At 32.7% G+C, this 143,612-nt stretch overlaps 16 protein-coding genes across 21 annotated transcripts; 10 read left to right on the top strand and 6 right to left on the bottom strand.

Annotated features, from left to right (window-relative positions):
• Positions 1-4,900: 4,900 nt before the first annotated feature.
• LOC105769269 (probable inactive receptor kinase At2g26730) lies at positions 4,901-8,229 on the top strand. The gene is made up of 2 exons (XM_012589791.2): positions 4,901-6,471; positions 7,187-8,229. The coding sequence occupies exons 1-2, from the start codon at positions 5,184-5,186 to the stop codon at positions 7,849-7,851; spliced, it is 1,953 nt and encodes a 650-aa protein (XP_012445245.1). The 5' UTR covers positions 4,901-5,183; the 3' UTR covers positions 7,852-8,229.
• A 4,741-nt stretch (positions 8,230-12,970) lies between these two features.
• Positions 12,971-16,152, bottom strand: LOC105769836 (pentatricopeptide repeat-containing protein At5g55740, chloroplastic). Its single transcript, XM_012590734.2, has one exon. It carries the CDS (start codon positions 16,042-16,044, stop codon positions 13,534-13,536), a length of 2,511 nt encoding a protein of 836 aa, XP_012446188.1. The 5' UTR covers positions 16,045-16,152; the 3' UTR covers positions 12,971-13,533.
• A 6,126-nt stretch (positions 16,153-22,278) lies between these two features.
• Positions 22,279-24,798, top strand: LOC105770916 (myb family transcription factor EFM). Its single transcript, XM_012592283.2, has 4 exons — positions 22,279-22,747; positions 23,145-23,774; positions 23,866-23,942; positions 24,072-24,798. Exons 1-4 carry the CDS (start codon positions 22,555-22,557, stop codon positions 24,585-24,587), a joined length of 1,416 nt encoding a protein of 471 aa, XP_012447737.1. The 5' UTR covers positions 22,279-22,554; the 3' UTR covers positions 24,588-24,798.
• Positions 24,799-26,872: 2,074 nt separating this feature from the next.
• Positions 26,873-30,173, bottom strand: LOC105770490 (uncharacterized). The gene is made up of 9 exons (XM_012591708.2): positions 29,890-30,173; positions 29,439-29,537; positions 28,838-29,274; positions 28,403-28,466; positions 28,276-28,329; positions 27,872-27,940; positions 27,725-27,790; positions 27,557-27,625; positions 26,873-27,183 (listed from the first exon to the last, which is right to left on the bottom strand). Exons 1-9 carry the CDS (start codon positions 29,998-30,000, stop codon positions 27,103-27,105), a joined length of 1,050 nt encoding a protein of 349 aa, XP_012447162.1. The 5' UTR covers positions 30,001-30,173; the 3' UTR covers positions 26,873-27,102.
• Positions 30,174-39,215: 9,042 nt separating this feature from the next.
• Positions 39,216-48,760, top strand: LOC105769061 (protein argonaute PNH1). 6 transcript variants are annotated; one of them, XM_012589447.2, is made up of 23 exons: positions 39,216-39,505; positions 40,658-40,760; positions 43,395-43,753; positions 43,833-44,041; positions 44,150-44,430; positions 44,531-44,640; positions 44,806-44,912; positions 45,031-45,169; positions 45,251-45,367; positions 45,452-45,559; positions 45,660-45,731; positions 45,856-45,978; positions 46,092-46,251; positions 46,466-46,587; positions 46,665-46,802; positions 46,879-47,021; positions 47,405-47,467; positions 47,578-47,641; positions 47,723-47,858; positions 47,954-48,027; positions 48,105-48,199; positions 48,287-48,318; positions 48,409-48,760. In XM_012589447.2, the coding sequence occupies exons 3-23, from the start codon at positions 43,403-43,405 to the stop codon at positions 48,576-48,578; spliced, it is 2,814 nt and encodes a 937-aa protein (XP_012444901.1). In that variant the 5' UTR covers positions 39,216-39,505; positions 40,658-40,760; positions 43,395-43,402; the 3' UTR covers positions 48,579-48,760. The 6 variants fall into 6 exon arrangements, with proteins under 6 accessions (XP_012444901.1, XP_052487406.1, XP_012444900.1 ...); XM_052631446.1 differs by lacking the exon at positions 39,216-39,505 and adding an exon at positions 39,971-40,055; XM_012589446.2 differs by lacking the exons at positions 39,216-39,505; positions 40,658-40,760 and adding an exon at positions 42,620-42,659.
• A 4,610-nt stretch (positions 48,761-53,370) lies between these two features.
• LOC105769063 (protein SLENDER RICE1-LIKE 1) lies at positions 53,371-55,373 on the bottom strand. Its single transcript, XM_012589454.2, has one exon. The coding sequence runs from the start codon at positions 55,165-55,167 to the stop codon at positions 53,542-53,544; it is 1,626 nt and encodes a 541-aa protein (XP_012444908.1). The 5' UTR covers positions 55,168-55,373; the 3' UTR covers positions 53,371-53,541.
• Positions 55,374-57,132: 1,759 nt separating this feature from the next.
• LOC128041328 (DELLA protein SLR1-like) lies at positions 57,133-58,029 on the bottom strand. Its single transcript, XM_052631362.1, has 2 exons — positions 57,663-58,029; positions 57,133-57,161 (listed from the first exon to the last, which is right to left on the bottom strand). Exons 1-2 carry the CDS (start codon positions 57,952-57,954, stop codon positions 57,133-57,135), a joined length of 321 nt encoding a protein of 106 aa, XP_052487322.1. The 5' UTR covers positions 57,955-58,029.
• A 10,137-nt stretch (positions 58,030-68,166) lies between these two features.
• LOC105769845 (GDP-fucose transporter 1) lies at positions 68,167-69,919 on the bottom strand. The gene has a single exon (XM_012590761.2). The coding sequence runs from the start codon at positions 69,459-69,461 to the stop codon at positions 68,430-68,432; it is 1,032 nt and encodes a 343-aa protein (XP_012446215.1). The 5' UTR covers positions 69,462-69,919; the 3' UTR covers positions 68,167-68,429.
• A 1,426-nt stretch (positions 69,920-71,345) lies between these two features.
• LOC105771077 (pentatricopeptide repeat-containing protein At1g31430) lies at positions 71,346-73,646 on the top strand. The gene has a single exon (XM_012592481.2). It carries the CDS (start codon positions 71,390-71,392, stop codon positions 73,253-73,255), a length of 1,866 nt encoding a protein of 621 aa, XP_012447935.1. The 5' UTR covers positions 71,346-71,389; the 3' UTR covers positions 73,256-73,646.
• Positions 73,647-95,460: 21,814 nt separating this feature from the next.
• LOC105770870 (uncharacterized) lies at positions 95,461-98,017 on the top strand. The gene is made up of 8 exons (XM_012592232.2): positions 95,461-95,999; positions 96,088-96,225; positions 96,303-96,371; positions 96,470-96,541; positions 96,619-96,701; positions 96,777-96,908; positions 97,047-97,260; positions 97,701-98,017. The coding sequence occupies exons 1-8, from the start codon at positions 95,583-95,585 to the stop codon at positions 97,743-97,745; spliced, it is 1,170 nt and encodes a 389-aa protein (XP_012447686.1). The 5' UTR covers positions 95,461-95,582; the 3' UTR covers positions 97,746-98,017.
• Positions 98,018-98,522: 505 nt separating this feature from the next.
• Positions 98,523-101,227, top strand: LOC105767937 (3-ketoacyl-CoA synthase 11). Its single transcript, XM_012587542.2, has 2 exons — positions 98,523-98,918; positions 99,421-101,227. The coding sequence occupies exon 2, from the start codon at positions 99,434-99,436 to the stop codon at positions 100,964-100,966; it is 1,533 nt and encodes a 510-aa protein (XP_012442996.1). The 5' UTR covers positions 98,523-98,918; positions 99,421-99,433; the 3' UTR covers positions 100,967-101,227.
• A 2,884-nt stretch (positions 101,228-104,111) lies between these two features.
• On the bottom strand, positions 104,112-107,884 carry LOC105767939 (uncharacterized). Its single transcript, XM_012587545.2, has 7 exons — positions 107,369-107,884; positions 107,057-107,192; positions 106,548-106,629; positions 105,488-105,663; positions 104,906-105,043; positions 104,665-104,804; positions 104,112-104,583 (listed from the first exon to the last, which is right to left on the bottom strand). The coding sequence occupies exons 1-7, from the start codon at positions 107,484-107,486 to the stop codon at positions 104,324-104,326; spliced, it is 1,050 nt and encodes a 349-aa protein (XP_012442999.1). The 5' UTR covers positions 107,487-107,884; the 3' UTR covers positions 104,112-104,323.
• Positions 107,885-108,246: 362 nt separating this feature from the next.
• On the top strand, positions 108,247-112,614 carry LOC105767938 (26S proteasome regulatory subunit 8 homolog A). Its single transcript, XM_012587544.2, has 9 exons — positions 108,247-108,539; positions 109,363-109,460; positions 109,648-109,872; positions 110,011-110,073; positions 110,167-110,330; positions 110,617-110,773; positions 110,884-110,982; positions 111,919-112,029; positions 112,288-112,614. Exons 1-9 carry the CDS (start codon positions 108,344-108,346, stop codon positions 112,426-112,428), a joined length of 1,254 nt encoding a protein of 417 aa, XP_012442998.1. The 5' UTR covers positions 108,247-108,343; the 3' UTR covers positions 112,429-112,614.
• Positions 112,615-114,895: 2,281 nt separating this feature from the next.
• LOC105767940 (EG45-like domain containing protein) lies at positions 114,896-115,816 on the top strand. Its single transcript, XM_012587546.2, has 3 exons — positions 114,896-115,104; positions 115,186-115,486; positions 115,593-115,816. The coding sequence occupies exons 1-3, from the start codon at positions 114,984-114,986 to the stop codon at positions 115,597-115,599; spliced, it is 429 nt and encodes a 142-aa protein (XP_012443000.1). The 5' UTR covers positions 114,896-114,983; the 3' UTR covers positions 115,600-115,816.
• A 4,185-nt stretch (positions 115,817-120,001) lies between these two features.
• On the top strand, positions 120,002-122,548 carry LOC105770995 (uncharacterized). The gene is made up of 6 exons (XM_012592381.2): positions 120,002-120,364; positions 120,590-120,675; positions 120,774-120,920; positions 121,485-121,608; positions 121,740-122,026; positions 122,114-122,548. The coding sequence occupies exons 1-6, from the start codon at positions 120,184-120,186 to the stop codon at positions 122,204-122,206; spliced, it is 918 nt and encodes a 305-aa protein (XP_012447835.1). The 5' UTR covers positions 120,002-120,183; the 3' UTR covers positions 122,207-122,548.
• Positions 122,549-136,696: 14,148 nt separating this feature from the next.
• Positions 136,697-140,144, top strand: LOC105770865 (cytochrome P450 734A1). The gene is made up of 5 exons (XM_012592220.2): positions 136,697-137,182; positions 138,032-138,255; positions 138,357-138,601; positions 138,747-139,116; positions 139,273-140,144. The coding sequence occupies exons 1-5, from the start codon at positions 136,906-136,908 to the stop codon at positions 139,729-139,731; spliced, it is 1,575 nt and encodes a 524-aa protein (XP_012447674.1). The 5' UTR covers positions 136,697-136,905; the 3' UTR covers positions 139,732-140,144.
• The last annotated feature ends 3,468 nt before the right edge of the window (positions 140,145-143,612 follow it).

The raw sequence follows: 143,612 nt of genomic DNA, 5'->3' as shown, positions 1-143,612 counted from the left end.
ATTCAGTGCCCAATTGAATAATTAAACTAAAATTCATTTCCCTTCCCAAAATAAAACTAAAATACATTTGAATCATTCTGATACAACTGTTAAATTTATACTTGATGAAATTTGAATTCAGAACGGCAAAGAATTAATAGAATTTTTTCTAGTAGTTTTTTTTGAAAGTGTGTCAAGTACAGTTAAAGCACAAATACAAATAATTGTAAGTATCAAATTATTACAACACATGTTATTTAATGAATCGCAAAGTAGAATAAAACTATTACAATACGATTGAACTAATAATTAGTACAGTTTAAACTAAAGTCAATAAACTAAATTAACTAGACTAAACCCACACATAGTGATGTCCACGAAACTAACTAAAAAGCCGACTAAAGCAAGTGCACCTATCAATTAATAATATAGCTACAGTAAGCACAATATCATTCCCACGAAAACTAAAAGTATTAATAATTACTGTCTTTTTTATTATTTAACCGATAAATTTGAGTGATTGATTAAAACTAAAATTAACTAAATTAATTAACTACGAACATGGCAAAGAACAAAACAAGTAAATAAACGATTAACAACCAAGAAGCGAAACAATATTTAGGAAAAATTCACCTAGATTCTATTTGTCATTATCAATCTAAATTACACAATTTAATTACTTAGCATCTTCATCCATATAAATTCCTAAATTATGCTAATATCTATTTCGAGAGTAAGAGTAATCGACTCTAGGTTAATTAATTGAAATTTATTTCTAATTAAAACTCATATTACCGTATTAAGCGGTGCTATGGATTTCCTATTAGATCTGACTCTAATCCAGTAGATTTATATCGTCCAATAGATTTATGTCGTCCTATTTCTAGGGTTGTATACAACTTCACTTAATTATGCAAGATCTACTCTTAAACAAAAAACTATTCCTCCTCTTATTTAAGCACATCAAATATGAATTAATAGTCTAGAAATGTCAAACTAATGATTAAGCACATATAATTGAGAATAATATCTAAGTATTTATTACGTAAAATAAAAATCATACGACATAATCAATCATAGGGTTCATCTTCCCTAGGTATTTAAAAAATTAGTTTATACTTACAAATAAAAAAAACATCCTGGAGACAATAAAATTGAAAGAAATAAATAAACTCATGATGGTTTACTAAGAAATCAACCAGGAGTATTCAATCTTGACATAAATCTGCTTCAGAATCAGCTTCGATGGTATTTTTTGAGTTGTTTTCATGAGTTTTCTATGACGGATCACTCATATCTTCTTATTTTTGTCATATATATGTCTTAGAATACCCGAAAAATCTGAAAACCACGTTTTCCCGCAGTTCAGGGTGTCAATTCGCAAAATCGGCACGGCCTGCCACATGGTCGTGTGGCTCAAACGGGCATGTGGAATGGGTCAGCCCATGTGGCTCCTGTACCTTACTCTGATTCGGTTTTCGCTCCCAAATGCTCTCCTAAGTATAAAGATATGAATTTAAATGATTAAGAGGATAAAATTCACCATTAACATTGAGAAACCACCCAAAAACGCATTAAAAATGAAATCAAAACATGTTGCTTTTAGCACTTATCACATAACAATTACTAATGATAAAATTTCGAGACTTAAACATAAAATTACAAATGATAAATCTTAAATTTGATACTTAAAAATCAATAAATCTAATTTTACCAATCGAATCAAAACTTCATTTAACTTTTTCTCGGTTGTCATCAATCAAAGTATTGTATATTTATATAAATTGAATACGTGAATAATTTATATTATATGGAACTTAATTTATGTATCAAGTGTTTTAATAATAAATTTGATGGCATGAAATTGAATCTTATGGCTGCAGTGGTGGGCGTGTGAAATGAGCATTACCAAGTGGACTCGACAGAGAGTGTTATGGTTGCAGTTGCAACTTGCAACACTGCACTTTTTGTTTCAGCAAATACAGAAACCTATAGGAGAAACACATACCATATATTCAGGGAAGAGTACAAATTTCGAATTTCGATGGCCATTTATGGGGGGAAAATTTACATTTCATGTATTTGATGGAAATTTTGTACAAAGTAAGATAGTCAACATTTATTGATAGATAGAACTACTATTTGTATTTTTGTTATCATCAATATTTAGAAAGTATTATAAAACTCTAGTCAATTTACGTTTTATTTTATCCATTAAAAAATAAGCAAATTAGTTATTATATATTAAATTAAAAATAAATTATTTTTAGTTAAATTTTACTGTTAAAAACTGACGTGATTGGCAGAATAATCAAATAATTACACTTAATGTACCACGTATATCTCATTATGTTGATATTCATGAACAGGTTTTAATAGTAAAATTGATGAAATTTTCAACTAAAAATTTAATTGGTGCCCCAGTTATTCTTTTAGTTTAAAATTGTGTGTTTTGAACTCGATACATCATTCTAAGTTGTAGGTAAAAGAATGCATTATTGAAAAAACAGAAAAATTATCATTGAATAAAATTTTAAGAATTAGTTAAACGAGGGAAGATGCGAAAACATTTTTTTATTACAAATATTGACCTAACTTTGGTTGTTACAAATATACCTACAGTAAATAAGTGTAGTTAGACACATATATATATATATATGTAACGTGGTTATAAAATTTTGAATTATTAGGAGCGGTCCACCTCCCCACTTTTTATTTTAAAATTTTAAATAAAATCAAGTTTTAATGGTTATTGACAAATTTTATAACCTTACTTATGCAAAAATAAATAAATAAATAATGCAACCTTATACATATTATTTTTTTAACCTTTTAAGTCATCCTTTTCCCCAAATTTCATAAGATAGCTTCAAAAATTAAAAGATTAAAGTTATAGCAGCTTTGCCAAATGAATCAAATTCATCTTATGAGAAATAATTATTGGGAAAAAGTGTCCTACCCATTCAATAATTTGGGGCGTTAAAAAGAATGATGATCCCATTGCCTTATCACATGCTGAAGATATCCATATTCCATACCATACCTTCTACCACTACTTTTCAACCTAATTTATCATTTATTCTGGGCTCTTTTTAGGATTTTTTTTTTATAAAATCAAATGACAACTAAGCATATATTAGAAAAATTAATTGGACAATAATAAGATTAGTATTTTGGTCACTCAATTATTATTTTATTTAGTCATTTAATTTTTAAAATTAAATATTTTAGTCCTTTTCGTTAGAAAGTGGATGTGAGTTTTTTATTGGCCTATTAATATTTTTAACTTTCCAATATTTACACATCCTAGCAATGTGATATCACATTTAAAAAATCAATAAATTTTATTAAAAAATAAGTGGACCCTCTCTTACCTATCTTATTAGACTTGGGATCAATATTGGAGTGTCAAATTTGGTACTAAGCCAATAAAAAGTCCCTATCAACTTTTCATCTATGAACTAAAATATTTAATTTCAAAAATTGAATGAATAAATAAAAATAAAAATAACTAAATAATGATTATTGTTGTACTTTATAATCTCTAAATCCAACACAATATTTGTATGAATTGAAATGGCATTCAACAGAATAACTAATGGGAAACACATCAAATTTGAATTTTGTAATTGATTTTGAAAAAGATAAGATTGTAACATAATTATTTTATTTACATGCAATAAATTGAGAAATGATGTCCAAAAAGTCAAAAGGGCAATTCAAATCCTCAACTTCTTAATATTAGTGGAATAAATTAAATAAATACAACAAAGACGTTGCTTCACTCAAATACGCGTTTATTGTTTGAAATATGAACCGCCTACTTATAATTAATGAGTTCTCATTCAATTCAAATAACCTATTTATTATAAAGTATTAAATTTGACTTTAATAATTTTTGTAAAGATTTAATAATACGCAATTATAACTAAAATTCATTCAACTTAAAAGATTTAAACCTTAAAGTTAGAAAAATGAAGTGGAAATATATATTAATGTTTGAAGTATATAGAAAGGTAAGTTATAAAAATGTACCACTTACACATGCTAAATTTCAATTTATGCTTAAATGGAAAGGTCAAAAAAATTAAGATTTCTTCATTCAAATTCTTAATCTGTTGACTATAAATAAAAAGAATAGAAATGCCAAATGACTGCTGCCTCATTCCAGTTCATTTGTCACTGATGAGTCAATTATAAACTCCCAAGCCGAGCCGAACCAAAGTACGACTGTGTCTAAAATCAAGCACTCGTAAGCTATTGCCACATGTCGATCGATTTTCAATGGTCAAACACTCATAAAGTTTTGCAATCAAACGGTTGTGAGCTTCCACCATTAATGGTACCGGCCAAACCAATGTCACATTGATCATGTGATGGGTACCCGCATCCTGAGCTCTGGAACCGTCCGATGAATCACCAAATGTGAAACCAGTGTGTGTACTGTGTACCGAATCAGTGCGAGAAAAGTAGGCCCTTTTTTTATTTTACTTCCCAGCACCTATCCAATAGGATCAAAGTTTTATTGAGAACTGAGTGTGAAAATAGTCTCACCATCCAAAGAAAAAACAAGAGAGACGTATATCGATGAATTAAAAAACCCCCCACTCTGTTTAAACGCGTGGAATCCACTCCCTTTAGCTGATACGATTCATAGAATAGGTAAGTAGAGCGATGGTTTACGGTCGGGACCCATCCCTTCCATCACAACAAAGTCCAAATATTTACACTCACATGGAGCAATCGAAGTAGTAGCTATCATCAAAATTAACAAATCCCACGCGCTCCCAGTCGAGCGTTAACAACAGAATAGGCAAGCAAAAGTTAAAAGAAAAGAAAGACAAGCGCTTTTTTTTTTCTTCTTCTTTTTTAATTTTCAGTTTACCAATATGAAGAAAATATTATTAGAAAATAAAACGCTTTTCCCACCACTGCCAGTCGCCAGCAAAGCCATATGCTCACTTATCTCTCTCCTGTTTCTAGTTCAGCTCTATTTTTTTTTTCGTTTTTCTGTAATCTCGTGATACCTTACAAAACCACACTGTCTCCTTCCGATTTTTCATTTTTTCTTTTATGGGTTCTCACCGGAAAATCGTACTTGGGTCTCACCGGCCGCCGAGAAAAACAAAGCAAATATAGAGTGAAACCCGACTATTTTTCCTCATTTCTTTCTTGTGTTCCATTTTTTCAAGTGAAATCCCAAAATGGTTGTAAATTTTAGCTTTGTTTTTTTAGTTTCGGTCCTGATATTGTGTTTGGGAGTGACCTCAGAGCCAGTTCAAGACAAGCAAGCTCTCCTTGCGTTCCTTTCAAAGACCAAACACTCGAACCGGATCCAATGGAACTCATCAACTTCAGCCTGCAATTGGGTCGGCGTCCAATGCGATGCGAACCGCTCTTTTGTTTATACTCTTAGGCTCCCAGCTGTGGGTCTCGTTGGCTCGATTCCGCCTAACACCATCGGTCGGTTAAACCAACTCCGAGTTTTGAGTCTCCGAGCTAACGGTTTATTCGGTGAGATCCCTGCCGACTTCTCCAATTTGACTCTCCTCCGTAGCCTTTATTTGCAAGATAACGCCTTCACAGGCCCGTTCCCACCCAGTTTGACCGGTTTAACTCGTTTGTCACGGCTTGATCTTTCTTCCAATAATTTCACGGGTCCAATCCCTTTTGGGGTCAACAATTTGACTCAGCTGACAGGGTTATTCTTGCAAAACAACAGATTTTCCGGTTCTCTTCCGAGCATCAACTCCGACGGTTTGAATGAGTTCGATGTTGCTAATAACAGCTTAAACGGTTCCATTCCCGATACGCTATCTAAATACGATGCGTCTTCATTCGCCGGAAACCTTGGCCTTTGCGGTGGCCCACTCCCGCCTTGTAACCCATTTTTCCCTTCGCCGGCACCATCTCCTTCCGAGCCCATTTCGCCCTCAACATCTGGTAAAAAGTCTAGAAACCTTTCCACCGGCGCCATCATTGGTATTGCCGTGGGGTCGGCATTCGCAGCGTTACTATTACTGTTATTCCTCATTCTTTGCCTCCGGAAGCGGCAACGGCAGCCGTCGAAGCAGCAGAAGCCGGTTGCGGCCGGCGCAAGGGCGGTTCCGCCGGCGGAGGCGGGAACCTCCTCGTCGAAAGATGATATCACCGGAGCATCAACAGAAGGGGAAAGGAATAAGCTGGTGTTCTTCGAAGGTGGCGTTTATAGCTTCGATCTGGAGGATTTGTTAAGGGCTTCAGCTGAAGTATTGGGAAAAGGTAGTGTCGGAACATCGTACAAGGCGGTGCTAGAAGAAGGGACGACGGTGGTCGTTAAACGGTTAAAAGACGTTGCCGTGAGTAAAAAGGAGTTCGAAATGCACATGGAAACGTTGGGCAAAATCAGGCATGAAAACGTGGTTCCTTTAAGAGCATTTTATTACTCCAAAGATGAAAAATTGCTCGTTTCCGACTTCATGCGCGACGGTAGCTTGTCTGCCCTGCTTCACGGTAACTTTTCTCGGTTTCATTTCATTATTTCTCTTTTATTTACTTGACTTTTTCTGGGTTCCCCCCCCCCCCCTTAAACAGCCTAATAATTCATTCAAATTTATGCTTAATATTATTTTTGTGGGGACATTTTGGAATGTTGTTGGGATAATGTAATATTTAATTGGTTGATGTTACAGTGATGAATTTAATAATGGAAAGGTTCTTAATCATTGAAGAAAATGTTTTAAGTTTTCCAATTTAATAACCAGAGTAATGTCCGGGTTATGAGTTTCTTTGTACAATTCCCCCACTTCCTCTGCAAACATTCTTACAAGAGTATGTATTACGCTTGTAATGGCTGTCTTTTTTGTCTTCATTTGCATTCAACCACCAGCATTGTAACATGCAGTCTCATGATTCATCTATGGATCCACCGACATTATTTCATTGCCCCCTTTTTTTTCACTAAATTTGCTCTGCAACCTTGAAATCATGCTTTTAAGTGCCAATTATAACGGTTACTGCTTTGTACTAATCAAAAACTCCTTTCTGGGTCATTTGTTAACTTTTCAATTCAAGGAAGCTACACTTTTTTTTTTTTGGCTTATGCTTAGTATTAGGATTTTGACCATTAGGTTTATTTTGACTAATCATGAAAATTACAGGCTCACGTGGGCAAATTACTTTTTGTTTTTGATAACGATGTGAAGGGTTTTGTGAAAATATGCTGCAGGTAGTAGAGGCTCAGGCCGAACTCCGTTAGGTTGGGACAACAGGATGAGAATAGCGTTGAGCACGGCTAGGGGTTTAGCCCATCTCCATGTTTCCGGGAAGGTGGTGCACGGCAACATTAAGGCCTCCAACGTCCTTCTCCGATCAGACCAAGATGCTTGCATCTCTGACTTCGGTCTCAATCCTTTGTTCGGCAACTCCACCCCACCTAGTCGTGTTGCAGGCTACCGAGCACCTGAAGTGCTTGAAACCCGAAAAGTTACTTTCAAGTCTGATGTGTATAGCTTTGGAGTGTTGTTGCTAGAGTTATTAACCGGCAAAGCACCTAATCAAGCATCGTTAGGCGAAGAAGGGATCGATCTTCCTCGTTGGGTCCAATCCGTGGTTCGGGAAGAATGGACGGCCGAAGTTTTCGACGTGGAATTGATGAGATATCACAGCATCGAAGAGGAAATGGTGCAACTATTACAAATCGCGATGACTTGTGTGTCAACGGTGCCAGATCAAAGACCCTCCATGCAAGAAGTGGTACGCATGATTGAAGAAATGAATAGAGTGGAAACAGACGACGGATTACGACAATCATCTGATGATCCTTCGAAAGGATCAGACGGACAAACTCCTCCCACAGAATCAAGGACCACACCTCGCTCCACCACTCCTTGAGCGTGCGTGATATCAACAACGAAAGGAAAAGAAAAAGTGAATCGAAAAAGTGAAAGGAGAGTGTGTGTGGGGATGGGAGTGTTAAAGTGTGCACAAAGCGTAAGTAAAAGAAAGATAAAGTGCGCATTTGATTGGGGGAAGTAATTAATGTTTGCCCCTAAATTTGTGTCTTTTTTTTTTTTTGCTATTTTTTTTAAAATTTCGTTATCCTGGGGTTTATTCTTTTCCTTAATTTTTAATTTGCAATTATTTTAATAGATGGAGTTGAGAAAAGGGAGGGGGGAATTTGAAATGTTTTTGAAAGATGGGGGAGTTCCATGAACTTATTGGAATTTGACCATTTGATGAATTAGATGATTTTCTTTTTCTTTCTCCTAATCTCTTTTATTGCAACGGCCATGTGACAAGCTAATCACGTAGTTGAAAATTCCTTGTAAAAGTCTTAAGGAGAAAATAGAAGTTGAATAGGTAAAATGAGGAAGAAAAACAATCCATTTTGGTTATTTGGTATTATTTCTAGAATTTCTCTCGCCACAATTTAAATTTAAAAGTAACGAGGTGGATAGTTTCCTTAAATTTCCTTATTTCAATATTTCATCACATAAGTTAATTTTATTTTGATTCCTGATAGAAAATTGAAATGTAGGCATGGGAGCCTATCTAAACGGGATTAGAAGCGTAGTTAAATGATGGAATGGAGAACCGAACTGGAATCGGAGGGACTAGAGGCATGACACGTGTAGCTCAGAAGTACTAATGATGATGATTGGGCAGATTTGGAGATATGATATTTTCACCGGGGGAGAGAACTTTTGTCTGTTCATGGATTGGCATGGTAGCCAGAAGAAAAGAAACGCAAAAGCCAAGAGTGGGGAACAGCCTGGCCGGCTTTCCTTCTTTTCTTTTTCCCTAGAATAAAAATAAAATAATGGATTTTTTTCATTTTTCATCAAAAATGGTTAAACATCATGTTTGACGTGGCTAAGCTGGTAACGTTGATCTGTTTGATCGGACCCACTCAGTCTATCAACTTCATTTTTCCCGCATACAATTTCGGCCTTGGACAAGCAAATACAAATGGTCAAAAATAGGCAGGGAGGGTATAAAGAAAAGTAATTGGAAGTACGTATCGGAATTCGGGTAATGTGTAGGTATTGGTCGTCCAGCGAATCGCAGTAAACACCAAATATTAATTCCAAAATGAATTTTTATTTTGAAAAATGGAAGTGGGGTAGAGTGGATGTTTAGTTTTGATTAGGATAATGAATAAAGAGCAATTATATTAATTATTTTTCTCCATTCATTTCATTATATGAAATTATCATTTTATTTATATATACATTACAAAAAAAATAAATATGTAATAATGAAATATAAAAAAAATCATATATTTTATGTTTAAATATATTTTTAAAGAATTATGTTTAAATATTTATTTGATTTTAAAAATATTAAAAATAAATAGTAAATTTTTCCATGGAGATAGTAGTAATTTTTAAAATTATACATCTATAATGGAACAAGATGAGTGATGGAGCTGACCATGCCAATTGTAGAGCGATGATGGGATTAATAATATTTGTCTCCGCCTCGCTTCATTGCCACCTGCCCATTGCTTATCTCTAATGTCTCTATGCTTGTATAATTTATTAAATTAGCATTTAATCGTCATTTTAACATTTTCTGTATAATTACACGTATCATCATCCGTGATTTGAGCTTAATCCTAATCAAGTAGGAGATGATATTCAAGTGAAACTCTCTTAAATATGTTGATTTTAAAATTTGAGTTTGATCCAAATACTACCGGAGAAAACAATTCACTTTCATTTCTTCAAATCATTTGTTGGCTCATTTGAACTATTTTACTAAATTAAGTAGTCATTCTTTAATTATATAATTTATATTTGCAAAATCTTAATTGACACATGAAACATTATAATATATGATAGGTGGTTAAAATATAGTATAGGTTTCTGTATTTTCACAAATTTAAAATTTGATCCTTTTATTTTTAATTTTAAAATTCAGATTTAATTGTTAACCGTGTTAAATTTATTAGTGGATCATTTGAAAATAAAAGAAAATTCATTTAATAGCAATGCAATTAAAAATAACATTATCATAAAACCGAGTTTAATAAAAATAATATTAACTATTAGATTTAAAAATAAAAGTATATAGGTAAACAAAGAAGGGGGGGGGGGATATTGACAGATAAGCAGTTGCCGGAGAAAGCAAAGTTTTTGGTGCACCGAAAGTGTGTAGTTTGCCAAAATAAAAAAGATAGAAAAAGAAAAAAAAACATCTCTTACACATTGTCTGGTTTTGATTGTTTGACCTAATATTCGATTATTCTTAATTAAACCCTACATCAGGTTGTCTTCTCCATACTGTTTTTTCATCTCAAAAAGAAGAAAAAGGATTAATGAAGAAGAAAAACAAGGTGTGGGTCATATATGTATGGAGTATGGACCCACCCCTATTATCACATCGTCAATATCTTCACTTTTTCTTTTCAATTAAGTCTTGATAACAGAGATCAAACCCTTTAGAATATTAAGTTGTAGTGGTTGAAATTCCCTGGACGTAATCAATTTGTATAACACCGTGAATGATTATGGCGACAGATCATTTGCATAAGATGCAAGGCTAAGAATATTTCTAGATTTCCTTTTTCTTTCTTTTTGTAAATTAAAACTACTCCCATTTATAATCAACAAAACATCCTTCTTTCAATAATTCATTATCAACTTAATTAAATTAATTTGAATCTTAACATATGCCATCTCCATTAAGGGTGAGCATTCGATCGAATCGAGTTAATTGAATTGACAACTCTTATTTTATCATTCTAACTCGATTTGAAATTTTTCGAACCGAGTCGAATAAAATGAAATTTAAGTCGAGTAGAATTGAGTGAAATTGTTCGAGTATATGTCAAATTAAAATCTTATTACAGTATAACCAATTCCACGTTAGAGCACATAAATGTAAAACCATATACATTTGAAATTTTTTCAAAGCAAAATAACAAAAAATCTTTAATATGATAAACTTGAATAATTAATTAACTTAATTAGGTCCCAAAATTATTAATTTTAAAATTTTAAATTTCTTTATATATTCTTTAGAATTTTTTGAATTTTTTATAATTTTTAAAATATATATTTTGAAATTTTATAAATATTTTAAAATTATTTTGATTTTTTTGTAATTTTCGTTGAAAGAAAGACCAATTTACTTATTTTCAAAATTGATAGAGACCAAAAGTGTATTTACGAATCTATTATTCAGATTATTTAAATTGTAAAATTTAACTTGACTTAAACTCAAAACTCGAATTACTTATTTGAGTTGACTAAAAAAATCAAATAACTCAATTTAATTAACACGAAATTTAAATTTATTTTCAAATTTTTCGAATTAAATCAAATTTTGCTAACCTCTAATCTCTATTCTTCCATCAACCAAAGAGATGGAAAAGGACGTTAGCCCCATTGGGCATTGGCAGTTTACATAAATTATTTAGTGGTCCATGAACCTGAATTGATATAATAAAGACACCAAGAAAGCAATAAAAAAAATCAAAACCAGAAAAATAAAATCTGTCTCACTTCTCTAGTTTTATCTGATGATAGTAAAAAAAAATGACCTAAAAAACAAATAAAAAGAATGTTAATATAAATCTTTTTTATCATAAAAACACTTAAAAAGGAAATAGCCAAATAGGCACTTTTGGTGGGGGGGGGGGGGGCATTGGATTCTTCATTCATCAATCATATTTACAACACTACTGTTTATCACTTAATTTTACAGGTCATGTTTAGCTTTATTTTACAATGATGAGTAATCCAGGTTGACCTAATTTTCTTTATTTTCCCTCACAAAATACAGTTCAGCTAAACTTTTTTACCCTATTCATTAAGTCCTTTTATGGGTCTTTTAAGGTGGCTTTAATTAGCTCATCTTATTTTTTTGAAAGACCTTTTTTTGGAGTTTGGCTGATAATAATAATGCAAATGTATTATGGTTATCTTAAACCCTAAGCTAACCAGTTTCTTGCCTTCTAAGTTCATCTTTGAATCCATATATATATATATATATGAAAAGCTGCCATTTGGAAATGGAATTGGCTTTTTGCCATTTTACTTGTATGACAGTCAAAAACCATAATCATCTCTTGATTTTTAATGTTAGTTGGATCAGACAAGATGACCTCAATTCTCTCTCAAGGTTTCTAATGTTCTCATAAAATTTTCATTCATTAGACAAAAAAACACCTCCATTGAAATCTCACCAACTTGAAAGGCCTCATATGTTGGATGTAAGTAAGTGAATGCCAATTCATTGAAATCACATCAGAACTAATGAATTAATTGAATAATCATAATAAATATAATAAGGTGAAGTACACAATCAAAGAAGGTAGTTGCAGAAACAATCTAATTCATAATAAATAGTTAATATATATAAATTACATCTCAAAGTCTATAAGTTTAATGATTGTTAACTACTTTATGGAACATAATTAACTTTAGTTTTGATGTGATGCCTTGTGAAAAGCAACTTGTTCCATTTGTGGGCTTCGCTTACCCATGAAACAAGGTGCAGTGCTAGAGAGGGGTGGTTGCTAATGACGCAAAAAATGCCTTCTTTTTCTTTCACCGAAGACTAAGGACCTGGGGAAAAAAATTAAATTTGTATAACAGCCTAGTAAACCATTGAATGTTAATCGTCTTCATGCTTTATATCGATTGTTTGAGGTGTTTGAAGAAGCTGACTATAATGTTGTTCCATTGCAAACCACAGGTTGATTGGTCCCCATGGATTTGCATTGGATATTGTACTTTGTGCACATGTGATGTGAGTAGAAAAGTAAAACCATACGAAGCAAGTGCAGGAAAAAGAGAAAAGAAAAAAGAGAGGAGAAAATACCCTTCATTGGATACCTTGGAAAAGGCATAAACATAAAAGATGGTGCTCGGAGTTTGGGCTTCGGCTATTGGCTGCTTGAGAAACCTCAACCGGTAAAAACTATCGGCTTATGTTACTCAGGATTCTTCTCCTATACTCGTATTTATGTACATCCAAATTTGTATAAGGTGTACGCAAATCCTTTTTTAGGTAGAAATTTGGGGTATTTATTATAGTGTAATTACAAATGATGCTAAAGTGAGAAAGATAAAAAAATAAATTGCTGATAATGTTCTTTGTTACTACAATAATCAAGCCTAAACTCATGATAAAGTAAAAAGAATTTGGTTTTGAATCCAAATTTTGTCTTTTTTTTTCCAGTGCCCTCTTTTAATGGAAGATCCAGAAACTGAAGAAGCATAGCTGCATTATTCAATTTACTGTAATTTTTTCTGAATACGAACAGAACCGCCTCGAGTTTTGTGTGAGTATCTTATACAGATTGATATGAGTGAAGCAGTATTGTCCATTCTTCCAACATGTCTAATGTGTGGAGCTCAAAGCTGTTATCTGGTCCGATAATTCGGATAAATCAGCATCAACTCATCGGTCCTGGCCGAACATTCTGAACAATTCTTCCTAATGAAGCAAAAAGTATCCATTTGTTGTTTGCTTCTTTTTGCTTAAACTCGATCCGGTGTTGAGTCTCCTTGGAGCGCTTCATTTGTTACCTACAGATCTGATTAGTGCGTAAGAACAGAGTTTTTAAGCACTGGATTTCATATCAATTCCCAACAAAGCCAATGTAGCTTGTATATCCTCAGTATTGGGGTGTGATCCATCACCAGCAATGAAAGAATGAAGTTTTTCACCTATTTGAATCCAACTGCACCCGGGACTCTTCTTCAACCCTTTTTCTTTCATTAAATCCCTTATTTCAGATACGTCATCCCACCTTCCTGCAGTAGCATATGCATTTGAAATCGCCACATAATTCCCTGAATTATCTGGTTCCAATTCTAATAAATACTTTGATAAATGCTCCACAAGTTCAATCTCGTTATGCTCTCTGCATTTAGCAATGAGTTGTCCGATTATGTGTGCATCTGGTTCAAATGGCATTGTGAGAATAAGCCTAAAAGCCTCATCTAAACGACCTGATCTAGAAAGAAGACTAACTACACACCCATAATGCTCCATGCTTGGCGACAAATGATGTTTAGAGGCCATTTCAATGAAAATCTCTAAACCTTCATTTACCAGTCCGGTGTGACTGCACGCAGATAAGACACTTGTAAATGTTATACCATCGGGTTCTATGCCAGCTTCCTTGAGATTTTTGTACACCGCAAGAGCTTCTCCGGCTTGACCATGTAATGCATAAGCAGAAATCATAGCATTATAAACAGGCAATTCATTGCTTGAGATATGATCAAACACCCTCTTTGCTCGACTTAAACATCCACATTTAGCATACATGTCAACTAAAGCTGTTGAAACAGAAATCTGTGAACCGAGGTCATGCCGTATAGCGTATCCATGGATTGCTCTTCCATGTTGTAATGATGTCACATTTGTGCAAGCTGAAAGTGCACTACTGATGCTTACGGTATTCGGTTTGATCCCCGATTCTTGCATTTCTTGAAAAACCTGTAATGCCTCGTCGTGAAAACCATTATGAGACAGGCCAGTGATAAGAGTAGTCCAAGTTATAAGGTTAGGGTGGACGCCAAGCAATTGCATCTGCGAGAAGAACTCTTTAGCTTCATTTAACTGGGAGTTCCTGATAAATCCTAAAATCACGGAATTCCACGACGCTACATTCGGCGGCACACTCTCTAACTGCATTTGATAAAACAACTTCAAGGCCTCACCACTATGGCCAACATTTGCATAAGCAGCCAACAATGTATTCCATAATATGATATCTTTGTTATTAGTGGAACTAAATACATGTCCAGCATAATCAATTCTTCCACATTTGGCATACATATCTACAATGCTACTTGCAACAACCACATCAGACTGAAGGCTGTTCCGAATACAATAACAGTGACCCTCTTTTCCAAGTTTTATATTGCTTGAATTCGCAGCTGCGGTCAATATAGACGATAGAGTCACGCAGTCAAATCTCAAATTTTCCGATCTCATCAGGTGACACATATCGAGTGCCTTATCGATCAAGCCAGATTGCAAGTAACTAGAAATGATCAAATTCCAAGTAACTACATCCTTTTCAAGCATCTTATCGAAAACTAGATTGGCATCGTCAATCAAACCAACCTTGGAATAGAAATTCAAAACAGAACTACCCAAAATGCTATCCAATTCGAATCCATGTAAGACAGCAATGGCATGCCCCTGTTTTCCCTCACCTATTGCACCTAAATTAGCTGAAGCCGATAAAAAGCTCGATATGGATACCTGACTAGGTTCCACACCTTCCATTCTCATCTCATGGAACACCCCAATTGCTTGCTCATTCATCCCATTTTGCATATACCCAACGATCATCGAATTCCAAGCAATTACATTCCTCTCAATCATAGCATCAAACACTTTCCTTGCATCTTCCAAAGCCCCACATTTTCCATACATATCAATCAAACTACTTGCAACAAAGACACACCCATCAAAACCCACTTTCACCACATGCCCATGAACCCCTTTCCCATACCCAAGCCATAACAAAGCACCACAAGCTTTCAATGCATTAGGGACCACGAAATTATCTGGCAAAAACCCATTTTCTTGCATCTCAGAAAACCCCATTAAAGCCTCTTCATTTAACCCAATTCTACACTTGAGTCCTATAATGGCAGCCCAGGAAAACACATTCTTTACCCTCAATCTACTAAACAAATTATTAGCAACATCAAAAGCACCACACTTTGCATAAAAAATAACCAACTTTGTTTCGATATACTCATTTCGTGCAAAGAAAGCACCGTGTTTTAGAACTTGAGCATGAATTTGCTGACCTGTGAAAAGATCTCGTTCATAAACGCAACCCTGAAGGATTTCGCCGTATATTTCAGGTCCAACCGATAGGTTTTTAGAGTCCATTTCAGTGAGTAAGTCAACAGCTTGTTGAATTTCGCCATCTTTGCAAAGTGAAGATATGGTGTGGAAGTAAGATTTATACAAAGTATGATGATTTCTGGTGGTTCCATTGAGTTGTGTAAGATGAATTGGCTCATTTGAATTGAAGGATTTGATTGTTTTTGATAATTTGAAATGAGAAAATTTGGGGGTTGTGAAAGGAAGCGAAGCCATGCAGCAAGTAATGAAGAAGAAGAGTGATTGTTGTAAGGGGAAGCGGGAAGGATGGTTTCATCGTTAGAAATCAACGACTCTTTCCTTGCACCAAAAGGAAAAAAAGAAGAAGATAAGTTTATCATCCAGCAATCAAAATTGTGATTGATTTGAACCTTGGGCCCACAAAATATTGGGACCCAATTCTTAGTGAAAATATTTAATTATTATACCATCAAGCTGAAAGAAAACATGTCATCTCATGGATATATTTAGTGTTACGAGTAAGTTACATATTAATTTAAAATAGAAATTTTAAAATATTATTTTTATAATGAATAAATATGATTAATTATTTTTTAATAATTTATATAAAATCTATGCAACTATCTCTTAAAAAATATAATATTAAGATTTGAAAAACCCAATCACTAATTTAAGCGGATATTATTTATTTTAATTTTAAAGACGAAATCGTAAATGAATCTCTTTTTTTTTAAAAAAAAAAACTCTATAAATTTCTCTAAATGTCAACTAATTAAAGTGGAAGATATACTAGGCTGTTTACAACAATGGGTTCATAGAAATCAGCCTACTATCTGTTACAGGCCTTCAAGAATCCCTTAAGACCCCATACAGGGCCCAATAGCCTACTGCCGTAGCCGCAAAGGCAAACTTTTCCTTGTTTAACCTACCATGAGTGTGAAAGGGGAAACTATCACAAACTTAATGAAATATTGAATTGAGTCTCGAATTAATAATATCATTTTCATTATCATGATTGGTGGTCTGCAGTTTTAGTTTCCCTCCCACTCTTACTACTACTCACGTAAAGAAATTATTAATGAATGGGGTAGTGAAAAATCATGGATAATATATTCCTCCTTTTATTACATTTTTCACAATAATTTGGATCTTATTATTTTTAATTATAAAATATAACAGAGTGGAATGAAAAGATAATTAAAAGATTTTTGATCTACCCATGAACAGATAAGAATGTGTGCGACACATTAAATTAGGTAAGGAATTTTTGGATTTTTTTTTAATAATTGAAATTAACTGTATCTAGTGTTGACACTTATGAGAACAACAGGTCAAAATTATTTATTATTACAAAATTCCAGTCTTCATCTACACTCCAGTTCCTGCCTTTTAAACTCGTCTTTTAGGTAAGAGGCCGACCAAAGATATTCTAATTCCATTCTCCACTCTCTTGCTTTCGATGCTAATGGCTATTGCTAATTTGTATTTATTTATTTATTTATTTTTCCTATTCTAAATTTATGGTCAAACCCCACTATTTAATAATTTCTATATATTTAGTAAAGATGGAAAATATTTTTGTATTAATATATCAGTTTTAGTATTCTCTTTTTTCTTTTCTTTTTTTTCCTTTACTGCGGCTCTCATCATCCAAAAAGTAAATTATTTCAATCAAACAAAACTAAGAAAAGCACAAACTTCTTTTTTTTTATATACATTAAGATAAGCTTGCATCAAGAATCCAAATAATGCAAATCCCTATACAGCTAGATAGCAATATATAACATTTTTATATCAACAATAAACAAGTTTCTGATGCCCGACGACGAATCTATCCTATGTGAATTGGGGAATTTATTAGAACATTGAACCACCAATCCCTATTTTGATGATTCCATTTTTTTCAGTCACCAAAAAAAAACACTTACATAATACATTACAACCCGTAAATGTAAACATCACTGCCTTTCCGCAAAGCTTAAGAATCTTTCATATCATATAAAGATATACATGAAAGAAGAAGAAGAAGAAGAAGAAAAAAAAAAAAGTTCGTCGTCTTTGTTTCTTTTTCATTCTTTTAATTATTTCCTTCTTTCAAAGTTGTATGGAACTTTGAATTCTTCTATCGAATTTTACTGATAATTCAGTTCAGGCTTTTTTTGCATTAAGAGGAATTGAATTTTATATTTCTTTTCTTTTTTTATTTTGGATTTATTAATATTCTTAAATATTTTTCATATATATATATTTCATGTAAAATTATTAATAGATTATTATGTTTTATTTTTAGCGAAACTATAAAAAGAAAAGAAAAATACTTAAAATTAGTTTAAAGTATTACATCAAATTGATCTGGACCCAATTTATGACTAAAACGGAACATTCCAACAGTATTGATACAAAATTGACTTCTTCTTTTTTATAACTGATCACATTTATTTGGTTTGTGATTTGTATTCTCTATCATTAGATTAATTATTTAATTAAGTTGTTTATTTGCATTAATTAGGCTGTTAGAAGACTACTGATCTCATCTCCAGTATCTAAGAAATGAGTTAAATTATAATTAGTTAAAGTAGTTCAAATAATGACGGATTATTTCAATTATTTTTTAACAAAATCATTTCATTATATTAAAAATATTAAATTTTCCAAATGAAAAGAGAAGAAGCCAAGAACATGCTTGTCACTTTAGATCAAATAGGGAAGAACGAATCGATGTCAAATTCTAAAATTAGACTTTTCACTTTGTATTAATTAATTAATTAATTAAATTGATTGATTGGTCGAGTTAGTGAACTTAAATTTCACTTACAAGATTTAGATTCGATATTTTGTTGTGGACTGTCCCTATAATTGGTCTTCAATTGCAATGGATTTTTTTTTGCCTAAAAAACAATTATCTTTTCTTTATCAAGATTACTTTTTTATGGAATACTTTAATTAATTTTTAACCCCTTTTCATTTATTATTTATAAGCTTTGGATCCTACTATTCTTTTTTTCTTACCAAATACCCAATTGGAGCATAAATTGGAAACTTTGCCTTTTAAATTCAAAACCCCTTCTCCATAACATATACTCTCCTTTTTCTTTTCTTTTATATCACTCTAAATAGTGGTCCTAATTGTATGATAAAAAGTGTATTTCAAAAACAAAAAAATTGTATGATAAAAAGTAGAGGATAGGCTGTTTGCAGATACGCTTTTGCTCAACTAATCCAACAAACAAACTTAAATCCACACCATGTGAGCCTGCAATCTCACAGCCAATGCATGTTCATCTTTTAAATTTTTATTACTCGATCCATATAATATTAACTGCCAAAAGTCCCCCCTAATTTACTAATTGAATTCATTCTAATTACTTAAAATCATTTTATTTGTTAACAATTAGATTCTGATTATATCTGTTCTTTTTGACATAATATATCTAAAACTACTCATAATCCCTTCCAACCTATAAATAAGAGGATAATGTGCTTCAGTGTACTCGAACCCACGTCCTCCTATATTGACAACAATATTCATGACATTCCAATTAAAACTCAATTGATAAAATTTGCTATGGAATAGCCGCAAAGGCCGAATAATTTATCCTACATATGCTACATTAGATTGTAAGATTTGGAAATTAAAATATCACACGTAATCCAAATTCAATTGTCTTATTTCTTAGCTAAATGAATTTAGCTATGTATTTGAACTATATGAGCTCCTCCGGTCTTTGATATTTAAACATGATTATTATTATGCATTTAATATAGGTATTCAACATTTATATATATATATATATTATTAATAACGAAATCTTGATTAAAACATTTCTTTTTTAACGATATCAACATGGCAAACTGCATGACATTCCACATATATTTCATTTTGACATGTCACTATTTATCTTATATGTCATGTTAACAAATAATTTAAAATTCAAAAAAATATAAATGAAAAATTCAAGAAAAATATATAAGAAGCTCATTAAAATTCAAAAAAATTATCATGAAGCGCATGTGGATTGCGACACGAGTTGCCATGTTTGAAAATTTAACGTTTTAGTACATATTTATGTCAAAGAAAACAACAATCCAACTTTTTTTTAAATGTTGATGGTCAAATATTACTCTCTCTTTTTTTTTTCTAAAATTAAGGACCAAATTTAGCTTAAAAATAAAAATCAAATTAAAAAGAACTTTAAAGGCTAAATTTCACGTTATGCATTTAATATATGTTTTGTATTTACTTACGTTTCAATTTTAAAAAATAACAATTGATATTTAGTTTATAATTACAGGATTGGTGTAAAAATGAAAAGTAGTGCTATGTATAAATTGCAAGTTTGCTAGGCTCACACTTTTCTCTTTTTCTTCCTACTGTGACTTGTTACTATTAATTTAAAATGTACATTTTTTAATTGAAAAATATGTAATATTATTAATGTCCATCTTTTTCTAATGTATATAGGTTTATAGAGAGAAAGCCCCCATGGTCTATTGTCGAGTATTGTTAATATGGTTTTAGGGAAAAAAGGAGAATATTGGAAATAAGAAAAATAAAAGGAAGAAAAAGGGAGGGGAATATTCCCGGGGGGGGGGGTATATAAATAATAATATATTATATAGATATTGACACCAGACAAAAGGGATATTCAGAAGGACGAAATAAGGGAATATCAGTGACACTTGTCACGAGGAGAATCTCCTTTGCTTTTGCTTTGCTTTGTTTTAAGTTTCTTCTACTTTATTTTTTTCCTCATAGAATAAAACATGGAAGAGAGAAGAAAAAAAAAAAAAGGCATGGGTTGGACTGGAGTCTTGTACGAGAAGGGACTGATTTGCTTTTAGATTTTTAGAAAGGGACTCACTATCCCAACCCAAACCCATCATTATTATTACCACTACTTTCCTCTTTTTGCTGACAACCCAGTAGTGTTAAGGCTAAGGGAATTCGATGCAGTCAGCAGCAGTCTTTCTTACACTATATTATCAACTTTGCCTTTTTACTTTCATTCAACCAAAAAAACAAAGGCATTTCTTACTGTTATTCTTCTGGACCGTATCGGGTCGGATCCCTGTCCCTGCATGCATGTTATGGTATCCCATGCACATTATTAATGTACTCATTGTCACATATTTTCAATTCATTTAACCTATACAAGTTGCTGTCAAGAAAAGTGGAGTAACCAACCAGGATTGTTCTCCATTAAACTAAAATGATCCAACTTCATATATATACCAAAAAATGACTTGAAGAAATTCTCCACTTATTTTCAGACTGTTGGTTGGGGATGATATATGCATATTAAGGAATACTTGAGCTCATATCATATCAATATATAAGAGTGGGATTGGAATTCCGACCCGAACCCGGATCTTCGGCAGTGATTCTATTAGTATTAATATATATAAATAAAGAAAAGTTGTGAAGGGAATCTTGTTACCTTCGTAGCCACTTCATTAAAGTGAGTAGCAGAAGAAGATTCCCCGGCTCTTAAGCTGCTTTATAATTCTTTTAGGGGATGGGATTTTGGGGGGGCTTTAAGCTGCCCCCTTGTGGGTTGTGTTCCCTTAATTTAGAGTCGTAGAATTGGAAATAAGATATTCTTTCCTTAGCCCCCAAATATTATATTCTTTTGGGATGAATGTTTGGTTTTTTAGATTAGATATTCTGCACTCAATTTTAGGGCAATTATGCACCTTTTGAAACCATAAAGAAACTTGCTTACTTACTTTCCTGGATTCATACTATACATCTCTCTCTCTCTCGCTTCAGTATGGTGGGTTAAAAACTAAAATTAATTACCATAAATTATTGATTCTTTGCATATTTTTTCAAATTAATAAATCTGTGTAGAATCTCTCTTTTTTTTTGCGTACTTTATGTTACTCAAAAGAAAGGAAGATAAACTTCTTATCTCAGGTAATTAATGAAGCCTGTTTGTTACCGTTCACGTGTCCAGCATCCAATTTTTATTGGTGATTGGAAGATTTTTCTGGATCTAGATTAAAGCTGAACAAATGTTGTAATTACCATATATACTACACTAAGCCTATGCAAGGATTCATTATTCTTTTTCTTAAACATGATTAGCTTTTAAATCCCACACCCTTAAATTAAGTTGTGAGTTTATTTCAAATATCCAACTTTTTCTTTTTATAAAGAAGGGAGAAGAAGCAAAGGTTAATAGGGTTATTAGTAACATTAACAAGAAAAAGTTGATAGAAATTTTAAAGTACAAACAGTAATAAGAAGAATCATCTTTTGTATTAGAGGATTTTGAATTTCGTACACAGGCTAAGCACATGATCCTCTTGTTGTCAGACCTTCTTGATTCCCTTCTCTCTTTCTCTTAATTTTATTTTTAAAGCATTTTTTTGCAAGAAGTTACCATCCCCTCTGCTTTATCCCCTTCCCTTATTTAGCTTTTTCTTTCTAAAACCCCACTTTATTCCCCCACCTGGTGGACTCACCCCCTCTAAAAGAGACGATCCCTCCCATCGAATCCTCCTTGTGTTCACAACACAACAGACCTCCCCTTTCTTCCCCTTTTTCTTTCTCTCTTTCAACTCAAAAACCTAGAAAGACTCAAAGCCAATACCTCCATCCTTTGTTTCTTTGCATACAAACAAATCTTAATGTTTTGTTGCTATTATAGCATGACTGGTATTGTTCCAAACAATAGCTTTTCCTGAGAAGAAACAAGATATACATATTTAAGTTTCTTGCTGTTTTGTAAACCCTAAAGAAAAAAAGCGGAAGGAAAAAACATGGCATCACCTACTGGATTAACCCTTGACTGCAAACCCCACAGTTATTCTATGCTATTGAAATCATTTGGAGATCAGCAGATTGATCAAACTCAGAAGCTTGAAGATTTCCTTGGTCGTCTGGAGGAAGAACGCCTTAAGATTGATGCATTCAAGCGTGAGCTTCCCCTTTGCATGCAACTTCTCACTAATGGTAACCGATCATCATTTCTTTTCTTTTTTTATGGATTCATCTTTAATAAACAGAAAATAATGTTTAGGATCTATTACTTCATATGTTGGAATTAATGTTACCTTTGATTCTTAACGTTTAAAAAAAAAGGTTTTTATAATAGAATCATCATCACCTTAAAATCCAAATGACAATAAAGAAATTATATTTTTTTTTCCGAGCTACTGGTGGATATTCATGTTCTTTCGGATGAGGTGTTAATTTCCAAATTCTAACCTTTTTTGTTTTATAGAAGTTAGAGCTTGCTTTCTATTTGTATAATCCAATCCCTTTGAATTTAAAGGGGCCCGATATTTGCATACGTTTTCTAGAGAACTAAAGCATTTATTAATGCTTTTTCTTTTCCTTCTTTCTTCAGCTGTGGAGACTTCGAGGCAGCAACTACATGCATGCCGAGCAAATCAAGGATCAAGGCCTGTTCTTGAAGAATTCATACCCCTAAAAAATTCAAGCTCAGAGAATTCAGACAAATCGCAAAACATATCTGATAAAGCAAACTGGATGACGAGTGCACAGCTATGGAGCCAAGCGGGAAACGAAACGAAACCACCACAATCCTCAGTTGCGTCCCCTAAAGAAGCTGATATTGGTTTCAATGTTAGTCCCAAGTTGGGGTTAGATACCAAGCAGAGAAATGGAGGAGCTTTCCTTCCATTCTCCAAAGACCGACAGAACCCATGCCCTGGTTCGACTTTACAGCCTCTTCCTGATCTAGCTCTTGCCTCTATGAATGAAGATATGGATGATAAGAAATGCTCAGAGACTGAAAATGGTTGTCAACGGAGAGAGAATTCAGGCAGAACCGGCAACGGGGGAGCTTTGGTTGAACAAGGGAAAGGAACTAGCTGCAACGCTGCTGAAGGGCAAACGACAAATGGTAACACGAATACAAACACTGGTCAACCTCATAGGAAAGCTAGGCGGTGTTGGTCACCTGATTTGCATAGGAGATTTGTTAATGCTCTCCAAATGCTTGGCGGTTCTCAAGGTATCAACAAAATTCATCTTCTTTTAATCTTTGTTGATTATCAAAATGACCGGTTCTGATATGAGAATGTTGTGATGATGATTACATGCAGTTGCTACACCAAAACAGATAAGGGAACTGATGAAGGTTGAAGGTTTGACCAATGATGAAGTGAAAAGCCATTTACAGGTAAACTCGCAGTTTCCACTGATCCATACAAGAAAGAAGCTTTTGTACTAAACCTGACACAGAACAACATTGCAAAATAATATGCCTGGTAATAACGAATTTTGAGTTTTTTTTTTTTTTTTTTTACAGAAATATAGGTTGCATACAAGGAGATCAAGCCCAAGTCCACAAGCACCAGGAGCCCCAACACCGCAGCTTGTAGTCCTAGGTGGTATCTGGGTTTCACCAGAGTACGCCACTGCTGCAGCAGCTGCCTACGGTGGGACTCCTACTCTTTATGGCGCTCACCACCCGGCTGCTCCCCATGCACCTCCTCCTCACTTCTGCGCATCACCAGTGCCCCAAGAATTCTACAGTGCGACTGCAACGCCCGCTCCAACTCCTCCACCCCAGCTGCACCACCACACCCTCCAGCAGCAGCTCCACATGTACAAGTCCACCTCGCAGGCACATAGCTTACCGGAATCCGACGTCAGGGGAGCCGGAGACCATTCCGAGAGCATTGAAGACGGCAAATCTGAGAGCAGCAGCTGGAAAGGAGAGAGCGGCGAAAACGGCGGCGGAGCTGATCAAAGAAAAGGGCTAGCTGCATTGAGAGAAGACGGAGAAGAAAGCAATGGAAGTGAGATCACTCTCAAGTTCTAAAGAGAATTAGGGTTTAGGGTTAGGTTTCAGGTGTTCGATGGAATTCTCTACATAAATCATAATGGTATTATTTTGAAAAAGAGTAATAATTAAAGAATTATGTTAAATATGAAGAGAGGGTAAAAAGGGCATAAAGGAAAAGTGAAGCTCTGTTTTGTTCGTTCCTTTCTACGCTTAAACGTCTATTCGGGAAATCATTGAACTTTGGATATTTGTTTTTGGCGTTTTCTTTTAACTTTCTTCTTTTTGCATATCTTGACAGATTTGCCCTTTTAATTTTTACATGCAGATCAGCCAAAGTTCTCATTGTTCATATAATGGGTTAATATAAAGTTTGATACTTAAGTATTTCTTTTTCCTAATTTGCCAATAAACTCCATTTTAATATTTAATTTAGTGCCTAAATTACACTAACATAATATAACCCGATAAATGTTTGACACGTCTGCTCTAGTAAAAAACATAAATCTCAGGATAAGAAAAAGCTCTAAGTTAACCCTAAAACCAAACATAATTAAAGAAGAAAAGCTAAACATCAAACTTTAGAAATCAAGCAAAACCAGAGTGAGGTAGCAACTCAACAGTATATTAACTCTTCTCATCAATGAGTAATTATAACAGTTTAAAATATATAAATTTCCTAACAATTTTAAAATACCCATTGATTTTATTATTACTTTTTCAACAGAGGATTATTTTGTTACAACACTTCACTTTTATTGATATTTGTCATTGTCCTTATAAATTAAACATAAATTTATCACTATATATACCTTAATTAACTCTACTTTGAATTTTTTTGTTTTTCTTTTATTTGATTCAATTTTTCCACTAAACTTAAATTTTAATTGAATTTTCTATTCAATTTTAATTTAAAATAAGTTAATAATTTTTATATTTTTCTTTAATATTTAAAATAATAAGTTAATTAACATAATATTAAAAGTAAATAAAATAAAATTTTCAAGTTTTATTTCATTAAATAAAAATTATAATTTAATTTATTAATTTATAATATTTATAACTTGAATTATTTTAACTATTAAAATAAAATATTTGAAAGAATTTTTCTTATGAAATTATGTTTTCAAATCATCAAAATTAATATTGAGTGGTAAAATTTAATTAAAAATAAAAATTGATTGCAAAATTTAATAAAATTCAGAACTTAAATCACATAAGAGTTGAATAACAAATTTACTGAGATTTTGAAAATATAAAACAAATATCAATGGTGATAAATTTAAATATTCCCATTAATATTTTTAATAAAAGAGCAAGTGGTAGAAATGAGTTGAGATAGTGAAATCATTGGAAATATATTTTGAAAAAGATAGCAAAATAAATATAATATATATTTTCCCGAGGAATTTAAAGAAAAAAGAAGCACCGAAAGTGGGTGTTAAACTCCTTTACACCTTATAGTCAGTCCGCGTGTATAAGAGCCAGCTCTTTTGGATCTCTGCCTTTGAATCTTTTATTTCATGTTAATCGATAAGCAATGCCATTATTATTTTTACAATTATTGAATGAAAGCTCTCCAATAAGGGATAAAATAATTAATTACCTTCAGTTTTCTTTATGTTGTCGGAGATTTGGAGAAAACACTTGCACCCAAAAAGAAGCTTTTACCTTTGATGAGAATATACAAAGATCAAAGAAATGTTTATGATTGGGCCTTAAATATATATATATTATTTTGTTTATTACTTGGCAAATTCTATAATAAATGCAGTTGGTCACACAGTATTAGTGGATAAATGGGTGCCTGGTATTGAGAATGTTCTGTTAAGCTTTCCTAGGCAAACTGATACTCATTTGTCGAACTAATAAAGAAAGAAGATAGAAGTTGGGATCTGACTGGTATTGAAAATTGGGTAAGGGATAAGGAGATGCCACTAATATTGTGCGTAAGTTTTATTGGAGAAGGAGGCTATGAAGGGATCATCAAATATTGAAGTGCTTTTATAGAGGTAAGGTTTTACAGGTGTTGGGTATTTGCGTTTTCCTTTGGAATGTAAGGTGTTTTGTCCGGTTGTTTTGGTGTCAGAACACTATTTAGTTTTCGGCTGTAAATAATATCATGGAATGACTATTGGCCAAAAAAGTAAATGCAATTGGTCATCCTATAAAATCCTCAGGTTAGGACCTAGGATAAGAGACACGGCCCCCGATAAAACAGATTTCGGCTGGGAGAACTATGGAGGCATATACCAGCAGGAAAGCACCAATCTTATGGGGGGTGTTGGAGAGGGTTGGACAACAGGCCCTAAGCTTCAAGCTCATTAGAATAAAATAATCCTTTCATTTGTGCATCACCAAATGTTATGATGTTACATTAATAAAGAACACTAGAGCATAACAACATTCTAAAAATTATCAGTATATACATCAAAAAAAAGAAGCTACTTTAATTGTACTTCACTTCTTTCTCATGCTCTATCTACATAAAGGTTTAAGTACTCCAACCAAAACGTGACAAATCAGAGGACTAGTGAACTACTTCCAACACAAATCATGCAATCCCATTTGCCAGACTGCCACCCTTTACACCCCCATCATCTTCACACTCTAGCATTGCTGACTCAACAAGGGTCTGCAAGGTAAAGTTTAGAGTTAGTATAGTATCTGCCATTGTTTCTTCCATCAATGATTCTATAAACATGATCTTTTATCCTCAGTAGGTAAAATACTGAACAATGATCTTTGTCCACCGACATAACACCACATAGTAAAAGGCGATGGGCATCACTCATATGCAATGCAAGTCTTGTTTAGTAGGGTGGCATATGAATCTTAGCAAAGCAGCAAAATTTGACAAATCAAAAAATTGACACATATGAGAAACAATGATATGGAATTATGTGTGTAAGTGCAACAGCTCCATAGCATGTTTTCAACCAGACAACAGAACAGATAAGAAATGAAAAATGCATATAGATCATGATCAACAGACTGAAGAGGCTGACCTGAAGTTCTTGTTCATAGCTTTTAAGTTTTTCCCTACACTCCTTTACTTGCAGGAAACACTTATGCAGCTGTACATCATTCATTTAACATTAAATTTTTTTTCTACCAAGAAGAAAAGATAATAATTTACTTCACCCAAATTGCAGTAGCATATTTTGGAGGATTACCTTGGTTAAATGCATTTTGCGGCGTGACGAAACCTTCTTTGCAGCAATTAGTGCATCTTCGAGATTCTGTATGCAATTATAAAATTATTTGTGACAAAATCTACCATGCCAAATATAATAAAACAACAGGCAATGTCATTTAGATACCTTAGATTTTTTCTGTAAATCCAAAACAATATGCTGTCTCTCTTCTAACCTCCCTTCCATCAGCGAAATCTGATGAGTCAGAAAATGTTACTTGTCTTTTCTTACCACCATAAAAGGTGGAAATGAAGTGCCCAAACAAACCCATCCACAAAAACACTTATGTATTGCAGTGTCTTGGAGGATAGGGGGATAAAACAGACCCTAACAATAGAAGGCTGGTTTGACCCTGTAAAAAGCACCTTGGATACTGATATTCTCACTCTAGTGATTGCCAGGTAGTGCAAGTACAAGAGTGTATATGCACACATAAAAAATGCATTAGACTGCACCTAGATGCTATAACATCCATCTTCCACACCAGATTTCTTATAAAAACAATACATAATTCCAAAGATGTAGCAAACCTCTGTTTTAAGTTCTTCTCGGCTCTGAATTGATCTTTCCAGTTCTTTTTTCATCTGAAAATAAAACATAATTAACAAAAGGAAATAAGGATTACGCAAGTACACATTAGATCAAAGTTAAGGTTACCTGATTGTAATCATCACTTGAATCTGATGAAAGCCGTCCTCTGCCATGATCATTGCTCGTTGAACTGAAATTTGAAAATTAATGTAAAAAGACCTCTTATAGAAGTGTGTATTGCTAAACTGAAGTAATTAAACTGAAGAAAGATAATGAAGTTCATCCATAAGTGTGTATTGATAGATTCAACTTGTTACATGTGAACATGAAGACCTTAGACTGAAAGCCATAGACACAAAAAGATATGTTGCAACAGTTCATACGAAGTACATTAGAATCAAAATCAACATAGTGAAGAGCTTCATTACCAAACATATATTGTGATGGAAAACAGAAAACATTAAGTAAACAACCTTCGGCAACCCTGAATGCAAAGAATCCTTGAAAGAAGGAAAGAAAAAAAGAGGGTAAGGTAGTGGACGTGGAGTGGAGTGTTCTTACCCATTCCGTCTCCTTGGTTGTTGCTCCTTGTCCTCATCAACACTTCTACGGTAACCATTAGTTATAGCAAGCTCCCTATCTTGATCCAAATTCAGCTCGTGATCCCTATCCCAATCCTGAATATGGTCCCTGCTTTCTCCTTGCATATGATCATCCACATCTCTGCCATGATCTCTATCCAATGAATATTCCCCAGCTTTATCATGTTCATGATGCTCATATCCTCTTTCTCTTCCAGAATCATAGTCCCGAGACCGATCATGCTCTCCGGATCTATCACTATACCGATCCCGATACCGTTCTCTATCACGATCATGATCTCTTTCTCTGTCACGCCCCCTATCCCACTCACTCCGTCTAGGGCGGTCCCTACTGAAATTTGATCTGCCCCCCCTGGTGGTCACTTCATTAACTCTTACAACCCGACCATCAATAGTCTAGTTACAATTTCAAGTTTCAACAATGTTAAAATCTCTACAAGTTTCAAGAGTTGGCATATTCTACAAGACCAGATCTCTAAAAGTTTCAACATTCATTAACTCTTAAAACAAGCAAGAAAGGAATCATTCCATATTCCATGGAACCAACAAGCAATACATACCCTGCCATTCATATCGTTGATGGCATCATAGGCTGAACGAGGATTTGTAAAAGTAACAAAGCCATAGCATTTCCCTCTAGTTGTATGATCATTAACAATCTGCGAACCAACCACATTGTCAAGCTTCAACCGTTCAGAAAACCCTAATGCCAAACATTACTAAAATTCTAGAAACATTTGAGCAAAATAAGAGATAACAATTCCATCACCGGTAAGTTCTATCCGGCACTCCCAAATTAATTCCCGAAAAATATAACAATTGGATTTCTTTTAAATAACAAAAAAAAAATTAAAAGAGGTTTCCAACAACTATTTTGCCGCTAAAATCTTTAATTAAATAAATAAAAATTCGCCCAAAAATTTGAGAATAAAAAATTAGAAACCTAAATGCATAAGAAAGCAAGTGAACAGTGATATGCGCGTAGGTGAAAGTCAACGGAAAGAGGAAGACCTTAACAGCGACGACGGCGCCGTAGAGGCTGAAGACTCGGCGGATGGAGCTTTCGGTGGCGTCGTAGGGAAGCCCTCCCACATACACCGAACTTTCGTCGTCGATCGTCATTTCCCCACTTTTACTCCAGACCAAAGCTTCAATATTTATTTTTTTAAAACGAATCTTTTTTTTCCTGTCACAATGGGTATTGTTTATATATTTCTAAATTACTTTATTTAAAAAGAAAAATAAGAAAGAGATGATTGAGGAATGAAATCCTATATCCGGGTCAGGCCTAACTTGATCCAACTTCCAAGCTTGAAGAAATAAATAGAAAGAGGGCTGGGTTAAATGCTCACAAGTTATTAAATTTAATTTTTAATCTTTTAAAAAAATGAATTTAATAAAGAAAAGGGAAACAAATATATTTTGACAGCTCAAATATTTTAATTAAATGAAAAAATAAAAATATAATTACTGTTTTTTTTTAATTCGAATTTTTTTTTACACTACTAAATATAAGAAATAAAAATGTATTGAGCAATAGTATATGAAATCATTAAGATTTGAGTATAATTTTTTAAATATGAATTATATACTAAATTAAAGGAGTGTTAATGTTGATCTAGTTGCATTAATTTATATAGTCCATAATCACAATAGTGGTGGGACGAAAATACACTGTGATTCGAGAAAGGGCATTTTCATATTTATTGGTCCCATAATCACATATAATACTATTTTTAATTCAGTGACAAAAATGCATTGCTATTTTGGGCTTGGTTTTGCTGATGAAGAAATTGGGTTAAAGCTTATACGGATTCGAAGCTATCCGCACTGGATATTCTTGTTTATCACTGCTGGACTTTTGACTACATGAATTTTATTCCAAATGATTTGCTGCTGAAATCTGAATTTTTATGTATACTTGAAATTTTAATTTTTATTCAATCATATATATTTATTTTCATATTAGATTAATATAATTATTTATATATATAATATATCAACATAAAATAGTGTTAATTCGATCATGTTGTTAATAATTCGTGAAAACTGAATCGAATAAAAAATTGTATGTATAAAATTATACAAAATCAAAATTTATATATGAAACTTCACATTAAATCAAAACTTATATATAATTTTTATGTTGATCCTTTTTAAGAATGATATTATCATACCCAAGTTAATTATATAATGTCAAGCCCGATCCAAATGAACTTAGGCCTAAACAGAAAATTTTAGCAATGAGTCGTCTGGATTCTGACTTAAGTGGAGCATGTCAAGTGTTGGTGTGGTATTTGTCTTTTGCCGTTAATTATTTTCCAGGAACATCAAAGCTGTTTGTTTCCTAGCTAGCTGCAGATACTGGAAAGACAGCCTCTGTTGTGATTAAGGTAATCGGAATTAGAGACAATGGTCTTGGTTTTGTCTTTTTTCCCCCCTTCCCTTAGGAGGGGGGCACCCCCACCCTAATAATAATCCTAAAACAAAATTATCCTATCTGTAATGATGTTAGGGTTTGGTGAAGAGTCACCTCATGTTTTGATTTTCTAGCAAATCAAAGAAAACCCGTTATTCATGAACTAAAACTTGAAATTTTAATTTATTGGATATTATTTTAAAAAAATACGTTCCAAAGAGTTAAATTCAAGTCTTAACATATATAATTATTATCCAAAATTAATATTTAAAAAATAATAAATTATTAATAATTTGACTACAATTGAAATCGAGGATAAAGTAGTAGATCACGAATTGAAATACTAGTGATAAACACACACCTATCATCCTAGCTTTATTTTTTTTAACAGTTTGATTAGCTTTGACTCTGTGAAAAAGGTCAAGTCTCACGTATAAAGGAGCAACTATTAGTCTTTAAAAACAGTATAAGGTCTGTCTCAAATAGCTAGCCCCAAACAGGGCATTGCATGCACTGCAAAAACTGATGAGAAAAAAACATATCGTACGTAGAGACTCCTCAGATATATTTCATTTAAGCTGGTCTACGAGACAGAGAGAGACATATATAGATACAATCAAAACAATGGAGCAAAACAAAGTTATACAAAAAATATGGAATCCCAATATTTACGCTCACAATGTTGCCACAAAACAACAAGAACAGTAGTTTAACAGATCGGGTTTTTGGGGTTTTCTTGTCTCACCACCATGGACAATGATTACAAAATCTATTAAACCAACCGGTACCCCCGTCATCAGTTACCACACAGTGTTTGGCATTTTCCTTGCCTTATCGTTGATAGCAAAAGGAATGTCGGTGGAAAGGGTGGAAAAAATTATATGTGTTAAAATGTTTTTTAACCCATCGATTCATGGTTATGGGGTGTATCACTCGTCCCTTTCTATTTACAAACTGACAAATTTGGGGTTTCATTTTCCTTTTTGGAGGGTCCAATCTAATTCATTAAATAATATATATGCCTTTGAGAAGTAAATCTTCTACATGTAATCTAAATAAAAAAAGGTGCATATTTTTTTTCGATTTTTCCACTTATATAATGTAGAGCATCTTGTTTCTCATTGGGTTTAAGGGACTTTACATATGGTGGGACTAGTAAGATTGAATTAGGACAATAATTTGAGTCTTTCTATAGCAAAACTTTTACCACTACTACACCATCACAGCATATATGTCTCAGGTGGGGTTTATTCAAGCTTTTTTATGGATATTTTAGTTTGATGATTTTTCAATATGAAATGGACATTTGAAAAGAAGGGAAGGTTGAGAGGGTGATTGAAGCATTTATAAAAATTTAATTCCGCTCAATGTTGCTACTAAACCCATCAGATAATCCTTCGGGTGTTTTTTTATAAATATGGAGAAATTACGAGGAAAAAAAAAATCCTATTGCAGTTTTTTCACGAGGGTATAATTGAAATAAGATATTAAGTATACTTCATATTCATCTTAAGGTATGTGTTATATCTTTCTATAGCTCAAATACGTGTCAACACCAGACACATTGTTGATTTATGCGTTTACCATTTTTAAAGCAATACTTCGACAGGTCAATTTGTTCTCAGAACTTTTGAAAAAGATCACCCGCTCAATTTAGAGGGCGACATTCATATACTAATAGAGACCTATGGTATACACTCATGATTATCCTTTACGTATTTAGCGGGACTAAATGTATATCCTACCACATCATACTAATGGACAAGGGAATCTCTCCTATAAATACCCTAAAAAAATTGGAGAAACGATCGGTTTTTTAGCATCCTAATAAAGTTACTCTAAACAATTGTCTTCTTAATTAGACTATCCTATTGTCTTTGTTCTGGCTTTCAACCTCTTTAGGTGAATCAACCTTTATTGCACCATCTTAATCTCTTCCTAATCTTCCTCCCTTATTGTACACCATATCAACAAGACCTATGAAGATTAATCCTTTCAGAGGTTTGAGGTTGTCCTTCCCAACAATATTGTCTCTACTGTTCAAACTAAACTCTTTTTTTTTTTGTTAAGAATACAATGTGACTTATCACCATACGTTATGGCACACTCATGATGTGAATAAAAAATCATATACAAAATATATTTATTAAAAGTTTATGTAAAAATAAAAAAAATGTGTAGATAAAAATGATATTTTTGAATGTTTAAAATTATAGACTATGTGCAGAATTTTATATAAAAGTAAACACATTTTTATAAAAACTTCAAAGGGTAACGTATAAGCTATACTAGACCTGTCCATGGGCCGGGCCGGGCCCAAAAAAATTTTGGCCCGGCCGGCCCGAAATATGGGCCTGAAATTTTGCCCAGGCCCGGCTCGAGAAAAATATCATAAGCTCGAGCCCGGCCCGGCCCATTTTTAAAATAAACATTAAAAAATATTTTAAAAATAAAAAAATTTATTTTAAAAGTATTTTAAAATTAAAAAATAAACGGGCCAAAAAAGTGGTACCCGAGGCCCGGCCCGTTTTTTAAACGGGCCTCATTTTCTGCCCAAGTCCATATTTCGAGCCTAGATTTTTACCCGAACCCTCCCATATTTTAGGCGGGCCATCGGGCCGGGCCGGGCCGCCCGACCCATGGACAGGTCTAAGCCATACACAAACCCCTTTTGTCTTAGGTTTTAATTTACAACGCATTGTATATAGGCTCAACCAGAGTTTTCAAGTACTTCAAATTTGGTAGTTTCAGTATTAGATCCCATTTATAATCCTTCATTCAATACCATTTTTCTTGGCTCTGCCGGTGATCATTTGTAAACTTTAAGTTTATTATACGTTTAAATGGATTTTCAAAATCTTTTTGAAGTTTACAATATATGAACTCTATCGAATATATTTTAAATGTTATTTGAATTATAATTATTTAAAAATATTTTAATTATGATTGTGGTAGGTAAATAACTTGGATTTTTAAAATTTTGTTAACATTTATATCTATACAACTCTTTTACCCAAAATGAACCCTAAACCCTTGTTGAGAATAGAATCCCACCCCGCACCTCCGACTTTCTCTTTCATCAACACCGTATCTGACATTTTTTACTTTCTCCGCTTTTTATGTTGCAACAACTATTGAGTATTTTTCTTTGACCCCGTTAACATTATTAGCTCATCCAAATATTCCTTCAATGTTTAATTAATATATTTTAAGTTTAATTTTATCAAGGACTCATGTTTTCTGCTTAAAAGTACTGTGTTTCATTGCATCAATATTTGTTGATAATTAATATCATATAATAAAATTTTTATTTTTACCACCATCACACCTACTGTATTTTTGGCCCCTAAATTTGACAATTAAATTTATTTTAATACCTGTATATCTTTTTCTATTTTGATACTTGAACTTGACATTTAAATTCATTTTGATCCTTAAATTTGAAAAAAAAAGTAAAAATTTGACGTTGGGGCTCAAAGTGTCATATTTAGCATTTTAATAAATGAATCAATGGTTGAACATGTCAGACCATCGGTTCTTGATTCAACCAGTTCAATTGTTGAACCAACAACAATTAAATATAATATTAAAATTTTATAAAGATTTAAAAATATTAAATATAATTTTTTTTAAATCGGTTCAACTATTTATTTTTATCTCGGTTTTCAATTTTTATCAATTTTAAATAATTTTTAAATCAATTAGTTCAATTTCTTTGTTTGGACCATTATATCAATCAATTCTTGGTCCATCTGATCTTATCATATTCAATAATACTAATCATATCATCAAACATTAGCAAAATTTAAAAATGAAAAATATATATATAAATACTAAAATGATTAGTAAATTGTCACGACCATAAATCCACCCGGCCCCACGCAATTTTCCCTCCCCAACGACTTCTTTTTCTGATTAAACACTCAGAGACCTAATTTCAGTTAAAAAAATTTCAAGCTAATTCCAATATATATACATACACATATATGTATAACAGTTTGAATGTGAACATGTCTGAATTTTGATAATATTTTCTGAAGCGCAATATCAAACATGCAAATTGTAAAGAGTATGGAATTTTGGACACATCGGTTAAAAACAAACTTGAGGCATAGATTTATTACAATAAGGCCAATGTTTTTTAGCTCTTTGTTTCATGGAATCTGATGTCCTGTTTTAGTCAAAAGGTATTAATGTACGTATATCATGATATATTTATGTAGCAAAGTACTAATTTGGTAGCAATCCAGATCTGCTGCATAAAGCATTTGCATTATCAAACCTTTTACAGATGGAACAGTTCTATATATATACTTACCACTATAAAAGTAGGATCCCCCATTTAAGCAGATCGTGTCTCTATATCATATATTCATTTTATCAGACATAGCATCGACAAGTTAATGTGAAGTTTTCGATATTGCAAAATGTTCTACAGACAGGGACCTGCCTTATTCTTCGATTTCAGGGTTTTTTTTAACCCCTTTTTCTTAGGCACACTATACTTTGATTTGCAATTAGTTGCTTAATGAAAGAGTTAATTAATATTGAAATTAATTGGGAATTCACGGATTTAGTGTTCATGGCATGTGATTGGTTGAAACATGTGTCTTTATTTTAAGAGAACAAACCTTTTTGTTGATACTATCTTCTGCATCAATACTACATGTATGTTACGCACTAACTGTACATTTGTGAAATTTGAGCCTTTAATTTAGGGCATTGGCTCTTTGGGTACGGTGTGCTGTACCCTAAGTTGGTACAATTTTTTTTCATTTAATTTTCGAACGTAATTTATTTATTGGCAAAACGCAGTTTATTTTGTAATATTAGATTTAGGCCCCATTGAATAAAATGTTGAAAATTCTTAATTAATTGGAAAATTAATAGTTTTAGTAATTTTTTTAAAATACATTGGATAATTCATAATGAAAACTATTAGATGAAACTTTTTACAAAAAAATATAAAAATGATGAATAAATAGAGGTATACTTACCGTTTTTCCTATTCCATTTAAAATTATATTATTTATTTATCAAACAATTCAATCATACTCCTATTTAATTTTAAGTAATATACTAAATATATTTTATAACTTAAATTCAAAATATAATTATTTAGTATTTATTTTCTAAGATTTAACTTTTAATTTATCGAACGCAAATAAGTGATACCACCTTCAACAATCACTAATAATAGAGACACTTATAAGACAAGGTAAAGTGCTAAGAAAAGACACAAATAAGTGAGTGACACTTGTATACAAGTAGTCCTTGAAAAGGAATAAGACTTCTTTTACCCTAAAATCTCAATTTCATTTATTTTGATTCAAATTTTAATTTAATTTAAATTCAAGTGTATTTTTATTTGATTATGATTTATAATTATTTGAGTGTGTATTGTTTATTTTTGTAATATAATTTATACTTGTAACTCAAACACACCAAATAATACAATGGAATAAGCCTAAGGTTGTGTTTATTTCACCCAATGTAACATTACATTGCATAAACTTACAATTCATAATAAAATTATATTATTTTAATTAATGTTAAGATGTCGGATTATAGAATGTAAACTCAAGACCATTCGTTCTTTAAGTTATACTAAATCACGTGCGTAATCTTAAATTTTGAATCAATGTACTTTTCGTTTTCATTGTTTTGATAAGTTTCATCCATATATCCTAAATAAAAGTCAAGTTTAATTTTAAAATGTCATATATTAAAATTATAATTCATATGCTTACCCTAATTATTTATTTACTAATACACTAATTATGATTATTATAATTTATAATTATGGCGGGTGATGTAATATTTTCATAAATTATTATAATTAAGATTTATAAATTTATTTTAATATAATCTATTTACTTATTAATTTATAAATTGTAATAAAATATGAAATATTATAATTTATCTTCATCTTATGAAAATCAAGATAAAATATTAAAAATTAAACTTATTTAATAAAAGCGAATTCTATAACAATGACAATTTAACAGAATGTATTTACCTAAAATTTTATATTATTGTAATTTTATATTTCTTGGATCAGGGACAACTCTTGTACAAACTGTTTAGAAAATAAACTTAAAACCTACTATATGTATATTCTATAGCTAGGTTTTTTTAACATTTTGGTAAGTCTCAGTTTCTAATGATTTCTCCAACGAACAAATAACATACCTTGCCAAATGACGCGTGTCTAATTAAGAATATTAAAATTCTATTAAAATTAATTACACCTTTTATGTAGCTAATTATCCCCTACTGTATGAAATTTTGTTGATACAATATGTCTATAATTATTCGTAGTCCTTTCCCACTCATAAATAAGAGAATAATGTGTTTTAATGTACTCGAACCTATGTCCTCCTACATTAGTAACAATACTCATACTAATCAAAATAAGGCTAAATTCACGTAAATACATCCACTTGTACTACATGTATAAAATGATTGAAATATAAAAATACGAACGTTGACTTGCTAATTGAAATAAAAGATGCAAAATTGACTCTACTAAAAACGAAATATATTGATTACCATTGAATGGCCTAAATATTGCTTTTACAATTAAAAAGCAAAAACGTCTAAATACATTAAATTACAGATAATACTAAATAATTTACCAAAAGATATAATACTAAATAATAATTTATAACGACAAAAGATTATATGAAACAATGATATTATCTATTTCTAATAGTTTAATATTACATCAATAATTTCATTTTGAATTTTAAAATTTTCATTTAAATTTAATTTTTAAAATAAAAATCTGATGTACCATTAAACTATTGAAAAATAGATATTTATACCCAATCTTTTTTCAAAACCATTTAACATGTTCATTCTTTTTTATTCACAGGCTGCAATGGAAGGACGTTCCTCTAAAGAAAGCAGTTGATTTCTCCAATGGAAATTCAAAATTGTGAGGGTATTTTTTAAAAAATTAACATAAATTATTTTATATTTTATTATATAAAAATTGTGTAAATATTTTTATCTCAATTCATTCACATCAACATTATTATTAAATTGATTTAAGCTTTGTATAAAAGAAAAAATAAATAGAAATGGTATTAGCCTTCAGGCTAGTTATCGTTCGCCTTTTTCTATTGCCTGTTAATTTTTTTCTTTCTTTTTCGTATTCATTTCATCTGTCTTCTCTCTTTTCGGTTTATAGATCTATTTTGTGGGTATCTTTGTTGTCTTTATAAGTTGTGATGGACAGATGACAGTGTCTAACATAGTTAAAACACTACCGACTACCAACCGTTTCTTTTAGAAAGTGGGTATAGCTCTTCGTTGGCTTCTTAGTCTGTTTCTATTTTGAGAGTTCCAGAAAAATAAATGATTTCATGAGTGAGTTTGGACTCATGCTATCTTAAGTTTTATATATATTTTTTGTTTTTTCATTATTTAACAAGTCTTCACTTTTAAAAATTTTTGTCTACTATTGTAGTATGCCTTTTAGGCTTGCTTATGTATGTAGTCTTTGTTTTTGCAAGTAACATTAGGGTTGATTTTGTCATCGTCCTCTCTAGTTTGGTGGATGCTCGGTTCTTTTGCTGATTTAAGCCTGCCACTTTAAACTATCCGGGGTTGATTTATTTATTGTAGTAAGTGCTTGTAATCATTGTTGATATGTTATGCTTGAGTTGTGACAGAACCAATTGTTAACGTGACATAATGTTTTATTAACGCTAAAGCTGAAGCTTTTGTTGTGTTGATAAAGTTTATCTTTTAGCGCGTACAACAAATGTTTGTTTTTTTTTTCATCAAATTATATGGTTTATGAATTTTTTTTAAGAAAAATAAATAAAAGTAGAAAATATTATGATATAAAAAGAATAAGTAGCAGTAATCTAGTATATAAGAACCTCGAAAGTAGAACCCCAGAACCTGCTTCGTCTCCTTTTTTAAAGCCCCAACTCCTTAGCTTTTGCTTTTACAATTTACATTTCTTTCTCCCTCACATACATCAACTCCTTTTTCACCGGAATCTCAATTTCCGGCCACCCGCCGCCGGAGTCTGACACCCCGCCTCTCTCTTTATTTACTCATATTATATATATAAAACCTGCAGCATGGAAAAGCACTGAAAGCCATTGCCTTTGCCCGAGAGACACAGAGATATTAGACTACTCCACCACACTATACCTCTCTCTCTTTTTATCTTTCTTTCTCAGTATCAGAGTATGGAATCTCACACCTTTTATTGATTTATTTTTTCTTAATTTTTTTAATTAGTTAAAGTTTAAACGTTAGCTTTTTTGCATTTGGTTTTTTAATATTCAAAACCCCAAGTTTTCTCTTTTGCTGTAATTTATAAATGTAAAAGTTCATCAGTTATTATCAGTTGCACGCTAGCTTTCATGTTCTAAACTAAAACAAAAAAAAACAAGATAAAATAATAAAAGCTTAAAAGCTCATTCAATCCATCTCACAAAGCTATTTCCCACACTCTTTCTCGTTTAAAGTTCCTTTTCTTAAAGGTGGTGTGTGTTTGTTGATGGATGAAAAGCTGATAATTGATAATAAAAATAGCTACAATAATTTAATTAATCTTTATTATTCCTTTGAAGAATAACCATTTCCCGAAAGTACTCAACTCCCTATGATATATATATATTTTCATATATGGTCCTCCCTTCTTCACAGCTTGGCTTTCCTGGTATATTCGTGCTGCTGCTTCGTTTTCAACAAAGACAGTCTTTCTTTTCAACAACAGTTTCAATATTATCATGTAAATTCCATTTACTTACTTCTTGTTTCATCATTACCCGAAATATTTAAAAAAAAAAAACTCTCTGTCATCTCCTCTTTGTATATTTTCTCCTTTGAACTTTCAAGTTTCCGGTAGGTCAGGGTTTTGCTCTGAAATGGGTTGTAATTACGCTTTCAATTTTCTCTGTATATATATATTTCGTTTTGGTTCATCGACCATGCAGCATGAGCACATTAATGATTATGCCCCCCCAGAAAAAGAAAATCTTTTGTTTTCTTCTTTAGATCTTCTTCATATATCGTGGTCTTCAATATTTGTTCTCCTCGTACACTTCACCTTTCAGTTGATCACTTGCCTAAAATACATAGCTTCAGTACAGTAAAGATTTGGCCTATAGTACTAACTAAAACCAAAACCAAACCAAACCAAACCCAGTTATGTCTGTTTTGGATATAGGTTACAGGGTAGCTATATAGGTGTATAGCCGCAGCAGTTTGCCTTTGTCACACATATATCAAAGCTGCAGTCCAATATATATTATCTGCTGTTGTGATCTATCTTTCTTTAAGTCATTAAATGAACCAACACTTAAAAATGTGTATATATTCTTAAAATTGCAGAGTATGGAAGCTGGAAAACCCTGGTTGTTGAGAAAGCTGATGAAGAAATAATCGCATTTATTGTTAACGTGATGTTTCTATAAGGAAACGTAAAAAGCAAAAGGTTCGTTCCCAGTCTGCCTTCCCCTTCTCCATTAACTGCTCTATTACCCCCATAATATAAAACCTAAAACTATATACACAAATATCATGCATTATTTAGAGACTAAGATAAAATGTTGCTTCAAATTTATATTTCTTTTATTATTGCTTAGTTAGGCATTTGGTGTTTGGTTCTCAGCCATATCTTTGTGCAGAAGAGAATGAGGGATATTCTCTCTCTGGTACGTAACCATCCACATATATATAAAAAGAAAAAGGGTGTGTGGGGTTTTTGTAGGCTTTCTTTTTTGGTCAAATTTCGGTTTGTCCTAAGGGTTTTTTTATTTATTGGAGATTAATTAGTGGTAAGTAATGGGTATGTTAGTGGTTGATGATGGTGATAACTGATGAGTAGCTTTTTGAGGTATTTTGTCCTTTTCCTTTTTAGTGTTTACCTCTTGTTATCATTTCGTGGACATGTTTGTATGTGTTTTCAGATCGACAATATTGGCAAAATATCATGTCAATATAGCTCCCAAGTCTTAATAAAAATAAATTAACCAATCATAAGTCTAAAATCTCAACATTAGTTTTATTTATACACCATTTAAGATATAAATACGGATTAAAAATATATAGTAATAAAAGATTAAAGGTTTTACTATTTTATTCTAAATTTTATATGTTTCTTTTTATTTTTAAAAATATAATGATCTCATATAGATTCGGAAATAATTGTGCACATTTCTAAAAATAAAAATAATATTGCTTCACTTTGCTAGTTTTTCTTTTTCTTTTTAACATAAAATTGATGATTAAATCAATCATTAGGGAAAATTACATAAAAAAATGCTAATAATAGTTAAACTATATAATCTACAGATGTGATGGCTGTGGAATAAAATTGGCAGTGCATGTGCTTACTGCCTTACTGACCTACAATGAAAACCCAAATGTATAAAATATATAATAAATCATTTTCCGCTTTAGACTTTTGTTTTCCTAGTTGTTTAAATTTTTAGTTTACTGTTAAGTTATTGTATGCAGTAGAAATTTACGGTAAAAAATGGTGAGGAGTAATTCGAATTCGAAGTGTCTTATAAATAATAATAATAAAAATGGTAAGAAATATAACTAAAAATATAATATTACGATGAATCTGAATTTAATAAAAAATAATAATAATAATAATCCTTCATGTCATGATTTTTTTGCCATAATGGGCCATCAATCTGAGCCCAAGACTAATCTAATACCGAAGTGGGGAAGTTGGACCATTTCCATTCTTCCACTAAATGGAAAGGGACATATCATTTGATTGTTCTTCATGTCTTGTAATAATCCCATGGTTGGAAGCTATTGAAATTTACCCTCATCATCCTATTTTCCTAAGCTAAAAAAAGTCCCCCCTTTCTTGCCCTGCAACTTCCTGCAATGGCCCCCTCTCTGCCATAAAAAATGGTACAGCTGACAAATTACAGCTAAACGTATCCCAATGCATGAAGTAAGAAAAAGAAGAAGAAGAAGACAGATTTCAGAACAATACAATGTGTCCGGTTATTAAACAACAAGGAAAACTACACACAAGTGTAAAGTAAAAAACTTTATCTATATATATATCTACCAGTTTTAATTTTTAGGCCCTTAATTGATTGATTTGATTGAGAGCATTAATGTTTTTCTTTTATCCCTTTTTGAGGCGCTGATTTTCCTATCTGTTGTGTTGTCTTGTGTTATGTATATGACTGTGTGGGTTGTCGAGTGGCTTAATGTTTAGTCACTGTTAGTGGGCTTTGGGATGAGTTAAAGTTCCTTTATGCCTCCCCTCCCCTTTGAAAAAATAAAGCAGTTTATACATGCTAGATTACAAGCTGTCCTGCAAAGAAGTTGGAGAAAATGCAGCCTTCAATGCCCATTGCTGGTAAGGGACCACAAGTGCCATAGCTACAGGCTTTCAATGTGGCTATCTATGAATATGTGTAAACTGTGGTCCATCTTCCACTGTGGATCCCTTTTTTTCTTTTTCCTTTAGAGTTGACTCGTTATCCTAACCATGGAAAAAAACTGAGTTTGATTCCCCAGGGAGGGAAGTAATGAGAAAGTTGGGTTTCATAGATACATGGTATATATACGATGAAAAGCCATAGAGATGAGCCGAAAGCTACCTCCACTTTTTTTTTCTTTTTTTTGCATGAACTTTATCAATGGACAAATGGGATTTTGATGCTATCCTTTGTTTCTTTTGTTTAAACTTTCTGAATCTCTGAGCCGTGGATTCTTGCTTTTATGCATATCTTTTTTTGGTCATTCTTTTCAAGGGAATATACAGAGCTATATAGGCTAATACGCATTCGAGATTTGCTTGGTGCCATATATATATATGTATGTATATATCCTCTCTTTCTTTTCTTTTTAACTTGCTGCAACGGTTACACTGCTTCGTGTTGTTTGCACTGGTTTCTAAAAAAAAATCCCTTGCTAGTAAGATTCTTGCAGGAAACGTGTACAATGTTAAGTCATCACCTTTCAAATTTAGTCTTTTGAGCTATCATTTTGTGTGATCTTTCTCTCGTATTTTGGTGCTGTTTATCCGTCTTTTTTCTTTATCTCTCGCTTTCTAGTGTTCATTTACATTATAATATTGTTTGTTCTACAGAAAAAAATATGCCTCACATGCAAATGAGAGACCTGAAGGAGAACTATGTGGTGTCAAAAGAAACTCTAAAGGGGTCTATGAATCAGAAAAAATCATCACCCCAAATGATGATCAAAAGTGGGGATAGATTTGAAGATGGAAAGAAGGTTTTAGGAAGGAGAAATGGAAGGAGAAGAGGCCGAGGGTATAAAGTAGATAGGCTTCAAGATGGAAAGCTTGAGCCAAACATGGGTTCTACTCCATGCAAGAGCCTTATGTTTCATACAAGGCCTGGTTATGGCCAGCTGGGAACCAAGTGTATCGTTAAAGCCAACCACTTTCTTGCTGAGATACCGGGATCTGACTTGAGTCATTATAGTGTAAGTAAAAAAAAAAACATATAATAGTAAAACCGGGTTGAATTTGAAATGCTGAGACAGAAATGTTTGTTTGGAACAGGTAGAAATAAACCCAGAAGTTGCTTCTCGTAAACTGGACAAAGCCATAATGACAGAGCTGGTTAAACTATATAGAAACAGTGACTTGGGGACGAAGCTTCCTGTTTATGATGGAAGGAAAAACCTATACACTGCTGGATCACTGCCTTTTACTTCTAAGGTGTTCAATGTAATATTGGCTGATGAAGATGAAGAAACAGGCAATGTTAGGTAAATTCATTCATGAAAAATGGTTTCATAATACATTGCGTTCTTAATCCAGTTTTATCAATTGCAAACTAATGAATCTTTTGATGCTAATATGTCTATTTTAATCAGGAAAAGAGATTTTGAAGTGACCATAAAGTTTGTAGCTGTAGCTAGTATGGCACAATTGCGCAACCTTCTATCTGGTAAACAAGTTGACACCCCTCAAGGTGCCCTTAATATTATTGACACGGTGTTAAGAGAACTCGCGGCTCAAAGGTACTTATCGGTTGGAAGGTTTCTTTATTCTCCTACTATAAGGAAACCGCAAGCATTAGGTGGTGGTGTAGAATCATGGCGTGGCTTCTACCAGAGTATAAGGCCTACTCAAATGGGATTGTCACTGAATATTGGTAAAACCATCACCATGCCAAGACATTTTCAATTGTTTGAGTGATTGTTTAGCAGCCGGTTTTTACACTAAAATTTGATGTTTTGCTTCTTTTGTGTCAGATATGTCAACGATTGCTTTCATTGAACCATTACCTGTCGTTGATTTTGTTGCTCAAATTTTGGGTAAAGATGTTTATTCAAGGCCAATGTCCGATGCAGATCGTGTTAAGGTATATACTGTGTGGCTCATAGTGGACTCACTCTTTGAGATGCATATATATTATCACAGTTCACATTCTTCAAGATCATATATAGATCCTGTATATCACATTGGAAGTTTAAATCAATCCTTTTCTAAGAGTCACAATTTTATCTTTTTTTGCCATCTTCTATAGGTTAAGAAAGCTCTTAGAGGTGTCAAAGTGGAAGTGACTCACAGAGGAAATGTACGCAGAAAGTACCGGGTTTCAGGGCTAACAACTCAGCCAACAAGGGAGCTAATGTATATATCCGTTTATCTTTGATCATGTCCTCCTATTTCTTAGATTTGAAATGTTTTTCTTTGTTTCTTTAACACTTCATTTTCCTGGAAATGACTTCTTATGTTTCCCTTTCGTCAGTTTCCCACTTGATGAGCATATGAACATGAAATCGGTGGTTGAGTACTTCCAAGAGATGTATGGATATACCATTAGATATGCACACCTACCTTGCCTTCAAGTAGGAAATGAGAAGAAGGTGAATTATTTGCCTATGGAGGTACGTATTGCCCAATTCTCTTTAAGCTCATCTATGAAAGGATTTAGATTTCCATCCAGTGTAATATAAATCTTATCACAGGCTTGCAAGATTGTTGAAGGACAGAGATATACTAAAGGGCTGAATGAAAAGCAGATTACTTCTCTGCTGAAAGTTTCATGCCAAAGACCCCATGAACAAGAATTAGACATCTTACAGGTCTCTGATAATTTTCTGTTTTTTCATATAAACAAACAAATACGAAGCCTATAAGATGTAACCATCTTTCCATTGTCCTTACAGACAGTTCAACAGAATGACTATGATCATGATCCTTATGCAAAAGAGTTCGGCATCAATATAAGCAGCAAGCTTGCATCAATCGAGGCTCGAGTTCTTCCTGCACCATGGGTAATTTTCGAGGTTACAGTTGGATTCTTTTACATGATCTATTCAATTCAGCTTCTAACTATTCAAAATATTGTTCCTTTTATCCTCTTTTGTTTTAAAGCTGAAGTATAGTGACACTGGAAAAGAAAAGGAATACTTGCCCCAAGTTGGTCAGTGGAATATGATGAACAAGGTTAGTCTAGTCTATATCAAAGGAGTGAAAGATAACAAGACTTTCACCACAAATGGCATCATTGTATGTCTACTGCATGTTATTTTTATCTAAAGAAACGCAATTCTTTGTTGTTTTGATGCAGAAAGTGATAAATGGAAGCACTGTAAGATACTGGGCTTGTATAAACTTCTCACGAAGTGTTCAAGAGAGCACTGCACATGGTTTTTGTCAAGAGTTGGTTCAAATGTGCCAAATTTCTGGCATGGTGAATTTTCCTAACCTTTGTTTTCACTAACCAACTAATTTATCCATATAACAGCTTCCAATGGATGCCGTTTGGTGCCTGAACCTTTGATCAATTTGGTCTTTTAAATGCAGGAATTCGATCGAGACCCTGTAATTCCTATCTATTCAGCTAGACCAGATCAAGTTAAGAAGGCACTGAAATATGTATACCATGCTGCTGCAAACAAGCTTGAAGGAAAAGAACTTGAATTACTCATTGCCATTCTTCCAGACAACAATGGATCCTTATATGGTATGTCCCTTCTTGCAACTATATTAATTGTATGAACAAATTTAATCATGATTAGCAGGATAACAATGTACAACAAGACGGAATTTACTTAGTGATAGAATACATGTGCTTAGTTTGCTTTGATTTTTGTTTAAAAAAAATCATCTTTTTCATGCATATGACATGAGATATGGTACTTTTGTTTTCACTAAGAGCAATTATGTGCTGCAACCAGGCGATCTTAAACGAATTTGTGAAACTGATCTGGGTTTGATATCTCAATGCTGCCTCACAAAGCATGTCTTCAAGATTAGCAGACAGTACTTGGCAAATCTCTCGCTTAAAATAAACGTCAAGGTCTGTCGTAAACTACATGAATCTTTTGTCTTAATTAAACATGATATTTATTTACGCTGTTCTTCATCATTTTTAAGATGGGAGGAAGAAATACAGTGCTCTTGGATGCTTTAAGTTGGAGAATTCCTTTGGTTAGTGATATTCCGACAATAATATTTGGAGCTGATGTAACTCATCCAGAGTCCGGAGAGGACTCTAGTCCGTCGATAGCTGCTGTAAGTAAGTGGAATCCTGTATATTAAGAGCTGATAATATGCCTACTTCTTAGTCTTAATGATTGCTGTAATTCAGGTTGTGGCCTCACAAGACTGGCCAGAAGTGACCAAGTATGCTGGACTTGTATGTGCTCAGCCTCATAGACAAGAACTTATTCAAGATTTATACAAGACCTGGCAGGATCCTCAACGAGGAACAGTTGCTGGAGGCATGATCAGGTTTGTTCACTTAAAATTTTATCAGCATGACTCACTGTAACTCATCATTCAGTTACTTTTTATACTAAGTTTAGCCTGTTGGTCTTCTTGGTCCTCTTCAACATGGTCTTGTACGAATGAACTGCCTTCTAACTTTTCAGACAATAGTGTTTGGAGTTCTGAACTATTTTTCTGCTCAGTTGTGTCCTATAGTGAATGCATTTTACAATTTTAAGGCTTCAGGTGTGAGTATTGTATATAGGCATATCATATATTTTGAGGGTCATCAAAAATCCCTGGTTGAATATAAGTTGAACACGAATACTTCAAGAAACTAAAGAGTGAAAGCAACATAACCTGCAACACTCATTTGAGTAAATTTTATAAAATACATGGAAATGCAGAGAGCTCTTACTTGCATTTAAAAAGGCCACTGGACAAAAGCCACTGAGGATAATCTTTTACAGGTACGCTCTAAACTTGATTAGTTTATTTACATTTGATTGGATTAAAAAGTAAAAGCTTTTAGGTTTATATTTGTTCACCCTGTTTCTAATGTTGTCCAAAATTCATGTAGAGATGGTGTGAGTGAAGGCCAATTCTACCAGGTTCTCCTATACGAACTCGACGCCATAAGAAAGGTTAGTTGGTTATAACATAAAGACATTTAGAACCTGCTTACCATGTTTATTCTTCTAAGCTTAAACTGTGTTAATGTCCAGGCCTGTGCATCACTGGAACCCACTTACCAACCTCCAGTTACATTCATTGTGGTTCAGAAGAGGCATCATACTAGGTTGTTTGCTAACAATCACAACGACAGAAGCAGCACTGACAAAAGTGGAAATATATTACCTGGTAAATGTTTGTGCTAGCTTCTTGTTCTTGCCGGTTTCGAGGTTTACTTATTTAAATGTTAAAGTTCAATATCCACTTGATGTTTCCAAATGTAGGTACTGTGGTGGATTCTAAGATCTGTCATCCTACTGAATTTGATTTCTATCTTTGTAGCCATGCCGGAATCCAGGTATGGTGTCATGTCTTAGATTTTAATGCCTTAAATAGCATAAAAGATGTGACTATGTTGAAACTGGAAATCGACAGGGAACGAGTCGACCTGCTCATTATCATGTTCTCTGGGATGAAAACAACTTCACAGCAGATGAAATCCAATCACTCACAAACAACCTCTGTTACACGTAAGAATTTCAATCAACTTGGTTCGATGCTATATCGATCACCTTTGTTGCTGACACAATCACATTAATGGATTCATTTTATTGCAGGTATGCTCGGTGCACGCGATCCGTTTCTGTTGGTATAACTTCTATTCTAAGCTACCACTTGCATGATCACCTCATAGCATGCTTTTGAGTTTGCTAAATTCTGTCTCTTTCACAATATGCAGTGCCTCCAGCATATTATGCTCATCTAGCAGCCTACCGAGCTCGATTCTACATTGAACCTGAAGGTTCCGAAACCGCTAAATCACGTTGTACACGCACAACCAATGGTTCATCGGTTCGGCCTTTACCAGCATTAAAAGATAAAGTGAAGAACGTGATGTTTTACTGTTAAAAAACATCAAAGGGAAAGAGTAACCAAAAAGAACATATATGTACATGCTTTGTTGTGTTCACAGTGTAGAGAGACTGCCACATCCCTAACTTTTTGAAAGCGCAACAAACAACCGACTGTAACAGTTACTAGCAGATTAACAAAAAAAAAAAAAAAACCTCAGCTTTTTAGAGCATATATAATCTAAATGCATATACGTATATGTGATACGAGATTTCTAAGCTGAAAATTCAACAACATTTAATATTACTGGTCCGAGAGACACAACAAAACAACTGTTGAACAAAAACGATATATAGCTGTCTTTCAATTCAATGTAAACATCTGACATTTGAACAAATTTAATAATTGAAAGCAATTGATTTGAACTGAAAAGAACTAAACAGTGTATACCAGAAACATCACACTACTGTCCCTGTCACCTCGTCTCCCAGTTTCTCAACCCAAAAAGCAGTAAAACAGCGGTCAGTTGCAAATACTTATACATATATATGTGTGTGTGAGAGAATCTTCAAATCTTATAACTACCCAAGTCTTGATTTGAAGCAGATTGATGATATAACCGATTAATGGTTTCAAAAATTTGGTATTTGAAGAGGTGAGGTACCACCATCTTTGTATGCTCAACATGATTACTACAAGCTACTGTCATTGCATGTCTTAATCGACAAAGGTTTCTGTTTTTTTTCCTCTCCATTTATGTTGCCACATTCAATCACGTGTATGTTGGATAATTGATTTGATCCTCTTTCGGTCAATGTTAAAGACTGGATCAACTTTTTTTTTACATTTAAACCACACGAATTCGAATTTTATATATATAAAAAACCATAATATTAAATTTAGTGTTTAATGTTTATATTTTTTTGTCAATTTAGTCTTTATTTTTAATTAAATTTGGCCATTAAATTTTAAAAAGAGTTAAATCATTTTTTCAAATATAGAAATGTTGATTAAATCATTAATTTTTAACGATATTAGCATCATAATCAACCTGTATTTCCTGCTGACATGGTACTATTTGTTTTATATGGTAGGCTAACAAATAATTATAAAATTTATAAAAATAGCATGGGGTACATGTGAATTATTATGCAGCTACCATATTTAAAAATTTTATGCTTTAGACAGTAATTTTATTAAAAATCAATTCGACTCATTAGAAAATTAATGACTAAATTTAACTTTGTTTACAAGATTGAAAATTAAATTTAACTTAAAAATCAAATTGATAAAAGATATATATTAAAGGTTAAATCTGACATTATAGAATAAAAAATAATAAAGTAGTGCTGGAATGGAATCTACACTTCTCACACCCTTCATATTCCATTCCCAATTTCATTTATTAGTTCTTTTATTATTCATGTTTAAAAAATAAAATAAGTTTATAAAACTTGGAAAATTGAATATTAAAGTTATTGAAAAATAAAAATAGTGGCATACATTTATTTATGAGATATTGTTTTCTGAAAATGAGATTTACTGCAACTTACGACTGTATTGACATAAAGGTATTCCCTATGCGTTTTATGTGGGACCTTCTAATTTAATTTAAGATGAGTCAATTTCACTTCAAAATTGACCATTTTTAAATATAAATAAATAAAAATAGTATTCAAGAAAATCTAAGACCTTTTGTGTTGGAAAATTTTAATTTAAAGAAAAACATTTCTTTTTAAAAGAAATTGAATAGTTTTTCTAATACAAATATTAAAAATTAACTTACACATTTAAAATAAAAACAACTAACTTAGATGAATCTTTAAAATAAATAAAATAATAGGAAAACTGCATCACCTAATTATAATTTTTTTATTTTAAATAAAAATAAAAGAATTACGATTTAAGTATTTGACCATTTTAGCCACTTTTATTAAAATCATAGATAGTAAACTCATGTGGCACTTTAAAAAATTAATATACATAAATATTTTTTAAAAATATAATAATAAATTTAAAATTTATCGATAAAAAAAATTCAGGTCAGAACACGGGTGCTGCTGGTATCACAGTGTTCTGCAACATCTGCATAATAACCAAAACATGAAAATCACCATTGAATTCTCTTGAAAATGTTCTACCAAAAAAATTTCTCTTGAAATTACCCATAGTAATAACTATAAAGAACATTATAACCCGTCAACCATTTTGTTCTGTTTTTTCAAAGAAGACATGATCAAAGAACCTATAACAGGAGCTTCGACCATCCTCACTAACAACTTCAGCCACCAAACCCGTCAAACGAGGAGCTGCAAAGCACCCCAAAACCAAAAATCATCAAATTCTAAGCCAAAGGGGAGTCAAACATATCAAACATCCCATAAAGAAAAATACATCGAAACACATATAATTCATGAAAAATGAATACCTTTGGTCACTTCATGCTCGTATTTGACGGTGGAAAAATCCAGGTCCTTGGATTGCACCATAACCCTCTTCTTCTCCATCTTTGCTAATGAGCTTTGACTTACCAAAGGATGTCGTGAATTATATAAGCTATTGGGTGGCTTTGAATGAGGCTTTTTCATAAGAAAAAAAAAAATGGGCAATGGCTTGCACAGGGAAAGTTGAAGACTTGGAACTTTGAGAGTTGAACGCCTATTGCGTTATGAAATGGCGTTTGCCTCGAAGACAGTGGTTGGAGTTTCCGGCTACGTATCCAAAGCAAAGCAAAACCCCATTTGCAGTTTGCTGAAGACGGCGACGGTGGTGGTGGGAGAGGGACGGGGTGGGGGTTTTTTATTTTATTTTATTTAATATTAATATAAAATTTAAATTTATTATTATATTTTTTTCACATTATTTATGTATTTTTATATATTTTTAAATTTTTTTGAAATCACATCACAATATTTGTAAAGATTGAGGATTGATTTTTTAAAATTATAATTAAATTGATATAATATGTAAAAATTAAAAAATAAATCTTTTATTATATCTATTTTTAACTGATATGTATTTTGACTTTTTTAATTTTAAAGAGAGCGACTAAAATTATTAAATTATGTAACTGGTACTTGTAAATTTTTTATTTTTAATGTCTAAATGGAAAAAAAATTTATTTAGGCAACTATGTATATAGTATACTCATAATAATAAGCACTGATGTTGACACGTGGGAAGAAATTGACACGTGAACATGCTGGGAACCAGCAAATGTGGGGCCCAAGTTTTAATGGCCTTGGTTTTGGTCCACTTTGATTCGGAAAGATCCGAATTATTAGGACCTGAATGATGAAAAATCCCATTCGGAATTTCACAGCAAAGTAGAGAAAATTTTGAGTTGAATTTTCGAGTTTTATTTCTTGACTATAAACTTAAAATTCATCATTCCCTTCTCCAAAAGGTATTAAATTTTTAGTAGTTTACGTTTTGAAATTTTAACTTTAAAAGTTATAAATTAAAAAGCTTTATTTAAATTATTGAACTGTTAGCTTTTTAAAATTTGGTTAATGAGTTTCAAGTGACGATTCGATGATTGATATGATGAATTAGTATTTATCAACAAGTAAAAAAATATACATTTAATCCAAGTCAATTTGATGATCAATATTGAAGATCGGAGAAAAAAGTTGTTTAGATTTTGTTTAAAAAATTCGTGACATTTAAAGTCAATAATATTTTATGATTTTTTAAAGTTGAATAACAAAACATAAACTTACTAATAATTTTATGACTTTAATTATAATCTACCTTTCTAAATTAAAAATCCAAGATGAATCTTAACGATGGATACTAAAACCAAACACCCTTTTTTGAGCTCCAAAGTTTCCAACACAATTAGGACATTACTTTGATTAATGTTATTGTAGTCTTAAAAGCATCTTGCAACTACAGAACTCAAAGACCTAACTGTCCCTGTCTTTGTTTCTATTTTATGATAGAGTTATAAAAAATGGGATTCCAATTTAGATATGTCAAATATTATTTTGTAAGAGTGATTGTACTAAAGCAAACATTAGCATTATTAATGTTATTCAAGTAAGTGGGTGATGTGTGACTGTGAGGGCAATAGGACATTACGGTTTGCAGGAGAAACACATGTAGGTCTTCCTCCCGTTGGCATCTCTGGGTCTCTTCTCACTCATTATTTTGATTAATTCATAGCTTTTTGTTTTGAAGAAAAAAATTCTTTCGATTGGTTTCAGAAAACCCACATGCGTCAATGGCAGCTCCTTCACATGCTACTATTACAATTACATTACATAGATACCTTTGCTTAATTTGGCTCTTCACTTGTTACTGCCAAGAAACATAAACCAGTGCTTAATTAGGTTTCACGTGTGGGAGAACTTGCATCAACCATTAGCAAAAGCTTCAGAACTCTAACGTGATGGAAGTTTTTTTTTTTTTTTGAATGAAAAATAAAACAATCTCTTTTCATGGTTTTTTTTTCAATGGGATTTGTTTAGATACCCCATAAGAATCATCCATCCATATAGTGCCACAAATGCTAGCAACATTCATCATTATTTCTTTGATCGAAAAATAAGAAAGGGGGGTGGGGGGTGGATGAGAAATTTTAGGTGATGTGTTTGGTCACAAGCAGCACCAGCAACCTGAAAGGGTATCTGAAGAAATTCCCCAGTTTGGAAAGTATGAGGCACCTCTACCACTGTTATGGAATATGGAATTTAAGACCTCTCATAATTTCACCTTTTTTAAGCCTAATGGCTAATGCTAAGCCTAAGCCTAACCACAATATCTTCTTCGTAACGGCCAATTTGCCTGATTTAAGGAGGATAAAAAAGAAAATGGGTAAAAGAAATTGGAAAATCCTAGGAACAGATTTCTCCTGAAGTAAAATCTCATTGAAAATAACATGGATTAATGCTGGAAAAAAAGGAAAAATCTTCCCAAAAATAACCAAATTACCCCAAATTTACAGCGAGGTCTTAGTTGTAACTATTTTACCTACTATTAGCCTGCCCTTCCATTAGGATGGCTGATGGAGAGTATCCTATGCTGGGAAATCAGCCGTCCCATCAGATACGGCTTGCCAAGCCGAAGCAGCAATGAGGGGACGACTATGCCAACCTAGAGTCAAACACCCATCATTTTCTTCCACTGAATACCCTTCCGCCGAGAACAACGTCAACAACATGCTAGCTTGCTTATACGCGTTGGACCCCAAATGCAATGGCCTAAATCCGGCTCCACTAAGCCGTGTCCTCCACTTAGATAACGGTTCGTGTCTTTCAACTCGAGCCGACCCTTCACAGCTCACCACGTTAGCGATTTCTCTCTGGATGTATATCTCGGCTAAAGCCTTGTGTGGCTGAACGGTACAAGCCTCTAAAGAATCGAACATGGTTGAATAATAATGAAGAGCTTCGGTAAATCGGTCTAGAAAACCGGGTTGGTTGTGGTTTGCTTCTTGTTCAACGACTGTCATGATTTTCGGGTTTAAGCTCCGGATCCAACTTAAAACCGTTTCGATAGGGGAATTCCGATTTAGATCAGACCCGAGTAAGCGGTGAAGCTGCATGATTGAGTTAACTGCCACCGATTCTTTTGGATTCACTTGAAGCATCCACGGCTTAACGTCTTCAAGCCTGGAAGCCGCGACTCCACGGAAGGCGAAACGAACGTTGACGGAACGAGCCAACTCGGCGAGTCGCAACCCGATTTCGCGAAGCGAGTCACGGCCATCTGGTGATGGTGGTCCAATGCCGGTGAGCCGAAGTAAAGGGGGTCCACCGGGACGTAAGGCAAGGGCTTGTATCAAAGCTGGCCATTGTAAGCCGTGCATCAAATTGAAATCCACCACGTGGACGCAATCGTGACCGTCGAAAGCTTCGAGAATCGCCTGATTAGCAGTGAAGTGTGCGAATTTCAAGTACGGACACGCTTCGTAAAAATGATGATACAAAATCTCATTCTCATAAGCAGAACCACCGTTGATAGTACCGCCCCCAATTCCTTGGAAAATACGACGGCTCAAAGCATCTATAAAATGTCCAGCAACTTTACCGATACCGCAGACGGTGTTAACACGTGTCAGTAACCCTTGCATGTCTTCGAGACATGAAGTAGCCAATGAGAAGTCTCCACGTTGAACGCACTCCGCACACGTCATCAACATATGAACCAGCCGTATACCGGAATCTTCCTCCATTGCTGTTACAACCGTTAACTGATTATTCAAACTTTGTTGCTCGTAAGAAATATTCTGGTGCACCTGCGGCATATGAGGTTCGGCAGTGGTCCATGCGTCGCTTACCACCGTCTGATTGGTTTCAGGATCCATGATGAACTCGGAGGGACAAGTAGGAGGCTGAGTAAACTCGGACAGCAGCGAGTCAACCCAGGAGGCTAGATCGGAAGGGTTATAGTGGATGGTATCGGAAGCAAGTTGAGACAAATCTGCGGGAGAATTAACCATGGCGGTTTCAAGTCGTTCAAGACGCTGAGCTACTTTTCGCAGCTCCGATGACCTAACTCTGTATCCAGCTCCGGCGAGAAGACCATCAATATCTTGCTGCGTCTGCTGCCGCTGCTGCAAGGGCGGCGGCTTGGAGGAGGAAGAGGAGGATGAGCTGCCGCTGCAACTCCCCCCTAGCGTGGCGGAGTCGTACAGCACCATGATTCAAATCCCTTTTCTTCGTTTCCCTTAAAAAGAAATTGAAGTTGGGAAATAATCAAATAAGAGAGAGATCTCTAAAACGCCCAGATTTTGGCGAGAAAGAGAGCGAGCGAGTGAGCGAGCGAGTGTAGGCAGAGAAATGGCTGGAAAAGTGAGGTGAAAATATGAAAAAATAATCATAAATAAAGAGATGAGCTTTTAATTTGAAATGAAATAGAGAAAGTGAGAGGTTACAGTGAGTGACGTGTTCTTAAAGAGGATGAGGTGTATCTATCTTTTAAGACAACGATTTATGCTGTCACTTTTTTTTTTCTTGCATTTTAATTTCATATTTTTATTTATATTTTAAATTTTAATTTGATTAGTATATGTATTGTTATTACTATAAAAAAATAAAAATTTAAGTGTATTAAAATGTATTATTTTATTTAAAAATTGGGAAGAATTATCTCGACTTTTGGACGTTGTATAAAAATAAACCTAATCTAAAATTATTAAAAAATTAAACAATTGATGAACTATAATTAAAAAAAATGAGAAGGAGAATTGAAAGCGATATACAATGTAATGAAGAAGGAAATTATTTAAAAGAAATGAAGGATACAATGTGTAATGATAGCGTCAATCATGATGATTAAATAATCTTACAAATTTTATAACCTTTGTACCGTATTGAAAGATTGATTAAGAAAAATAGTAATTAAAAGAAAAAGACATATTAATCAATATTTTCAAGATTATTAAGATCACATATTATTAATCAATTAGGTGAGAGCTACTTTTGTCTTTCCTGTAGAATTATATGCCACTCCTCTCATCAAGTCATTGATTCCACCTACAAATCTCTCATTATTAATTTTACCATCGGAATTAAAATAAAAATTATTGCACAGAGCAAAAGGGGAATATTCGAACATGATCCATGTGTCAGAACAAAACATTAACACCTGTTTTTGTTAATAAATTATTATATTAATTATAATCTTTTGGTTATCTATAATTGTGTAAACAGTTAAGATCCAATCAGCTTTGTTTTATTCGCCATATAGTTAATAATTATAATCAATACAAAAATAATGTAAAAATATTCATTAGACTATACTTTTTATTCGGTAAGCTAGTTATTAAAATCTTAATAAATTTATGTTTTAATCATCAATTTTAAAAATTATAGAATAGTTATTAAATTATTTGAAAGTTATTGAGTTATTTTCGTTGTTGTATGGCATTTTTATTTTCATTTGTCTGCACTAATCGAAAGCTTTCTCATCTTTTCTTCTATAGTTCAACTTTTTTTCATGAAATAGATTTAAACATTACAAATTCTTCAACAATGACTGCCAAATCAACTTGGATCCAATGCATATTCTTCTAATCGTTGATAGGCATTGATCCACTAAATCGATTGTTGAATCATCGATTAAAGCTTGTTAGTTGAACTTAAAAAAAAAACTTAATACCCTAATGATTTAAATAAAATTGAATAGTCTAATTATCATTTTATAACTTCTTTAAAATTAATTAACCAAAACATAAATTTAGTAATAATTTAATGATTTTAAGTACAATTTACCCTAATAATTAATAAAAGATTAACAAGGTCTCAATCTATTGAAGTAGCAAAGGATTAAATTAGTATAGTTTCGGGTATTTTCAATTGCATAAATTAAACAATAAACTGATATTTTATTGAGATTTCATATGTACAAGTTGCTTGATTAAAATAATAGGGGGGAAGGGATCTCATATCCGCAAGCACAAAAACTTAAAGCCATGAAGGAAGACATCCTATTTACTATATAGTCCCAATTGAGTGAAATTTAGTGCTTAGACATTTCTAACCCCTTTCTCGAAATGGACTGCAATCGGATCCACCTAATATTAATTCCCGTCTTATTATTATACTAGCACTGTGCCCGACCAACCCTATTAATTAATTTATGAACAAATGTGAACTTTCGTTGACTAAATACGTTCCTCCCTCCTACCGTGGCCTATAAATGAATGATAATAATAATAGATATCATAAAGTTTTTCAACTATATAAACGGGATTAATGAATTCACAAGTGTTGTTAATTAATGTTTGAAAAATAAAAATGTATAATTGAGATACATAACGATACGTTAATCTTGTTTTGTAGAATTAATTTTTTTACTATTTATGTATGAAATAAAGGAATAAATTTTAAAATTAAACATGAATTTTGATCTAATCTACAATTTTATTCATAAATTTTGAGTTAGTGCAATTTTATATATGAAAAATTAATTTGATCCAATTATCACTGGCTTTTAACACATTATCATTTTACTTTTATACATTGCATGTACAAATAATTATACTTATCCAATGTAGAATAAATAGATATATTTATAATTGAATCAAAATTAATATTTTATTTATACATTTGAACCACGATCAAAATTTTGTGTATATAACTACACCAAATTAAAATTCACATATCAAAAGACACATTAAATCAAAGTTCATGCATAATTTTAAGATTTGTCTCATCAAATCGGAAGGGTTATAGTGGATGGTATCGGAAGCAAGTTGAGACAAATCTGCGGGAGAATTAACCATGGCGGTTTCAAGTCGTTCAAGACGCTGAGCTACTTTTCGCAGCTCCGATGACCTAACTCTGTATCCAGCTCCGGCGAGAAGACCATCAATATCTTGCTGCGTCTGCTGCCGCTGCTGCAAGGGCGGCGGCTTGGAGGAGGAAGAGGAGGATGAGCTGCCGCTGCAACTCCCCCCTAGCGTGGCGGAGTCGTACAGCACCATGATTCAAATCCCTTTTCTTCGTTTCCCTTAAAAAGAAATTGAAGTTGGGAAATAATCAAATAGAGAGAGATCTCTAAAACGCCCAGATTTTGGCGAGAAAGAGAGCGAGCGAGTGAGCGACGAGTGTAGGCAGAGAAATGGCTGGAAAAGTGAGGTGAAAATATGAAAAATAATCATAAATAAAGAGATGAGCTTTTAATTTGAAATGAAATAGAGAAAGTGAGAGGTTACAGTGAGTGACGTGTTCTTAAAGAGGATGAGGTGTATCTATCTTTTAAGACAACGATTTATGCTGTCACTTTTTTTTTCTTGCATTTTAATTTCATATTTTATTTATATTTTAAATTTTAATTTGATTAGTATATGTATTGTTATTACTATAAAAAATAAAAATTTAAGTGTATTAAAATGTATTATTTTTATTTAAAATTGGGAAGAATTATCTCGACTTTTGGACGTTGTATAAAAATAAACCTAATCTAAAATTATTAAAAAATTAAACAATTGATGAACTATAATTAAAAAAAATGAGAAGGAGAATTGAAAGCGATATACAATGTAATGAAGAAGGAAATTATTTAAAAGAAATGAAGGATACAATGTGTAATGATAGCGTCAATCATGATGATTAAATAATCTTACAAATTTTATAACCTTTGTACCGTATTGAAAGATTGATTAAGAAAAATAGTAATTAAAAGAAAAGACATATTAATCAATATTTTCAAGATTATTAAGATCACATATTATTAATCAATTAGGTGAGAGCTACTTTTGTCTTTCCTGTAGAATTATATGCCACTCCTCTCATCAAGTCATTGATTCCACCTACAAATCTCTCATTATTAATTTTACCATCGGAATTAAAATAAAATTATTGCACAGAGCAAAGGGAATATTCGAACATGATCCATGTGTCAGAACAAAACATTAACACCTGTTTTGTTAATAAATTATTATATTAATTATAATCTTTTGGTTATCTATAATTGTGTAAACAGTTAAGATCCAATCAGCTTTGTTTTATTCGCCATATAGTTAATAATTATAATCAATACAAAAATAATGTAAAAATATTCATTAGACTATACTTTTTATTCGGTAAGCTAGTTATTAAAATCTTAATAAATTTATGTTTTAATCATCAATTTTAAAAAATTATAGAATAGTTATTAAATTATTTGAAAGTTATTGAGTTATTTTCGTTGTTGTATGGCATTTTTTATTTTCACTGTCTGCACTAATCGAAAGCTTTCTCTCATCTTTTCTTCTATAGTTCAACTTTTTTTTTCATGAAATAGATTTAAACATTACAAATTCTTCAACAATGACTGCCAAATCAACTTGGATCCAATGCATATTCTTCTAATCGTTGATAGGCATTGATCCACTAAATCGATTGTTGAATCATCGATTAAAGCTTGTTAGTTGAACTTAAAAAAAAAAAAACTTAATACCCTAATGATTTAAATAAAAATTCTGAATAGTCTAATTATCATTTTATAACTTCTTTAAAATTAATTAACCAAAACATAAATTTAGTAATAATTTAATGATTTTAAGTACAATTTACCCTAATAATTAATAAAAGATTAACAAGGTCTCAATCTATTGAAGTAGCAAAGGATTAAATTAGTATAGTTTCGGGTATTTTCAATTGCATAAATTAAACAATAAACTGATATTTTATTGAGATTTCATATGTACAAGTTGCTTGATTAAAATAATAGGGGGGAGGGGATCTCATATCCGCAAGCACAAAAACTTAAAGCCATGAAGGAAGACATCCTATTTACTATATAGTCCCAATTGAGTGAAATTTAGTGCTTAGACATTTCTAACCCCTTTCTCGAAATGGACTGCAATCGGATCCACCTAATATTAATTCCCGTCTTATTATTATACTAGCACTGTGCCCGACCAACCCTATTAATTAATTTATGAACAAATGTGAACTTTCGTTGACTAAATACGTTCCCTCCCTCCTACCGTGGCCTATAAATGAATGATAATAATAATAGATATCATAAAGTTTTTCAACTATATAAACGGGATTAATGAATTCACAAGTGTTGTTAATTAATGTTTGAAAAATAAAAAAATGTATAATTGAGATACATAACGATACGTTAATCTTGTTTTGTAGAATTAATTTTTTTACTATTTATGTATGAAATAAAGGAATAAATTTTAAAATTAAACATGAATTTTGATCTAATCTACAATTTTATTCATAAATTTTGAGTTAGTGCAATTTTATATATGAAAAATTAATTTGATCCAATTATCACTGGCTTTTAACACATTATCATTTTACTTTTATACATTGCATGTACAAATAATTATACTTATCCAATGTAGAATAAATAGATATATTTATAATTGAATCAAAATTAATATTTTATTTATACATTTGAACCACGATCAAAATTTTGTGTATATAACTACACCAAATTAAAATTCACATATCAAAAGACACATTAAATCAAAGTTCATGCATAATTTTAAGATTTGTCTCATCAAATAAATCACTGTAAAGTTATTGATTACTTTAATAATTAATCAATTTTTTGAAAATTATCCATAATTTATTGCAGCTCTTAAATAGGAGGATCAATACACTTGCACACTCAAACTCGTATCTTTGTGTACGGGTAACAATATCAATTCTCAAGCCCAGTCAACATAATTAATAAATAATAATAATGAATGGAATTTTAGTATTATACAACAACATCATAATATGCATTAAGATAATTAAAGATGTTTTAAAGGAAATGGGGAATGTGAAGGCAATAAAAAGGATTACCAGATTCTCTCTCATCCTACGTCTTAGGAAGTAAAAAGGAGAGGTATAATAATACTGCAATTATTAAGAGATGAAGAAAAGACTTAGAGTGGGAGGAATATAGGTAATAGGAAAACATTTATTAAAAAAATTCAGCTAAATTGGACATTGTTGCATTTAAAAACCATATATATTTTAAATTCAAATCACTTTATACATTTTACAAATCATCCCCAAAGTACACAACTTGTAAGGAAACGTATGCCGGAACTAATTCAAGTACACAATTTGTAAATTTATAGCGTTAAAAGTAAATTTAAAAATCTTATCACAAGTTTTAAAGACATGTTAAAAAAAAAGAAAGAGAAATGACAGTTTTAACCTTACATAATATTTTTTTTTTAAAAGTCTACTAATTAGTTCGATTTACATAAATATTATTGTCAATGTAGGAGGATGTGAGTTTGAATATGCTGAAGCACATTTTTCTCTTATTTATGAGTTGGGAGAGACTATTGATAGTTTTAAGTATTTTACTAAAAAGAACAACAATAATTACAACTTATAGTAAAATTGTTAAAATATATATATCAAAAACAAAATCAAGGTTAAAATACAATGGACCATTAATTAGAAAAAGGCTAAAAGCCTTAAATAGGAGAAAATAATTTAAAGCCAGAATAGTAGAAAAGTAAAAAGGTATAGGAAAACACAAGATATCGAAAGGGGTTAAAAAAAAAAAAAAAAAGGATTGAGTGGATCCGCCCATTAAAGAAAAAGGGGCAAAGCTGTTATGTGGTCCAGTACAGAACATGGAATTTGGGACCAGTTTGCAAACCCCCAAAACCTCGAATTTAATTAACACAACAACAAAATAATAAAATGGATTTCTTATATTATTTATGTAGGTTTTTTAATATTTAAATAAATAAATATATATATCTTGAAACATTAATGAAAAAGAATGATAGTTTAGAGCTTAAAAAAGAGAAAGGGGGATTGGGACCAGCAAATAGCAATAGCTGAATAGCATTTTCGTGCAGAGAACATGTTGTGTTTGGTTCAGACACCTAAGTTGTGTGTCCCATTCCCGTTCTTTTAGCTGACACCGTCACGTTATTATTGCACCTCTCGTTTTATTGCCACATGATTCATGAAAAATAAAATAACCCATCCAAAACTTCAATTAAGAAAAATAAAATAAATAATATTTATGAATAAAATCATGGTAGTCTAAATAAAAATAAATAAAGTTTTTATAACCTGAAAGGTCATATTTTGAATAAAATGTTAAAAATTTAAAATTATCAAAATTGTTCATAGTAATACCAAACAATTTAAATTTCTTAGATTATATATTTTTTGGTTATCCAAAATAATAACATATAAAGAATGAGGAGAATAGGATCCAATTGAAATCTGAAATAAAATAAAAAAAGAAAAGAGATTTTGTAAGTAATATTACGCATGATCTGCTGTAAAATATTGGACAAATTACTATTAAAAGCTCTCTTTTTTTTTAAATAATTATCTAAATGGGCCCAGCAAATAATTATTTATCAGAATGGGCCCATTTCCCAGAAAGTGCGTCAACGTCAGCGCGATGTCAAGGTACGTGACAGGAAAACGCGTCCCTGAGGGAGCGTTTTGCCCGATTCACTACTTTTAAGGTTTAAGGTTTAGGGTTTTAAGGTTTAGGATTTAAGGTTAAAAATTAAATAAATAATGGATTAGAGTTTAGGGTAGAGGTGTTCATGGGCCGGGTAGGGCCCAAAAAAATTTTGGCTCGCTTACTAGGCCCGGGGCCGGCCCGACGTGAAATATGGGACTGAAATTTTGTCCAGGCTAGGCGGGGAAAAAAATTTATAAGCCCGAGCCCAGCCCGGTCGGACCCATTTTTTAATAAACATCGAAAAAATTATTTTAAAAATAAAAAGAATAAAAAAGTATTTTAAAAATATTTTAAAATTAAAGAATAAAAAATATTTATTTATTATATATTCGGGTCGGGCCATGCCGGGCTGAGCCAAAAAAGTGGTGCCCGAGGCCCGGCCCGTTTTCTAAACGGGCCTCGCTTTTTTGCTCAAACCCATAATTCGGGCCTATATTTTTACCCGAACTCTCTCATATTTTTTGCCCGGCCCATGAGCACCTTTAGTTTAGGGTTTGTCAATTAAATTATTTTTAAATTTTTCAAAATTGGATTAGTTTTCGTGTTTATTATTTTTTAAGAAAAGATCAATTAAATTAGGGTTTTGGTGTTTTTAAGCAGGATGCTTTATTAACAGAAGTACTGAAAAAAGTAAAGCATTTCTGAACAAAGTAAAGCAGGATGCTTTAACTTATGCATATGTTATACTCAAAGAACCATCCACCGAAAACATTATTTTTAAAAAAAAGAAAAGGCAAATTAAATTAAAAGTAAAGTTTATATGTCATAAAAAAATTCTGAACAAAGTAAAGCATTTCTACAAGAATAATTCTTTGCTTTCAAAGTAAATTTTGTTCTTTTCTTATCAATTAAATTATCTAATTGGTCCATCAATTGAGTTTACCGATTGACTATAAATAAGGCAAAAATTTTCCCTCAGATTGAATAAGTTAAAGCAAAAAAAAAAAATTAGAGAGGCTAAAAAGGATAGAAACTGAAGATGAGTGAACGTATTAGTGCTATTATTTACTATGATGGTGAGGTTTGCCACACCGAGAACGATATTGTTTTTTATCAGAGAATACAGTGCGACTGGTTTTTAACTAGAACATAGATTTGACAGAACTTCGTAAAAGAATTAGGCGTAAAATATTCGGAACGACGCAATTGAAAGTTCTATCTATTACGTATCGATTTTGTTCTTCTGTTGATCCAGTGACATATGACTCATTCGACATAAGAGGTGCTCGTAGCTTGGAGGCAATGGTGCAGACTCATCTCGCTAGTGGAGCACTGTATATTGAGTTATACGTACAATTTACATCTATTATATTAAAAGTGTAAAAGTAAATTTCTATTTTAGTACATGAAATAATATAGAATAATTTCTATTTTATTACATCAAATAATATCAAAATATTCAAAATGTTTGTACAAATATATTAAAATAGCTTCTCAATCTCTGTGGCCACCGGATTCAGTGCCACATGGCGGCCGTCGACGGTTACGCGCTGGATTCCTCCTTTGTCCAGCTTCCAGCGGGGGTTATGGTTGATCCGGCGGGGATTTTGGTTCCTCTAGTATGGTATCTGGTTATTGGTGTTGGGACGATGAGCCACCTTGATAGAATAGTGACTATGGAGGTGTTTGCATCACCAACGGCGAAGCTGTTTGAAACCCATATGGTGATGGGGATTGGTAAAAAGTAGAGCTCTCCGACGGCCCCTCTTGCGATCCCTCATGCGATGCTGCCATATACATCGGCGGTCCACTCGGTGTAACGAAAAATGGAGATGAACCGGGCCATTGACTCCAACCTGCCATAGGACTCGGAAAAGGAAACATATAAGGGTTAGGATACATAAAAGGGCTAGGATACGCACTTGGCATCATTTGAAAAGGCTGTGTCGGGGGTATCATCGGTTGAACTGCTGGGTCAGGTGACTGTGTCGGTGCTCTCGTTGGGCCTGGCGATTGAATGGCCGCTGATGATGGGCCGGGTGATTATCTGGGCCTCGTAATGGGCCTGCGTCGTCTTCTCTTCGTCTTGGATTTAAAGGCCTACGTCGTTCCCTTTGGACATGTAATTGCCGCTGCCTCTCCTCTGCCGACAGTAAATACGGCTTACCATGGATCCTAAACCATGGCATGTATTCCGGCACGCACGCTAACTCCGGAACGATGATCGGTTCTCGAGTAGGTATATAATCATACCGATCTTCCCACATTTGGATGCAGTACGACCAAAATCTCAGCCAATCCGTATGCAATTGCGGTAGGTCGATTTTGTGGTGATCATCAAACACTTCAGGTGCCACGGGAATCAGTTGTCTACATCCAAATTGCCGTAACACTCTGTCTGATTGGCGCATCTCCACGATCGCATAGTTGATCAACGCGACTTTCACTTGCCAAGTGTTTGGATTTTGAAAGTACTCATTCGGAATTACTGCCCGAATTGTCGGATCCTCGTATGGTGTCCATTGAAACTATATGAACATGATGGAAATATTAGTTATATATATAATACTAAATACTAAATACTAAATACCAATCGACTAGCTCATGATGGAAATATCAATTTTATTTAATGCTTACTTGTGCTTCAAACTGTTGGTCTAATAGAAGTCGTATATCTTCAAGAAAGGTAGGTAATCGAGCATAACTTGTCGGATGGTTCCACCTAATTAAATAAATTTTTAGCATACTATTATTTTTAAAAATCTACGTAATAATTGTAAAATCTAATATAAAATTTACCTCGTTATGAGTGAGGATGTAAAAATGGAAAGCGAAACTGTGCCCATGACTGTAGTAGTGACAGACAACCTCCAATTTTCGCTTTAGTCGGTCGCGTCGCCCTGCACATCTGCCGATATAATGTTGCCAACACGGCAGACCCCCAACTCAATTCACCAGCTGCTCTAAAATCAACGAGTTTCAGCAGCCATCTTAGATGTACAAGGTTCTGTGAGAAGTCCGGCATCAGATAACCTCCAATTATCTGAAGAATGTATGCCCGAGCATATCAAATTCTTTCTACTTCGGTTGAATCATCATCCGGATCTGGGAATGTGTCTCGTAACCAGCTCATCTCGATCCGACCTCTGTTAATTTTCTTCGGAATAGCACTCAAAAGCCCGTAACACACCGCTCCCCAATTACCTGATTGAACAGACCCAGTGCCTGGGTACCCGTCCACCGGCAATCTCAATTGTAGATTGACATCTTCCAAAGTGATAGTGCACTCTCCACATGAAAGATAGAATGTGTGCGTCTCGGGTCTCCACTTCTCAATCAATAGTTTCGGATCCAACTTGCATCCCCGGCCTACTGTCTCCACGTGCCAAAAACCTGCTTCCCGCAGGTAATTCTCTACCAACGATGATGGAGGACCATGCATATTACGGATATAACATTCCAATATCCGATCTACAGACTTTTATAACAAATAATAAATTAATAATTATTTAAAATTGCATAAATAAAAAATATTAAAAAATATTTAAAAAATAAATTCTCTGGTCATTTGTTCGACGGATATGTGCTTGTTATCAAGACGAATCAATTCTCCGGTCATTGCTAAATTCGTACAAATTTTTACGATTTAAAAAAAATTAAAAAAATTAAAATTAAAAAAATTAAAAATAGGGATTTAAGAGAAATTTGAGAGGAAATTGAGAGCAAATTGAGATTAAATATGGATTTGAGAGAAATTTGGAAGGAAATTGAGAGCAAAATGAGAGGAAATTGAGAGAATAATTTAGAAATGATTAATTTGTGAAAAAAAAGGAAGGGGTGGGGGTATTTATAGTTTTTTTTTTACTGTTGGGGGGGCCAATGGTCAAAAAAATGACCGTTGGTAGTGATCACGCGCGGGGAAAACGCGTCCCCAGGGACGTGCTGACGTGGCAGGAAAACGCGTCCACATAAGCGCGCTTTCTGTCCACGTGGACAAAGCACGCCCTTGAGGACGCGTTTTTACGGCAATGGCCCATTCCGGTAAATAATTATTTACCGGGCCTATTTCGATAATTATTTTAAAAAAAGGGCTTTTAATGGTAATTTGCCCGTAAATGTTGATTTTAAAAAGCACAAAGTTTATATATAAATACAACACATCCTATTTTAGTTACCGGACACATATATGCTTCAAATTACGTCTCATAAAGCTCGAGTCAGCCAACTAATCTCAAATATCAACAACAAAATATTCTTACAGTTTTAAATCATGTATATATATATATATTTGGATAAGTACGTTCTTCATATAATTTGAAACATTTTTTAATCATTTATTATTATCCCATTTATCCCCCTTTTACAAATAGGCCCCCAACCGTTGAGCTTTAGGCCCATTACGGAGACATTATATGTATTTGTGTGTGTTTTATGTGTGTTGGTCCAGATCCGAAACCAATGATTCCGCTACTAACCTCACCTCGGATCTTCTACAACAACAAAGGTAACGTGGAGCAACGGATCCTTTTTAAAAGCCACTACCATTCGAAGAGAGAAAAAAACAAACTCGCTGATCGATAAATAAATATCTTCAGCACTGATAAGTATAGGATGTAATGATAAATGTATTTTTCATTTATAAAAGAAAACACAAGTTCTAACCTACAATAAAATGGACATAAATGATAAATAAAAATAAAAATCTTCAGCCAAAAATACTTGTTTGATCAAATTTTTAAGGAAATTGTGAATCAGTGGCTGGCTTGATTGGTGGGAAACCATGACTTTTGATCATAGGGTGCAGCCTCGGATAAGCAAACAAGGCTGCGGATTGAAGCTGTTGATTTGTAATGTTTGAAGCTGTTGTTTATGATAAAATGCACTCCCAGATAGAATTTGATTGGCTGTAACAAAAGCAAGAAACCTGTCTAATTTCAGGCAAAGAAAATGGGTAAGAGGATGTTTTGTAAGAGCTCCAGGAACCAAGGAAGAAGGCCTCAATTGAGATTCATCGGACTTTTTTAGCACAGTAATTTGGCCTTCGAGTGTTCATATCTTTATAGATAAAATCGTCATAGAAAAATAATCAAGACAGACAATACCTTGCAAATTGATTATAACTTGGTATAAGAGCTTAGGGTATTAGAGTGTAGGACCAAGGACATTGCTTCCCTGACGTCAGTACTAACTAGACCATGTTCTTTACATAAATCAAAAGAAGAAGAGCTGTGGAAATGGATTGGTTAGGACAACAACGTTGCTGAAACAAGCAATAACTTGACTAATTTGGGCGTCCTGTTCTCGATAGCAGCCGACTCGATCATGCATTACTAAATGAACTAGTAGCAAGTTCCTAAGACCAGAGGTTAAATGGCAGAATGCATACCAAACAATAAAATTAACAAAATGGTTCAGCAGTAATTGATCTCAGAGATAAACCATTGGCATTTATGCAAAATATCAGAACATCAGTTAATTTCATAGTGAGTCGGTGCCTTCTTCACTTTCGCAACGCCAATCAAGCTTACCCCTCGATTCAAGTCATATTAGACACAAGATCTGTCCAAAAATCAAGCTATGACATAAGGTTTTCTAGTCTACTTCTGTTTCCTCTTTTTCATCAAAGAGATACGATGTTGGTTGGTATTAAGATTTAAGTACCAAAAGTTGATTTACTCAGAGAGGTCCTTGAAACTAATCCGGGACCCTATAACTGATAGCAACATCAATATCTAAACCAAGGCAACAATGAAAAAGTAAAAAAGACACAACAAAATACATATTCAAAACCATCAATGAGCCAAAGACTATATATGGAAAACTGTAACCAGCCAGCCACTAGTACATTAAGCAACAAAGAATGCGACAATATTGTCAATTATGAATATGAAGCATAATGACTCGTAAATCACCAAATTGCTAAAACGTAAAGCGCTAACCGTGTTTAAATTCTAGACATGGGATTGTGAGATCTAACACAGCAAAGGTACTTTCAAAAATAGGGGTACTAAAGATTCATACATTCGAAAAGTATTCTTAGAGGCTAAAACCATGAAAACTAAGAAATAACACTTCTCATACAGAAGCATGTTTACCAGATACACTCTTATCTTGATTCTCATCAGCGTCATTCTCGTCTACGTCACCGGTCTGCTTAGATGCCGATGACTCACGTGGTGGTCCAGTAACTGACTGCTGATAAAGAACCCCTCCTGCCAGAGTGAAGAGGAGACAAACCAATCCGAAAGGAGTAGCATGCTTATCCCAAATCAACACATTGATCACAACTGTAAGAAACTTATTCACTACACCAGTCACGGTAAATGCTGTGGCGGAGATCGCCTTCCTAGCCGCAAATCCAAAGAAACTAATGAGCAAACCGAACAAGCACGACAAAGATACGGCGGTAAATGCCACAGGCTCAAACCAATCCCCACCATTGGCTCCCAAAGCAGCAAAAACCTCTTTGTATTCTCCAGTCAAAACCCAAAATATGGGTGCCATCATCAAGGACAAGAAGTTGTTGTACAACACAAAACCCCAGGTGTTCAACCCAAGATTCATCACCATATGCTTAATATACACCATTTCAGTAGTAATTGTCACCAAATATGCGAACGCCCATGAATATGCAGTCAAGGTAAATGCTGAATCAGTGGCAACATACCCAACAGCACCACCCAGAATGATCAACAGGGAAATAAATGTTAACTTTGAAGGGCACGGTTGTCTCCTAAAGGTTGTATCAGCTAAGGCAACCAAAAGGGGTGTCAAGGATCTAAACACTATAAAAGTATCAACATTGGCATGACGCAAAAGATTGGTGTTTGTGAAGATCGCGAGGTAAAAGACAATGGCAGCAGGCAAAAACTTCTTGGCAGTATCCCATGTGAAAGCATCATGATGTAAAAACCCAAACTTTCCCAAAACCCAGACTCCTAAAGCAGAAGTTAAGTACTGTAACGCAGTTAACAATCCTGGGTAATTGAATTTGGTGATTGCAAATTTGTTAATAACAGCAAGCAAACTTGAACAAAGTGCATAACCCGCAACCAAACTACTTGTAGCATAGTATTGCTTAGTGGAATCAAATCGAATAGCTGACATTTTTCACAACAAATATCGACAAGATGAAATCAATGGATCTGAAAAAAGAATTAGTGGGAATTGTAACAGGATGTGAACTAGAAGAGGACTTGATGAGAGGGAATGGGGATGTGGGTATTTAAGATTTGATCTAAACAAATCAAAGTAAAAGGAAAAAAACAGATTAAAGAAGCAAAATAAAAGAAATTGAAACAGAGAAGTCACCGACAAGGAAGTGGGAGATCTTGGAGAAAGCCTTTTGAGATCGAAAATGAATGGTTGTGAAAGAGAACAGAGTGGTGGGGGGTAGAGGCGTAGCGTCGTACTAGAAAGCAGAGTCCGCTTGCTTTGATTGGTTAATTTCCGCAAGAGGAACAGGGGAGGTTTAGAGAGGGAGCCACTTTCCCACGGTTCAATAAAAATCGAAGAGGAAGGGACGATTTCAGGTTTCAGACTATACGACAGCGTCTACCAATGACAATGCCTAAACAATTTTAACATGCTGATATTTATTGATTGTTATTGTTCCATTAATTTATTTTCCACCTATTAACATATTTTATATTTACTTGCTTAATTTTTTTTTGAATTTTATTTCTTTTTTATTTATTAAAATATATTTATTTTAATATTTAATAATTTTATATTAATTTAATATATAGTTATCTTAATTTTTTAATGTTTATATTATATATTATTATAAATTACATAATATATAAAAATAAAATAATATAAAACATGTAAAACTTAAAAATGAATTAGGCGAGTTTGAGTCTTGAAATAGGAGTTTAAAATTGACATTTTAGACAATGTATCCACTAAAAAATTGACATATTTAAATACTTCATTAATGTAATTATACACTATCATTAAAATTGTAAATAAATTCTAATTAAAATGATAAAGAAAACCATATTTAAAACTTATTTATAAAGACATGACTCACTTTAAATATAACTTAAAAAAAACTCAAAGTTTTTATATATGCTCTTGTACCTTTTTACATTATGTATATACACGATATAGATTGATGTATCATTTGATGTGTTAATACATCATCAATAAAACTTAAAATTAATATATTTAAATGTCTCGTTAATATAATTAAAAATTGTAAAAAAATCACACTTAAAACTTAATTATAAAGATAAAAAATCACTTTAAATATAATTAAAAAATATTTTAAAACTCAAACAACTATTTAAAAGTCAAATTTCTACTCTACACCTCCTTTGAATTAAATATTGTACAGGGAGAGTGGGTCAAAAGTAATTCAATAATTGCACTTGTAATTTTAAAGCCCATTACTGATTGCCTTTTACGGGCTTGCAGTGTGGAGCCTATAGGAATTAGAATGGCTCACACTGGAGCTTTTCAAGAAGCCTTTGAGTTTCTCTCGCATTTTAATTAAATTAGTTTTTATACGGTTAATAAAATTTAAATAAATAAAAAATATCTTCGTTGAATTTTAAATTAAAAAATTATTTATTGAACCATAAAAATTTAAATATATTAACTATATTAAACAATAAATCATAATTTTTAAGCTGTAAATATTAATTCTTATTCCAATTTAGTATTATTTAATTTTTTAATAATAAAAAACTAACATGATCCATTTAATAGTAGAAGGATTAATTTAATCAAATTCTTATAATAGAAAGATCTCTCAAGCATATTCACTATTGAAAATATTAATATATTAATTCTTATTATATAAAACTTTGAAACACTAAATGCAAAATTTTGGTATATTTGACAAATTTCAAAGGATTTTGAAAATTCAAACTTCAAGCAAATTCCAAAGAAAAGTTTTAATCTTTTTCAGCATCAAAATCAAATTATATATTGAGGCGGGCGTAAAAAAAAAAAAAAAAAAATCCCTTTTTAAGAGCCCAAGTCAAGTTCATAAACAGTTACATAATAAAATCCTTGAGCTCTCTAGTCTGATGCTCCTTCAAAGTCAGCTTCGGTTATTTCACTTCATTTCCCGCCATTACATTTTATCAAAGCCACGCCTTTTCTCGTTTCACTCTCCATTAACCAAGCAATCATGCATCTCTCTTCTCAAAAGCTGCAAATCCATGAACCACCTTAAGCAAATCCAAGCCCAAACCTTTCTACTTGGTCTGCACCAAGACAGCCACACTCTCAACAAGCTCATAGCTTTTTGTACAGACCCAACTCTTGGAACCTTTCGGTACGCTGAAAAGATCTTCAATCTCGTTCAATACCCATCTTTGTTTATTTACAATGTGATGATCAAGACGTTTGTGAAAAAGGGTAGTCATAAAAATGCAATCTTGGTCTTTGGGAAGCTTAGAGAGCAAGGATTGTGGCCCGATGGTTTTACCTATCCTTTCGTTTTTAAGGCAATTGGAAGCTTGGGAGCTGTTTTTGAAGGTCAAAAGATTCATGGGTTAGTAGCAAAATCTGGGCTTGAATTTGATGCTTATGTCGTTAATTCACTTATGGATATGTATGTTCAAGTGGGTCGGATTCGGTGTTCGAAGAAGTTGTTTGATGAAATGCCTCAAAGAGATGTTGTTGCCTGGAATGTGTTGATTTCTGGGTTGGTTAAGTGTGGGAAGTTTGAAGATGCTGTGAATCTTTTTGGGCTGATGAGAAAAGAGGGTCTGGTTAAGCCTAATGAGGCTACAATTGTTAGTACTCTTTCGGCTTGCACGGCATTGGGAAGATTGGATCTTGGAAAGGAAATTGACCATTATGCAAGGGAGGAACTTGAATTGACTACTATAATGGGGAATGCTTTGTTAGACATGTATTGCAAGTGTGGTTGTCTAGATATTGCCAGAAAACTTTTTGATGACATGCCGAGTAAAAATGTTAATTGTTGGACTAGTATGGTTTCTGGCTATGTAAATGTTGGTCAGCTGGCTGAAGCTAGACGGTTATTTGAGAGAAGTCCAGTTAGGGATGTAGTTCTTTGGACAGCCATGATTAATGGTTATGTGCAATTCAACTGTTTTGATGAGGCAGTTGGACTGTTTCAAGAAATGCAGGCCCAAAGGGTTAAACCAGATAAATTTGTTTTGGTTTCTCTCCTAACTGGTTGTGCTAAGTTGGGAGCTCTTGAGCAAGGGAAATGGATTCATGGTTACCTTAATGAAAATAGTATTGTTCTTGACACTGTTGTTGGTACAGCTCTTATCGAAATGTATGCAAAGTGTGGCTGCATTGAGGAAGCTCTGGAGATATTCTATGGGTTGAGAAAAAGGGATACTGCCTCTTGGACTTCAATTATATGCGGGATGGCAGTTAACGGGGAAACAAGCAAGGCACTCGAGTTATTCTCGGAAATGGAACAAACCAATGAAAAACCTGATGATATCACCTTTATAGGTGTTTTAAGTGCTTGTAGTCATGGAGGATTGGTTGAAGAAGGTCGTAAGGTTTTTGATTCCATATCAAAAGTGTATCATATGGAGCCAAAGTTGGAACACTATGCGTGTTTGATTGACCTACTTTGTCGAGCTGGACTGTTAGTTGAAGTAGAGAAGTTGATAGATGATATACCAGGCAAAGATAATGAAACCATTGTGCCCCTTTATGGTTCATTGCTTAGTGCTTGCAGGACCTATGGCAATGTTGAGATGGGAGAACGAATGGCTCAACGGCTAGTAGAAATTCAATCAAGTGATTCAAGCGTTCATACACTTCTGTCCAATATCTATGCATCTGCTGATAGATGGGAAGATGTAAAAAAGGTTAGAGAAAAGATGAAAGATCTTGGAGTCAAAAAGGTGCCTGGCTGTAGCTCAATTAAAGTCAATGGTGCAATAACTCAATCATAAAGCAGTCGCTTAAAAAAAATCCAAGTTGGGGAATCAAAATTTTCAAGAAGAGGCAATTGGACTACTGGTTGGGTTTCTTGTTCAAGCAGGTTTTCATAACAGTTTTTAACAGGCACGCTTAAATTTGCTCCAAGTCTGTGGTGGAACATGCGTCATTCAACATCTCCATTAGGTTTGATCCAACAGAATCATTTCATGTATCTTGTTAAAATTTAGTATCAGATTTAGATGTTAAAATCATCATCTGAATATTACACAAAGGCATGAGTTTACAATTGTCAACTCAGTGCAGACACTAACATCATGTTCATAGGAATATGAGTTTTGACTGAAATCTGTGAACTATTGTTTATTAACAGGGAAATCTATATTGAAACCAGATTTTTGTTAAGATTTTTCTTTGGCTAATTTCTTAAGAGTTCATGCCATATATTAATGTTTGGTTGTGGATTTCTTTTTCATTGTTGTTTACTTGTCTGCATTGAATTGCTAATATTCATGGATCTCCTAAGCAATTGCCGGCCTTTCCTAGCAGGTATCTCTCTCCTTTCTGCTAACTTGTATTTGAAGTTACATATTCCAGTTGTGATCTGTTTAGTAATATTATGCCGTAGTCCTTTAAATTAATTACGGAGAAACTGACAATGCTATGTGGCACAAGGATTCATCTACGTAGTTCAACTTTTGCCTACATGGTCTTCTAGGATTGAGTTTGCACATAACGTGTTAAGAGACAGGGCTTGCCTGGTAAGGTCAAACTTTTAATCTCCATTTGAGGTGCCTGCTCGTTGGGTTTTTTATACCATTGCAACCGAATTGATTCAGACTCGGGTGTGAGTCTCCTCTGTCTGACATGCATTTGTTCAGTTTTTTTTTTTTTTTTCAATCCTTGCACTCATATTTGGATATGTGTCGGACACGATTACTTTAAAAAAAACAGAAGTTGGATTGTACCTTTTGAGCCCCATAAAACCAGTAATTAATTAGCTCTACATTGACTTGCTGGACTGATATTACCATAACACCAACAGACAAGAAAACATTCTTTTAAAAAATTGGATTATGCTTAAGTACAAAACTGCAATAATATTATTTAATTTCTTCCACTGCAACCTCAACAAAGCTCTAGTTGAGTAGTTGATGATGTAGTGATGGTGACCATCTATCATTATCAGTAAACATATAAAATGCATGAGATTAACATTTGTCACTGATTGCTAAAATAATAACGATAGCTGACATAAAATACATCCCATGTTATCGTTAAATGTCACAATCATAAGGAGCTTTAAATCAGCACATGGGGGTCCACTCATAGACCTTACTCCATAATAGAACTGCAAAAAGTTTTGGGTTAGAAACCCCGTGATTAGGGTTTGATGCTGTTAAGAGTAAATAGCGTAAGTACGAACTATTTATCTACTTATGCAGCAGGATCATAATCATAGCTGTCATCATCATCATCATCGCCATTTCCTTCCATGCATGCTATGGGAGCATAGTCAAATCCATCATTGTCATCATAATCTCCATCTACATGCTTCTTGCACGATGAAGCAACAACCTTGGAAAATGGTGACATTTTCTTTGTACTGCTTCCGTTACGAACTACGAAGTAGGAATGGGGAGAGCAGGGGGTTTAAAAATGGAACTTTGGTTTATTTCTAAGGTCAGCTGGTTTGATGGTGGATTGTGTTTGGTGTTGAATTATTCAATCCGTAACTTGTATTGGGTTTGAAAGGATTCCAGAAGTGCTTATATAGATGGTGGTCTTGGTAGAGATGGTGGATAACCTCTTTATGCCTCAAGGCTAGCACGCGAAGAGCGTGGACTAAAGACCAAAGGTCGTGCTGCCTTGTGCAAGACCAAATTCCGAGCTCAGGTGACGCTACGTGGTCCAGCCATCTAAGCTGAGTATCTGGCAACTCAGCAAATTGTCCTCTGCATCTTATAAATGGCCTTTGATGTTTAGTAAAGTCATCTTTGGGTGTATGCGTAGGGCCAAGTGTAAGATCCTTTAGGACATGGTGGTGGCCTAGACAGTGACAATACAAACCGAAAAAATCATATGGCAGATTTCGCAGGATATGAAAAGTGAGGCTCATTATCTTCTAAAATGTGATTTGGAACTAGCTAAAGTCAAACAGTGGTGGCCTATTTTTCTCAATGTTTTCAGATGAAGGTCAAATTAATGTATCCACTCAGAATATACATAAGCACAAGATTTGCCAAAGCATAGATAATGAAACCATTGTGCCCCTTCATGGTTCCTTGCTTAGTGCTTGCAGGACCAATGGGAATGTTGAGATGGGACTACGAATGCCTCAACGGCTGGTAAAATTTGAAGCAAAGAATTCCACTCTGTAGAGACAATAACATTGTGTCCGTATTCTTAATTTGAAGTTGTCAAATTTTCTCCCTCTCGTTTAGTTTATATTAGATGGAGAAAAATGGAAAACTGGGTTGTCCAGCATGTTCCATGTAACACCCCTAACCCTTATCTGTCATTGGAATAAGGTTACGGAGCATTACCGAACTTTACGAATTAAATACGGACATTTCCCAACCTTTGTTACACATACTAAGAATCAATCATATAACACTCGTATTGTTCTTTAGATGGACCCTCGATGTAACAACCCAATTTTCAGTGGTGTCGGAAACAGTGGCTCGAGGCCACTAAATTTGACAAGTGAGTTCGTAAATTTTATTATATAGTGTTTATGAGTCGATTGTGAATTTAGGGAGGCTTATAAATTAGTGAATTATGCTTTAGAAATATTTGTTAGATTAATTGGTTTTGAAAACAAGGTATCGAGACCTCGATTTTATAAATCGAGCTGTAAATATTTTTATAAATATTTACGGAGTGTCATTAAGGTAGTTTTAAAGTTTCGTTAGAAAATTTTAACGTTTCGATAGTTAATTAACTAAAAGGACTAAATTGAAAAATATGAAAAACTTGCTAATTAAAGAAATAGTGATTAAATGGCTTAATTAATGAACAAAAGAGGAATTAAGTAGAAATTATGCCTAACATAAAGGCATGAGGCGGCATAAGCAGAAAAGAAAACAAAAATCATGTGATTAAAGGGTAAAATTGTAAATTTTGTGAAATTAACTTAAATAAATTAAATTTTAAATTTTTCTAGGCTATTCTTTTCTAATTTTCAATCCAAAAATGCCATTAAAGGTCCTCTAAGCTGGTTTTTCATATTTTTGCATCATGTGAGTTCAATTCTTACTCTTTTTTGTAATTTTGTGTATTTAAGACTTTTACAATTAGGTCCAACTATCTAATGCATTAGTTTTTGATTTTATGGGTGATTTTGAAAGTTAACATTGATGATTAATGGATGTTTGTGATTAACTAACATGGATTTGAAGTTTTAATTTTGTTATATGAAGATCTTATCAAGTAATTTCAATAGAAATTAATTTTAGGACCAAATTGTGAAAAGATTAAATCTTAGGGTTTGGTATTAAATTATATTTATCAAAGGCTGTGTAATAGCTTATAATATTTAGATAAAGTGTTAATTAAAAAATTATCTCATTTGATGAGTTAATTGGTGAGGACTAAATTACAAAATTGTAAAAGTTAGGAAAATTGTGTAATTTCAAAATTTGAGAGGTATAAATTGTGAAGTGGACTGAAATTGAAATATATGCTAATGAATGAAAAATTTACATTCTAGATCAATATCTCTTAGATCAACGAAAAAAGGGAAATTAATCGAGTAGTCTCTTAACTATTACCAATTTTACAATCCAACCCAGGTAAGTTCATATGGTTAAAATTTCATGATTTTTTGTTAATTTAGGAATGATATAATGCATTTATTCATATTTTGTTGTTAAAATTAAGATTATTGTAAAAGTATGAAAATTGAATTGAATTTTTAAAATGAGTAGAATGCAGGATTGAGTACGATTGTTCCGTGGCAAAGAATGAATTGACAGATAAGATCATAGTTGGGCCATGACAATGTTTAAATATAAGACCATAGCTGGGCTGTAACATTTTAATGAAAAGACCATAACTGGGTTATGGCACTTTGAATGTAAGACCATGGTTGGATCATGGCAGTATAGATACGTGTAATACTATAGCTGGGCTATGACATTCTAATGATAAGACCATAACTAGGTTATGACACTACAAATGTAAGACCATGGCAGAGATATGGCAATGCATGTGTAAGACCATAGTTGGACTATGGCACAAAAAGAACGATACACTCATATTCGTAAGCCGTTCTTTGATTTAGTAAGAAATTGTAAGAGACTTATGTGATTGAATTGAAAGATTTATAGATTATTATTGATATTGATCTGAAGGAAGTGTGTTTATTGATTATATTGTATTTGACAGGGAAAAATGTATGATTTATTTACAATTTAATTTATTATATTATATTAAGTTCGGTAAGATCAATGTTTAACCTATTGAACTTACTAAGCTTCATTAAGCTTACTCGTGTTGTTTAATATTCTTATAGATTAACATGTAGTCGGAAGATCGGACCAACACATCAAGCTACACTATCCAGTTTAATTTGGTAATTTTTGCAATGTAAATTTTGGTTTATATGACATGTATAAGGTTGAATTGGCAATGATATAATTTGAAATGTGGTTGTAAATAATATATATTCTATGTATGTTTATGTAATTAGTAGTAGAATTTGATAAATCAATGAAATGAGTTAAATAGGTAGGTATAAGTAAATGAAATATTTGTGCTGTTATGTCATGTTGAGAACATGTTTTAGTTTGTATTGATTGTTTGGTTGGGATATATTGGTGTATGTGAATGTTGAGTGCAGGTAATGTCAAAATGGGTGAGAAAAGTGGCCTTAAAATGACCTATTTTTGTCCACATAGGCAGGGACACGAGCGTGTGTCTCAGCCATGTGTGACACACGGCCTAGCACATGGGCGTGTAGTCTTGCCGTGTGTCCCCTACTTTTAAGAAAATTTTTGAGATTTTGGGAAAAATTCCTTGAGTACCCGGTTTAATCCCGATTCACTTCTAAGGTGAATATTGGGCCTCGAGGGTCTATCTAAGGGATAATATGAGTGTTATATGATTGATTCTTAGTATGTGTAACAAAGGTTGGGAAATGTCCGTATTTAATTTGTAAAGTTCGGTAATGCTCCGTAACCCTGTTTCGGTGACAGATAAGGCTTAGGGGTGTTACACTCGAGGTCCAATATTCATCTTAGAAGTGAATCGGGACTAAACCGGGTACTCAGGGAATTTTTCCTAAAATCTCAAAAATTTTCTTAGAAGTAGGGAACACACGCCCATGTGGTTGTGTGACTCACACGGGTAGGAGACACGCCCGTGTGGGCATTTGATATAAGGCACACGGTCGTGTCCTAGCTCATGTCCTTACCCGTATAACTATTTGACTTGGGTCACACGGCCAAGTCACACGCCCGCGTACCAGGCCGTGTGGGTAACTAATTTATGAAATTAAGGTGCAGGGGTCACACGGCCAAGCCACACGCCTGTGTGCTAGGCCGTGTGTAAAAACCTGGGTATTCTGTTTTGAAATTCAATGTGCTGGGGACACACGACCAGACTACACGCCCATGTACCAGGCCGTGTGTCAGACATGGCTGAGACACACACCCGTGTCTCTGCCCGTGTGGAAGAAAATAGGTCATTTTAAGGCTACTTTTCTCACCCATTTTGATGTTAACCTGTACTCAACATTCACATACACCAATATATCCTAACCAAGCAATCAATACAAACTAAAACATGTTCTCAACATGACATAACATCACAAATATTTCATTTACTTATACCTACCTATTTAACTCATTTCATTGATTTATCAAATTCTACTACTAATTACGTAAACATACATACAATATATATAATTCACAACCACATTTCAAATTATATCATTGGCAATTCAACCCTATACATACCATATAAACCAAAATTTACATTGCAAAAATTACCAAATTAAACTGGATAGTGTAACTTGATGTGTTGATCTGATCTTTCGACTACATGTTAATCTACAAGAACATTAAACAACACGAGTAAGCTTAATGAAGCTTAGTAAGTTCAATAGGTTAAACATTGATCTTACCGAACTTAATATAATATAATAAATTAAATTGTAAATAAATCATACATTTTTCCCTGTCAAATACAATATAATCAATAAACACACTTCCTTCAGATCAATATCAATAATAATCTATAAATCTTTCAATTCAATCACATAAGTCTCTTACCATTTCTTACTGAATCGAAGAACAACTTACGAATATGAGTATATCGTTCTTTTTGTGCTATAGTCCAACTATGGTCTTACACATGCATTGCCATGTCCCTGCCATGATCTTACATTTGTAGTGTCACAACCCAGTTATGGTCTTATCATCAGAATGCCATAGCCCAGTTATGTTCTTACATTTGTAGTGCCATAACCCAATTATGGTCTTATTATCAGAATGCCATAGCCCAGTTATGGTCTTACACATGTATCTATACTGCCATGGTCCAACCATGGTCTTACATTCAAAGTGTCATAACCCAGTTATGGTCTTTTCATTAAACATTTCCATGGTCCAACCATGGTCTTACATTCAAAGTGTCATAACCCAGTTATGGTCTTTTCATTAAACATTTCCATGGTCCAACCATGGTCTTATTCGTCAATTCATTCTTTGCCACGGAACGATCGTACTCAATCCTGCGTTCTACTAGTTTAAAACATTCAATTCAATTTTCATACTTTTACAATAATATTAATTTCAACAACAAAATATTAATAAATATATTATACCATTCCTAAATTAACAAATAATAATGAAAGTTTAACTATATGAACTTACCTGGGTTGGATTGTAAAATTGGTAATAGTTTAGAGACTACTCGGCTAATTTCCATTTTTCTCGTTGATCTACGAGCTCTTGATCTAGAATATAAAACTTTTCATTCATTAGCATATAACTCAATCTCAGTCCACTTCACAATTTATACCCTTCAAATTTCGAAATTATGCAATTACCCCAACTTTTATAGTTTTTTCAATTTAGTCCCTCACCAATTAACTCATCAAACGAGCTAATTTTTCTCAATTAACACTTTATCTAAATATTATAAGCTATTACACAGCCTTTAATAAATATACTTCAATACCAAACCCTAATATTTAATATTTTTCACAATTTGGTCCTAAAATCAATTTCTATTGAAATTACTTGATAAAATCATCATATAACAAAATTAAAACTTAAAATCCATATTAATTCATCATAAAATCCAGAAATCATAAATGTTAGCTTTAAAAATTACCCATAAAATCGAAAACTAATGAATTAGATAGTTGGACCTAATTGTAAAAGTCTTAAAAACACAAAAAATACAAGAAAAGAGCAAGAATTGAATTCACATGATGCAAAAATACGAAAAAACAGCTTAGAAGACCTTCAATGACGTTTTTGGACTGAAAATTAGAAGAAGAATAGCCTAGAAAAGTTTAGAATTCAATTTATTTAAGTTAATTTCATAAAATTTACAATTTTGCCCTTTAATCACATGATTTTTGTTTTCTTTTCTGCTTATGCCGCGTCATGCCTTTAATATAGGTATAATTGCTCCTTAAGTCCTCGTTTGTTCATTAATTAAGCCATTTAATCACTATTTCTTTAATTAGCAAGTTTTGGACCTTTTCAATTTAGTTCTTTTTAGTTAATTAACTATCGAAACATTAAAATTTGCTAAAGAAACTTTAATACTACCTTAATGACACTCTATAAATATTTATAAAAATATTTACAGCTCGATTTATAAAATCGAGGTCTCGATACCTCGTTTTCAAAACTAATTAATCTAATAAATATTTCTAAAGTATAAATTCACTAATTCATAAGCCTTCCTAAATTCAAAATCGACTCATAACCACTATATAATAAAATTTACGAGCTCACTTGTCGGATTTAGTGGTCTCAAACCACTGTTAAATTTCCGACACCACTAAAAATTGGACTGTTACATTCTATCCCCTAGTATGTTGAGATTTTGACTGAAATTTGTAAACTATTGTTTATTAGGAGGGGAACCTACATTGAAATCAGATTTTTGTTAAGAATTTTCTTTTCTTAATTTCATAATTGTTCATGGCATATATTCATTGAATTGCTGATATTCATGGAATTATGGCCTTTCCTAGCAGGTATCTTTTTCTGCTAACATGTAGTTGAAGATAAATAATCCTGTTGTTTGTTTAGGAATATTATGCCGTAGTCCTTCAAACTCATCGTGTGTTGAGAGATTTTTAAGCTCCATTTTCAGGTGCTTTGGTATATCATTACAAATTTACAATATTCTCGTACTCGTATTTAGATATGAGTTTAACACGAGCACTTTTGATTATTATTTTTCGGTTTTAATGTAAAATAATAACATTGGATTGGACCTTTTGGCCTAACGAAACAGTAATTAATTAGCTCTACATTGACTTGTTTGACTGATATTTACCAAGACACCAACAGACAATAAAACATTCTTTTAAAAAAATTGGATTATGCTTAAGTACAAAACTGAGATAATATTATTTAATTTCTTCCACGATAACCTGAACAAAGTGCTAGTTGAGTAGTTAATAATATAGTGATGATGGCCATCTATCATCATCATCATCCTTAAACGTAAATTATTTAAAATAATCCCATGTTTTCCATGAATATCATTTAAAATAATCCTTAAAATCCCACAATCATAAGGTGCTTTAAATTTGCACAATCGGGGGCCGCTCATAGAACTTACTCCATAATAGAATTGCAAAAAGTTTTGGGTTAGAAACCCCATGATTAGGGTTTGATGCTGTTAAGAGCAAATAGCATAAGGACTAACTATTTATATTCACTCATGCCGCTGGAGCATAATCATAGTTGCCATCATCATCACCCTCGAGAGAAGCTGCTGGAGCATAGTCATAGTCTCCATCATCATCGTCGCCATCGCCTTCCATGCATGCTGCGGGAGCATAGTCAAAATCATTGTCATCATCGTCTCCATCTACATGCTTCTTGCACCATGAAGCAACAACCTTGGATAAAGCTGACATTTTCCTTCTACTTCTGTACTGTAACAAAGGAGGAACTGTGGTTTCAAAATGGGTCTAGTGGTGGCTTGTGGTTGTGGTTGAATTATACTAAAATTCAATCTGAAACTTGAGTTGGGTTTGAACGGATGCCATAAGTGCATATATAGATGGTGGTGTTGGTAGAGGTGGTGAATAGCCTCTTTCTGCCACAAGGCTACCACGCGAAGAGTGTGGAATAAAGACGAAAAGTTGTGCTGCCTTGTGCTAGCCCAAGTGCCGAGCATGGGTGGCGGTACGCGGTCCAGCCTCCTAAGGTGACAAATCAGCAGATTCTCCTCTGCATATCATCAATGGCCTTTGATGTTAGTAAAGTCATCTTTGGGCCAGGGTGGTGGGCTACACATTAGAATCTAAAAAAAAAATTAAATCATTTTGCTGCTTTCGCAGGATATGAAAAAGTGAAGCTCATTATCTTCTAACATGTGGTTTGGAGCTAGCTATGGCCAAATAGTTGTGGTATCATCATGGCAACATAATCACATTTTGCTCGAACGTAAATCTTCTGCCCCCTCCCCATGTCCCCATTTGTGCCCCCTTCAGCCACGCGTAATTATTTTTTAATTTGATATTAATGGTAGGACTTGGTAAAAAAATAAATAATAAATTAAATCAATTCATTATTTTGAATTACAAAATATAAAAAAAAAATAATCGAAGATTTTCTCATGCTAATATTTAAGTTGAGTTGTAGAGCACAATCTTAACCCACTTGTGAAGTTTAAAAATTCCATTAACTATATATGGGATAATTTTCCAACTAAATAATCAAATATATTGAATTGAAGGATTAAATCTACAACATTAAACCACAAATAATCAACTATATGGATTTGCAAAAAATAAGTGTTTTCGATTCTTCATTTGTTATGCTTTATAATGATTGGATTCTATTTTGTAATTGCACAAACATATATTTATAATTTTGTAATTACAAAATTAATTTTAATTCAAGAACCATCTTATCAAATCATTAATAAAATTAATTTTATCTCTAATTACCGGGTGGTTTAATGTTGTAAGTTTATCTTTGAGTAAAATAAAATAATTATTTGATTTAAAATCTTATTTGTTATCTCAATTTATTATTCTTATTTTGATTTCGTTCATTTTGCTCGACATTTTCAAATGAATCATGAGATTAAAAAGAAGGTTTGAATTCGAGTTAATTAAATTTCGATTTAACAAACCACATAATAATGATAATGGTTGATGCTTTTTTTTGATTAATTAGGGAATCTTGATGGAGACAAACACTAACTTGTTTGGTATTAAATCCTCAGAATATCTAATTTCAACTGGGCGGAATAAATCTGATAAAGATTAAAGAAAACATCTTCATGATCTTGTCTTATTAATTAGTCTTAATATTTTATATTTAACAAATCGGAAGGCTTTTGAGGATTTACACTGTTGATTTATTTTAAAGTGATTCTAAAAGGTATTCAGATAGGAAAGCAAAATAATTATTAGTTTGAGGATAGATTATTCAATAGTTATTTGCCTACTACTGCTACTTGTTGGAATTCTTTTATATAAGAAAATCAAAATGCTACAAAATTTAAGCCCACAATTGTTTAATTAAAATGGTGTGTTTTGATAAGTTATCTTATTAAAAATAAAATTAGGTTTAATATTTAATATTTTTTGAACAATCTGATTTTGATTATATCTGCTCTTTTTGATGTAATGTCTAAAACTACCCATATCCCTTCCTATTTCATAAATAGGAGGATAATCTGACTTTCGAAAAAATAATTTACATTTTTCCATAAATTAGATTATATTACAACTCACACTCATTATGTGAGTGAATTTTAAAAAATAATATATATGATTAAATTTGTATCACTTTAACTCTTGATATTAAAAGATTAACATTTTGTTTCACATAATTATTTTTCTATTTTACATAAAAAATACCTTTCTATTTGATATTTCCCTGTTTTTACTCTTTATGTTTGATACTTGTGGATTTTCCACCCAATAATATCATCTTTTAACCTTTTTTCATTGATTCCTTTATATTTATAGGGACGGAAAAAGCTTTTGAATTTCAATTATTCTAAAATTGCGAGTAAAAAATCACACCAAGAACATAAAAAACACAGTCATGTTATTATAATAGTACTAATATACATTGTATTAAAGATATATAAAAGGGAAAAGTATATATAATTAAATCTTATCAAATGTTTGTGTTTATCATGAATAAGCTTGATATTGCATTAAAATATACGATATTTTAAAAATAAAAGTAAATAAAATTATTTATTAAACAAATAATATTTTATCTTAAGACTGAAGTAATTAGCCTCATTTCTCCTACACTGATTTTTATTCTTATTAAAAAAATCGTTTTTCTTTTAAATTTATATTTCACATATATACTTACTAACATCATAGTTATTAGTATTTGCTCCTAATTTATAGGTTAGTAGGAAATTAATTAATGAAAAATAGGCAAAAATTGGATATTGCCATATTGGTTCATGACTTGTACAAAGTACATATCATACAACATTTCACAAGCATATTGCACGTAGAAATGCATGGACTTTGAGTCATCATATACAACTCCAAAAAATAATCCACCATGATATCTATTTATTATTAATAACTAATAATTAATTAAATGATTAGCATCGCATAAGCTGTGTTGGTGGAGTCAATCATTAGGTTTTTGATTAATATATATATATATATTTGCTAGCATGTTGGGTTAATTAATTTATGTGACATCTCTTAATCATTCGACTCTATTATATAAAAAAAGGTTCAATCTTTTGATTACTTAATAATAAAATAAATTATTTATTCAAAATTCCCGCACGACTGTACTAAAATTTCTCATCCTACATGAATAAAGAAAACCAATTTATATATAGATTAACGACAATATATATTGCTATATCTATTATCGTAAGATTACATCATGCATGCATGCATATTAACTCCAAAAAGAAAAACCTAAAAACATACAGTACAACATACTAACTAGGGTTTTAGAGCATTGCAAAAACTATAACTAGGGTTTGATAATGTTACTATAACCCCTTAAAATTAAGCTGGCGCTGGAGCATAATCATGTTTAGCCGGTAAATTTGAGTTTGAAATAACATGTACACCCTCAACGTACATGATGATGTTCATGTTTGAGCTGCTTTGAAACTTTTTAATATTATCAGCAGCAGCATCATGCATGATGACACATGACTTTGAGCTACTCATGATGATGATATCCCAAGATATGTGAGAAAGGAGCGTTTGGTTTTTGACTTTTGACTTTGAACCACCAGTGGGAGACTTTTGGGTTGAACCTGGTGGGGAGATAGGCAGAGGTTTATATAGAGAGGAACACGAGGCGATTCCTGTCATAGGAAATTCGGAGCGTGTGATGCTTGTGACATAAAAAAACCGCGTTAAATCTTAGCTGGCTTCGTTGCAAAGCCAAAAATAAAAATAAAAAAATCAATACTTTTACATTAATATTGAAGGATATGTAATGAATAAATGTAACAAAATGATTAATTCTCTGTCTGGTCTTTTTCTCCTCCTGTTGTTGTCATTCTCGGTTTTCTAGTGAAAGGTATTTGTGGGTATTTATTCTTAGTGACATCGATGGAACTTGTAACACCTCTTACCCGTATCCAACACTGGAATAGGGTATGAGGCATTACCAAAACACATACACTTGTAAACGTATTTAACCGAATTATAAAATTTCATCTAAATTAAAACTTTCAAAATAATTAACATGTTTCTATAACTTTTCACAATATATCCTCAAAATATTATAATCATAATAATTAGGGCCTATGAGACCCGATACATACTCATGCAATTCAATGTTTCATTTCCATTTCATTCAATTCGCAACTTCTCATGCTCACAATTTAAATCAATTAACTAGCAATTTCCATTTAATTCACGTACAATTCAATGACATTAAGTTCAACACTAATACGTATTTACCATTTAACTCAATGTTTATCGATTATACCGTTCAATAACACATTTATGAAATTCACAATTTTGCAATGAAAATATCACTTTAGCTTAAATAATATGAACTTATTATTTCATTATCTTTCCACATTTGTTTCTATGCACATCACACAAGATATAAGCATATCATTCAACCATAGTTGCAAGCTAGTGTATTTAAACATAACTCTTTTTGGAACTAACCACACGATAAACCATTTCAATGCATAACTTATAAATTTAACGTGGCATAATCTAGCCACTACTTGGCCAAAGCCTAAGCATATACACCAAATATGTTAGCCAAATACGCATTTAGCATAAGCATTATAAGCATGGATGAGCACAACATTTATTCATGTATCAGGCTTACCAACATGTGTTAATTCATAAACCATTCATGCCATTATTTCATGCCAAATCATATACCGAATATACCATACACACATACTATGAAACTTTATTTTCACACATGAGCTTAAACCATGACCAATAATGCACAAATATAAGCATCATTTCTATTTCATCGTTTATCAATTAAAATCAAGCATATGACCAATTATACACAAATCACTCATATATTTCCCAATTTTCCTCCTCCTCCTCTCCATTCCACATCCTTAATGTGTATAACACACTTAAACAACATTAGCTATAATTTCACTATTCACTCACATGTATATTCAAAAATGTTTATCCGAGTCAGAGTCACTAAATTATTTTTATCCGGAACTAAAGAGCTCCAAATTAAGATCCGTTAATTTTCTCTGAAACTAGACTCACATAAATTCTTACCATAAAATTTTCAGAATTTTTTGTTCAGCCAAATAGTACATTTTATTCTTTAAAATTTCCCCTGTTTCGCTGTCTGATAGTTCCGACCACTCTTTACTAAAAATGAATTATCTAATTGTACAGAATTTGGATGATGTTTCCGTTTATTTCCTTTGAAAATAGACTCATTAAGGATTCTAAGCATATAAATTATAACTCATAATTATTTTTATTCAATTTTTTATGATTTTCCAAAGTCAGAATAGGGGAACCCGAAATCATTCTGACATTGTCTCACAAATTATATCTCATGATTTACAATTCCATTGCTTACACCGTTTCTTCTATGAGAAACTAGACTCAATAAGCTTTAATTTCATATTTTATTCACCCTATAATTCAATTCCCAAAATTTTTGGTGATTTTTCAAATTTATACTATCTGCTGCTGTCCAAAATCGCTTTAGTGCAAAATGTTGATTTCATTTTGCCCCAAATTTCTGATTTATACAACTCGGTCCTTTCTCAATTAACCCTCAATTAATCTAATTTTCTCAATTAATACTTTACCTAGACATTATAAGTTGTTTCACAACTATTGAAATTCAGAATTTCCACATATAACTCTATCTTCAAACTCTTTTACTATTAGGTCTCAAACATTCACTTTCTATTCAATTCTTTCAATAAAATCAGCATATGAACAATTTAAAGCTCTAATTCCATCCTAAATCATCATATATTTCCAACATGTATTCATAGCAACTTTCAACTTCTTTCATAGAATCAAAAACTAATGAATACAACAAGTGGGCCTAGTTGTAAAAGTCACAAAAACACCAAAATTTCAAGAAATAATCAAGAATTGAACTTACCTGCAGTAAAAATAGGAAGAACCAGCTCAAGGAAACCCTTCTATGGTGTTTTTTCTGATGAGATTGCAGAAAAATAAAGAGAAATCTAGATAATTCCACTTTGGTCCTATCTTTATTAAGTAAATTTTGCAATATTTCAATTTTGCCCTTATTTCTCCTTACTTTGTTGCTGATTTCATGCCTTTGCCGTCCACCCCAAATAGACCTTGGGTCTATTTTCCTTTGAAGCCCTCTTCCTTTTATCATTTAAGCTATTTAATCATTTCCCATAATTTTGCATTTATTACAATTTAGTCCTTTTTGTTCAATTAATTATCGGAACTTTAAAATTTCTTAACGAAACTTTAATACTAACTTTTTAACACTCCATAAATATTTATAAAAATATTTATGGCTCGATTTAAAATCTCCGAGGTCTCGATACCCTATTTTTTATTCTAATTATTTTAATATTTATTTCTAGTGCACTATTCACTATTTCAAAAATTTTCCTAACTTCACATTTAACTTATACTCACTAAATTAATAATATTTTCTACTCATTTGTCGAATTTAGTGATCTCGAATCACCGTTCCGACACCTCTGAAAATTCAGGCCATTACATTTTTTTTCCTCGTCAGATTTGTGTCCAAAAACCACTGTTCCATCTAGACCCAAAATGGGGCTGTTACAGAACCATCTTTAACTCGAAAATTTATTTGAGTTAGATTTTTATGATTTTTGAATGGTTTTATTTATAAAAAAATCGTAAAATATTTTATATACATGAAAAATCATATAATTTTGTAGTTTTATCCCATAGAATCATTTCATGTATCATTTTAGCATCTGATTTTAGAAGTTAAGATTATCATCTGAAGTTCACACAAAGGCATGAGTTTAGTAATATTCATGGATCTGCTAAAAAATTGCTGGCCTTTCCTAGCGGCTATATTTTTCCTTTCAGCTAACATTTATTTGAAGAAACTGATATGGTATATGATGACTAGGATTCATATACATGATCACATACCGTGTTAGAGACAGGGCCAGTCTCTTCGAACTTGTTACACCCACAGCATTAAAGCTTATTCAAACTCAGCTTAATCCCTCTCTTTGTAAGAAAATATTTCGTAGGGATTCTCTGAATGACAAGCAACTAAAAAGCCTTCACCTTCGACGGTATCAATAAAATCCACAATTTTCCAAATCCCAAATCACAATGTTGTTCAATCTCCTCTGCCATTAACAAAGTTACCCTCTTAACTGAAAAATTCCCAGCCGTATCTCTAATCCAGATAATACGATTAGTACATGATCTACATTTATTTGAACAACTCCTTTATAAAAATCTTACTCGGTAAAAATACCATAGAAGCTCTATACTAAGAAATCGTATTACATTTGTCCTCTCTACTCAAAAAATTGATAGATTAGTCCATATATATTAGATAAAAGAGCAAACTATTCTTTTTTATTAAAAATTTCTTGAACTTTTTCTGTTAAGTGTTGACGTGTGGCTGATGCAGCAACCAAACAATGACAAGTAACAAGTCATGTGTATCTCATATTGACTTGGAGGGACTAGTTCAAGTAAAATGAATGGATAAAAATTTTAAAAAAAGAAATGAAAGAAGTTTTAACAAATAGTGAAATTGATAAAATTTTTTAAGTAAACACAGTAACATAATATCATCACTTAACATTAGAAATAAATATAATTTTTAGCAAAAGAGCAATTTCCTCTTGAAATTGATTTAACAATTTTATAATAAAAAATACAATTTAATTTTTAATACAAAAGTTTATATAATACTTTCACCAAGCTTATTCCAATCAATCTTAGTACAGTATTGATGCCCATACACATCTGTCACAGTAACCCATTTCAACGATGCTATTCCATAAAGCCTCGAGAAAAGCAACTTCAACTCCTTATCCGCGAACCAGCAATCGTGCCAAAATAAAACACTTTTACCATCCCCCACTGCCCGCCTAATCGGCCCGCAAGATTTTGTTAACCTAGCTTGGGAATTTTTCATAATGCCCTTCCATAGTGTCAGCATCTTCTTTTGATTGGAACATGAAAACAACCAGCTTTATTTATCTTCTCTTACAGTCTTACTTATATTTAGATATGCCTTAAAACACAAGTACTTTTAAAAAATAAAAAAGCAACAATATCAGTTACTAGATTTTATTTTCAAGTTTAGAGTCTGACCTTTTAGGTCCCCATCAAACCAGTGATTAATTAGCTCTACATTGACTTGTTTGACTGATATTTACCATAACACCAACAGATAAGAAAACATTCTTTTAAAACAATGGATTATGCTAAAGTACAAAACTGCAATAAATTATTTAATTGCTTCCACGTTTGTCACAGATTGCTAAAATAATAACGATAGCTGACATAAAATACGATCCCATGTTTTCCTTGAATATCATTTAATTAAAATAATCCTTATAAACCCAAAATCACAAGGTGCTTTAAAGCCCCACCGGGGGGCACTCATAAACCTCACTCCATAATAGAATTGCAAAAAGTTTTGGGTTAGAAACCCCACGGTAAGGGGCACTCATAAACCTCACTCCAATCATGCAGCTGGAGCATAATCATAGCTGCCATCGTCATCATCATCGCCCTCGAGAGAAGCTGCTGGAGCAACGTCATAGTCTCCATCATCATCGTCGCCATTGCCTTCCATGCATGCTGCGGGAGCATAGTCAAAATCATTGTCATCATCATCTCCATCTGCATGCTTCTTGCACCATGAAGCAACAACCTTGGATAAAGGCGACATTTTCGTTCTACTTCTGTAACAAAGGAGGAACTGGGGTTTAAAAATGGGTCTAATGGTGGCTTGTGTTTGGCGTTGAATTATGCTCAAATTCAATATGTAACTTGGTTTGGATTTGAGAGCCATCCGTAAGTGCTTATATAGATGGTGGTGTTGGTAGTGGTGGTGAATAGCCTGTTTCTGCCACAAGGCTACCACGCGAAGAGTGTGGAATAAAGACCAAAGGCTGTGCTGCCTTGTGCTAGACCAAGTGCCGAGCATAGGTGGCGGTACGCGGTCCAGCCATCTAAGCTGACAAGTCAGCAGATTCTCCTCTGCATATCATCAATGGCTTTTGATGTTTAGTAAAGTCATCTCCGGGGCAGGGTGGTGGGCTACACACTACAATCTGAAAAAAGAAAGAAATTAAATCATATTGCTGCTTTTGCAGGATATGAAAAAGTGAAGCCCATTATCTTCTAACATGTGGTTTGGAGCTAGCTATGGCCTAATAGTTGTGGCATCATCATGGCAACATAATCACATTTTGCTCAACATTTTCAGATGAATGGCAAACTAATGTGTCCAGAGAAAAATTACAAATATTAGAATTCAAGTTTCAATTTTAATTAAATTTAGTTTCTCTGATTAATTAGGGGAATATTGATGGATATAAACACACACTTCTTTGGTATTAAATCCTTACCATATCTTAAGTTCAATGATAAAAAAAACCTCTTCATGTTAGTGTTAGTGTTCTTGTTTTTATTATTATTATATTAATTGGTGTTAATTTAATTTAAAGTGATTCTAAAAGGTGGGAATGGAATTCATAATTATTTCTTTTTGGCCATAAAAATTCATAATTATTAATTTGAAGATAGATTATTCAATAGTTAATTGCCTAGTAGTGCCTGTTGTTGAAACTACTGCTAAAAGATTAACCAATTATAAATTCACACTTGACTCGACTTAAACTATGTTAAATTAAAATTAAGTTGAAAAACATCGTTGTTAATCTTGAATTAGCAACATGCCTTGCGTCAACTTGTCTGCGTATGTATATATACTTGCCTTAATTAAGTTTAAGATTATATTCCCTCAATTAGCTTTCCTAAAGATATTCTCCATTATTCATTGATTAATTAAGCCATAATAGCACTAACGATTATTGATTGCGATGATAAGATACATTGTACTCCTAAAAGGATATATAAGTTCAAACTTTGGATGTGACATTGTTAAGAGATAGAGGCAAATTTAGAGGGTGTAGACAAGGTTTTGACCCTCCTAAAATGAAAAAATTTGCTATGCAGGCTTCTTAAGAAATGTTTAAATTATAAAGTAATATATAATCAAATTGCACTTTAACCCTCCCAAGAATGAAAAAAAATTATTATGTCCCTTCAGCAAATAATAAAATCATAAATTAATACATGATAAAATTATATTTTGATCTCTCAAAATTTATAATTCAACTCTAGCCCTAAAATTTTCTAGATTTCCCCTATTGAGAGAGGTAATCACGAATATGGAGAATAAAAAAATTAAGCCATCTTAGCAAAAAAAAAGAAGCTAGAATTTACAACTTAGTTTTACCTCCAATGTGGGTAAAAATATAAAAATTATAAAAATAAAAATTGATGTAAGTTCAAATCTTATGATTCTCATTATTAATATGTATGATATATGTATGGTGCATTTTTTTATATATTTTCACAATTGAGTTGAGACTCGATTTTATGTTTTTTCACATATTAGATTATCTCACACCTATTATGTGTGAAAAGAACTCGATAATATATATGCGTATATAATTAACTTTTAAAAAAATAAGTAGTCTTCAAACGAGTAATAAAATAATATATTTTAATAACATAAATCAAAATAGTCATGCTATTATAAGAGTAATACATTTGGTAAAGAATGAAAATAGTAAAAGTGTGTGTATATAAGTGTTTATAGATTAAGCTTAATCGAGTTTTAATTTTAAATCTTATCAAACATGTTTGTGTTGATCATGAATAAGTTTGATATTGCATTAAAATATATCATATATAAAATTTAAAATTAAACACAAAATTTATATTAATTAAACAATATTTTATCTTAACACTAAATTTAGAAAATAATATTATTCAAAATCGAAGATAGAATATGAATTATAAATTAATTATCATCATGTGGCCTTACTTCTTCCACACTGATTTTTAATTTTAATTTTAAATAATAAATCAAGTTTTTTTAATGTACATCTCGCATATATACATATTAACATTATAATTATTAGTATTTGATGCTAATTATATAGGTTAGTAGAGAATTAACTAATGAAAAAATAGGCGAAGAATTGGATATTGGTTCATGTGTTGTACAAAGTACGTATCATACAACATTTCACAAGCATGCACGTACAAATGCATGGACTTTGAGTCATCATATACAATTCCCAAAAAAAAAATCCATCATGATATCTATTAATTATTAATAGCAACTAATAATTAATTAAACGATTAGCATCACATAAGCTATGTTGGTGGATCTATTCATCAAGTATCTGATTAATTTATATATATATTTGCTAACATGTTGGGTTAATTAATTTACGTGACATCTCCTAATCATTTGAATGTATTATATCAAACAACAAAGGTCAATCTTTTGATTACTTAACAAAAAAATAACAAAGGAAAACCAATTTATTGATTAACGATAACATCGAGTAATGAGTATGCAGCATACTAACTAGGGTTTTAGAGCATTAAGTAAAACTACAGCTAGGGTTTTGACAAGATGTTATTATAATCCCTTAAAATTAAGCTGCTGGAGCATAATCATAATCACCATCGTTGTCGTCATCGTCCCCATCACCATCTTCAAGTGCAGGTGGAGCTCGGCTGTAGCTGCCGTCATTTTTACCCGGTAAGTTTGAGTTTGAAACAAGTACACCATCAACATACATGATGATGCTCAAGTTTGAGCTGCTTTGAAACCTTTTAATATTAACATCAGCAGCATCATGCATGATGACACATGACTTTGAGCTACTCATGATGATGATATCCCGAGATATATGAGAAAGGAGGTTTTGTTTTTTACTTTGACTTTGAACGACCAGTGGAGACTTTTGGTTGAAATTGGTGGGAGAGAGGCAGAGGTTTATATAGAGAGGAAGGCGAGGTGATTCGTGGCATGAGAAATTTGGAGCATGCGAAGCCTGTGTCATAAAATGCCGCGTCAAATCCTAGCTAGCTTCGTTTCAAAGCCAAAATAAATAAATCTTTTACATTGATATGAAGGATATGTTATAAATAAATGTAACAAAATGGTTGATTCTCTGTCTTGTCTTTTTTTCTTACCGAATTCCCTGAAACGATTTTTAATTCGAATTTTATTTCAGATGATTCTTAAAATATTTTATTTCGAAATTTCAATGTCCTTGTTTATAAAATCTTGGCAAATCTCTTGCCTTAAAAATCAGCTTAATTACCTTGTGATATTTATATTAGCTTTTTTTTAATTTGCTACTATACTTTTTAAAACTCTTGTACTAGAAAGTATTTTGAAAATTCAGGTAGAATATACAAAAGAATAATAATATGTACTTTTTAAAGCAAATACTATGTATTTTTTTAAAAATGCTTTTATCATCTTTACTTAACATGACATTTATATTTATAAATTTATTTAATAATTGAATAATAAAATATTTATAATTAAACTCTTATTAACCCTGAGTTCAATAGACATTTAGTTTTTGGTTATTTTATTTAAATACTTTATATAAAATTAGTAAAAAACATCATTTTATTAATATTTATTATTTAAAAAAATTTTTTAATAATTTTCTTGATTGAATTAGTATTGAATCAAGAACATTATATAGATCTAGATTACGATACACTCGTAATGTAAGTTAAAATAATTATGTAACAAATTGGTAGTGGTGGTGAATAGCCTCTTTCGGCCACAAGGCTACCACGCGAAGAGTGTGGAATAAAGACCAAAGGCTGTGCTGCCTTGTGCAAGACCAAGTGCCGAGCATAGGTGGCGGTACGCGGTCCAGCCATCTAAGCTGACAAGTCAGCAGATTCTCCTCTGCATATCATCAATGGCTTTTGATGTTTAGTAAAGTCATCTCTGGGGCAGGTTGGTGGGCTACACACTACAATCTGAAAAAAAAAAAATAGATGGATGATTTCGCAGGATGTGAAAAAGTGAAGCTCATTTTCTTCTAACATGTGGTTTGGAGCTAGCTATGATTCATTTTCAACTTTTCTCCTTTACTTAATTCTTAAATCATGTCGTAACTTAAGCATCGGATAGCAATCAAAATATCCACCTTAACGCACCATAGCTAACCTTCTTTATCTTTTTGCAGGCCCCACTTCTCCACAACCTAGATCCAGCACCAAAGTCTTATTGGTTCGAAGTATGCTTTAAGCCATTAACAACACCAACCCAATCAATCCCATTATATATGGCATAGATGGATAAATATCGTCTTTCAAAACTTGGGCTCAGCTTAAACACAGCCATGAGCCATGTTCCAATTTTTGCAAGGCAGCTCCAAATTTGGATAAAATGTATGTCCGATAAGTTTTTGGGTCGAGCTCAGGTTTGCATTTGGAACCATTGTCAGCCCACCTTTGCATTTATTACCCTGAACCAACGGCAGCCAATCATTTTTCTCTGGCTCACGTTAACCGGTTCACCTCGGCTTCAAACCGAAGCAACCACGCCACAACATTTCTCCACGTAAACTAAAGCAGCAACTCTCGTTTATTGAAAATTAATGGCTACCACTCACCTTACAACTCAAATTCTCCGGCAAGCCCCTCCTGTTTGCGGAAGTTTCCGACGTGTTACCACCACCGGACTCTCTTCTAGTTCTCCTCTTACTATAACCTTTAAGACAAGAAAAGAACCAAGTCCGAAGAACCAAAAGTTCAAGTGGGCACGTAAGTTAAGCTTAGTGGAGGAAAGCAGCCCGCCAAAACCAACTGTTGATGTTGAAGGGTTAGCTACTTTCTTGTACGATGATCTTCCCCATCTGTTTGATGATCAAGGGATTGATAGGACGGCATATGACGAACAAGTCAAGTTTAGGGACCCTATAACAAAGCATGATACAATTAGTGGTTATTTGTTTAACATTTCTTTGTTGAAAGTCCTCTTTAGGCCCCTGTTTCAATTGCATTGGGTCAAGCAGGTTCGATTCATTATAACCCTTCTTTTTTTCTTTTTTTTTTAATTTGTTTATTAGGTATCTGCTTATTTGACTGGTTGAGTTGGTATAGACAGGACCTTATGAGATAACAACAAGGTGGACTATGGTGATGAAGTTCATGCCCTTGCCATGGAAGCCTGAGCTGGTCTTTACTGGAACTTCTGTCATGGGAATTAACCCAAACAATGGAAAATTTTGTAGCCATGTGGTGAGCTTTTTAATTTCTCCATAAACAATTCTTCATTTACAGTCTTTGTGAAATTTGCTAAATGTAATTTATTGTAGGACTTTTGGGATTCTATAGAGAACAATGAGTATTTTTCACTAGAAGGTTTATGGGATGTGTTTAGGCAGGTATGGCTCTTTAATTCAGCCAAAATGGCATTTTTATGGTCTTAAGTTTGTGGTTCTTCCCTATCTTATACGTTGTAGAATGTTATTTTATTTTGCAGTTGCGGGTTTATAAGACTCCTGACTTGGAGACACCCAGATATCAGATACTAAAGAGGACTGCAAATTATGAGGTTATATTATAGGATCCTTGGGAAAATTTTGCATCTGTGATATAGTATTCATAGTGAGTAACATTAGGTGTATGCAGGTAAGGAAATATGAACCATTCATAGTGGTAGAAACAATTGGAGAGAAGCTATCAGGATCAAATGGCTTTAATGCTGTTGCTGGGTAAGTGTATTCGACTCGTGTGGAAAATCGAATTCATTATTTTGGTTTCAATTCTAATATTTTCTTGTTCCCTAGGTATATATTTGGTAAGAATTCAACAACAGAGAAGATACCAATGACTACTCCTGTGTTTACCCACGCACTTGATCCCGAACTATCCGATGTATCCATCCAAATTGTTCTACCATCTGAGAAAGATATAAGCAGGTTAGTGTTATCAGTTTAGTAGGGGTCCTAAACATTTGGAGATGGTTTCGTATTTCTGAACCGGATAACGACTGATAACCTTTTTAGTACTTTCATGCTATGCTTAAGCAACTAAGCAATGTATTGGTGTGTCAACAGTCTGCCAGATCCTAGTCAAGAAACAGTTAAGTTGAGAAAAGTGGAAGGAGGGGTTGCTGCAGCGTTGAAGTTCAGTGGAAAACCAACAGAGGATGTTGTTCGTGAGAAAGAGAAAGCATTGCGCTCTAATCTTATGAAAGATGGTCTTAAACCAAGGATAGGTTGTATGCTTGCCCGTTACAATGATCCGGGACGAACATGGAGCTTTACAATGGTATGATTTTAACTTTCCTTTACAATTTTGCTTCTCAAGTCATTTGTTGCAAGTTTTAGTTCGTTCTTAGCATGCTAAAGGGATTTTACTTCAGCAGATTGTGCAATCCACTTCTCATAATTCTGTTGCAGCACCTAATCATTGATCATAGTAACCGTTCTTTTTTCCACATATATAGCTGCTCGATTTAGCCATAAATTTTCCCTTCTTGAACAAGAAGTAAGCTATGCGTTCTTTGTAATTTGCTTCTTTAATGCAATTTGATGGTTCTTTAATTGATTCTGGGGCTAGCTTTGTGATAGCACCTAGATAATAGCTAGTTTTCTTTGCCTGCTGACATGTTGGGATAGCAATGTTGATGTTACCCTCTATTACATGTTATGCTCATCTTACTTATTGATTTCATCCTCCACATTGTTCCATCGGCGATTGCATTGAAGAGAAATGAAGTGCTGATTTGGCTTGAAGAGTTCTCTTTGGATTAGCAACAATACTCGCTGCCGATCTGTCAGACCTGGAAGTGGTAATTAAAGAACCGGCATAGGCTGTACCGGAAACTTGCAATGTAATCATTTTGTTCTTGACAAAGGTCATGGATATGTAGCAAATTAAACTATCCAAAAATGAAAAATTGTAAAACCTTAGCATTCTCGAAAAATACATACCGGCGGACGGTAAGATCGAACCCGATCTTACACATTCCCCGACAGCATAGGTTTTGCTTTATGTTACAAGAATGAAAGCCTGAGATTGTATATCTGCTGTCATTGAGCTATTGTTGCATGTGTTAAGAATATTGCCTTAATGTTTGCATTAATTAGCTAAATCATGTTATCAATTCATGTCGACGACAGCTTGGCATATGGACCCTAGAGAATATTACAGCTATGTTTCTAGAAGAATTCCATGTGAGTTTCCAGTTGGTAACCATGTGACCATAGAACTTAAGGCAAGTGCTCCCATACAATGATTTTGCTTTGTCGTTACCATATATTATGAATCCATATTTGTAAAAAAAAAAACATAAAAAAAAAGTTATAGAAGTTTTTAAAAAATTAATAATTAAATAATTCTTAATTAATGGTACCACAATTCCAACGTTTGTTTTCTGAAGTTCTAAATTTCAAAAATGTAAAATTTTCTAGAAGATTTGCACCAGTTACGTAATGATGATTACTATCAAAGAAAAGTAAAAAATTTGAATTCAATTTTGTTCTTTTATTCCATTTATGGACCACTCAATGTTGAAAATTAAAATATTCCAAAAATCTGAAAAGAGCTGACTGGAAACGTCTGAAACTAGCCGCCTGATGTTTTAAACGACAGCGTTTTGGACCGTGATACCCGAGTTGAGATTCCAGACGGCGCTGCCTCTTCAAGAAAACGCGTTCGTTGCGCCACTCTTTTATTTGTTTGGCTTTCTTCACCACCATTTTCCCATTTCTTGCGACCTTCCTTTTTTTTTCCTTTTAGCAAAGGCTGTTCTTCATTTTTTTTTCTAAATTTATATATTTTAGATTATTTACTCGTGCTTTTATATATTTCATCTTCATATTTCTTCTCTTTCTGAAGGACTTTGTAGTCTTCTTTTTTTCTTTGTATCCGTGGCCGTTCTTGAATAGATTTAACTAGCCTTTCGGCGGGTTTGGGAGATCTAGGTGAGTTTTCTTTTTTATTTGAATCTGGAATTTTTTGATTAATTTCATTTACTAGTTGCTTATGAATTGTGAGCTGGGCTCTCTTTGTGTGTTCTTTTCTTTAGCCGATTGATCTGAATTATTGAATAAAATTGTGTTTTTAATGCAAATTCTGATCTGGGTTTTTTTTTTTAATGTTTCCCCCAGAGTCAGTTCTCACACACTATGTAAAAATATTATGATTTGAAATTCTGATCTGGGTTTGCAAAATCTCAGTTAGATTTTGATGTAAAAACATCTTTATGAAAAAAGATGTGTGTTTTTATCATTCTGAGTTTAGGATTTAGCCTTTTTAGACTAGCCATAAAGTTCATCTCTTGAAAGGGATAAACTTCACCTTTGAAAGCCTACTTATTTTATCTTATTTTTCGTTTACTAGCTTTGCTTCTTGTTGGTTTTAAATTCTGTTATTCTGATTCCTTTGTTGCACTTGATTTAATACATTGAGTTCAATCTTTTACAGGAAAAAGAAAAACATGGCTGACTCAAAACCAGACCAGCCTTTGATGCCATCATCATCAAGTAACCTACCTGATTTTAAGAAATCAGTTAAGCTAAAGTATGTGAAGCTTGGATACCATTACTTAATCACCCATGGAATGTACCTCTTCCTTACCCCTCTTGTAGTTGTCATCGCGGCGCAGCTCTCGACCTTTTCTGTTAAGGATCTTTTTGATCTTTGGGAGCATCTTCAATACAACCTCATTTCTGTCATAATCTGCTCGGCCCTTCTTGTTTTCTTGTCAACCCTCTACTTTCTAACCCGCCCTCGCCCTGTTTATCTTGTCAACTTTGCTTGCTACAAGCCGGAGGAATCTCGGAAATGCACGAAAAGGATGTTCGTAGATCAGTCACAATTGACTGGTACATTCACAGAGGAGAACCTTCAGTTCCAGCGTAGGATCCTTGAAAGGTCTGGACTAGGGGATTCAACATATCTTCCGGAGGCGGTCCTCAATATTCCCCCTAACCCGTCAATGCATGAAGCAAGAAAAGAAGCGGAGGCTGTTATGTTTGGTGCCATCGATGAGCTTTTGGCTAAGACCTCCGTAAAACCCAAAGACATTGGAATTTTGATTGTGAACTGCAGCTTGTTTAATCCAACACCATCGTTGTCTGCCATGGTTATCAACCATTATAAGCTTCGAGGTAATATTCAAAGCTACAATTTGGGAGGAATGGGTTGCAGTGCAGGTTTGATCTCGATAGATCTTGCGAAACATCTTCTTCAAGTCCATCCAAACTCCTATGCATTGGTTATCAGCATGGAGAACATTACCCTGAACTGGTACTTCGGAAATGATCGTTCGAAACTTGTATCAAACTGCTTATTCAGGATGGGAGGGGCTGCAATACTGCTCTCTAACAAATGGTCCGACGAAAGAAGATCCAAATATCAATTGGTTCACACTGTTCGCACTCACAAGGGTTCAGATGATAAATGCTTTTCCTGTGTTACACAGGAAGAAGACTCCATAGGGAAGATTGGTGTTACATTGTCGAAGGATCTCATGGCAGTTGCTGGTGATGCCTTAAAGACCAACATTACCACATTGGGGCCTCTGGTTCTTCCAATGTCTGAGCAGCTTCTTTTCTTTGCTACATTGGTTGGCAAGAAGCTTTTCAAAATGAAGGTCAAACCGTACATTCCGGATTTCAAGCTAGCTTTTGAGCATTTCTGCATTCATGCCGGAGGAAGAGCCGTTTTGGATGAACTGGAGAAGAATTTGCAGCTGTCAGAATGGCACATGGAACCATCAAGAATGACTCTCTACCGGTTCGGGAACACCTCAAGCAGTTCTCTGTGGTACGAATTAGCTTACTCCGAAGCTAAGGGTAGAATTAGAAGGGGTGACAGAACATGGCAAATAGCATTTGGTTCAGGATTCAAGTGTAACAGTGCAGTTTGGAAAGCTTTGAGGACGATAAATCCGGTAAAGGAGAAAAACCCATGGATGGATGAGATCCATAATTTCCCAGTTGATGTTCCAAGGGTCTCCATCATCTAAATGACAGAATTGGGTGGTGGTTTCAGCATTGGGTGCAGGAAACCTTTGCATTTAGATAATCTAGTTTTTTAAGTTATTTAAATGGGACTAGCTTTGAGTGGGATTATTATTGTTGTAACAATTTGTGGAAAGCATTGATTCGAGGGTGTTATGAGAAAACATTAGAACATTGTGTTATGAGAAAACATTAGAACATTCTTTTTTACTGAGATTATTTCATGAGATGCTTGGGCTTTCTTCCAAGATCTTCATCATTTTAAACTGGGATACAAGTTGTAGCTAATTTAACTTATGTATGGCATTGTAGACTTGTGCTTCTGGTCTCATAAAATCGTTTTTATCTGTTGAAATGAACCAGGGATAGCAAATAACACCAGCAATTGTTCCCTTACTATGGGCATCAACTTCGTCATCTCCATAAGATCCTTGCTTGCATTTCAAGCGAACTCCAACAACACTTATCGGGTTAAGGCAACGAAATGGACATAACAAAAAAGATCTGCCTGGAGCCCAGACATCTTCTCCCGACAAAACTATAAACAAACCTAACGATAATACTAAGAATATTTCTTCGTGGGCGAAACAGTGGAAAGCAAACCTTGTTTGATTAATGAGATTTTCATTTCCTTATCTTTGATTTATCCATATCATTTTTCTAATATTTCGACTTTGCTTTTAAGTAACAATATATGCATTTTACTCTCTTACTCAAAAAACAAATAAATTAATTCAAGTATATTAAATCAAAGAGCAAACCAAACTCATCCCTTAAAATTTCATTCATTTTTACTATTAAAAAATGATTCTTGTACATTAGCAAAAAGTACATAAGACACATCATGTGTTACTATCTAATCATTCTATCAACCACGCCAACTTTTAATAGTACAAATGGATGAAATTTAAAAAAACTCATTTGTTCTTTAATCTAATATATAGAGAGGTTTTTTACAAAATTATTATAAAAAATAAAAAATAACCAAAATGCTATCCTTTTTATTTATTTATCAAAATATTATAAATTTTTTTATTTACCAAAATATACCAAAAAAAAACAAAAATCTGCAAAAAAAAAAACCTGTGGCGGCACCAAAGGTGCCAAAGTGATTGGCGGCACCAAAGGTGCCAAAGAGATTGGCCCGACCAAAGGTGCCAAAGAGATTGGCGGCATAGGACTAAAATGTAACTCTCTGCAGTTTCAAGGACCTCACATGAAATTTACCATTTTGAATTTTGAAAGTGAATTGGTGCGCTTGTGCGTGTGTCAGCGCCAAAACTGAAACTTGACTAATTGACTTCTAAGCCCTCCTTATTTATTATTATTATTTATTCCCCTTCAACTCACTTTTTTATTTAATAAACAAGCCTCAATCTATTTTTGTAGTTAAATAAGCCCTTAATCTATGATTTTTACTCATAAAAGCCCTTTATTTTATTATTAAAGTAAATATATTTTACCTAAAGTAAAGCTATTTAAAAAAGTATAAGCTAATTCGCATTTTATGTATTATTTTGATAATTTGATGAGAATAGTTTATTAAAAAGTAATAACTCTATTTTACTTTAATAAGTTTATTAAAAAGTAATTTTATGTCGACTTAGCAGTTAAGGATACTTATAGTAGTTTTTTTCGCTCACATTATATTTAGAAACTATAATTTAACTAATAATTATAATATATACATGATAATATTTTTCTAAAGCTTTTATAATTATCCTTATTATCAATTTAATTTACGATACGATATAAAATTTTAATTATAAAACTTTAGAAAAATCTTATTATGTATAATTTATAATTATTAGTTGAATTTATAGTTTCAGATATAATGTGAACAAAAGAAAATTATTATGAATGTCATTAACTATTATGTCGACATACTTGAAAAAAATATTTTTGAAAAATAAATAAAATCTATTTCGGTTGAATCGATTTTTACAAAAATACTTTTGGACTAATTGGTATAAGACTTCTCTATTTTTGGTGTTGAAAGAGAATAATAAATAATAAATAATGAAGGTTTATGAAGCAATTATTACTATTTAAGGTTTGATGTCGCCACACTCTAGGCGAGACCGTGTGTTTAATATTATTTTTGGATAAAAATATTTCTAAACAAGTTACTTTTTAAAAGAAAAATACTTCTCCCAAATAAAAAATTAGCTAAAAATTATTTTTTAAAAAGCTAAAATTTTACTTCTCCTTAAAACATTTTTTCCTAAAACATTTTTGAAACATTACTAAACTAAGCCTAAAAGCAATAGTTTATTAAAGTAAAATAGAGTTATTACTTTTAATAAACTTATTAAAGTAAAATAGAATTATTACTTAATTAGAATTCTAAGTAGCTTAATTATCACTTAATTATAAATTTTGGTAATTTGATGAGAATAGTTTATTAAAGTAAAATAGAGTTATTATTTAATAAACTATTCTCATCAAATTACCAAAATAATACATAAAATGCGAATTAGTTTATACTTTTTAAATAGCTTTACTTTAGGTAAAATATATTTTCTTTAATAATAAAATAAAAGGCTTTTATGAGTAAAAATCATATATTAAGAGCTTATTTAACTACAAAAATAGGTTGAGGGCTTGTTTATTAAATAAAAAAGTGAGTTGAAGGGGAATAAAAAGAAAATAATAAATAAGGAGGGCTTAAAAGGTAATTAGCCAAGTTTCAGTTTTGGCGCTGACACCCACAGGCACACCAATTCACTTTCAAAAAATTTAAAATAATAAATTTGCATGTCAAGTCCTTGAAACTGCAGAGAATTACATTTTAATCCAGTGCCGCCAATCTCTTTGGCACATTTGGTGCCGCCAATCACTTTAGCACCTTTGGTGCCACCTCAAGTTTTTTTTTTGCAGGTTTTTATTTTTATTTTTTGATATATTTTGGTAAATAAAAAAATTTATAATATTTTGGTAAATAAAAAAAAAGATAGCATTTTAGTTATTTTTTATTTTTTTGTAATAATTTTGTAAAAAACCCTATATAGAGACTAATTTGGTAGTTTTTAGTAAAAGAGATAAAATATAATCTAATTCCTACTATAGAGACCTTCATGATACTTTTACCATGAATCTACTCTAGAATATCTTTCTAAACCAATATGATAAATTGACAAGAATGGAGAGTGCAACATAAAATTATAGATGTCATTTATTAAATCTATTATAAAACCATTGGACTTGGTCTACGTATGCTCAAAGCAAGAAGACTAGAAATTATACAAAATACAGTTCGGTCTACTTCTATCTCTGATTAAAAAAAAGCTGTCTTGAAGATCTTGGATAAATGCGGTAATAAGCATTGACCCTGAAGATAAAGCTAGAAATCATCACCATTGTTACTCCTTTCCTGTTTCTTTCTCTTTGGTCTTGCCCTCTTCTGCAATCTGAAAGCCCTCGATCTTGCGTGAAACGTCTTCTGCAGTTACCTTCACCTTTCCAACCGACCCATTTGCTGCAAATGGTTCTGTGCCATCATGAGTCAAAGGGCCTGTCAGCCATATTCTAATCGTTCCATCCTCAGAACCCGAGGCATACGATTCTCCTCCAGGTGAGAACCGCACGCAATGCACAGGACCATGGTGACCCTTGTTACATGCTGCACACCAGATGTTAGTCAGTCATTACATGCTGCACACTAAATCATAAAGCACGGTCCAACTTATGTCTGAGAACATACCTATCTCATCTCCAGTGTGGAAATCAAAAACACGAACCCACATATCCTCTCCTCCGGCAACGAATTTATTTCCATACTTCGGTTCCAATGAAGCTGATTCAACTGTGCATGGCATGTTGTAGCTCTTTACCAACCCATAGCTGAGTAAATGCATAAAGCATAGATTATGGTGATTAGTAATCAATAAAAGCAGACATTCTAGCACAAAATAGACCAATCTGACTCGAAAATCAGAACTTACTGGTTGGCATCCCAGAACTTAACGGTAGATCCATCAGCAGTTGTGATATATCGACCATCTTGACTCACTTCCGCACTGGTCACAGATGACTTGGTCTCTAGTGTTTGAACTATTTTACCACTCCTTACATCCCATAATCTGTACAGTCACAAAGAAAATCAGTAATAGGAGGGAGGGAGGGAGGGAGGAGAGAGAGATGCCACAAAAAACCCAAGACAAGCATTAGACTGGATTTTATTAATAGCAGTAAAAAGCCACACAATTTAACAAAAATCTTTAAACTAAGTATAAAGCTATCATAACAACAAGAAGGTAAGCACTAGAAAACTTAAAACCCTTGCCTCACTGATATTCATACATCAGTAGATTTTGATCTCAAAACCTCCAAATAAGTGTCACGGTACCCCACCGGGAGGGGGGGGGGAGTGATAATTTACAATTTCTAGAACAAGATAACAGCCATCCACAGAATGGTATGAATCAATAGTAAACAATAAAAATGTAAACAAAACGCTTGCACTTATGAACAACAAACCATAAAATTACATTAAAGAACCTCCAAACACGGAGGGAAATGAATACCTGACACCTCCCATATCAGTGCAAGAACTTAATATTGTCTGATCACTATGCATCCATGTAACTGTTCTGACTGAACCGGGAGATTTGTCCACTTCTCTTGGAGGAGCATCTGGGCGATTCAAGTCATAAATACGGAGGACTTTCTCTACTCCCCCAGTCAATAGAAGGTGTGTATCCTGCTAACAGATTAGAAAATCTTTAATGAAATCTAGAAGTAAGAAACATAACGTAAAATAGACACACTAACAACTAGGTGTACTTGGCCATAATTAAATACAGGGTACAAAAAGGCCAACAGTTCCACATGGTGGCGTTTGGTATGGGATGATCACCCGAAAACCATGATTGAGCTGCCATATTTGGTGAGACCTCAATGGCCCTATGTGATCTAATTTCCACACACAAGGGTGGAAAACTTTTATTACCAAGTTCGTTTACCTATCAATAAATGCATTTGTTAATTTAACAATATTGCACTAACTAGCTTTGCAATGACTATGAATTCATATTCGGACAAAACAGAACATGTCAATTCAGAATTTCTGTACTTATGGTTTTCCATGCCAAGATGATGATGCCAACTATCAACCCTTATGGCTTTATCGGCAGAAAGAATTTCTGCCTGCCTATATTTGTAACAGCAGAGAAGGTAGAGATTGCTTCCTTAGTGCTGGGCAGAAAGTTAAAGACCTAATACAAAATTCTAATGTGGTAGTCAACATCTTGTAATAAATTTCTTACTAAAAAAAGCAAAAGAAAAAAAATACTATGATAAATGTGAAACCATCCATTACAAGTTGACAGGCCATCAAAAGTGAAACATGGTAAAAGTTTCTTTCTCAAGGCAACCAATGAAAATAAAGATCGAGAGAAGCCACCTAACTTACTAAATTGTTGCAAAGATAGCTTCTGTTTAGAAACAGACTTTGCTATTCACAAGAATTAATAGGGTTTGCTGGAAGAAATTGAAATTATTTTTCGCATGTTAAAATGAGAGCCAAAGTAACCTAGAAAGCTGTTTAACAACCAAGCTTAAAATGATAGAAAGCACCAGCTTTACCTCTGAAAAAGCACAAGCTCGAACTATATGCTTGTGTTCAAATGAGTGCAAGACATCACCTGTTAGTGCATCCCACACTTTCCTGCATATAATGACATTTCACAAGACATGTCAACCTGTTATCGATAAATAACTCCATACAAACTATCGGCAGAGAGTTGAAGCATGAGCAGCTGTATAGCGCATAGCACCATTCACTAAGATTATTGTCTATTTGGAGCAACAATATGTTTTATCTGAGAACCAAAAAAGCTACAGGGAATGGAAAATATGTACAGAGCAGCCAAAAGAACACAAGTAAAACATATAGGGCACGCTACATTGACATAAAGTCTCTCAATTGTTAGTGTTAAAATATATGGAGAATTTTAGGCAAACCTCTTGCAGTGTTCCAAGAAATTGGTATTAAAGTCATAATCTGCATATATAGCTAAGAATCTGTCTGACAAAAATAAGTAAATAACTTTCAAATTATAACAACATATTGTAATTAATATCAAATAACATACGCAGAAAAGTCAGCAGAAGCGGAAGCAGCTCGTAAGGCATTTGTATCCAAGCAAACACTCCAAACTGCACCTTTGTGTCCTTCAAAGGTTCCTATCCAATCTCCAGTCTCACCATTCCTCAGCATAGGACTGGAATCTAAACCAGACAATTAAAACCCCATTTTTTAAGCACAAGATCAATAATTATTGCCCACCATTTACATTAAAAAGAAATCTTTATCAATCAAATAGATTAAAACAAACAAATTAAGATTATCGATTACTAGTATGAAAACCCCATTTCCATGTACACAGAAAAAAGATAGCAATTACCTTTGCTGGCACTGATGAGGAAAAAACCATCAGGGGTAACGGGACTGTAAAAGAGATCCACAACGGGACGTGAATGGCCATGGCATACAAGTGGGACAGCAATCTTTTTCTTATCCATTTTCTTTTCTTTACTCACAAATCAAAATACAAATAAGAAGAAAGAAAGAAAATTCCTTAAATCTCTAACAAATCTACACAAACCCAAAGATTAGAAAACAAAACTTGAACTTGTTTTTTTTTTCTTGGGTACTATACTGAATCAGAATATACAGAGAGAAAAGGAGATCAGTAGTGAAAAAGATGGAAATGGCGGTAGTTTAATACAGGTGGGAAAGACGCTAAAATTAGTGGGATTGGGGGATTTGATCGCGTTAGTCCACACCTCCTAACCCTGAACTCTGAGCAAGATGATGACTTGATTATGCGAAAAATTTAAAGGAAAAATAAATAAGAAAATTCAGTTGTGATTATAGAAATCTAGAGTCAAGCACAGAGCAATGAAAAACAAAGTTTGGGGGGGCTAGGCGCAAAGAAAAACCTGCTATGCTTCTCTATTTATACACAAAGGCTCGCTTGACTTCACGTTTTTTCACTTTAAAGTGAGTTTGAAGGCAGATAGAGCTTAGCCCAATAAGATTTGTTAAATTTTCTAGCCCAATCCCAGAAAATATATCATCTAATTATAAATTGGCACAAGTTTTTTGTTCAACGATAGAGTTTGGCACAAGTGTGAAAAAATATAGATAAGAAGATAATGTTTTCTAATGATAACGAAAACATATAATAAAAATAGGCCCAGCTCATTTATCATCACCGCCACAAAGCCCATGAATTCCGCGAACACTGAGAGAGACTTCGTGTATATAAACCCAAAATTGAATTTGTTTTTATTCGGAATTCCGCGACCCCTTTCTTCAAAATCCCCGGGATTTGTAGTACAGTACAAAAGAAATAACTAAGAAGCATCAATACTCAATGGCGACGGTGGATATCGAGAGGAAGCAAGCGGCATCGGCGGAAGAGATATGCACCGCCAAGAGCGGCGCCAAGCAAGGGGAAGGGCTCCGGCAATACTATATCCAACACATCCACGAGCTTCAGCTCAACCTCCGCCAAAAAACCCACAATCTCAACCGTCTTGAAGCCCAACGCAACGAGCTCAATTCCCGAGGTTCTCTAACCATTATCTATTTCGTTTACCTCTATTTATTGTCATATTATTTAATTATGGGTTGATTTCGATTGCTAATTTGGGATTAGGGTTTTGGTTCATTTTTAGAAGTCGTTACCTTGTTATTTTGATCTGTGAGAAAATAGTGATATTTGAATAAAGGTTGTTAAGAAGAAGATTATTGTTTACTAATTTCTAGAGTTTAAGGCGGTGAACGCATCTGCTAGTTACATTGAGAATTGGATTCTATTTGTTGATTAAAAAAAAAAAAGCAGTGCAACAAAAAGGATTATATTGATCTCGCTGGTTTATATGACTTTGTGCTAGATCTGATAATAACTTAGTTGCTGCAATGGGGATAATTGGGAACTTTGTGTATTCTAATTCAACTCCATCTGGAGAAGTCTTAACTGAAAGATAATGGAAATTTATGCAAATTATTGGTTGAGCTTAGAAAGGCCATTTTTTTTCTGTATGGATGGAAATTGTGTGGGGTTTAAAATGGGATGCTCGTATAGTTGATTACTGAAGCTGTGTAGTAACATTATATTCTTATTGCCCATTTGCTTGTTGTTTACCTGTTTAGAATTGTTCTGATTGGAAGGGGGATGGGCCTATTTGGACATCATTGCATTTTTAGTTTGATAGTCTGGTACATCTGGCAATACTGTTAGGGGACTTCTGTTTATGGTTAGGGAACAAGATTTTTTTTTTTCTTGATCAGGGGAAGAGATGCTTTTTCAAGAGAACGTTTTCTTTATTCTGGTGCATTCTTTTAGTCTATTTCTTGCATAATTACTTACTATATTTGCTTATCGGTCAGTGAGAATGCTTAGAGAGGAACTGCAGCTGCTTCAGGAACCTGGATCCTATGTTGGTGAGGTTGTGAAAGTTATGGGTAAAAACAAGGTCTTAGTCAAGGTATGTGATCCTTCCAAGCTCTCTCTTTGTCATTAAAATGGGAATAACATATTCTTGCAGACTACGAACTTGGTATCAGCATAAGATTTTAAAACTGTAATCATTTTCTTATTCTGTAATCCATGATGTCTTTTCTGGATTTCATGTTTCATTCTTACTCTTTACTCTTTTGTAATTTCTTGTATAGGTTCATCCAGAAGGAAAATATGTTGTCGATATTGATAAGAATATTGATATCACAAAAATCACACCATCCACTAGAGTTGCTCTTCGCAATGACAGCTATGTTCTCCATCTGATCTTACCGAGCAAAGTAGATCCCTTGGTTAATCTTATGAAAGTTGAAAAAGTACCAGATTCTACGTATGACATGATTGGTGGTCTTGACCAACAAATTAAAGAGATAAAAGAGGTTTCTCTCTCACTTCCTTATTTTGATCATATTTGCCTTACCGCTTTCTTTGTTTTACTTTATCTCTTATGGTTCTCCATTATAACCGAATTGGTTCAATTTTTTACACCTGCAATGTGGATGGTGTAAAATTTGCAGGTTATAGAACTTCCAATTAAACACCCTGAATTGTTTGAAAGTCTTGGAATAGCTCAGCCAAAGGTACTAGCATACTTCCAAGTTATAGCATTTTCTCAATTTGTTTCTCATATTATTGCATTGTAAGACTAACACTTGCCCTGTCATAAATTATAGGGTGTTCTGTTGTATGGACCACCGGGTACAGGAAAAACTCTATTGGCTAGAGCTGTGGCCCATCATACTGATTGCACTTTTATCAGGGTTTCCGGTTCTGAATTAGTTCAGAAATACATTGGAGAGGGCTCTCGAATGGTTAGAGAACTTTTCGTTATGGCCAGGTTGCTCTTCTTCCTTGCTTGTTATCCGGGCAAAACATATTATATACTAGCTAAGTAAAACTCTTTTTAAATATCTGTGATATATAAATTTTAATTTTAAATCCCTTTTAATTTTGAGTTTGAAGAGAAGGAACCTTTTTTTCCCTAAATGTCTTAGTAACTTGTTATCTGGACCACAAAGTAAAGCGCTTCTGTCTGATTATCTGTCACACTGTTGTACCTTTGTTTTGTATTATTTTTGCACTTAAAGTAGTTCCCTCCTCTGTTTTTCTCCTCCCTTCTCCAGGGAGCACGCTCCGTCGATCATATTTATGGATGAGATAGACAGCATTGGGTCCGCTCGAATGGAATCTGGAAGTGGCAATGGCGACAGTGAGGTGCAGAGAACAATGTTGGAGCTTCTCAACCAGCTTGATGGATTTGAAGCATCTAACAAGATCAAGGTATTAATTACTTGACAGAAATAAACATTCAATGAAATAGCAAGACCACCTTATAGTCTGCATAATTTATTTTATTGTTTCCTTACCTGCTTTTCTGCATTGAATAATAGGTTCTGATGGCCACCAATCGGATCGATATCTTGGATCAAGCTCTTCTTAGGCCAGGACGAATTGACAGGAAGATTGAATTTCCAAATCCTAATGAGGAGGTACTTGCCATTTAATGTCATCATTGTTATGTTCCTTCAAGTATTTTAGTACTGTTGTCTATCTTATTTGTGTTAGGGTTAATATAATGCCACACCCTGAATCCCACTTTGTTCTTATAGAATGTTTAAAGAAAAAAGGCATGAAAGGATTTTGTTTGAACTTAAAATATTGCACTTTTTCGAATTCATAAACTTTATTATGCATGATTGACTGGTAGGGTTCTCAGGCTTCTGTTCCAGTGGCTATGTGGCAGCCTCAGAATAAATAAGAATCATGTCCTATAAACTTACTGTGCAGTGTCGCTCACTCGGGAGAAACAATAATTTGCACAGTAGAATTTGGTGAATCTTTGATTCTGTGTTGCTTCAACTCTTACATTGTTCTTGAAGCGCTTGTATTTGACCCATATATGGACATGGGTAGTTTGATCCTCCAAATGCATAACTTTTGAAAATAATTCAACATACCTTTGCTGGATGCATACATGCAACTGTCACTTGCACCTGAGTTTGAGTAATGAAGTTGATACATATCCAACATCAATACGGAGCTGCAACCCTCCAAATATATGGAAAAGTTTTGAAAAATTGAGCATATCTGTGTTGGAAGTTTACCCGTGTCACTTTACAGTCCAAGTGACAATTATCTTTCATGTGCTACTGCTGCTTTAATGCGCTACCACTACACAATAGAAACTTCTGTCATTTTGAACCACATTAGATAGCCAAATTTTTTCAGTAACGTACTTGTTCTGGTTCTTTTGCCCTGGTCTTTTTTTTCTCAACCCGTTCTGGGTATTATGAAAAATATGCAGTGAATAGAGCAGTCCCATAGTAGCAGTGTTTGCTTCTACGGGTGTACCAGAATTTCTCTTATTTCTGGAATGCATCTTATGTCTCTTTAGGTACTTATATTGTCTGTTCAATTATATGCAGTCTCGTTTCGACATCTTAAAAATACATTCTAGAAGAATGAATTTGATGAGAGGGATTGATCTAAAGAAGATTGCTGAGAAGATGAACGGTGCTTCTGGTGCAGAGCTTAAGGTATGTTTTCAGATAATAAGATGTGCTTCTGGATATGCAGACATCTTGCTTCCATTCAGAATATGGTTGGCAAGCTGTGAATAGCATCTTTTCTTCTAGTTTCCTATCTCCTTCCCTAACCCCAACTCCCAAACCGCATAGAGAGATGATTTATTAGTACATAAGTTGGATAATCAGACTCAAGGCCTTAGGCTTGTGATTCTTAACTGGTTTGTGTTTGTGCTAATTTGTGAAAAACTCTATTCCGTTTTTTTGCAGGCTGTGTGCACGGAATCAGGAATGTTTGCTTTGAGGGAAAGGAGAGTCCACGTAACACAAGAAGATTTCGAGATGGCGGTGGCGAAAGTAATGAAGAAGGAGAGCGAGAAAAACATGTCCTTACGGAAGCTATGGAAGTGATTATGTTTTATTATTTATTGTGCTTTCGCGGTTTTTGGGGTAAATTCAAACATGGAAACCCGATTTAATATATGAACAATGTATAGAATATTATATTATTTGCCTGGCTGGTACTACACACGTCTACTTTTCTAGACAAGGTAAGAGGACATTTTATGAAATCATATTTGCTAAGTTTTGGATTCATGAGAGTGTCATTGGCAAAACTGAAACTGCTTCTAAAATAGTTACTTTATGAACAGGTGACAATAATTGGGTCAATGGTCAAAAGTCAAAACCCACCCCCCAGAGCTATTATATTCTCAAGTCAAGACAACCGCATTCATTGCTGTGATTGAAAAGTCGAAACTATTAGTTATTAGGTTGGTGGATAATAAATATAATATTTAAATACATACGACTCTTCCACACTTGGCTTTCTTTGTCATGAGGTAAACCGATTTCCACCCAAAACTCTTACCCTTTACGATAATTTGTTGTCTTTTTCGGGGTATTAATTAGGCCTATCAAAATCGTTTTACTTCATTTTCCTGAAAGGTCCTGCCTGCCCTTAAAAAGCAAAATAATCTTCATGTGATTCCGCGTGATAAGTTGGTTTTTATTTTACGAATCTGACCTATAAATTTAAAAAATCATAAAAATGATTCAACTTTAAGATTAATTATGAGAATGATCATCACTTTTTGAGGTAGCACTGCCTGTGCTACCTTGCAAATTGGCGACACCTAACTTTGATGAAATAGATTGGTTATTGTTGCACTAATTAAACTTTTGGTTTATTTACATGTTAGGTTTATCCTTTTTTTAAATTAAATTTAAATAACTCTTAAAAGATATAAGAATAATAAAAATAATTCTTTTTCATTTTTGTTTAAATTACTCAATATGTCCCTCAAAAATTTTCCTCAAGATTATCTAAATTCAAATATGTTAGGGAATAAATTGAAAATGTTTAAATCTAGATAAACTTAGAGGTGCTCATGGGCCGGGCTGGGCTCAGAAAAAATTTTGTCTCGGGTCCTAGGCCCGGGCCCGAAATATGGGCCTGAAATTTTGCCCAGGCCTGGCCCGGGAAAAATTTCATAAGCCCGAGCCTGGCCCGGCCCGTTTTTTAAATAAATACCAAAAATTTATTTTAAAAATTAAAAAAAGTATTTTAAAAATATTTTAAAATTAAAAAATTTTTAAAAAGTATTTTAAAAATATTTTAAAATTAAAAAAATTTGAAAAAAGTATTCTAAAAGTATTTTAAAATTAAAAAATAAATATATTTATTATATTCGGGCCGGGCCGAGCCCGGGCCAAAAAAGTGGTGCCCGAGGCCCGGCCTGTTTTTTAATCGGGCCTCATTTTTTTGCCCAAGCCCATATTTCGGGCCTATATTTTTACTCAAACCCTCTCATATTTCGGGCGGGCCATCGGGCCGGGCCGGGCCGCCCGGCCCATGAGCAGCTCTAGATAAACTTGAGGAAGTTTTTTGAGGGATATATTTGGGTAATTTAAGTAAGTATTTTATATAATTTTTTAAGTTTATCATTTTTAAAAAATAAAAAAAATGAGAATGGTTTATTTTTGTTATTCTTATATCTTTTAAAGGCTATTTAAATTTAATTTCAAGAAGGTATAGACCTAACATGCAAATAGATTAAAAGTTTAATTAGTGTCGTGGTATTCTTATGGGGCATTTTTTTTTCAACCAATCTAAAAAAGATAATTACGTCATCAGGTCCCCGAACATTTTGCCTCTACACGCTTCAGTCTGGTGCTACCAATTTGTTAAGAGGTACCAAAAAATTATTTTTGGGGGGAGGGATTTTTAGGGTGGTGTCGCTTAGAAAAGTGACAGTACCTAACTCCACTGTAGAAATAAGGTCATTCCCATAATTAATCTTGAAGTTGATTTATTTTCATAATTTTTTAAATTTATAGAGTCAGATTCCTAAAAAATTCTATAAACTTACTAGGGTCTGACAATTCAAGCCCATCTATAAACCTCTCAAACAATAGCTCGGCGGTTGCTTTCTCGTATAATATTTCACTTAGAGCCAAATTCCAACTAACTTTTCCCTTTACAAAACTCAAGATTAATTCCATAATGTCCCAAAATTATGATTTAAATTTCCGATTAAGTTCTTCTCTTATTCTAGATTTTAGTTTGGACTGAAAATTTTAATTCGAATATGACTTGGAGTACATTTATAATATCATTTAAATTAAAGATTATTTTTAAACATGTCATATTCAATTTGTGCATACAATAGATACCAATGTATTTAAGATTTGATTCTTCATCAATTTTGAGCTACCATATAATGTTAAGCTGATAATTAGGTTAATAGAACCTTGAGGACTTAATTAAAAAAATTAAACTTGGTACCAATTTAGATTCCAATCCCGAGTTTGAATTAATCCAAATACTTATATTTACGAAGTTGACTTAAAAGGGGTAAATATTATATTATACGAAATACGATTTTTAGGCTTCATTGTCGCCAACGGCAGGAAAGAACTTATCCTTTTTTTTTTCCTTTCATATCCATCTTTAGTTTACAAAGATGCAGACCCAGCAATGGCCAGTTTTTCAACTTGTTTCATGTCTCCTCATTCTTTCCCAGCTTGTCTATTTCTCTTATGCCGATGTTGGCACTGCTGCCCAGTACAGCCCACCATATTTACGTGAGTATACTTGATCCTTTCCACAAGAGCAGCATATAATTTAAGCTCTGAAAAGTAATAACTCGACTGCTATATGTGCAGCGACGGCGTGTTATGGTGACGATCAAACCCAGTTCCCATCGAGCAATTTGTTCGCAGCAGCTGGAGATGGGATATGGGACAATGGAGCATCGTGCGGCAGGCAATACCTGGTACGGTGCATCAGTGCTTCGCAGCCTGGGACTTGTGTTGAGGACCAGACGATCCAAGTCAAGATTGTTGATTATGCTCCCACTGCACAGTCTCCTCCTTCGACTCAATCAACCACCATCGTCTTATCCGAGACAGCTTTTGGTGGGATCACTAATATAGCTGTTAATTCCATCAACATAGAATTTCAACAGTAATTCCATCATCTCCTTAATATGATATTTACTCATTAATTGTTAATTGTTTCCCGTTTTCCCCATATTTCCAAGTTCTAAGCTCTTTTGCTTCTTCATTTGCAGGGTCTAAGTCTCTTACATGGCGCCCTGCGTACTGAAGGTAGCTAAAGGAAGAAGAAACCTATATGGTAAAAGTAACACTTCATAAATTAATCTATTAAAAATTCCTACTATAGAAAATTGATATTTATATGTAAATGCAAACTATATGTATATGTAGCATATCATGTGTCACTATTTAATTATTTAATGAGTCATCATTGCAATTGAATGAATTTAATCTATAATCGTCAATTTATTTATTTTTAATAAAAATTCTTTTAATATAAAATTCTTTATAAAATATTAATCGGAAAAAGGAATATCTTTTTTTGGTTATCATTTAGGTGGTAATTATTAATTAATGAAACTATGTGCCATTTGATTTCTATTCAATTTGCTACGTCGATTCTGTTTGTATGCTCTTTGTAACAATAATAAACGAGTTTTGATTTGTCTTCCTTTATCATCTAAACCCAAAACTGGTTCATTTAAAACATGTTTCCGACAGTAACAGCAATTAAAGTAGAGGAATTCATGCATGCATCGATTTTTTTTATAGAGAAAAAGTTTTAAAAAGTATGCAAATTGGACCCGTTTGTCCCACTGGATTCACATTCACTTCAAATTAACAGATTAATGCATGCATTTTCTCCTTAAAAACAGCAATTAACATTTAGTTAGGTTTGTCTTGTGTTTTGATCTGCTATTATATTGTTATTTTTAATTTCATTAGAAGGATTTAAATATTTAATGAATTTCTTTTAATTTTTAATTTGATAGATTAATATTTTTTTGTATCTCAATTTTCATATAGTACAATTAAAGTATAATATAAAATGCATTTGAATAATTTCAAGTATTAAAACAATATAACACAAATAAATTATAGGAGTAATCACAGAGTGAGAATTGGTATAATCTAGACTAAAGCCGATAAATTAAACTAAATGGATTAAAACCCACCCATGACAACTACGAATAATGAAACTTCAAGACCCGACGTAAATAACCACGTTTAATAAAAAATTATAGATGTGTAATAAAAGTATGTGAATTTACCGTTGCTATTATTATTATTATTATTTTAAAATGCATGGATAGTGATGAAATCCTAACTAATTTTATTGTATACAATATAAGAAATGAAATTTAAGTCCAAATTTCTATTTAAAAACATAACATTAAAGCATTTATGAATTATAGAATTCATTTCCACAGCCTGTAATTGAGATTTGATTTTAGAAATTATACGAAACACGACAAATTGCAATTTAGTTTCTTTAATTTGAAATTTCCAATTGGTGGTGTGCCTTATAAAAGTCTTTTTAGTCTCCCCAATTCCATGACAGTTGTAAGATACCAGCTGCTACTATTTACTATACATCTGTGAGCCAAAATCAATTGTAAATAATAATCTTCGTTTAACCACTTTCTTAATTTAAAATTCATAGTTGGTATGAAATACTGAACATACAAAAATATCCCGTCAAATGTGGAAAGCGTAGGAAGATGAAGAGTAAGAGGATATGTGTCTTTCCAAAACCCAACCCGACGACTTTAAATAAAGTTAAACGACGTCAAATCGTATTCAAAGGGGACATAATTTTTAAATAGGGACCATTCTCGCACTTCCCAGAAATTTTCTCTTTTGAGTTTTGAAAAGTTTTCATTTCTAGAAGTTTTAAAGCTACTCCCTCTGCTTATTGATGTGTGCAGATTCAGCCCTTTTACTTTTTTTTCTTCAAATTTAGTCTCTTACTTTTTGAATTGCTTATTTTCTATTCTTTTATTAATTGTTTTTCATTATCCCTATTTTTCTTTATAAAAAATTAACCATCAATTTTTTCAACGTTCACTATTCTAATCGATTGAGCCTTAACTTGATTGACATCGACATTGTTGCCAATGTTGGAAGTCATGGGTTCGAGTGCGTTGAAGTGCATTATCTTCCTATTTAAGAGTTAATGAGAGACTGTAGATAATTTTAAGTATTGTATCAAAAAGAATAAATATAATAAAAACTTATAATGAGATTAATATAAAGAAAAAGAAAAGAAGAATGACCATCTTCATCAAAGAAACCAATTATAGCAATAGTTGTTGAATAAATACCTCAGTTTGATTTTTAAGTGTCCTCTTACTCAAAAATTTTGTAATTTTATATTGTTCCCTTGCTCTGAAATTCTTTAGTCTTCAAGAATGATGATTTCTTTAAAATTAAAATATTTATTTTATAATTTAAACATTAATTTGATTTTAAATCCTTTCCATTGTTTTCTTCTTACCCAATATTTTTTTTCATATCCATAGTTGCTCTGCTGATAATAGAAATATGGGCCGAAAACCAGTTTTAAGGGTGGGCCGAAATTGTTCAAACAAAGATCCAGGTATTTTTTAAAATATTATATATATTTTTGTCCTTGAAAGTTGTAAGTAATAAAATATACCATAAATTACCGGTAATGTCACTAAACTATTATTAAATTTAGGGTAAACTATTAATTTAGGGTACATTTTAGTTACTTATGTTATCGTTTCGTTACATTTTGGTTACTGAGTTATTAACTCTTGTTAATGGTGTAACGACAATCTGACATGACCCGTTATTTCATCATATCAGACTAAAATTTTAAGTCAAATTGCACAACTAGTCCTTATACTTTTATTTTTTTCTTTTTATTTATGTTTTTTCATTCTCTTATTTTTCACTCTTCTCATATTCTTCACTACAAATGTATAATCTTTGCCAACCAATTACACCAAGTCATTGTTTCTTTCACATGATTCCTAAATTGAATTTCATTTAAAACCGAATATCAATCATTCTTAATCAAATCTCGATTTAAATATAACCTAATTTTGAAACTAAAACTAGATATAACTAATCAATATAAAAAAACCATATCCTTAATCAACTCTAAACATAAATTGATTTTTTTATATTCAAAACAAATTGTTTTCCTTTTCCAAATTTTGGCAGAATCGTGTAAATTATTCATTTTATTTTATTTTATTTTTTGACAAACAAAATTAAACAAACGATAAAATTGATCTAAACTTTCTTGGATATTTTCAAGCAAGCTTGATTGGAAGCCAAGCATGGATGAACCAAAGAGAGAAAGAGAGCATGGAATAAAATTGGTTTGGATAAAATTGAGGGTAAGTTTTGTATGGTGGTCGTTTTAGTCATTGAGAGTATTGAGCTTGTTTGAAGAATCTATGAAACAACGTAGTTTTAAGAGGGCGAGAATGTTGTAGGTAAGGTAGATAAGGTTGTCATGGGAGTTGGTTAGGAGGTTTCGAGAATGGACTCAGGAAACTTTGTTGAGAGTGGATTGTCATAAGTCACGCTAGCGAGGTCTTCGAGTGGGGTGAGCTTGTGGACTAGATCATTCAGAGATCCGAATTGGTCCATCAAAGCGGCAGTGGATGATAAGGGTTTGTAACTGTGAGGTGAGAATGTGCGAGACAAATTTTATTTTGGTTTTAGCTTTCCCCTTTTCTTGTTTCAGAAACATAATAAAGTTATGTTAAAAGAAATGAAAAACATAGAACAACTCAGATAAAAAAAAAAAAAAAAGGAGAAGGGAAGAAAACAGAGAGGAAATGAGAAGAGAATGAAAAAAAAAGTTAAAAGAACATAAAAATAAAAATTGCTCAAAAAAATATAGAGACTAATTATATAATTCAATTTAAAATTTTCGTTTGAAATAATGATTTAACATGTCAACTTACCGTTACACCGTTAACGACAATTAATGACTTAGTGATCAAAGTGTAACAAAACGGTATTATAAGTGGCTAAAACGTAACATTTCAAACAAAAGTGACCAAAATGTCACCTAAGGAAAACAAAAGTGACTATTTTGATAATTTACCCTTAAATTTATGTTTTAGTCATTTAACTTTAAAAAAATATAAAATAGCCACCGAACTATTCGAAAGTTTTCATTTAACTTATTGAGCTATTAAAATTGCTTTTGTATGGCTTTCTCCACTTGCATCCCTACACCAATCGAAAGCTTTTATTTCGCTTCTCTTCTATAATTTGTTTTTTATGAAACAATTTTGAAAGTCACGAACATGCAAATTAAATTCTAAGCAATCTTTTTCTTCGATCTTCGATACTAACTGTCATATTTACTTAGACCTACGGTAAGTTATTCTACTCGTTAATGGGTACCATTCATCCGTATCAATCATCAAATTGTCGCTTGAAATTCTCTAGCTGAATTTTTAAAAAAATAAAAAATTTAAGAGCATAGTGACTTAAATAAAAACATTCAAATAATTTAATAACCATTTTTTTAATTTTGACATTGAGTGATTAAAACATAAACATGAAAATAAATTAGTGAAATTACCCTAAAATATAATAATTTATCAATCCAACCTAATTTGACTCTATGAAATAATGCATAATTTAATTACGTTTTAGCCCAATTTTCATTCGGAAAATTCTCTACTTTTTGTTGACTCAAAGACTCGAATTCTTTATCCTTTCACTCTCTCTGTTTGTTTTCGGGATTAAAGCATCAGAATTTTATGATCGCTTTGTTGTTTTTAAAGTTTGGTTATTGATATTTTGCTGTGATTTTATTTATTCCGATCAATGACGGGGGAATTGCAACTAGAATCAGCAGATGAAAGAAACCTTACTGACTCTGATCCTCTTTTAGAAAACCCGGTCGATTCGTCGTCGCCGGTCAGTTTGGCTGAGATTAGGAATGAAGATATTGAGAATGTTTCTGCTCCTTGTTGTCGTATTTGCCTCGAGTGCGATGGCGAAGAAGGTAATTTTTCTCCTCTCATTTGATTTTGTTTCTTAAAATGTTAATTGTCGATTTTTCGTGTTTCAGCTTAAGTTTGTGCACATTATCATAAAGTTGTTTTATATTGTGTTCAGGATACGGAAACCCGTATCAACATTGATATTTTTCGACTCATATTCCCTGTTGTACTTATATGATTGTTATCCGCACCTGAACCTTGTGCTAATGGTTGTTTCGTTCTCATAGATGATGAACTGATATCTCCATGCATGTGCAAAGGCACTCAGCAGTTCGTTCATCGTGCTTGCCTTGATCATTGGCGATCGGTAAAGGTAAATTAATCTTGTTTCTGCAACAGCATGGGAAGGCTGCTAGTTTCTTTGTGAAATTTGTGTGTTAATACCTTGTGATTGATCTAATTCTTTGATAGGAAGGATTTTCCTTCTCTCATTGTACAACTTGCAAGGCTCGGTTTCACCTTCGAGTTGAATTATTCGAGGACAACTCTTGGCGTAAATTAAAATTCAGAATTTTCGTGGCAAGAGATGTCTTTCTTGTGTTCTTGGCAGTACAAACTGTAAGTCTTCTAAGTCTTCTGCCCTACATTGAACAGGCTTAGATGGTTATTGCATACCTGTTAATTAACTATACTCCTCTTCTTCACATTCATTGATTTTTTTAAAATCTGTGTATATGTTGATTAATTCTTGGGTTAAGGTAGTGACTACTTGCAGAAGGCCCTCCATCTTTTTACTCTTTTTGTAGATTACAAAGCGCTATCTTTAATTTGATTTTGGCTTCCATTTTTTATGCTTTGTTTGATGTTCCATATTGGTTAAAGTAGTGCAGTGATTGCATTTCGGACTTTTTGCTGCCAGCATGTTGTCAATCCTCAATAGGTTATTTTAAAAATACCTTAACCCCTCAAGTTTCATTGTTTTGCCTTCCTATTGATGGAAAAAACAAAGTCAAAATCAAGGCAGGGCATGGAAGGGAGAAAGAGGTCAAAAAACTAATTTTATCCCACTCTTTGTATTAGTTATTGAGGAGTCAGAAGATTGAAAACTTGAACCTGTCTGATTGAGATCACTGCCTCATTTGCTTTGAGATGATTATCTTATAACAAGTATCTATTCTTCAGGTAATTGCAGCAATAGGAGGCTTTGCATATGTTATGGACAAAGATGGTGCTTTTCGAAATTCATTCAGTGATGGTTGGGATCGCATGCTATCGAAACATCCTATACCATTTTATTATTGCATTGGTAAGCTTTCCCTGATTTTCTGCATGAACCTCATCAAATGTTCCTTTGTGCTTTTATAGCGCTGAATGACTAATTTTAGCAGCATATGCTAATTTCAACCGCAGTAACGTGATAAACTCTTTGCTTTATAGGTGTGCTGGCCTTCTTTGTCTTGCTTGGATTTTTTGGGCTCATAGTACATTGCACCTCCTTCAACAGCAATGATGCACGGATGGCTGGATGCCAGAATTGCTGTTATGGTTGGGGTGTCTTAGATTGTTTTCCTGCTTCCATGGAAGCTTGCTTTGCACTGCTCGTGGTTTTTGTTGTAATCTTTGTCATTCTGGGGATAGCTTATGGTTTGCTTGCTGCCACAATGGCAATTCAGCGAATCTGGCAGAAACACTACCACATTCTTACAAAGAGGGAACTTACTAAGGTAAAGATGGAGAGAATACCCTTGTAATTGTATCTTGATTCCTATAATTACTCATTGTTGAGTAAATCTCACATTGGTCTTTTGCAGGAGTACATAGTAGAGGACCTCCATGGCTCTTATACTCCACCTAAACTTGATCCAGAGCACGAAGAACGCTTGAAAATGATGAAGCTATTGTAATGATGGATGAAGGTTAAAAGCCATGAGAGGTATTTGATTATTTCGAATTATTCAGGTTTCGTAAAATACAAAATATGTGGACTGCTCGGTCGTTTGTCACCAAAATCACTCAATTTAGATCTTTACCTCATCGCCGATAGAAAATGAAGCAAACCGGCGTTGAAGGGGATCCATAAATTATCTGTGCAGTTATTTATACACACAGTATCTTTCTTCCTTGATGTTTGTCTAATAACTAAATCAGCCACAGTTATATTATTGTAGCAAATATACCATACCTTTTATACATGTCATAGTTCTGACATGATATTTGTTTTAGGTAAACAAATCCTTATGTGTTCATCATGTCCATGGACAATTGCTGATCCTATCATTTATATAAGGTTTACATGAACAAACCAGGGCAACACCGGGCATTGTTGCCTCACAGAATGGTTTCATCGTATCCCATGTATTTTAACCTTAGGTGGGACCTTAAAATCATATTTGTTCTCGCCGTTATAAAATGCATCTTTTCAACTGAATTAGCTAAAAAGGACAAAGACAACTGTTTCTTTTTTTTTTTCTAAGATGTTTCATGAGTATTTAAATCCGACAAACCCCGAGAGCTCCACAGTTTTCGCACATTGTTGAAAAAAATTCATTAAAATGCTCACCAAACTTGGGTTTTTTTGTCCCAATAATATTAAAAAGAAAAACTCAATCTAATACACTAAATTAGTACAAAAGTTTACCTAAACCGATTTTAGTCGGCATTAATTTCTATTTTCAAAGTAGTCTTTCTCAATTTCAAGGAAAAAGTTTAAAAATATAACATCATTGTGTAATGATAATGTTATCCAAATCGAAGGTGAGGAGGGTAAATCGGTTTTTCAAACGAACCGCCATTTTTAAAAGGTCTTCTTTTTGGTTCATCTTTTGTTAGTGTCGGCTGTCATCACTGATTCCCTTTGGGAGCATGCTTGCGCTTGTATCCAAGCCATTAACCACCCCATATTCCCATTCGCCACTTAATATTAAAATGGTTCAGAAATTACGGTGTTGAATGTCCAGAATGGTCTTAATGAGTTCCTGCAAAGTGGGGTGGCTTGCGCTGGTCTAATCGGGCTGAGTTCCTACTATTGGACTTCGCAATGTCACCATATGCCATAAATGATTAAACCATAGGAAACGTTTACTACTTTGCAGTGAAATCATAGTATCTCTGAAATTGTCTTTGCAGTGAAGTTTTTTTCATGTTTTTGTGTATCAATCAAAGGCTGACACTCTTTTTCTGGTTTATATCAAAACAAAAACCATAGCAGAATTTCAAGTAATACAGCCTGAGAACTTAAATAAATGTTTTTATTTATTAATCATATCTCATTCTCATACATGTTGCAAAACAAGAGTCCTCTGGTTATATTCCCTTGGTTTCAGAAAAATGAAATAAAAATAAAAGACTACTTGTTAGTTAGTCCCCAAAGTGATAATGGAGATGTCCCCATCGGTGTCGGTTCAGAGCACAGCCAATAGGGTTAAATTGTCGTCGCAGTGTAATGTACAAGCAGTATTTATGCCCACCAGGCAGTCCACATCATTCCAACCAAGACGTGGGGCAAATGAAAGCTGGTCTTAACCATTGCCAGCATGTTTACGCAAGGTGGGGTGGGTTCAAAAACGACACTGTCCTGATTTTCAGGGGCTCATTACTGTCGATGGGTGGCCGGGTTTTCGAGCTCGGGCCACGGTTTTTGCCGAGTGAAATGCTAGCTAGGCCCTGGCTGCTCTCTTCATATCTTTTCATAAGTCATCTTCCATTGCTATTATTCTGATAAACAATGAAAATGGGCTCTCTTTGCTATTACACTGCTGTCTTTCTTTCTTTTTGGTGAATTGGCTATCTTTCCTTTTCTTTTATCATAACTCCTCACTGTTTTTTTTTTTTTTCTCTTTCGTGTCTATTCGTATTTTGCTTCTGTCTCTTCTAATTAATTAAATTAATTTAAGCTATAGAATACTCAATTTCATGCTTAAAAATTGTTGATTCTTCTTTGTCAGAGCAGCTGATGTGTAACCAAATGGAGGAAACCCCTAAAAGTTGATATTTCATATCATAATTCGATATTTGCTCGTTTATGAATTATTTGCGCCCATTTATCTTCTGTATTAATTATGAATAAGTATTGTGTTACTTTTTAGGTATAATTTGTAGTTCCACGTCATTAGATCAGATTTGGTGTGGGGTGGACAATTCATTTAGAAGAAGTTTTCGAAGTATCGTTAACTAGACAACTGATCAAACCTTCAATTTGCGGTTGGTGTTATCCCCATTTCAGGATCTTGTCTTTTGCTTTTGTCAAGAGCCTTGAAAGGTTCACGAAAGTAAAATGTTTTGGTCAATGGAGATATGACCTACGAGGCTTATGAGATAATGGTTAGAATAGTGCATAGCATTAATTATGTAAAATACTTGCGTGCGGGAGATTCAAACTACTAATCTAAGGGATATAAGCCATATATTTGAGCTAGAGCAAGTGGTACCCTACTTCCTCCTTAATGCTATATATGAGTCGAGGGTTCAGACCCCGCCATGAGTGAAGATGCTCTTGTCCTTATAGAAGGTGGCCATGTGCCCTCGTATAGCTCAATGCCTCGAGACGCTCTCTTTCAGTGAACCTTTTAAGGCTTTTGATAGAGATGGGAGATAAAATCCCCGAACATTGTTGGGAGTTCGATCAACTACTCGATAAACGACACTTTAAAAAAAAATTTGAAAGAATCCACCTACGTCAACTAACTCTAATCATTTAACAAAATTTACATGGCAATGCAGTAAATATATCTATTTTTATCCCCATTAAATGTCTTTTTATTCTGTCAACTTGTATACCAGATTCAAAGTAACATGAGCATATGAAATAGATTTTGCATGATACCCAGAAATAGACTAGACATAGAACAGATTATGCCTTGTCTATGCCATGTATGCAGACATGTTATCAATTTTAGGGTTGTTAGTTCATAACCATAAACAAACATCTACGCACATGCATTTCACTGATTCCAACACCCGGGAAAAAAAAACAAATGTTATTTTCAAAAGTAAATTTTTGAATGTATTGTTAAAATTCATGAAGTAATATTGTCTAGGAGAAGGGGGAATAGCACTTATTACAGATTGTGACGCATCATCTTGAACCAAATACAAATTGACATACATGAGGGGAACATGAATGTATAAAGGAGGTGAAGGTAGGGTAAAGAGTGAAATGATGAAAGAAGGACAAGAAAGTAAAAAAAGAAAAAGGGAAAAATAAAACTTAAAGAAGGGTATGGTATGTTACGAATTGATATGTAAATTTTGGAACAGGATACGACATGTTGTGCAAGTGCAATGGGACAATGTTGCTTAAACATAAATGGGAGGGGAGACTCAGAGGCATCAATATATTGGGGAAGGATAGGATTAGGAAGCAACTGTCCTTTTCTATTCCCCCTATTGCTTTGTTTTGTCTTGAAGGCTATATTACCTTTTAAGAGAAAAATAACCCTTCCCCCAAAACCCTGAATTTATTGCCCGCTTTACATGGACATTACCTCCCCCCCCTTTTTTTTCTCAGATTTTGATGAGAGTGTGAGTGTAGATGGAGATCTCAAGAGAGAATTTATATTCATTTTCTCGCAAATGCCACATGTTATCTTGATATTAGTATTATGCTCCCTAAAACTCAATTGACTTATAAATGTCATGCTCTCTTAGACGTAGGTTGTTATGTTAAGACAATAGATAAATATAATGTATGAATTAGGAATGACAATATCTTTCTATAGGATAATTCTTAATTTAAGTTATTGCCTACAATATAAACACAGGAGATGTAAGTATAACAATATTTATTTAAAATTTAGGATGAAAACCATAATAATATATTGTGTAATCTCTTGCTTTTTATACCATCAGTATTTTTTAAAAATATATTCAAATGTAAACAAAATTTTATTTATTTATACTGTCATTTAGCCATTGAATTTTATAAAGCCTGAAACCAACATAAGATTTGTGTAAACAAAACTACCAATTTTGTGACAAAAGAGTTTAAATTTAAGATTTGAACTTGAAGGAAAAATCCAGTCATTTTTAATTTTATATATATATTAAAAAAAAAAAAAAGGAATACAAGATTTGAGGTGCTGCAATGTTGCTAATAAACAAGTAAGTTTGTGCAATTGATTTTTTTTCTTAGGAAAAGACATTATGCAAAAACATCAGTTGATAGTTAAACAAAGACAAACTTGGAACTGCTTTCGCAATATCTAAATTTCTCACAATTCTGTATGTGCCGACGCCTACTAAATTATCTGCTATATTCATTCATGTCATGTTGGTTTTATTAATTAATCATCCATTTCTAAATTTGTTGGTTGCAATTGAACTCGATGTTGACGATTGTAATATCATGCATTGAATTAGTGATAATTATAAGTGGAAATAAAATGGAAAGAAATGATGGGTGTTTGTTTGAAGAAGGATTCTAGGGAAAAAGACTCCTTTTATGAAAAAATACAAGCGGACAAAAACATGGCCGTTGGAGAGAGACATAAGTAGACAAGGATGGTTTTAAAGGGACAAAACACATGGCATGAAATGTTTTACTTTGTGTTTTTTTCTTACTTCTTCCCTTTCTTTTTTTAATATATATATTTAACATTATTTATATACTCTAGGTAAAAGTCTAATGGAAGTCTTTATATTAAAAGTTAGATTGTATTTTATCCTTTTTTTTATTTTAAAAGTGGATAAATTAATCTTTATACATTAAATTAAATAGAAAATTGACCATTTACATTAAAATATTCATCCATCGTATTGTAAAAACTAACGTGGTGATTAAATAATTAGATAGTGAAACGTGGCGTGCCACTTGTATTTTATGTTGATATATAATGACTAGTTTTTAATATAAAAATTAATGAATTTTTAATAGAAATATTAATTTACTTTTTATGTAACATAAAGAGATTATTTTTTATTTTTAAGTAGGAGAGATAAAATACAATCTGAGTAGGGTCTCTATAATATTTTTACCTTATACTTGGATATATTTCATTTAATATATAAATAAAACTATTGTATTTAATATATTAAAACGTTATAAATAATAATATTATTTTTAAAGCAAAAAGAAGGATTATATATTTATTAACTGAAAAAGTGAAAACAGTGGCCCTCGATTCACGAGGGCTGAAAACCAAAAGTACGGATTTGGTCTGTGGATTCTTTCTTGTATCACTGCCAGAGGTTGTTATCTTTGTACTCCCAAATAAAACTTCACTTACTTTTTCCTTTTTTTCTAAAAAAATTATTTATTTTATAAAAACTCTTATTTATTTATAGATTCTTGTGATTTCCCCCTCTGTATTTTTGTGGCTATTTGTCAGCTTTGTGCCTCAATCAATCCTATTAGGCCTCATAAGGCATGACTCTGTCATCATTATTCTTCTCTCTTTTTTACCTCTTTTGGAAGAATATGTATCAAATTATTAATTTTAAGTGTTCAAAGGATTAGGGTTTAATTCAACTAATTTATTATAACTTTTTAATTAAGAAAGAGATAAATTAATTTTGATACATTAGATTAAAGAATAAACCAATCATTCTATTAAAAAAATTAATTTTTATTGGTAAAATCAATCTTTATATATCGACGTGACCTCCATGATATAGGTAGAAGTGGGTGGAATTTTAATAAAATGAATCAGTTTAATCTTTAATCTGTTGTAAAATAATTAATTTTTTCATTTTTAAGTAAAAAATAAGATACAATATAATTTCTAGTACAAAAACCTCTATAATAATTTTAGGGTTTGAGATAATTAATTATTATGTGATGTTATTAACTGCTTATAGTAATTCTTTCTTTCTTGGGCAAGTGTAAGAAGAAAAAAGGAAAAAGAACTCAACATGGTGTAGTTTTGCCAAAATTGGACATCTTCATGAAAACTAAAGATTTTCATAGGAACATCTTTTTTACAATCTTATCTAAAACAGTTGCACCACTGATATATCAACTTACTCTATGAATATAAAATTTTGGTTTTAATATTTTATTATATTTCAATTCATAAAAACATTTTTCTTCAGTAGTATCAAACACTAAAAAGTGTTTTCTTTAGTCATATTTTTCAATTTGAGTCTCTTTTATTTAATTAAAACTTTTAGCGACGAACCTTTTTTGTTCTCAATAGCGGGTTCTTATACGAGGACAAAATGGGGATGCAGTTAAATGATTAGTAGAAACGTGGCAGATCTTTTGATTTTTATATAATATTTTTTTATCCGTAAAACCAAAAAGCTTAAGTATTTAAAAAGGAAAACTAAAATGACAGGACAGAGCTGCCAACGACCCGTCACACCGTTGTTTGCGTGGACGAATACTCCTTATACTTCTTCTTCTTTTTTAATTTCACTCTAAATAAAATTATTCTTAAATTAGATGGAAATACTTTTATTTTTTATCGAAAAAATAATTTTTATATTATATAAATAGAATAATCAAATTCCAACATTACCCTTCATTAAACAGCGAAAGGGTAAAAGTATAAAATTAATAAATTATGCCCTCACTTGATTTGAGAATATTACCTTACACAATACACATATCCAAATTGTGAAAAAAGTATATATATGTATTATTTGTGTTTTTTTAATGTGATATTTTGTATTTGAAAAAAATTTATATGTTTTGATATTTGAATGTAATAATGTTGGTTTTTAGTGTTTAATTTAGAATTTAAGATTAAATTGATAAAAATCATAGTTAATAAATAAAATCAGCAATTAACCTTCATTAAATCAAACCTAAAATCTAGAAAAAAAAACAAGCATCATGCTATATTTAACAAATTAAACAAATCCACGATTAACAATAAATTTATTCTATTAATAAAATCATGAAATTTCTAACTTAAAAATATTAATAGTTAACCTTCATCAAATCAACCAAAAACTCTAATTAAACACTAAAAGTTAACAATTGAGCATCAAAATATATAACTTTTGTTAAATATAGATTCAAATTGAATAAAAATAACATAGATACCATGTTGGAAAATAACTATCAAACTCAAGTACCAAATCATGTATTAAACCAATTCAAATAGATGGATTATTTTTACTTGAGTTTAAAATTTTCTTTCAAAATTTTAATATATAGGTTAAAATATGCCACAGTCCTGTACTCTTCACAAATTTAAAATTTAATTTTAAATTTCAAAATTCAAATCTAACTGTTAACTTGTTAAAATTATTTTATTAAATTCAAATTCAATACAAAGGTGTTTTCTTTAGTTACATTCTTGCAAAGTAAATTTTATTTTATTTCAAAATGTCATGTCGACAAATTTACCAAAAAAGAATTTGTTAACAAATAAACTTGAATTTTAAAATCGAAAAGATAGATAAGTTAAAAATCTTGGAAAAAAAGAGTACAAAGATAAAATTCCAAAATTTAACTTAATATATATTATAATTAAAGATTCTAGACCAATAAGGAGCCAGTATAAGAGAAAAGCTAAGATAGATGCTTATCACAAAGTTGAAACTTGTATTATATTGGCTACATAGTTAGCATGCGCTTAAGCATGCAAATTTTGTTGTTGTAGTCAATAGATGATTTTATTGATATCATTGCTTGACCATCTAATTATACCCATTTTCAACCCTTGATAATTAATATATAATTAAAAAAGGTATTAGGTTAATGAAAACTTAGACCCAGTTTCCCTTTCACATTGGATTTGCCATTGAGTGGCTATGGATTCTTCAAGACTTTCATTATGATATACAAGGTCAAAGGTTTACACATTATTAATATTTTTTGACACACATTATGCCATAAATGGAATCACATATGGCCATAGTCCTAAGATGGCTATAAAGATTGTTCTTTTTAAATAGTGGAGTGGGGATAGGGTTAATGATATTGAGAAGATTTGATATGGTAGCTGGAGAGGGATTTGGTACCAAATCCCTTATTTCCCTCTTTTTAACACTTCACTAAATCTAACCTCAATTCCAAATTCTTTCTATCTGTGAGTCTAAGTTATCAATATTTATAAATAATGGATATTATTTATTTTCCACAAAGATGAGATAAATTAAAAAAAAGTAATGATGAATCAATTCCAATTATTGACAATATATATTTTTCTGGTCATATGAGTCCAAAATTATGATTGGCCTTCAATTATCTGTTTCCATAAACTCTGTCTAATCATTCCAAGCTTCGTGTCAGTGCATGATTTTCATAACTATATTCAGTACCAGGGATTGATTTATTTGATTTCTTTAATTAAAAGTAATTTTGATGTACTGTTATGTTATGTTATGTCCTCTGCAATTTCTTTTTAGCTGCAACTAATCTTTTATTTCTTATTATTTTTAGGTACTAAATGCAACAACTTGGCAATCACCCGGATCTTTAAAGGAGGCAAATTTTAAAGCAAAGGTACTATCCCATTTGCAGCTTTCTTTTTTGAATTGGAATATGGGTCATTTTTGTAAACTCCATTGACTTGTTACCCGCTGCATATATATTCTAGCAACTTTGTCCTTTAGTGTCCTTGATATACAGAAGTTATTATATGTAGGTTAAGATATATTTTCTAAAATGTAACACCAATAAATTTTATCTGTGGTTAACAATTAGATTTTAATTAAAAAAGTAGAACGAAAAATACAACCTAAAATTTCCTATTCAATTTCATATATGCAATTATGTTCAAAGAAAAATCAGAATTAGAAAATAAATTTAAATTACGTTTTGTGATGCTAGAGAGCTATAATTTGCAATTAATTAAGCAAACTGAGATGTGAAATTTCAGGATATTTTCTATTTTAAGTGCAATGAATATTTTGTATTACTATTTTTGAGTTTTCAACTTCATGACAGTCCCATCCAATCTGTGCACTTTTTTAGACAATAGGATATGTCTTTACCAACTGTTTCTAACGAAAAGAAAGGACTTGATGTATATACAAAACATCATCTCTACTACATGGATCACCCCAAATCTTGTAAACTCATTGGATCAATAAAAGGAAAAAGAAAGTTTTTAAAAAGGTTTGAGAGGTTAGTTTGTGTCTAATCTAATAATAAAAATGAAAATTAAAAAAAAAAAAAACATTTTGCGGTTCATTGTGTTTTCAAGTCAAGACACCCCTACTGTCAGAAAAATAAATAAACAGTGTAAGGATTGAATTATGTTTAAAATTTATGGGAAGGGGGGGCATATGGCCCCAACATGTTGTGGGAGTATTAGGTGTGGATTAGCGGAGGGCTTGAGTGGGTACCCCAAATGTTGAGTGAAGAAGAACATAAATATCCCCACCTGACCACAAGCCAAAGTTGGGAGGGTACCCTAGAAATAGACAAGCCTTTGTTTTCATGTGCACCAATTTAAGAGATACATTCCAAAATAACAACCCCCTTTGTGCCTCAGTTCTCTATCTTTTTGGGAACTAGGATTTGGCATTTGTTATATGATCTCTTATTCTCTAATTCCCCCCTTTCCAATTTACCCTTCCCTTTTTGCATACAAAACTTGATAAAAGTATCATGGAGGTTCCTGTATTAAGAATTAGATTGTATTTTGTCTCATTTACTAAAAAATAGTAAATTAGTCCTCATATAATTGTCTAAAGAGCAAATTGGTTCTTTTTGTTAAAGAATTCATCCATTTCAACTATTAAAAACTAGTGTGGTAAACGAAATAACCAGAGAGTTAGACGTACAAAGACTAAATTTTAATAGTTATAGTGGATGGAATTTTTATAAGAATAACTGGTTTGCTCTTTTAGCTAATATGCAATGACTAATTTGTCCATTTTTTTGAGTAGAAGGGGTAAAATACAATCTAATTCCTAATATAAGGGCATCCGTGATACTTTTACCACAAAACTTTAATTATTCCATAGTGCTTGACTATATTATTCCTTCATAGGAACCAGTTCTAACTATTTTACAAGTTTCTTTGATTTCTTGTATATATAAGGGAGGCAATTTCATGAAAATTTCTAAATTCGGTTCAATAATTGTCAAAGTAATGTCATCTTGAATGAGTCGAGTTTGAGCATTTCTTATTTAATTTAATTTTTTTAGATTTGAATTAACATATTTCAAATCGAATTTGAATATTACTTACTGAATTTGAGGTAAACAAGCTTACTTGAACCCAATTAGATTCAAATGAAAACATTCTTTTCGGAAAGGTTACACACATGTATAATGGGAATAAATTTCAAACAACGTGAATGTGTGTGTTTTTACGACGGTTGGAGTCAAGTCAAATCTTTTAATATGGGATACATGTGCATATTATTGAGTAAAATATTCATTTACCAGCTTAGATTTTAACATCAACATGAAAAATGGTGTGTATGCCGCAAAACTAAAATCAAACCTTGACTTTTATTTAATTCTAATAATTACATTAAATCAAAATTTTCACATGGTATATTTTTAGAGAATTCTTTGGTCAAAGAAGAGAAATTATAATCTATTAAAACGTAGTCTCATAGTAAAATTATAGAAAAAATATCAAAATTATGATGGTCGTAGTAAATTGTAGAGAGAAAATTGCGGAAAACAATTGAAAATCTTTAAATTTATCAAAATCGAAAAACCTCTCAGATAAAGTGTTCCATCACTTATTTATAAAGAGATGGAAGTGATGATGAATGTGAGATAAATAATGGGTAGTGAAAATAAGAGAAATTACAAAAAAGTAAAAAATAGGAGAAAAGAGGGGGAGAAAGCACTTGTGCTCTAGAGAGGGGCATAGACAAAGGCATGCAATGGCTTTGGCTCCCAAAAGAGGTAGAATTATTTTGAAGTCTTTTCAATTTTTTAAATTATATATTAATATAATGATAAATTTATACTTTAACCCTCTAAAAATTTATAATTCATTTCTATTCCATTAAAGTAATTTTTTGATTTCATCCCTGTAAACTTTCTGTAAGAGCATAGTGTACCGAAGTTTTCCTCCCACAACTTTCTCAATGTAGATGGTGTGCCCAAGTGGCAGTGTTGTCAATACGGTCTAAGAATGAGACGCTATTAGGAATGTTGTTACCCTTCGGTACCAAAAACAAATGTCTAAAACATTAGTATGTAATTTTAGAATTATCCCATTCTTTATATTGAAATGTCAACGTAAATTCTGGTAAATTTTCAAATATAATTTTGTAAACTAAGAACGCAAATAGCCTTTTATTTATTACAAAATTTAAAGCATTGGCGTTCAGACTTCCGAGACAGGAAGATATCGTTGTTGTTGCTGTTGTACTTCGTCCCTGCTTTTAACGCATTGCTTGTTTGATGTGTGTATCGGTTAAATTTTGGCATATATCCTTGTACTTTTTATAAATTTAAAATTTAGTCTTTATATTTCTGTTTTTAAGAATTTAATCCCTCAAACTTTTAAATTTCAAAATTCAAGTCCAACTGTTAATATTATTTTTTATTACATGGCTAGCAAGTAAATATTTTTTCATAATTTCACATTAACAAATTTAACAGATCTGAATTTTAAAAATTTAAAAATAAAGAGACCGAATTCATAGTATAAAAAGTAAATTTCAAATTTTTTTAAAAATACAAAGACTTAACCACATATTTTATCTCTGCACTCAATCTTAACCTCCCAAAATCATTATTTTATTTGATTTGTTTATCATTAAATTTGTTTTATTTGACATTTCAATCCAACTTTCGAAAACCCATCATCATGACAATGCCTATAACTATAAAAAATAAAAATAAAAATCCAGCACCAAGTTGAAGTTCTTGACTCCCAATGGCATGTGATCGCTTTAAAACTTTGGTCTTGCTTGTACGTTATGATTTACTCTCATATATGTTGAGTACCTGCTTTCCCTTTTTTTCCCTTCTTTCCCTTTTCTCAGTGTTGAATAACAACTATTATTGTTCATGTGTATATATATATCGAGAAAAATTAATTTATTTGAATATCCATAAATGTTTATTGGACAAACACTGATTTACAAATAGAAAAATAAACAATATAATGGTCAAGTGTATGAGAATGGGACTAAATTAGATTAAGATGTAAAATATTTATTAAAATTTTGTTGACTTGATATTATGAATTAATAAAACACAAATTTAATTGGAAAATAATTAATTTTAATATTAATGAAAATAAAGGATGTAAATATTATATTCAACATAAAATTTTAGACATTTTTTATTAACACATTTTCTTTATATCTGTTTTTCATTTTAGTTTTTACTAACGTATGGAAATCAACAACTATTCAAATTTTTAAATAAGTTTTCGTATTTTTATTACCATATGAACTAACTAAACTAAGTAAAATGTTAGTTTCTTTTATTTTGAAAGTATTTAGTACACTCTCAATAGAATTTTTATATTTCATAAATAGGATCAAGTGTCTGTAAGAATATAATAAAATATTAAAAAGAACACATGACAATTTTAAAATTGTTTGTAGAATAAAAAAATATACTATCAATACATCAAATATTCATTTTTTTATATAGTTATGCTTATTGTTGTTTTTAGTCATAGTCTAATTCCTTGAAAAATGATAATTAAATAACTCAGTACAAAAAATATAAAGTGTGCTCAATATTTACATATTTTGGCCATTTGGTCTTAAATTTGATCATTAACTTTTTCATAAAAGGTTAAATTATTATATTTTTATTGATGTTGTAGTAGTGACCCACATAGCAGATCACATGTATTTCAAGTTGACGTATCACTATTTATTTTAAATATTATAACAATTATAATTGTATTTTTTATTTTAATGCTTTTATCGGATTAAAGAAGAATATCTTTAACTTTTCAATAAATATTTAAAGAAAACATGGAAAAAAAGAAAAGAAAAGAAAAACAAACTTTATCACGGATCACCGAATGGATTTAAGAAAACAGAAACGTTTTTCATGTAGATTTAGTTAAAACGTTTCGGAAAAGTAAAAATATTCAAATTTGAAAAGGAAAGAAAAAACGTCGTTTAATTCCAAATACAGAGTTAAGTTTAATAAAAGTCAACCCATTTTGTAAATTTGGCTAACATGACACGTGAGTTTTTAATGTCTTCAAGTTTATGCATACGTCAAAATTCCAAGGTTTGCTTGGATTTCTTCAAATTTAATTTAATCGTGATAAAATTGGATTCCTTTACAATTGCTGTATATATAGTTCGTAAGTGGCAAGGCTTTTGGACACATTTAAATGATTAAGTTAACAAATAAAAATATAAGGTGTTTGTTTATTCTCTTTTTATCCTTTTTTTTATTCTTTTTCCAATCTTTTTTTTCACTTTATGTGTCTTCTGTCTTTTCAATTTGTAGATCTATCTTGTAAGTATCTTTGTTCTTTTCACAAGTTATGCTAGACAGATGACGATGTTTATTGTCGCTAAAACTCCACCGGCCACCAATAATCTATTGGAAAGTGGGCGCCTCTTCGCCAGCTTTTTAATTTGTTTCTCTTTTGAACTTATTTCAAAATAATAAATAATTTCACGAGTTGATTTAGGTTCGTATTGTCTTAAGTTTTATATATATATATATATTGTTTGTTTTTCGTTGTTTAACAAATATTCCTTTTCATATGTTTTTGTTTGTTCTTCTAACACTTTTTTTAGTATTGCTTATACATGCAACTTGTTTTCACAAGTGTTTTTAGGATGGTGAATGCTTGATTCTTTTTCAGATTTTTGCCTACCGCTTTGGACCATCCAAGTTTATTTCCTTCTCGTATTAAATGTTTGAGTTGTAATATTCATTTGATGTTGATAGAATTTGTATTTATTTTTTTCAAATTATATAACGAAATAAATTAATAAATTTGTGAGTAGAGAAGAATTGTTTTAGCAAATTGTACACAAAAAACAAAACCAAAATGTTAAAAATTTGCCATTATCTAAAAGATCAAAACTCTAGAATAGACACCTATAAGCATTAACTTAAAAATAAAAAATGCAATTAGAGCACATCATATTTGTTTCCCATCAATCATGCCTTAATATTAGAAAAATCCTCAAGCTAGCAAAGAGCTAGTGATAAAATAAAATAAAATATCATTTTAAATCCAACCTAATCTTTGTATGGTCTCCAAGAGGAAAAAAGAAAGAATTATGGACCCTTTAATTGGAATTTTAGTTAGGTGTGTTTTTCTCGATTTTAATGCTTTTTTCATATACTTAGTAGTAAACAATAATAAGAGGACATTCTTATAAAAGAATGTACTTCCCATATCCATTGCTATTTTTCTTAAAATACTAATGTATTTATTGAGAGATGAAATAAAAATCAAGGGTAACATTGTCTGAAAAGTTTGATTAATATGTATAGAATTTATAATAACTCTTCACGTTGACCCTTATTCCAGTGGCGGCCCCTACGCCGTTGGCCTGGGATTGTTTCTAATCTCTCTCTTTTTGTTTCATTTTTTTTAATCTTTTCTCTCTCTTTTTCGTAGTAGTAATAAAAGGCCAACAAAGGGTAGCAAGTAAACCAACATAAGCTAAAGAAGCTAAGAAGCAAAAACACACCCAAAAAAAAAAAGGCTGCTCCACACTAAGGAGGAAAACTGTGCGAAAAGAGAGAAACCGAAGCTATTTGTCTGTTCTTTCTTTCTTCTTCTTCTTTTTCAAAATGGATGGTGTTTTACAGTGGTTGAAGCTGGTTGCTGTATCATTCATGGTGTTAGTTTTGGTGTTAAAAGTGATAGTGTTGCTTTGGTGGAGACCAAAAAGGATTGAAGATCATTTCTCAAGACAAGGGATTAGAGGACCTCCTTACCATTTCTTCATTGGAAATGTTAAGGAGCTTGTTGGGATGATGTTAAAGGCTTCTTCTCAACCTATGCCTTTTTCCCACAATATCCTCCCTAGAGTCCTTTCTTTCTACCATCATTGGAAGAAAATCTATGGTATGTTTTCATCAATCTTTTGTGGGCGTGTGTCTAAAAATGTGTTAATGTGGGTTCCTTTCAGTTCATTGTTAAAGCAAAGAAAAGAGTGGAAGGAATGGATCTTCTTGTTCTTCATTTTTGTAAAAAAAAAATATTTCTGATCAATGAAAATTTTATGTCTTGTAAAAAAAAAAGCTTTTGTTTTTGGTTATTTGAGTTCGGGTTAACTTTACAGCCTTTTCAGTGCTTTGATGCTTGATGTTGAAGTTCAGGAATTTTTGGACGGTTCCACTTCTGTTTTCTTCTCTTTCTTTTTTATTTTTTCCCTTCTTTTCTTGCACTCTCTTCTTAATGAACAAAGATAAACCTTGATTTTCATAATCCCATTTCTCTCTCTCTCACACACTATATATATATACACATATGTGTGTGTATATATTTCTATCCTTTTCAACATACTTTACTATCTTTTCTCTGTTTTTTTATATGTGTCATCTTGCTTTTGTTTTTATAGGAGGTTTGAGTTTCTGATAATGAAGTTATGTTATGTTTGCTAGTACCACTGTTGCTTTGAGTTGTCTTCTTCCCTACTTTCTTTCGGCTTTTAATTTAATTTTCTCTGCGCTCCCTCGTTTTCTTTTTATAAATGTATATGTTTTGCTACAGTACTCTCTATATATACATATCCATCATCATTTCGTTTTGAATCTTAATTTAATGGCTTGTCATTTCTTTTCCTGCTCCTTTTCCTCTTTTGCAAACTTGATACTTACCACTTGAGGTTCCCTGCCACTCCCTCCTTGGTGTAAATCCCTTTTTTTTTTCATTTTTTCATTTATAACAATAAATATTGTTTAATATGTGCAGGTGCAACATTTCTGGTTTGGTTTGGCCCGACGGTTCGGCTCACGGTGGCCGACCCTGATCTGATAAGGGAAATCTTCACTTCCAAATCCGAATTCTATGAAAAGAATGAAGCTCACCCTCTAATTAGACAGCTTGAAGGTGATGGTCTCCTTAGTCTCAAAGGCGAAAAATGGGCTCATCATAGAAAAATCATAACCCCCACTTTCCATATGGAGAATCTCAAAGTAATTTATCCCTCATTTATTACTTCATTCATTTCTCATATTAATGATTAACCCCACCAATAAAGTTTATTAATACTCCATTCTCTTTTTTTTATTTGCAGTTGCTAGTGCCATTGGTTGCACAAAGAGTAACCCATATGCTCGACAAATGGTCGGCAATGTCGACCAACACCGGCGAGATTGAAATCGAAGTCTGCGAATGGTTTCAGACCCTTACCGAAGATGTCATTACTCGTACGGCGTTTGGGACCAGTTATGAAGATGGAAAAGCCATTTTCCGACTACAAGCCCAACAAATGGTGCTTGCAGCCGAGGCATTTCAAAAGGTTTTCATCCCTGGTTATAGGTAAAAATTATTTAAAATTCCTGTATATCATCAATCATTACAACCGTCATCCTTGGTCCTAGATTTTCACGTATCGAAGGTTTCAGTTCCTTGTCGTGATACTATACGAAATGTCTAAATTTGGGATATATATTTGGATTTTCAGGTTTTTGCCGACCAAGAGGAACATAAGGTTTTGGAAATTGGATAGGGATATCAAAAAGTCGTTGATGAAGTTAATCGATGGACGGAAAAACAAGTTGGGGAACACAGTGCAAGAGAAAGGACCTAAGGACTTGCTGGGATTAATGATGCAGGCCTCAAATTCCAGTCCAAATGTCACAGTCCATGACATAATTGAAGAGTGTAAGAGCTTTTTCTTTGCCGGCAAACAGACCACATCCAATTTGTTGACGTGGACGACTGTTCTTCTAGCAATGCACCCACACTGGCAGGTGCTCGCACGTGAGGAGGTGCTTAAGGTGTGTGGATCACGTGACATACCTTCCAAAGATGATGTTGTAAAGCTTAAGACGGTAAAATATCCCTAACACCCTTTCCTTTTGCATTAAAGACAAAGCTCATATGTTTTGTGTCTTTTTGGGTATAAATCAGTAAATCTCACAATTTCACTGGTGTGAATCGGTGAATGTAGTTGAGAAAACATTCTAATTTTGAAATCACATGTGCAGCTCACTATGATATTAAATGAATCTTTACGATTATATCCACCAACAATAGCAACAATCAGACGAGCCAAAATTGATGCAGAGTTAGGAGGTTACAGGATTCTTCGTGATACCGAACTTTTGATACCGATTTTAGCCGTTCATCATGATCAAGCCATATGGGGCAACGATGCTAATGAGTTCAACCCGGCTCGGTTCTCCGAAGGTGTGGCACGTGCAGCAAAACATCCCGTGGGGTTCATCCCGTTTGGGCTTGGGGTCCGCACGTGTATCGGGCAAAACCTAGCCATTTTACAAGCCAAGTTAACACTTTCTATCATACTTCAACGCTTCTCCTTTAGGTTGGCCCCAACTTATCAACATGCACCGACGGTTCTGATGCTACTTTACCCACAATATGGAGCACCAATCATCTTTCAACCTCTGCCAGAATCCACTGTTCCAAGAGATCAAGGGTCATGAGTTAATCCTATATCGTATATGTGCTTATCTCTTGTGTGTGCCTGCGCGTATGCTAGTAACTTGAGTGACCCCCCAAAAAAAAGAAAAAAAAATACCCATCTCCGTTGTTGCCTTTAAAGCATAGAAAAATTAGAGATATTTTGCAACGAAAAAAAAAAGTGCCACTAAAAGTCTTGTCAAATCCTTTTGGCATTTGCTACAATTGACCCTCTCCCTCCCCCTCAAATTCCATGGTTATGGTTTTGGATGCTCGATATCAGTTCCTTTAGGATTTTGGGAAAATGGCTAACAAAGTAGATAGTTTTTCTTCATATCCCTTGGTCTTCCCAATACGTATGTATGTAATATATATTTGCAACACAGTTTTGTAATGTTATGCAATTCATGAAATTGTTCTTTTTTTATGATTAAAATCTATGGTTGTATATAGAAAATTAGCTGCTGTCATGACCTGCCAACTTTCAACACTCAACCAACGAAAACACGTAACTAATGTTGCAAACACAAATACTTTATTAAAAGTTGAAAATTCAATTCCAAATACCAGTATAGCTGAACTTGAAGACAGTTGAAAACAGAGGAGCCAAACCCCTTTGATGAAACTTCCTACAATGAAAATATTCAATTTTTGAAGGACTCCTAAACTTATCAGGCAATCTTGTAAAATTTAATCCCAAGTTGCAGCCTGTCTCTTCCTACTGAAAATAAATCATTTACTTACATATAGATTATACATATTATATCACATAATTAATTTGAACACTGACAATTAATTTCAAGAAGAGAATAGTGTAAAAGATAAATATATATATTGTAACCCAAACATTCTTTTTATGAGAGATATTACATGGGAAATGGTGAGATTTAGGCTTTTTCCCCAAAATATGGTGCAAAGATCAAAGACGAAGTTTCCTCGTCATTTTCCAAGACTTAGAAGACAAAGGGGAGCACCCAAATCGGTGATCTTTGTGTTACTACAAAGATTAAAAAAGAAACGAAGAATTTACAGTACCCCAAAGACAAGAAATGTTCTTTTAAGCAAAGATTGCTTTAACCCAGCAGGCAAATGCACCTTTTTTTCTTAAAAAAATATTAATAATTGATTTCCTTTACTTTATGGGGTTTAGGGCTTTGGGCTAAATGAAATATTATTTAATATATGCATTGCTTTTTGGGATCTCCTCATCCTCTAAGCTCAAAATTAATTAAGAATATTTATCCTTTATAAATAAAAACATACAAAGAGAAAAGACAAAAGTAAAAGAAAAAAAAAGGAGCTTTATTTAAGGATTTGCTGGTTCCCAAGAAGCATGTGGTTTCAAGTACATTTTTTTTGGCCTTCTAATCTAATTTGGGGTGTTTTGTTTTCACCCATTTTTAAAGCTTTTGTTAAAAGGAATCAAAGCATGCTAACAAAGCATGTGATCCCTTCTATGATTACATGCTAACCCTAATTTTCATTTCTTTAATCACTTCCATGCCTCTTACTTCCTTTAATTGTTATTATTTATTTGGCTAATGACTTGATTATCGAGATTCTTATTATTTGGACATACCCTCTTTGATAAAGTATGTTTCAAGCTTAGTTGATGATTAAACACATACTAATATTTTACCTTCTCATTTCCCTATGATTTAATTAAACGAAATTATTCTATTTCCGTGATTAGCAGTTAATCCTAGGCAGGCTTAACTATTTTAATAAGGGTTAGCTTCTGTTGTTATTTTGTGTTTTGTCTTAAGCATGCCCCACAACATTAAGATCTAGGTAAATGTCTCCCCCCTACCTTAATTCTATACCACAAAACCAACATTTTAGTGGATCAGATTCATTTGTCTCCATATGTTTAAAAATTTTGCATGCATGTTTTGGGAATTTAAACAATTTATATGTAAGCTAGATTGGCTACAACCCTAATTAACAAATAATCAAAGGGAGAGATATAGATACCTAGGTAGTAGCAACAAGCTAATACTAATTCAAAAGGTTAGTGGGAAAAAGAATTATTATGTACATGGCGAAAACCTGCCTCATTTTAATCCCAAATGTCTGCAATTAATTTGTTGCTTTTTAATTAATGGAGCTGGCTTATGTCTGCCATTGATTAATGCAAACTTTGTGTAGGCTTCCATCTTATAAGACAAAATGGGTAATGCCAAGACTTCTAGTCCTTCACCCCCTCTGGGAATGATTGGCCAAATTATATTTTTCCCCTTTCTCCAATCACCATGCCACATTCTCTCACACATATATTTTAGTTTTCATTTTTTATCGTTTATTTTTGTGTATATTAATGTGCCACGTAAGTACGTTATTATTGTTTCATTGAAAGTATACATGCATTCAGGTTTTCAGTATATATGTGTCATTGTTTATATTAATTTGGATCCATATCTCTCAATTTGTATAATTTTGATATTCTCTTTCTTTTTTTTATTTATTGTACGTCTATGAATTTTAAGAATAGGAAAAATTATACGAAGATTGCATCAACTTTTTGAGTTAAGTTACGTGTTTGATAAATGTTTTTTCGATGTCACTTAGATAAATACACAAAATAAATGTTTTATTTGAGTTGTCAAATACAAAAAGAAAGAAAACCTCATGCCACCTAACACAAACATATATATATATATGTGTTAAAATTTTATAAATGTTCGCATCATTCATCATCATTCATTCACCGAAGATGTATGTATACACATAATTACCTTAATCACCAATAACTGTAGTAGTAAATTAGGGTGAAAACATGGACGAAAATGCATATTCTTACATACCATTGAAGTTTGAAGAAGAAGAGAAGAAGAAAACAAAGTGGGGGGCCAAGTGAAAAAAGTTAGAGAGATTGATGTCTCCCTTTTGGGAAAGGGAAGGAAGTGAGACATTGTCACATGGGAGCATCAATGCTTAAGACTTTGCAAATGAGACAAGGGTAGACGATTTGGTGGAGCCCTTTAATACACTGTTCCACTTTAAAAAACAAAAAAACAAAAAACACTATACCTTCATATAAATTTTAAAAAAGAAATCGAACGGAGACAGATAAGCCTAGATATAGGTAAGAAGGGCAGCGTTGGTTTTTAGTTAATGGAGTGGAGTCAATGGCACAGAGGTTTCTGCTTGTTGGGTAGGGATTACGGGTTAGGGGGTGTATGAGAGGCCAATGAGTAAATTGTTTTGTCACTTGGGTGTTGATAAAATTAACCACTTGGTCCCCCAGCTGATCTTATTTGACTCCAAAATTATACAGTTACATCCAACCTACGTTTTTAGATTGTTTACTGCTTGTGCTTTGCCACTGCCATGTTTGTGCGTCGTTTATATGTGTGTTGGCCACCTATACTAAACAAAAAATGAAAGACTTCAACCTACTCAGTGAATGAATTCACAGGGAGGCACCAGAAACAAGGAGCAATATCGAATCTGAAAACTGGGCATGGATTAGGAGAAAGATTCATATATGTTTGTATATATCATTGGACAAAAATATGATTGACGGCTGAACTAACTTTTATAGTGTTTTGGAAGTAATATATATAAAGAAACCAGTTATGGGACCCAAAAATTATTCTTACAAGAACAAGATCGAGCACATAAATCAAGTAGGGGGAGCAATCGGCCAAGGGGGTCTCTTGTTCCTTGCCTTCCAATTCCAAAAGAAAAGGGTTCTGACAAAATGATAAAATTGGTTGGGGACAAAAAACATCCACAGTTTCTATGCTGGATTTTAGCATCACTGTACTATGCAGGGCATCTGATATATATTTACTGCAAAAACATCAGAAAAGCCGTAAAAAAACATCAAAAGTACTTGGAAATTTATTTTTCCAAGTACAGTCCCACATACAATCCTGTCCAAACATGGGATCTACTTTTT

The sequence above is a fragment of the Gossypium raimondii genome, chromosome 5, assembly GCF_025698545.1.
Source record: "Gossypium raimondii isolate GPD5lz chromosome 5, ASM2569854v1, whole genome shotgun sequence".
NCBI classification, from domain to species: Eukaryota; Viridiplantae; Streptophyta; class Magnoliopsida; order Malvales; family Malvaceae; genus Gossypium; species Gossypium raimondii.
Note: the sequence above shows the minus strand (reverse complement) of the source record. Positions and strands in the feature narration are given on the sequence as shown.

Bases quoted from the DNA above. Each gene is read 5' to 3' on its own strand.
- LOC105769063 (XM_012589454.2), bottom strand. From the start codon at position 55,167: ATGGTGCTGTACGACTCCGCCACGCTAGGGGGGAGTTGCAGCGGCAGC.
- LOC105770865 (XM_012592220.2), top strand. From the start codon at position 136,906: ATGGATGGTGTTTTACAGTGGTTGAAGCTGGTTGCTGTATCATTCATG. The intron at 138,256-138,356 runs GTAATTTATCCC...TTTTATTTGCAG, and splicing joins TCCATATGGAGAATCTCAAA to TTGCTAGTGCCATTGGTTGC. The intron at 138,602-138,746 runs GTAAAAATTATT...TTGGATTTTCAG, and splicing joins GTTTTCATCCCTGGTTATAG to GTTTTTGCCGACCAAGAGGA.
- LOC105770916 (XM_012592283.2), top strand. From the start codon at position 22,555: ATGGCATCACCTACTGGATTAACCCTTGACTGCAAACCCCACAGTTAT. The intron at 22,748-23,144 runs GTAACCGATCAT...TTCTTTCTTCAG, and splicing joins CATGCAACTTCTCACTAATG to CTGTGGAGACTTCGAGGCAG. The intron at 23,775-23,865 runs GTATCAACAAAA...GATTACATGCAG, and splicing joins AATGCTTGGCGGTTCTCAAG to TTGCTACACCAAAACAGATA.
- LOC105767937 (XM_012587542.2), top strand. From the start codon at position 99,434: ATGGCTGACTCAAAACCAGACCAGCCTTTGATGCCATCATCATCAAGT.
- LOC105769836 (XM_012590734.2), bottom strand. From the start codon at position 16,044: ATGGCTTCGCTTCCTTTCACAACCCCCAAATTTTCTCATTTCAAATTA.
- LOC105769269 (XM_012589791.2), top strand. From the start codon at position 5,184: ATGGTTGTAAATTTTAGCTTTGTTTTTTTAGTTTCGGTCCTGATATTG. The intron at 6,472-7,186 runs GTAACTTTTCTC...AATATGCTGCAG, and splicing joins CTTGTCTGCCCTGCTTCACG to GTAGTAGAGGCTCAGGCCGA.
- LOC105767939 (XM_012587545.2), bottom strand. From the start codon at position 107,486: ATGGATAAGAAAAAGATTGCTGTCCCACTTGTATGCCATGGCCATTCA. The intron at 105,044-105,487 runs GTATTCATTTCC...GTGACTGTACAG, and splicing joins ACTGATATGGGAGGTGTCAG to ATTATGGGATGTAAGGAGTG. The intron at 104,805-104,905 runs GTAAGTTCTGAT...GCATTTACTCAG, and splicing joins AAGTTCTGGGATGCCAACCA to CTATGGGTTGGTAAAGAGCT.
- LOC105769061 (XM_012589446.2), top strand. From the start codon at position 42,635: ATGCAGCCTTCAATGCCCATTGCTG. The intron at 47,642-47,722 runs GTTAGTTGGTTA...GTTAATGTCCAG, and splicing joins AACTCGACGCCATAAGAAAG to GCCTGTGCATCACTGGAACC. The intron at 48,319-48,408 runs GTATAACTTCTA...CACAATATGCAG, and splicing joins CACGCGATCCGTTTCTGTTG to TGCCTCCAGCATATTATGCT.
- LOC105769845 (XM_012590761.2), bottom strand. From the start codon at position 69,461: ATGTCAGCTATTCGATTTGATTCCACTAAGCAATACTATGCTACAAGT.
- LOC128041328 (XM_052631362.1), bottom strand. From the start codon at position 57,954: ATGGTGCTGTACGACTCCGCCACGCTAGGGGGGAGTTGCAGCGGCAGC. The intron at 57,162-57,662 runs GCATGAACTTTG...ATTCATTTATAG, and splicing joins GAGACAAATCTTAAAATTAT to GCCACGGTAGGAGGGAGGAA.
- LOC105770995 (XM_012592381.2), top strand. From the start codon at position 120,184: ATGACGGGGGAATTGCAACTAGAATCAGCAGATGAAAGAAACCTTACT. The intron at 120,365-120,589 runs GTAATTTTTCTC...TCGTTCTCATAG, and splicing joins CGAGTGCGATGGCGAAGAAG to ATGATGAACTGATATCTCCA. The intron at 122,027-122,113 runs GTAAAGATGGAG...GGTCTTTTGCAG, and splicing joins CAAAGAGGGAACTTACTAAG to GAGTACATAGTAGAGGACCT.
- LOC105770870 (XM_012592232.2), top strand. From the start codon at position 95,583: ATGGCTACCACTCACCTTACAACTCAAATTCTCCGGCAAGCCCCTCCT. The intron at 96,000-96,087 runs GTTCGATTCATT...GAGTTGGTATAG, and splicing joins AATTGCATTGGGTCAAGCAG to ACAGGACCTTATGAGATAAC. The intron at 96,226-96,302 runs GTGAGCTTTTTA...AATTTATTGTAG, and splicing joins GAAAATTTTGTAGCCATGTG to GACTTTTGGGATTCTATAGA.
- LOC105771077 (XM_012592481.2), top strand. From the start codon at position 71,390: ATGCTCCTTCAAAGTCAGCTTCGGTTATTTCACTTCATTTCCCGCCAT.
- LOC105770490 (XM_012591708.2), bottom strand. From the start codon at position 30,000: ATGACGATCGACGACGAAAGTTCGGTGTATGTGGGAGGGCTTCCCTAC. The intron at 27,791-27,871 runs GTATCTAAATGA...AATTGCATACAG, and splicing joins ATTTACAGAAAAAATCTAAG to AATCTCGAAGATGCACTAAT. The intron at 27,184-27,556 runs GTCAGCCTCTTC...TTTACCTTGCAG, and splicing joins GCTATGAACAAGAACTTCAG to ACCCTTGTTGAGTCAGCAAT.
- LOC105767938 (XM_012587544.2), top strand. From the start codon at position 108,344: ATGGCGACGGTGGATATCGAGAGGAAGCAAGCGGCATCGGCGGAAGAG. The intron at 108,540-109,362 runs GTTCTCTAACCA...CTTATCGGTCAG, and splicing joins CAACGAGCTCAATTCCCGAG to TGAGAATGCTTAGAGAGGAA. The intron at 112,030-112,287 runs GTATGTTTTCAG...GTTTTTTTGCAG, and splicing joins CTTCTGGTGCAGAGCTTAAG to GCTGTGTGCACGGAATCAGG.
- LOC105767940 (XM_012587546.2), top strand. From the start codon at position 114,984: ATGCAGACCCAGCAATGGCCAGTTTTTCAACTTGTTTCATGTCTCCTC. The intron at 115,105-115,185 runs GTGAGTATACTT...CTATATGTGCAG, and splicing joins GTACAGCCCACCATATTTAC to CGACGGCGTGTTATGGTGAC.